The 109,431-nt window shown below is 40.2% G+C and overlaps 1 protein-coding gene across 1 annotated transcript; it reads right to left on the bottom strand.

The window, feature by feature from the left end:
* Positions 1-4,752: 4,752 nt before the first annotated feature.
* LOC127573902 (nmrA-like family domain-containing protein 1) lies at positions 4,753-64,481 on the bottom strand. The gene is made up of 5 exons (XM_052022478.1): positions 64,427-64,481; positions 25,872-26,110; positions 16,205-16,451; positions 12,297-12,487; positions 4,753-7,195 (listed from the first exon to the last, which is right to left on the bottom strand). The coding sequence occupies exons 1-5, from the start codon at positions 64,464-64,466 to the stop codon at positions 7,016-7,018; spliced, it is 897 nt and encodes a 298-aa protein (XP_051878438.1). The 5' UTR covers positions 64,467-64,481; the 3' UTR covers positions 4,753-7,015.
* Positions 64,482-109,431: the final 44,950 nt, after the last annotated feature.

Below are 109,431 nucleotides of genomic sequence, written 5' to 3'. Positions count from 1 at the left end.
TCATGTCTTAGAATATGCGCTACGCTTTGCTGAGTATTGGAATGTGTTCTGGAGAAAGAACTTTATTTAAAATTCTGTCTGTAAGTCAAAACCTGAAAGTTGGTGGGGTGGGGGAAATGGAAGAAGAAACCCATTGCATAAAACATATTTGTAAAATTAAGAAAACACTATAACACCTGGGAAATCAACACTGGGAAAAGAAGAACAATCACAAACAGAAATAGTAAGTATCAAGTCTAAGTAATGTACACAGATCAGCTTTATAATAATTAATGAGTTTAGAAAAAAATCTAGAACCCAGAAACTAGACAAAAATTGAAGACTCTGTTATAAATTCAAGTTCATGAGCAACTGTAATTTTTTCCCATTTGACCCCTGTGACAAAACTTACCAGATTGTTCACAGGTCCTATTTGTTATTGTGAATTCTTTGTAATCCAGAAAAACCATTCAGATTCATATTCAGCTGCACTGCCACATGTCACTTGCCCGTGTTAGAATGAGCCCAATTTAATTTCCATTAAAATCAGTAGAAATAAAGGTAAGGAAATTGCCACATTAGTCATTCAAAGTGCCCTGCTGGTTTATATCACCCAAGGTGTGAGCTTAGGAATTGCACTCATTTAATCTTGTTCTCAACTATCCAATTAGTCACACACCCTTCTCTTGTGAAAGATATTATTGAATTTGATACTGTCATGCTTTCATATAGTCCATTCAAGTTACCAACAAATTCTACTTATTTGCCCTTTGGATTTCTTTCTGCGAGTCCTGCTATAATTGGAAGAGAAGACACATTCTCCTCATAACAGTGGTGCACAACGTTTTGTGGATTGGACAATATTGACAACCTCAATCTGTTCGAAGGACCACTCTAGCAAGTACAGAAGTGCTCTGCTTCCTCAGGTATTCTCACTGCTACCACTCTGAGCATTTTCTGATGTTGGATACATCATGGAGCTCCGGCCTCCTGCAGTTTCCCGGGAGTTACAATGGAGCACTTGAGCAGCAACCCTGTGCAAACTCCAGGTTGATATCCAATGAGGCACAGTGTACCCTCAGTTGGCTATGGCCAGCACACTGCTTGAATCCAAGGGACACTACTGACAGGCTTTGACAGGAGAAAAGTCATTAAAAAATTGACATAATTCAGAAAAATATTTAAAAAATAAAGTTTACTACAGACACATAAAATCACTAAAAACAAGAAATTAAATTAATTTTACTTCAAAAAAATTACTTAATTTCCTGTAAATGGCAGGGGCCTTCGGAGCATGTACAGAGGCATCTTGGAGTCTAAGCCCATAGCTGTCTGAAAGTGGTGCCACAAGTGCTTAGGTTGGTAAAGAAGGTGTATGGCATGCTTGCCTTCATTGATTGGGGCATTGCTTATAAAAGTTGGGAAGACATGTTGCAGCTGCATGAAACTTTGGTTAGGCCACATTTGGAGTATTGTGTGCAGTTCTAGTTACCACAATACAGGAAGGATGTGGAGGCTTTGGAGAGGGTGCAGAAGAGGGCGTTACCTGGTTTGGAGAGTATTAGCTATAAAGGAGAGGTTGGGAAAAATTCGTTTGTTGGAGGCTGAGGGGCAACATGATAGAAATATATAAAATTATGAGAGGCATAGATAGGATAGATAGTCTTTTTCCCAGGGTAGAATGGTCAAATACGAGAGGGCATAGCTTTAAGGTGAGAGGGGGAAAGTTTAAAAGAGATTTGCAAGGTGAATTTTTATTTATACACAGAGTGTGGTAGGTGGCTGGAATTTGCTGCCAGGGGAGGTGGTAGTAGCAGATATGATAGCAACGTTTAGCAGGCATTTAGGCACATGAACAGGCAGGGAATACAGAGATACAGACCATGTGAAGGCAGATTGGATTAGTTAGATTGGAATCCTGCTCAATGTAGAGCCTATTCTTGTGTTGTACTGTTCTATGTTCTCCATGTTGCAGGATGAGAATCATCATTGAAATGAACAGCTTCTCTGTTCTTAAGCAAATCAAAAAAAAACTACAGATGCTGGAAACCTGAAATAAAAACAGCAGATGCTCGAAACCCTAAGTAGGTCAGACAGCATCTGTGGAAAGAGAAACAGATTTAATGCTTCAGGTCAAAGACCCTTTGTCAGACACACCATGCTGCCTTTGATAAAGGGTCTTCAAGTTTATCTATTTTATATGGCTCATATATATCTCGGTGCTGATAACTGAATGCCAGTGCTTCCCTTCAGAACTACCAGTCACAGCCTGGAAGATTTGAGCCAATGTATTTATATCTGACAACAAATAACACACCTTTGGTCCATATCTATACTTCAGAAAGAGTATTTCATTAATTTAATTAGAGATGGAATTTTGAGCAAGTCGTTCTCAAAGATCACAAATATCAATTTACTGGACTTTGTGAGGAGAGGGATGTTTGAGATAGCATGTATCTATACTTTGCTTTAATGAGTTAGTTTGAAAGATTTGTTTCCTTGATGTCAGTAAAAAGGAAAGAGTGGTCTCTCATATAGCTAATTATACCGATGAGGACTTTCAGATGTGTGCAGATGATGCTGTTGCCTTTATGCTGTAATTCTGAATGCAATTTCTCAACTGCCTCCCACATTATAACACCACCCAGCTGATGACTTGTGGTCCAACATCACAGGAAGAAGTGTCATTGTTGGCAGAAGGTACCACCCACGCAAGAATTTCTATGAATGAACTAGTCAAGGAAAGACGTAACAGGTTTCAAATCGTCACAACTTATTAATTGTTTTAAAAATGAAGCTTTAAACTGCTCAAAGTTTTGCAAACAACACTAATCTATGACTCATTTTCCAAATAATACTTGACAATTCCTGAGATATGGGTACTCTGCCAGTGGTCGTAAAACAAATAGAATGAGAATGTATTGCTTGAAGGTAGATATATATTTATATAGCACTTTCACGTCCCAATCAGTATATCCTAAAGTGCTTTATAGTCAATGAAGTACATTTGAAATACAGTTATGGTTATGGCAAAGGAAAAACAGCAGCCAATTTGTGCATAGCAAACTCTAATAAACAGCAAATGTGATAATAACTAAACGATTTTTCTTTCTTATGTCAGCTGAGGGATTAATATTGGCCAAAATTCTGAAGATTTCAGCTTCATGCAATAGAGACAATAAACTGATGTTAAGAGTAGTGATACAGAAAATGGACTTGAAAAATAGTGCGCAAACAATCCTGAATACAGTAATGCCTCACTTCAAGTCATGATAGGAGCTGTAATGACTCCCAACATCCCATGCAAGTGCAAAAGAGAAGTCTGCTAGTGACACAAAGGGAGCATGGCACGAGATTACCACAGAGGAGAACAGCAGGGGCATGGCTCCCCATTCATTAAGAGTGATGAAAGCAGGTTAGTGATCTCTTCAGGTCAGGAATGTTGAGTCAGAGTGGCAGATAGTGTATGTCCAAAGAAGCCTTGTAGGCTGGTGGGTAGCATCTGCAGAAGCACGGTAGGCTGGTATGGCTGAGGCAAAGTGGTGGGTCAGTGTGTCTAAGGGAGCACTGTCAGCTTTGCTTGAAATGTGTGTCCAAGGGAGAGTGGCGGGGCACTATGTGCCTGCAGCAGCGTGTTGGGATAATGTGTACAAGGGAGTGCTGAGGCACTGTGTCTGAGGGAGTGCATATAAATCTATTCTTACTTATTTGGATAACACATGAATATGCTGCAGTATGTTGGTTAGGAAGCACCGTTTCAGATGACAATGAGGAGATGGATGCAATGCATGAGAAGTGACAAGCAATCTTTAGTGTGCCTGTGATGCCAACACTATCAGCTTTGCTTCAAATCCTTCAGTGCAATTATCTGGCAAATCATTTTACACTATACTTCCCAACATAAATCTTACAAACAGTGATACAGTGATACATAGAACTACCCCCCACCCCTCCCACCACAGTCCTCACTATCACTCCAAGACTCAGCATTTCATACAAGTTAACAGGTTGCTTTCTGATCATTTACAAAAAATGTGACCCAGTCTGAAATGACACCATGGGACACAATGATCTAATGTTTCTAGATGAAATTCCAATCTTTACTATTTCAGAAAAGAGATTATTTTAACACCTTTAAACTAAATGAATTAATGTTGAGAAAAGTTTCAAGCAAAGGAACTGAATATTTGTCATCAAATGTGCTCTGTATGTTAACAGGGATAACCAAACATTTTGGTTTAGAGGATCATTTTCAGGTCAGAGCAGAAAGCAATGGACCAAAGTTGTTACCTGTGATGTGCAAGAGAACAGAGGCTGCTGGGAAAGCACAGTTACCTCAAATGGCATACAGTGCTCAGGACAGGTTGCTTCCACAATATTGTACTACACAATCAATGCCCATGTTCAATGAAGCAGATACTAACCAGAAGATTGAGGCCTGCTTTGGCTTTAATTAATGGGCCCAACCTTACCTGAGCCACTGCTGCAAAGTCCAAGGCAAACTCTTTCATCCAAGTATGCACCTTCTTTAATTTTTCCCCTTACCATTTGCTGCCATTCTCCTACAACTCACGGCCAATATCCGTGGCCAGCTAACCAGCAACACCACGCATCCCCCAACTAATCATTTCCCCAATGCATTCTATATATCTGCCTGGCATCCTTTCTCGATCACCTGCCCAATTTTTCTCTCCAATCCTCCAACGATTGTTTGCCCTAATGCTCTCCCTAACCCACCCCCATCCACCCATAGGATCTCCTCCCCAACTTCCTTCCTCTGCTTACCACAGTGATGAGAGATTTCAGAGGAAGAGTCGACTCTGCTACACACATCAACTTGGCTTTGTGCAAGTAGATTATCCAGACCTCCTTTCCAGAATACCCCCATCAGCCAGCCAAACTAAGAGTTGCCAGAGGTCAGTTTCTGGCCTTCTCTGGTCCCTATGATTTAAGAGTTTTTACAGCTCATCAAAATTTCCATCTTTCCTCTTTTAAACTTCCCTGCACTCTCTCCAAGTTTTGTACCAAGTGTGCTTTGTGTGGTTGTGACAAACAGAAATTAACACTGTATTCCGTATGACACCTCAGCAAGTAGAGCAAGCTGTAAGGCAGGCAAACTAATTTTAATTCCAGGAATTCATTTTAATATTTCAATACCATTTGTCAGAAACCCTAACAGAATGCAAGGATGTTGGAGAGCCAAAAGAAAACAATCCTTACTACAAAGTTAGCCATAGACAAAGGCTTTAAGCAGGTTGCAGAAGAAGTGTGGCTGGAAATGCAGTAATCCAAGACTCTTGCTCCTCCTAACCTTGCAAGACATCTCAAATAAGTTATTTTGAAAAACCTTCCTTGGCAACTCCTGACCAGTCAATGCTTCCTGCTATCATTTTCCTTTTAAATGTGGTAGATCCCATGTGGGCCCACAATAAAATCACACCTCAAATCCTATGTTGTTGCAACACTAAAGGAGCTCAACCTTCTTGAAGACCAAATGGTACTTGGAGCGGTTAGCATAATGCTATTACACCACCAGCGACCTGGGTTCAATTCCGCCGCTGTCTGTACACCCGAACCATCGACAATTCCTTTCCTCCCACACATGTCGCTTGACCCACTGAGTTCTTCCAGTTTGTTGTAAGATTAGAGAACCTTGGTTAACAAAGGAAACTGAGGGTTTGATCAGTAAAAATGAAGTGTATGTCAGGTATGGGAAATTGTCATCAAGCAAGTTCTTTGAGAATGTATGGGATATAGAGGAGATCTTAAGAAAGCCATTAGGAGAACAAAAAGAGATGTAATGGCTCTGGCCAACAGAACTAAAGGAAATTCCAAAACTTTTTATAAATATATTGGAAACAAGAGGTAGCTTGGGAAAGAATAGGTCCTCTCAGAGACAAGTCTTTGTGTGGAGCCAGGGGATATGCATGGTATCCGAAACGAATACTTCATATCAGTGTTCACCAGGGAGAAGGATGGGTAGAACAGGGGGTAGGGGAAGTGAACGCTAATAGTCTGGGGGCATGAGAAAGGTTTGGTGAGTAGGATTCAGGAAAACCCCAAGGCACTCTACTCGTATGTAAAAATGTTAAATTATGTTATATGTTATATGTCAATTATATGTTAAATTAAATGTTTATAAAATTATAAGGAGCATAGATATAGCAGATAGCCACAGTCTTTTACAAAGGGTAAGGTAGTCTAAAACTAGACGACATAGGTTGAAGGTGAAAGGGGAAATATTTAAAGGAGATCTGAGGGGCAAGTTTTTCAGGGTGGTGGGTATCAGGAACAAGCTGCCAGAAGAGGTGGTAGAGGCAGGTACAATCACAGCATTTAAAAAGCATTTGGATGGGTACATGGTCAGGAAAGGATTAGAGGGGTATGGGTAGAATGCAGGAAGATGAAATCCACATAGAAAGGCATCTCAGTCGGCATGGACGAACCAGGCCAAAGGGTGTGTTTCCGTTCTGTACAACCCTCTGACTTGATGACTCTAAATGTCTCAGCATACATTGGCTTCACCTTTAATGCTTCTTGATATCTCATGTAAATGTCTCTTTTGAAGTTTAACCATTTCTTATTCTGCATGTGCACTTAGAATTTATTTGAAACCTTTAACATTTAAAGTATGTAGCTGTCACATAAAATATAAGCATACACAATGTAAGATGATCAGCCATTTACATTTATAAGATGCTTCAAAGATAATATTAAGAATGATTAGAGGTTCCATAAAGGAAAGTTGACCAACAGCTTGATCAAAGAGTTCGGATTTAAGGATAATCCTAAGAAGGGAGAGAGAGAGTCAACTTCAGTGAATACGCATACTGAGATAAGCAGCAACACTTGACATATTATATTAAGAATGTTCTGAAACTACATGGAGAAAATGCTTGGCTGTGGCTTGTTTGAATAATGTTTCAGTGCTAATACATGAAGAATAATACATGAACAGTACAGGGGTAAAATAGCTGAGAGTTGCCTGTCCCAAGAGATTTATGCAAGTTCTATTTTTCCACGTTGAAAATGAAGTTCAATCATTCATGAAGGCATTCTTGTTTTCTGACATCCACTCATCAAAGGATTTTGCATTTGGATTTAGTTTCAATGTCAGGTCCTTATTGCGATCAGGTTGTTTCATATAAAATTGGAACATCTTGGCAAGTTCTTGTGCTCCTGGAAAATTCAGTTTTGTATAATCTTCAACTGGTATCTGAAATAATAATGGAAATCTGTCATCTCTCTCCAAACCAGAGATTTTCCCATTCAAGAAATGCTGTGTAGTAGTTACAACTAATTTAATATTGCACAACCTTGGATTGAGCATTAATAAGAAAAAGAACCTGTCACTAAAATAAACAAATTTCATTTATTAGCTGAGCAAACAAGACTGTAGTTTAATCAAATAATTACATTTATGTCAAATGTATTTCTTAGAACAATAATTAAATGTTTAAACACCCTGTGATTCAGTATGATAATGAAAAGCAGCTTTTCATGTCTTCATAGTGTCATACAATCCCCAGTTCGATAACAGGTCAGTTGACACATCCAACTTCCATCTGAAGCAGGGATTGCAGTAAATTACTATTGTGCACAGAAGTTATTTGATTTGCCGTCTGCCTTGCTGTTTGCATGAGTATGACTAAAACGACAACATTTGCTTTGAAAGAGCTTAGCCTCAGAGGTCTGGCTTCAAAGGCAGCCTTGGTGTGGGACTGACGGTGGCAGGCAACGGCAAGAGTACCAACGTGATAGGAGCACAAATCCCATCAGTCTGGAGGACAATAGGTTTGTGCTTCTGTACCAAAGTGTCACCAACAGCAGTTCAAACAATGGCCTCTGTCATCTCCTCCATGGCCAACAGGGCATCTGGGAACACTTAGTCCTGCCATTTAGCTCCTGCTACTTTTGATTATATACCACCTCCTCTTGTAAAAGAGAGGAAAAGTGTCAATGCAATATATCAGAGTGAAGGGGCTGTTATGGATGAATAACAGGCATTATGTGTGAGCTTGAGATGTGTGTATGAGGCACCAGTATGTATGTGGGGTGAGGTAAACCTATGAATGTCAGGTATGAAATCTGATTGAAAGAAATTACTGGAAGGTGAGGAAAGGGACTTTGCTGAGACTTGTGGCATAGTTAGAAAGAAGTAGGGTTTGAAGACTCAGTCACTGACCACGACCGTGTATGTGCAGTTGCTTAAGTCCTTGCAGCAGAGGATCCAGGTCCACTGGGTCTGACTCCCAGAATTCATCATCATGGCCATTTGGTTCCATGTCCTTCTAAGAGTTGACCTGGAGGGCATCCTGCTGATAGGGCACACCTCTCCACCTGTAAATCTTGGAAGCTGCTCTTTCTCATTATGTTCCATTATTATGTCTTTTTCCACATCAAAATGAATTCCACAACTTCTCCCATCTGCTCCAGCCACAATGCACCTCCACTTTAAAAGGTGCAGGCTTATTTAAAAAGTGTAGTGGTGCACTAAACAAGGTGGGTGCTACCTTTAAAAGATGTACATTACCTTAAGTAGTGTGGGCTGGCATAAGCAGTTCAGGCTAGCTTTGAGTAGTAGGGAAGAGACGCAGGTTAGCTACAAGTAGTGGGGGCTGGGTTTAAGAGACAAAGGGTAGCTTTAAGTGCTGCAGACCTTTCACAATTTTAAGTCCTTTGCTGAAGCATTCATCCACCCAACAGTTAGCACTGGCTGTACACTATTAATTAACAGATAGAAAAGGGCTTTACCTTCCTGCTGCAGAAACAACAGGTGCTCATTAATTATACATTGCAATCTCCAGGCCCAGTTTCAGGATCTATTGAATGTAGCCCACACCGAGTCTTGGTGAACTCTTTGTGTATGACAAGTGGTGCAGAGATACAGTTGACAGTACATATTAACCCAGCTACTTTGGTATCAATGGGCTTAAAGCTAAACTATATCATAGTTAAGCTAAACTTAAAGCTAAAAGTATACCATACTTTTCTGAAATCATTTGACGACAGCAGAGAGTGAGGGCTCAGCCTTTCTTCTGTTAGTTAACGTGGTCTAATAGAAGCAGTGTATTTGATTAGTTCATAATCAAAAGCACACAAATTAAACTGATTTCACTTTTTGTTAAAGTATATGCTTCAAACTGTTTACAAAGTGCACCTTGAGTTGAATGTTCCCTTGATTTTAACTAATTTGCTCTAGTACAGTGCAATTTCAAAATCAGGGGTTGTGAGTTCCAATCCAGTGATGATATTTTCAGGATACTATCCCAGTGTCTATCAAGAAAACAATCTTGCCACTTCCACCTGAAGTGACCTTCTTGTTACTCTAATAATTGGTGATGTTAATACCTTCTGAAATAGCAATAGTAAGTCACCCATTATCTGGAATCTCTCCCTGTTCACCCAGAAGAAAATCTTGGGTTGAATACAAGTGGGATAGGAGAAGGAAGGAGGTCCACATGAGGAATTATAGACTTAAAGTCAGAGAATGAGAGTCATGGAGAGATACAACATGGAAACAGGCTGCCTGGCCCACCAAATCCGCGCCAACCATCAACCACCCATCTACACTAATCCTGCATTAATCCCACTTTTATTCTCTCCACATTCTCATCAACTCCTCCAGATTCTACACCTCCACACAAGGGGTGATTTACAGTAACTAATTAACCTACTAAGCCACACATCCTTGGGATATGGGAGAAAACCAGAATACCTGGAGGAAACTCAGGTGATCACAGGGAGAACGTACAAACTCCACACAGAGTGCACCCGAGGTCAGGATTGTACCCAGGTCTCTAGGACAGAGAGGCAGCAGCTCTACCAGCTGCACCACTGTGCCTCCCAACTTCAATCGCTATTATTATAAAATCATTAGAATTCTAGATTTCATCATGACCTTGAGACACACATGAATGCAATACAGGTTCTTCCCAGGTTATGACAGGGCTCTGTTCCCGAGAACTCTTTGTAAGCTGAACAGTTTGCATGTCGGAAATGTGACCACAAACCGAGTTCAGAAACACAGCAGATGATGCCTGCAGCAGCCAGCAAATCCATCCTGCTGGTCTTCCAAACACTTGTTCATATGTACGGGCTGTACAAAAATTGGGCATTTGTAAGCTGGGGTGGACTTGTAATGAAACACAGTATTGATGAGAGTAACTGCCTTTGACATCCAACTCACCACAGCACCTCTGTCCCATAAGTAATTGCTTCCTTACGAAGAGCAAGGGTAACAATGCTCTGGGAACGCCAGCATTTTTAAGTTCCCCTTTGAGTCACACACTATCCTAGCTGGACACACATTGTCAGTTGTTCATTGTTGCCGAGTCAATATCCTTATTTTCCTTTGTGGTCAAAATGATCCAATATCATCTTCTCAATAAATGATGGATAATAAATAAGGCCATGGCAACCTTGCCACATCTTGAGAACAAATATAAAATTATTCAAACCTCTTGCTACATTAAAGATCACCAAGAAGCTTCAGCTTAAAATAAACATCCTTGAATGCTGGTATTTGCTCAGATCAGGTTTTGGTGTTCACGGGCCACAAAATAAATACAGTGCAGTTCAGGGCCATGTAGAAAGTTTACATCAATTCAAAACACTAGGAAGGAGCAGGAGAGGACTGATTGATCAGCTCTTTCAAAGAGCTGGGACAGGAATAACAGGCTGAATTGCTTCCCTATAGCTGTAGATTTTATGATTCTATACTCTTTTAATTTGCTCATATCGCAAGGTTATAATACAAACAGACAAATGAACATGCAAATTAGGAATTGGTGTAGACCACTTGGCCCTCGAGCATCCTCTGCCATTTAATAGATCACAGCTAATCTGACCTCAGCTATGAATTCCCATCAACCTTGTAGTAAACTTTCACCTCCTTGATCATAAAGAATATATCTACTTGTACCTTAAAAATATTCAAAGACTATGCTTCCACTGTCTTTTGAAGAAGAAAGTTTCAAAGACACGCAACACTCAGAGAAAAAAAATCACCTCATCTCCGTCTTAAATGAGCAACTCCTTTTTTTTAAAAAAAAGCAGTCTGCTAGTTCTAGATTCTTCCATAAGAGGAAATATCCTTTCCACATTCATCCTGTCAAGACCTGTCAGGATCATATATATTTCAATCATTTCCCCTCTCCAGCAGATACAAGCCAAGCCCATCCAACCTTTCCTCATGAGATAACTTGCCAATTCCAGGTATTCTCGCTGCCTCGGTAAAGCAGCCAGCATAATCAAAGATCCCACCCATCTGGGACATTCTCTCTTCTCCCCTCTCCCATCAGGAAGAAGATACAAAAGCCTGAAAGCACATACCACCAGGCTCAAAGACAGCTTCGAAACCGCTGTTATAAGTCTATTGAACAGTTCCCTAGTATGATAAGATGGACTCTTGACCTCACACTCTACCTCATTATGACCTTGCACCTTATTGTCTGCCTGCACCTTCTCTGTAGCTGTGACACTTTACTCTGCATTCTGTATTGTTTTATCCTGTACTACCTCAATGCACTGTGTAATGAATTGATCTGTATGAACCGTATGCAAGACAAGTTTTTCCACTGTACCTTGGTACAAATGACAATAATAAACCAATTCCTATATTATAGGAAGGCTTCTCTGAACTGCTTCCAACATACTAATGTCCTTCCTTAAATAAGGAGACCAATAGTGTGCACAGTTCTCCAGATGTGCTCTTACTACTGCGCCATATAACCTCCTCATTTTTGTATTCATTTCCTACAACACTAAACAATAACAATGTATTAGCTTTCCCATTTATCTGCTGGACTTGCATATTATCCTTTTGTAAATCACCCACAATGACAGTTAGATCCCTCTGTATCTTGGAGCTCTGTAAACCCTCAGCATTCAGATAATATGCTTATTTAGTTTTTTTGTTAAAATGGACAATTTCACATTTTTCCACATTATATTCCACTTGTTAGATCTTTGCCCACTCACTTAGCCTTGCTGCATAATCTCCTTATATCCTCTTCACATCTTACTTTTCTGCTGATATTTGAATCATTAGCAAATTTAGCAACCTACCTTCGGTGCCTTCATCCAGATCAGTCAAACAGATGTAATTTAAGACTAATCCACCACTGTGATTAAAATTTCCAAACTGTCAGGCCCACAAGATTCAACAGAAAAAACTAGCACAATAAATATAAATGCAAATAGTATCGAGTTGTTCAGGTCTTAACAATCAAACTTTGTCAACAGCTTTCAGTTTAAGAACTCTGATTCAGGTGTTATTTGTTACTATTGACTGAATGAGAATAATATAAACTAACCTTAGAATCTTTGATTGTTTTTCCAGTATGTTTGGACATAATTGCAGCATACTCTTCAATCGTAAGCTTGTCAGTACTGAGGCCTATCTCCTTCCCAATATGTTCCTCGGGGTTTTTCAAGATGGCCAGCACAACCCCACCCAAGTCTCTGACCGACATCCCATCAAGTGGAATTCCTTCCATTGGGATATCTAGGAAAAACATTTACTGTAATTACATGGAATTACAATTGAAACCAAATTCAGAGTTCACTTGCAAGAGAATCCAAGGGTCTTTATTAGTGTAGTAACAGTAAAAGCATTGTCAAAGTGGGGTCAGTTAGGGCCAAAGATGCAGATCTGTTGATAAAGGGAGCAGGTACGAAATGTGCACTTTGCCTCACTGTTTATCAAGTAGCAGCCATGGCAAATAATATGATTGTTTGGATCCTGGATGAGATAATTATAGATTAAGAAGAAAAATTGTGGTGTTGTAGATAACGAGGAGGATTGTCTTAGACTACAGCATGATATTGGTCAGCTGGAAAGTTGGGCAGAGCAATGGCAAATGGAATTTAATCCTGACAAGTGTTAGGTGATGTATTTTGGAAGGTCAAATAAGGGTAGGACATGCACAGTAAATGGTACGGCCGTAGGCAGTGTTGATGAACAGAGGGACCTTGGGGTACAAGTTCATAGATCCCTGGAAATGGTACCATGGGTAGAAAGGGTGGTGAAGGCGGCATATGGAATGCTTGCCTTCATCAGACATGGCAATAGAATACAAGAGTTGGGATGTCATATTACAACTTTATAAAACATTGGTTAGGCTACACCTGGAGTACTGAGTGCAGTTCTGGTCACCATACTACAGGAAGGATGTGATTGCGCTGGAGAGGTGCAGAGGAGATTCGCTAGGATGTTGCCTGGAGTGGACACTTCAGCCATAAGGAGAGATTGGATAGGCTGGATTTGTTTTCCCTGGAGCAAAGGAAGCTGAGCAAGAGGGAGAGCGAAGGAAGCTGAGCAAGCTGGAGCAAGAAGCTGAGCTGAGAAAGAGAGCTACCAGCTATCATCTTCCAATCCTCCTTAAATTGGGAAGCAGAGTTTCAAATTATACATAAAACTAAATGTGGGAGCCCAAGGGATAAAAATAGCAGCTTGGATGAAAAACTGGCTAAATGATAGGGAACAGAGTTATAGATTTTTTTTTAAAAGTTCAGAGGGAATGGCATTTTGCAAGGTTCAGCGCTGGAAACACTACTCTCTTTCATTGACATGGGTGTATGGGACATCAGCAAGGTTTCACTGGAAATAAGGGAAAATGTTTTGGCTAAATGAGAGTTAAATTTGTTACAAAAACATTTTTATATAATCGATTGTAATGGTGATTCATTTATTTTGGTTTCTGCACCTGTTTAATAAGTGTCTAAATCATGCATTAAATTACAGAGAAAAGCTGAAAAGGAGACTTCAAAAATTTCAAAATTTTCAAATGATATGAAATTTGGAAGTGCAGTAAATGCTGTAGAAGATAACAATAAACTTTAAGCCAGAGGTAGGGTGACGGAAATAGTGAACACATGGTCGATGAAGTGTATTGCAAGTTTAAAGGGATAAGGGAACAAAGAAATGTGGGGGTGTTTGCACACAGGTCTTTGAAGATGACAAGGACAACACTTCAAAATAATATTCAGGAATTTATATATAGAGACACAAACTATAAAAGGCAAAAGTTACACTAAAGCATGAATTCAGGCTCTGTAGGGGTGCTGTGTCCAATTCTGGGCACCACAGTCAAGAATCTGTCAGCTTACAGATAATATAGAAAAAATCTAGTAGAGTTTGTTCTGGTGATGAGAAGTACAGCTGCTGGATACTTTGGAGGATTAGGTTCTTCAGCAGGCATGAGAAGGTTAGGAGGAGATTTGATAGAGGTTTTTTTTCAAATTATGAAGGGCCTTGTTTCAATAAGAGAATGAAGATAGCTGTAAGTTCCACAACCAAAGGACAAAGATTTAAGGTGTAAGAAGGGGATGCAATAATTTTTTAATGTAATAAATGGTCAGAATTTGTAATGTCTAATGAATTTGAGAGTCCTATAGCTATCCAAGGGAAATTGAATAAATAACAGGAAAAATAATCGTAGGGATATCGGGGAAGAGCGGGAGATGGAGGAGGGTGGGGGGGGGGGTAGGGTTTGCTCTTCAAAAGAACTCACTCAGGGTCAACAGAGCAAATGGTTCAACTCTACAACAACAAATACATTGACATCTAATCTACTCTGTTAAATGTCTCCTTTTTAACTCTTCTCTGCAATTTAATGCACAATTTAGGCACTTTTCAAACAGGTGCAGAAACCAAAATAAATGAATCACCATTACAATCAATCACATAAAAATGTTTTCATAACAAATTTAATTCTCATTTAGCCAAAACATTTTCTCTTATCACAGTGAAACCTTGCTGATACTTGACAATCAAGGCTGAGTGAAATGAAATACGAATGATAACTCCATATTCACCTTATTCTATTGATATCCAGATTTTTAATGGATTTTCAAACTATTGGAGCTGAGGTCATGAATTTGGCAATAATATAAAATAAGATTAAGCACATTAATCAACATTACCAATGAATTAGAAACCCTCTAATTTGAAGTTCTCATTGGACAGTTAGAAGATTCATCAGCTAATATTCTTTAGCACAAGGAACATAACTGCTCCGTATTTCAGGTTCAATCCTCAAATTGTACTAACTTAGTTGCTCTTAGCCAGAGTAGCAACTGGTCACCCAAAAGTGCTTTTATTTCTTGTAGCCTCAGAGGAAAAAAAAGTCAGCTGGGGTCCCTGCCCCTGAATGCTCTCTAACCTCTCCCAAAGGTATGTTTGTGGCTACCTGATGGGAACAGAATGAGTAGGACAGTAACACCATCCTGAATAAACTAGGTCATCAACATCTATTGCCTGGACACAAAGAATACTGTTTAGTTAAGGTACTGGAGAGCTATTGGCTATCATAGGTAATATCCCAAAAGAGGAAGAGAGAAAGAAGTAAACTGGAGAAACAAATTAAACCATACTTCACATTTTTTTAAAATGTCAAAACCTGAAAAGGGTATTAATGTACAATTTAAATATACATAACAGAACAGTGATTAATTGTTATAGTGTAACAATTACACATAACAGTGAGACCTTGGGGTAAAAGCATATTCTTCCCTGAAAGTGGTGACACAGGTAGACAGAACAGTGAAGAAGGTGTATGGAATGCTTGTCTTCATTGGCTGAGGCATTGAATATAGGAGTTGAGACATCATGTTACAGCTGTACAAATTATTAATCCACCTGCACTTGGAGTACTGAGTGCAGTTCTAATTGCCATGCTATAGGAAAGATGTGATTAAGCTAGAGAGGGTGCAGAAAAGATTCACAGGAATGTTGCCTGGACTGGAGTGCTTGAGTTAGAAGGAGAGATTAGATCGGCTGGGACTGTTTTCCCTGGAGCAAAGGAGCCTGAGAGGTGACATGATAGGGGTATACAAAATTATGAGAGGCATAGATAGAGTAGATAGCCATTATGCTTTTCCCAGGTTAGGGGAGTCAAAAACTAGAGGGCATAGGTTTAAGGTGAGAAGGAAAATAAGGGGATCTGAGGGGCAAGTTTTTCCACACACAGGGTGGTGGGTACATGGAACAAGATGCCATAGGAGGTAGTAGAAATGGGTACAATTACAACATTTAAGAGAAATTTGGATAGGTACATAAATAGGAAAGATTTAGAGGGATAGGGCCAAATGCAGGCAAATGGGATTAGCCAAGATAGACAGATGGCATGGACGAGTTGGGCTGAATAGCCTGTTTCTGCACTGTATAACTCTAGGAATCTATATGTTGCCAAATGACAATTTAGACTTTCCATCAACTTACCCAAAACATAGCAATCTTTGCCTGATTTAACAGGTTTCAACGTATCGAGAAAATTTTCAAAGTAATCAGGCATTCTAACGCTTGTCATGGGAGCACCAAGTTCCCTGAAGTAATCTTCTATCTCTCCCTTCCCATCAAAATGTGGCACATCCAGCTTGCCATTGGTCAACTTTTTCACATTCTCTAGTCCACTGAATACAATGTGCTTCACACCAAGTTTCATGGAAATATCAGCTACTCGCTTCCCCTAACAAAGAAAAAGAGCAAAATATTACTTTAGATATAATTGGTCCATTTGTTATAATCACTCACACCACTCCTTCAATGGCCCAGCAAGTGTAGTGAGCCACAAGAGTAGTAGTTTCATCCCTGGTCTGTGCTGGGTCAACTGAGAGCTGAATTGTGATGGCTAGAGTGCTTTCCAGTTGTCAATCGGTAAGTGTGCATACAAGGCAGGATCAGATTTAGATATAATGCTTGCCAAAGAGTTGCTAGTTAGATGAATGTTCACACCAATATGACTGAACACCTTCAAGAAAGATCAGAGAAATGAGTGAGTAAATACTTTTATATAAAGAAGATTCAAAGTAGCATTGCACTGCACTATAAATGAAAATGAATTACTGAATCAAAAGAAATATCTTTGTTATGCCCTTAAACCATTCACTAAATTTGTTAAGCCTGTGAACAAAAGGAATTCTCATCAATATCTTTTCATCTCTGAAAAAGGTATTCTATACTTGTTGCAACATATTCAAAAAGATTCTCTTAATTTTTTTGTCCCCTGCAAAATTTTATTAGTTTGCCTCAGCTAGCACCATATGTAAAATATTACATTTGCTTTGTAGTGAGCTTCTCATTTCTGATGTGGCATATGGGGAAGCAATGCACCATATGCTGAGGATTTTCATATGCACAGTAAGAGGGATAATCAGAGGCCATTATTTAACCAAACTTCTGAGCAGCCGTTTAATTCCTGCTCACTGGAAATCTCTCCCTAAATCTCAGTCCCTTGAACATCCTCTCCAGTTTCCAAACCTTTTTCAAAATCCATCTCTTAGGCCATGCCTCCAGTCACTACCTCTTATTGGCTCAACAGTTGTTCTTCTTTTGACCAACTATGAAGTACCTTGGTATGCTCCTTACACAAGGCCACTATACAAATGCAAATTATTAATTTAGTGGTGTGTCATTGGCATCCTTCACTGGAAACAATACATGATTTGTATTGGGAGAATGGGAGAATTGATCAGCTCATGATAGAATGGCAGAGCAGACTCGATGGGCCAAGTGCCAACTTCTGCTCCTTTGTCTTATGGTCTTATTCATCCCTATGCCTTCCAGCTAAACTTCTGTATAGTCTGAAGCCACTACTGTCTTCGGAGACTATCTCTGTCCATTCACTGGCCACTTGTCCCTCCCCCTGTAGCTCTCTCAGGCTGAATGAAACAGTTTCCAATCATTGCGTCATACTTGAAGGGTTTTGCACCAAATATCTAAGGCTTTACTAGGACCACCTAATTCCACCTCCACAACAATGTCTGACCACCCCTGCTTCAGTTCCTTTGCTGCTCAGCCCTCATCTTTGCCTTCGTTATCTCTAATCTTAACTATTCCAAAGCACTCCTGGCCTCCTCATCATATCCTCCATACATTTGAAGTCACCCAAACTTTGCTGTTCATCATTTAGCTCACATGAATTAGTGAATAACATTACACTCATATGCTTTGTCAGAGCCTAATGGTTTTCACCTGTGGTAGGATTGTGTGCATAGTGGACATTTTATGAAAAACACTTTTAGAAAAAAATAACCATATTAATCTTGCGTGACTCAGGATCAGTCCTTCTAGACGTGCTTTTAAGTAGACAAACAAAATGGTGAATCCCCACAATAAAAGATTGGAACAAGCTAACTAGGTTCTGCCAACTAATGGAAAATCTGAAAGATTCTGAAAATCAATTGATAGGCAAACTGTCTAATGACAAGGTCCACAAGTGTGCAACCTGCAAGCTTTTACTCGGACAGAGTGTAAAATCTTTGTGTTCTAGTCTCAAGAAAAGGCAGTGATAAATATATTGAACCCTCTGGGATTACTGACCTGAAGCTAAGCTTATAATATCTGGTATTAAAGGTAGATATATAACCAACAAATCCAGAATGTATCATTCCTCATGTTAAATAATTGGCCTATGCAGAGTGAAGGATAGTACAGATTGTTGAATATCTTACATTACAGCACATAGACAGGGAACTGCTGTATAGATCAATACAGACTTAAAACAGATGTGATTGCAAAAAGCTCTTTCATTTACTTATTCTCCCAGTAGTGGAGTACAGGCCTCAAGAGTTGGAGCTCAGAATTACAAAATGCATGACAGAATGGCAAGTTTTGCAAGAAATCATGCTTCTAACAAAAAAAATTTGATGAGACTCTACCTGTGACTTCCCCTTTTAAATAAAGCACTAGTGGTTAAAATAAATGTCTGATATTGACCTCTGAGAATTTATGTAGAAAGAATTAAAATTAGAAAAGTACTTTCCCTTTGCCTTCTGATTTGTAGACCTAGAATCCCCAATGAAATCACTGGGGTCTCATATCCTGCTACTGCTGGAGAAACCAGAAAGACTCGGCACAGATTTTGAACTCAATGTGGAGTTCAGCAATACATACAGTAACAGATTTGGTTGTCCAAGTCTGTCAGTCCGTCCCAGACTCACAGTGTATGTACTTAATAGGCCAATAAAATTTGGCCCATTATTCCTATTTCCACAAAACTAAGACCAGCCAGCTCAGCAAAGATTGAATCTAGGGATTACTTGGATTCATGTAGGGAAAAAATATTTAGATGTTTACTGGAATTATAGTTAAAGAACATATGAAGGAAAAGTAATTGTGATTAAATAACAACTAAAATTACAACATCATCAGACATGGTAAATTTAGTTAGCTCCAAATCTTGATTTGGAGTCTAAATGTTTTTCTACAGGACAAGAAATGGTGTTATTTTATTATAGACCATTGAAGGAATTATAAGATAATGATTACTACACTAAATCTTGCCAATCGTACAGTATAAAAGACAGTTTTTTTAAATCAACAGTGTAAAGATGCAAAGTAGAGCCAGATGCCACAACGAGAAATTCACTTTTAATTTTTATGCAGCAAAAGGCATACTAGATTTAATTCCATGTGAAATAAATTAAAATCCAAACTGCAGACATTCAGTACAAGCAACACTTTTGTATTACCATTACATTGTGCACGAATTGAACTATTCCCAACCATTTGTGGTTAACAGATTCAAGTTGCATGTGCATGAGTGGGAGCAGAAGGAAACTGTTTAGAAATTATGAATTGGATTCAGTCTTGATGGGGGAGGGGGAAATTCTCTCATCACTAACAAGAAAGGAATATGATCTATGAATTCCAATTCAAAAGATTTTCAGCAGAAAACATATTGCTATGTAAAATAGTTTAAAATATGCAGGATTTAGTGCAGCAATTATTTTCTTTTCTAATACATTATTCCTTCTATAGCCTGTAATAAAGTGAAAACATTCCTTCTCCCATAGAAGATAATTTAAGGACTAAATCAAGATTTGGAACCAAGTAAAATCACCAGGTTTAATTATTTAAATCATTATTTAATTGCAATCACTTGAAATTGTAGTAAACATTCAATTGATAACTTTTACATAATATATTATTATTATTATTAATATATATTATATAAATTCAAGTAGCCCTAAGATTCAGTCATTGGCAAGATAGCAATCTTATTTTTTTGGCAAGAGGAATAATGGGCCAAACCTTGCTTGCTGGGTTCTCTGGCTGCAAGTTAATGGCCAGTGTCCAACCACTTGAACTGAAGCAAGTCCTTGACTTGTGTGCACTGTGGGTTTGGGACATAGTGACAGATTCAGGGAAGGAGGTGGGGGTGGGGGGGTTAGTGGGGAGCCATCATGGAGTCCAACGGGGGGTGGGCAGTCTTGCTGGTATTCTCCCACATTTCCCTCAGTATTCAACTCACAGGATCTGAGGTCGTACTGGTTCCAAATGGGGATTTTAGGTCTGCAGATTAGAAGGCAAAGAGGAAGGTTGGTAATTATTTCCTACTTCCTTTGCTAGAGTTTTTTTAAAAATTATTTCTCTGTGGTTTTTAAAGCAAGATTGGAACCACTGGCCTATTTAGCCACAACATCACTGAATAAAGATGACAACATTTGAGCCATAATCCATATGCAGTGACCTTGCTTGAACAGTACATGTGCAAACATTTAAAAAGAATGGAACTATGATTTCCCCTCATTATTAAATAACTAACTAATGTTTCTGTGGATCCTACAATAGCTTAAAATGAAAAAGCTGCAGATGCTGGAAATCTGAAATAAAAATTGAAAATGCTGGAAATATTCAGTAGGCCAGGCAGCATCTATGAAAAGAGAAAAAGAGTAAAGATTTCAGGTCAAAGATCCTTCATTGAGTTCCAACAACAGTCATAGAATAAAACAGCACAGAAACAGGCACTTCAGCTCACTAAGTTCACAGTGCCCTAAAAGCACCCATTTTACACTAATCCTGCAATGATCCCATTTTACCCTTCCCACATTCCCATAAACTCCCCCCAGATCCTACCACTCCCCACACATTAAGATCAATTTACAACGGCCAATTAATCTACCAACCCACAAATCTTTAGGATATGGGAGGAAACTGAAGGAAATCCACACAATCACAGGGAGACATGCAAACTCCACACAGACAGTACTGGACTTTAAGATTAAACTCAAGCTGCTGGAGCTGTGAAGTAGCAGCTCTACTAACTGTGCCATTGTGCCACACCACTGTTGGCTTACTTAGACAAATGATGAAAGCACCAAATCCCCGTTTAACTCGATTTTTTAAAAAAAGCATGAAGAAAATTGTGGATTGGGGTGTGCAGTGGTGAACGGGGAGCAGAACATTTTACACAGTCATCTTTTTAATGATAATCATAAAATCAGCTGGAGTGTAGAAAGCTCAGAACACTCAGAAGATAAAAAATGCCAGTTTGAGATCATTTGCAAATTATTTGATGGCAATTTTCACACATTTCTTCAGCCACTTGTGTTTAGTTTCCACTTTCTGCTCTTTGAAGGAGTTAACAAAAAACTAACAGCGTCAGCAGTATCCATTTGCACTTCCACTGGTAGAATGGCTGTCTCCAAAAGAGCCTTAAGAAATGACAGGCTGATCATCATTCCCACTTCCCCTTGCAGCCACATCACCACTTAACATTATTACATTATTTGTCATCATTGTTGGTGCCATTACTGGCAACTATATTAATAAAATGCCATAAGACTTGCTTCCATTCCAGCTTTACCGAAAGTACATCAGTAGAATTTTGACAATGTGGAACGAGATACATTAAAAGAAATAAAAAGCAGAAAATACTGGAAGCACTTAATAGGTGAGTCTAAAACAAGATTAAAAGAAATGCCTGAACAAGGGATAGTTAATAGATTAAGGAGTAAACAATCTGTGTTGATATAGCATCTTCAACGTTTTACAAAGATATTAAAACATTTCATAGCCAATTATTTACATCATGGTTGTTATACAGGGTAAGCTTGCAGTTGATTTGTGCAGAGAGAATGATCCCACCAACGCTGTAAATGACAGATAATTTGTTATGGTGATAATGGTCGAGAAATACATATTGGCCATTTCACTAGAAAACTCAGTTTGAAAGAATGTCACATGATCTTTTATGCTATCTTAGGTAAATGGTAAGGCCATTTCTTAATATTCATCAAAAAAATACAGCAATTCTAACATCTGTGCACTCCCTCCATTTGGGAGGGTCCTACCGTGTCAGTCTAGACTATGTAGTCAGGGGGACAAGAACCTACAATCTTCTGCTGCCAGAATGACACCAGTGAGCCATGGGTACACACTGATCACCAAATGAAAACACATAATATCACTCTAGAAAACATTATGGCTCCCAACTTTACACATTGACATCACTTCCAGAGCATATATACATCTGAAATCCATATATCTAGGTCAATTCTGGCACACTATGAACTCTACAGAATCTGTCCACTTCCAGTCCAGTCCCTGCAGCTTAGGACCACATGTAATATAATAGAACTCTCTCTCCAAAATGTCAGTAGATACCATTTTTAAAGCTCACAGCAGGGTACATGCATCTTCCCAGCTCCCCCCCCCACCCCGTCCAAAACCACACAGGCACAACCCGGTCTGCATTCTCTCAGTACATTCATACACCACAATCCCATTCGATTTCTCCTTATTCCTCACTCAACTCTCCTCTCTATTTCTCTCATTCCTCTGTCCATTTCACAAAACTCATAAATAATAATTATAATAAACACAATTTGGATAAGATAATTACAAAATGGTTGACTGATAGCAGGAGAGAATATCTCACTTTCAATCAAAGGAACAGCAATGGCCAGAAGCTAAATACGTCACTTATTCTGATTATCTCTCTGCTTTTGCAGACTTCATCCAACCTTTGTTTAGAAGTATTCCTCAATCACGAAAAAGCTGGGAAGATTAAAGTTCAGACGAGTGGGGGTGGAAAAAATAAACGTGTAGAATCATAGGGCATGGTAATTTATTTGATACCTACAGATGAATTATCAGATGACATATATTAATTGCATCTTGTCTCCATGTCAGATATCAGGGCCACATCTCATTTTTTGACCACTTAAATGACCACAGCTTCAAAAAGGGTTTTCTAATCTGCTCATATTTCTCGTTTTCCTTTAGGGCATGGGAGGAGGCCATTCAGCCCATTGATTATATGCCAGCTCCCAGAGCATTCCTATAAGTCCCATTCCCCTCACTTAGTTCCCTGCAAGCTACTCCTCCATCCTCCTGGTTTGCCTGCCACCCACTTACAACAGGCAATTTATAGTACGCACTTAACCCACCAACATGTCTTTGGGATGTGGTTGGAAACTGGAACAAACAGCACAAATCTCATCTGGCCACAGGGAGAATGCATAAATTCCACACAGACCACCGGAAATCAGGATTGAACCCAGGTATCTGGAGCATACTAATTTCTGTACCTCTGACTGCCTGCTATAAGTTGATGTGAAACATATCCCTCTCAAATCAGTGGGGAAAACTGTGGGGTCTGATGATTTCAGAATCATTAGTATCAGAGAGTGAAGTCTACATACACTGTTATGGAAAATGGCTGGATAGTGTCAATATTGGCAGTAGCCACACCTTGACAGCCCCATAGTCATACTATTCCCTCTATGACATTGAGAATAAGGTCTAGAAGAAGCTGCAGCAGGGAAGAATATGTGAGGAAGTAAGAGGGGGCACTGCAACATTGATTAAGGGGACTATCACTGCAGTAAAGAGGATGCATGTCCTAGAAGGATCTTCAAATGAGGCCATATAGGTAGAGCTTGGAAATAAAAGAGGAACAACTACTTTGCTGGGGTTATACTGCAGGCCTCCCATCAGTGGGAGATAGATCAGCAGATATGCAGGCAAATCACAGAGAGATGTAAGATGATGCACTGCAGCAAATCGCCAAGTTTCCTTAGCACCTTCCAAACCCATGACCTCTACCAGCTAGAAGGACAAAGACAGCAAAAGCACGGGAACACCACTGCCTGGAAATTGGTGCCAAGCCTCACACCATCCCAACTTGGAACTATATTGCCGTTCCTTCAGAGCTGCTTGGTCAAAACCCTGGAACTCTCTAACAGCATTGTGGTTATACTCACACCAGATGCTATCAATTCATGAAGACTGCTCACCACCACCTTCTCAAAAGGTAACTAGGTATGGGCAGTTAAATGCTAGCTCAGCCTGCAAAACCCATATCCCTTGATTGAATACAAACAAAAAACTGGAATATTGTGTGTAGTTCTGGTCACCACAATATTAGGAAGGATCAGAATGCACTGGAGAGGATGCAGAGGAGATTTACCAAGATGTTATCTGGGATGGAATGTTTCAGTTATGAGGAGAAACTGGACAGGCTGGGTTTGTTTTCCTTTTAAGTGAAGTCAGTATTTTATATAGCATTATCTTCCTTTGGAGTGGAGGAGGCTGTGGGGGGGACCTGATAAAGGTGTACAAAATTAGTAGAGGTATGGATAAGATGGGTAATGAGGAACTTTTCCCCAGAACTGAAACCGGAGGCTAGGTTTAAGGTGAGGAGTAAGAAGGTTTGGGTGAAATTATTTTTCCTCATATTGTAATCTGAAATGCACTGCCTGGGAGGGTGGTGGAGGCAGATACTCTCACAACATTTAAAAAGTATCTGGATGATTAAACCAGAAGATTCCAGTTTGGTAAATGGGATTTGTGCAGATGGGAGCTCAACAGTCAGTGTAGACGTAGCAATGCTGTACGACTCTAGGACATTATATAATATGGAAGGACATGCAAGAATGGAAAATGTTAACAAGAATAAGAGAGAAGGGAAAGAATCTCAGAAGCATGAAAATGAAGTGGAATCTCCAGGCAAAGACACCCAGCGGCTTGGTCAATATTTCTCTCTCAACCATCATCACCATAAGAGATTATCCAATCATTTACAACGTTTATGACAGCATTCTGTGCATATATCAATGCTATCTTACCCTGTACTGCATCCATAAAGAAAGTAATGATTATTCATATTCCAGCTAGAAAAAAATGATTTACAAAAAAATTTCTGACACAGCCCCAAGGCTGATTTTTCCAGTGGCAACCTGCATATATCATACATGAGAGCTCTACACGATTTCCAGCTGTATAAAGTATTTTCTTGAGCTATGAAAACTGCCTTAGAGATATTTTGGATTTAATTTGGATTAACCCTTACTGACCCTAACCTATCACATTAATTGTATAACACCAACCACTATAATTGAAGTTAACATTGTACTTGGCTCTCTGCCTCCTCTTCCATGGATTAGATTAAGATTTCTTATAAGATTGACAATTTAGAGTATTTATAGGATACCTAATCCCCAACCAGATATGAATAACAAAACTTGGTTGAGAACTTTGCAAACAGCAAGTGAAAAGTACAAAACATAAACTGGTAAAATCTTTGATTCCCTTAGTTCATGTCATCTTTTGACTTCAAAAAGCATCATGTAGGTGACATGGCAGCACATTGCTGGTGAAAAAATATTGCATCATCAAATGATAGAGTGAAATGTGCAGCTGCACATTATAATTTTGTAGTTTCAGCCATATTAATGGGTGGAAAGGCTGACAATAAAACTGCAAGCCAATGTCAAGTCTGAACGGTACTGCTTGTTCTTATGAGCCTTTGCTCCAACTTGTAAGAGTGAACAGAGCTGGCCTGGTTCCAAGAGCTTAACATAGCATGATTCTCATCAACATGCCCCAGTAAATGTAGCAATTTCTGTCACCCTGCCTCAAATTCCCTTGAAAACCAAAGGTATGCACAAATTAAGTGCATTGAGAGCAATTCCATTTTTTTCCCCCAGCTTCTTATGTACATGAGCAGATAAAATTTCAGTCATCTGATCGCATGGGGTTTATAGTATTCTCTTTTCTTGATTGCAGCCAAATTTAGAAAAAAACACATGTTGTGGAGACACAGTTCTAATATAAACAGAATGATGCTCAGGGACTCTGCACAGAAACACTTTCCTCTTACCTGCTCAGCCTCTTTATCTTTGTTCATATATTCCCAGTAGTCTGTAACTAAGAAGACACCATACACATCTTTCAATGCATTAAATAGACTCTCTTCATTGTCCAGATCAGCTTTCACTATCTCAGCTCCACGACGTTTCAATTCTTTAATTTCTTTTTTTCTTGGGTTCCGGGTAATAGCTCTCACCGTGAACGTTCCATCTTTTAATAGAGCTGTCGCCACCGACCCACCCTGATTTCCTGTGCAAGAATAAACATTTACATTTATTTTACCGGCCCAGAACATTTGCATTTTTTTTCAACACGTATAAAAGATGAGTCTTAGGAATTTTTTTTAATTGTTTAGGCCACAAAGTTCAACTGAATGGAAACCTAATCTACCTGTTCTAGTATTACCAAGGAAGAGATAAATAAGCAAATCCACAGGATAACCACAGACTAATGACTGTTCAGGAAAATACACTGTTTAAAAATTTACCTTCTTTAAATACATTGCATCCTACGTGTTCAATGTTAAGTTCTTCATCTGTTCAGCCATGATCTGTGAATCTTATCAATATGATTTTTGAGCCAATAATTGAAATGTAATGTACACATTCCAATGTTTGAGCTGCAGAAGTCTTTTATTATATGTATATGAATTAATTGACTAAATCTTTTTTCAATCAGGTCATATATAAATAAACATTTCATCGTTTATTTGACCTGACATTGTGCATTCGGAAGCTGATTTGCAACTGTCACTGACATAAAATCTGTATGTCAGCCCTGGATTATTTCAAGACTGTAATAACAGATCTCTGGAATCCATGAGTGAGCTTCACTGGAAGTATTGCCTAAACCAAGAAAGGTCGCAGTTTGAACCTTCGGTAGACAAGACAGCAATAGGGCATTGCGCTCAGCCTATGGCCTTGAGCATAATTGGGAAACAAAATCAGCAGATTCTGTCTCACTCCTGATCACTAACAAATAGCCTACTTGTGATCATCTTTCCCTGGTAATTCAAATTAATCCTTTCATTCAAAAGAACAGATGGGAAAATGAGAAAACAGGGACAAAAGCAAAGTTCCTAAGAACAAAATTAATAGGCAAACACACTTAGGCAGTGTTAGCTTCCATTTTAAGCATATGTTTTAATCTCGACTTTTGTAGGATTTTGCAGACTTTTTCACCCATCACAGCAACTTACCTTAGGCAAGATATACGACAAGCTGCTAGTTTGCTCATTTGAAGGCAGGGGACTAATTTTTGAATAAAAATTGGTTTTAGTGTTATAACAACAATCAATAACTGTTTGTCATGTTAATTACACAATATGAGTCACTTGCTGTGTTTCAGTGTTCATATCCCCAAGTGTAACACCTGATGTAACTCCTCTGTGAAGCTATCCAAATCGTAACTAATTTACTCATTATCTTTTTGAGGATTATATTTGCATTTTGTACAAAAATTAACATGATTATGAAACACAGTCTGTTCATTGAAAAGCTGTGAATTAATAAATATTGCATGATTTGATAAGTTGTGATTTGTTTAACATTTAATTTCCTTTCCCTTAAGTCTCTCATCCAATCTTTGCTGAGTGAACAGTTTGATATTAAAGCTTCTACCCAGTTTGTTCCACAATATTGTGGTAGGAGCTTTAGAAAAGTTCTTCTCAAACTTGGCATAACCCAATTTAAATTTGTAACTCCAAAATGATGTTGGTGGTATCAGTTACCCTCCTAAGTGGAAAATAAAATCAAATTGAAATTACACTGTCAAACATCTTGGTGAACCCATTTTTTTTTCTTTGCTGCTTCAAAGTTAGGAACTCCTGCTGTACAAACGACTTGTCCTACCTGAGGTGGCTCTCATTCCTTTGAGAAAATACTTGTTCACTATCACTTACTTGCAATGTAGCTGTGATTCATGTGAGGAATTGCTAGCTTCTACCCACCAATTGAGGTAATTCAGTACAACATTAATCCCTGCATTTACTGGAAATTAGTTGTCATAATAGGTTGCATCTACATTGATAATAAGATCACTGGAGAAAAAAAAGACTAGATTTTTTTTACAATTCTTCTTGCTGTATGGGAAATATACAGTTCCAAATGAAATTGTATCCTAATTAAACCATTATCTCAATGTTAAAAAACTGCACATACCAAAGTGATTTTCAAAACATTAAGCCCAAATAGAAGCAGAATCTTACTTGAAGTCCGCCTGCAGGAGGCCTTACTTTCATCTGTCATAAAACCCAGTTTCCAAAAAAAAGATACATTCTCCCTAAGGAATTCCACAAACTGCAGAGTAGACTCAGATTTATATAGTCCCTTTCATGATCACAGGAAGTCCCAAAGCACTACAGCCAATGAAGTGCTTTTGAAGGTCAGTCATTGTTGAAGTATATGAACTGTGACAGCCAATCATGACAATTTGTGAAATAATTTAAGGTGAGTATAAGAGTATAAATGAGGAATTGTGGCACTGGGAGCCAATGTAGCTGGCAGTAGCTATGATTCCCTTATTTTACAACAACTGATCACTCTGAAATGAAGTGCTACAATGTTTGGATAGATTGCTGCTTTGGGACCAAGGGTATTGCATCAGTGATGGCTCCGCACACCTTGATACAACCAAGAAGAAATTACGGACTATTTTGAGAGCTAGTTGAATCATGACAGAGCAGATCATCTGAATGTTTTGGCAATTCAGGGAGTAAATTATCCAGCTCTGTAAAAATTCCTGTAACCATTATAGTCTGGGATCTCTTGGGCAGCTTTGGCATATGAAGAGGCATTGCATAAGATGTTTTTATTAGGTCACATGTACATCAAAACACACAGTGAAATACATCTTTTGTGTAGAGTGTTCTGGCGGTGGCCCACAAATGTCACCATGCTTCCAGCGCCAACATAACATGCCCACAACTTCCTAACCCCTACATCTTTGGAATGTGGGAGGAAACTGGAGCACCCAGAGGAGACCCATGCAGACACGGGGAGAACGTACAAACTCCTTACAGACAGTGGCTGGAATTGAACCCGGGTCGCTGGCGCTGTAATAGCATTACACTAACCACTACACTACCGTGCCTGCCCTAAGGAGAGACTCGTTCTTAACGCAAACTGAAATCCTTCACTGAAAACACCTCTTAAGTGAAGTCAGTATTTAATATAGCACTATCTTCTTTTTGAGCAATTGAAATGTTGAATATACAATACTGCGGTGGCTGCTTGGTTTTGTACGTTACCTAGCACATTTGGAGTTACATATCAGAACTTCTAGGTGATACAGATTTGTCATTACTTTTTGATCAAACTCCATAACCTATTTCAACATTATCTCCACTTTCTTAATTGTATAGTGAAATTCACCTAGTACTGCCTCTTGAAACTCAGTAAATGTACCCTCAAAACTTTTTGCCTCTGTGATTGTGCATGTCACTGCTGAATTGAATAAGGGGATGTTCAAAAGATGTTGGGGAGCTGGTAGTAAGTTCAATTGTTTCAGTGGGATTCTCCTCCTTGGCACCTACATCATACTTTGCGATTCACAATTGTACTGAAACATTTTTACATCACAATGTTCTCTTACTAATATAGCTGTTCCCAATGTAACAGATTTCACAAAAGATTCCAGCCTAGAAATTGCATTTTACTTTTTTTGTTATGTTAAACCTGTGCAAAAACACAAAATTAGATCCTTTATTAAAAATTAGGAAACTGTCCAAAAGTCCAGAGTTGTTTAGAACAGCAATAGGTTGCACCCAAAAGCTCCAGTTTATGTCAGTATAGGCAGAAATGGGCCAAGGTCAACAGGTGCATGGTAAATAATCAAAATGCTAACATGTTTAGCATTTGGAAATGCCTGGTCCTATTTTCCAATGTGTACTATTTTACCTGGAAATTATTGCTAGATGATCTACTCCAGGATACATCAATATATGTAGACTTCTGCATGAGAAACAGCCATGCACCAAACCAGTTCCTAGGTTTATTTTAACTGAAGTCCCATGGCTTGCTTATCACTGGAATTTCACCAGCACCCTTGGGTGAATTACAAGTTGTAAATTATACGATTTACTACAACATTGGAAATAAGTAAGTATCAAAGAAATTTCATGCTCTGCATCAATCAATACAAGGAAATAATGAAGCAATATCTCAGCACATGATCTATAATTATACATTGGAAATATTTATTCCTGGGAAATCTCATACTATAGGTGGAAGCCAACGTTGAATATATATTAGCAGCAGCCACCACTAAAGCACAGACAATGCAAAATAAGCCCTAATAAAAACTTAAACTCTGATATTCTAGTTTTAAATTATAATCAAGCATTTTTAAAAAATGCAGATACTAGAAATCTGAAATAAAAAAGAAAGTGCTGGAAATACTCTGCAGATTCGGCAGCATCTATGAAGAGAAAAACATATTTTATGGAAAGAACAAAGGGAACCGAGTCGGGGATTCACGAAGATTGGCAAATGGAGTTTAGTTCGGATAAATGCAAGGTGTGGGATATTGGGAAGACAAATCAGGGTAGGACTTTCACAGTGAATGGTATGGACCTGGAGAGTGTTGTAGAACAGAGGGACCTAGGAATACAAGTACACGGTTCTCTGAAAGTGGCATCACAGGTTGACATGGTGGAGAAGGCGGCTTTTGGCACGCTGGCCTTCATTAGTCAGGGCATTAAGTATAGAAGTTAGGATGTTATGTTGCAGTTGTACAAGACGTTGTTAAGACCACATTTTGAATAATGTGTTCAGTTTTGGTCACCGTACTATCAGAAAGATGCTGTTAAGCAGGAAAGAGTGCAGAGGAAATTTACGAGGATGTTGCTGGAACTCAAGGGACTGAGCTACGGAGAGAGGTTGAACAGGCTGGGACTTCATTCACTGGAGTGCAGGAGAATGAGGGACATAGATAGGGTGAATGCACATACAGTCTTTCTCCCCCAGTGTTGGGAATCAAGAACCAGAGGACATAGGTTTAGGGTGAGAGGGGAGAGATTTAATAGGAACCTGAGGGGCAACTTTTACACCCAGAGGGTGGTCCATATATGGAATAAGCTGTCAGAGGAAGTGGTTGAGGCAGGTATATTAACAACATTTAAAAGACACTTGGACAGGTACATGGATAGGAAAGGTTTAGAGGGATATGGGCCAAACGTGGCCAAATGGGACGAGCTTAGATGGGAATCTTGGTCAGCATGGACCAGTTAGGCCAAAGGGCCTGTTTCCATGCTATTAGATACAGCACAGAAACATGCTCTTTGGCCCAGAGTTTGCGCCGACAATCAAGTATCCATTTACAGTAATCCTACAGTAATCCCATTTTATTCTTCCTACTTTCCCATCAGCTCCCTCTGGATTCTACCATTCATCTGCACAATTAACCTCCAAACCCCAACATCTTTGGGAATGAGGAAGGAAATTGGAGCATCTGGAGGAAACCCACATAGTCACAGGATAAATGTGAAATTCACAGATAGCTCCAGAACCCAGGGTTTTGGAGCTTTGAGGCAGCAGTTCCAATAGCTGTGCCATAGTGCCACCTGTGTAAGAGAGTGAAGACTGAGAAAGACTAAACAAGTGGTGGTGGTAGCAGCTAGGTGAGGATGACAAAGGTATGCCAACTGCACCAGATCTTCCAGAGCTGATACAAATGATGAATGAAACAGGAGAAGAAAAAAAAATTCCAAATATGATTTCAATCAAAAGAAAACAGTAAACAGGATTCTATTTTTAACAATAAAAGTAAATTCAAAGTTCATGTAGTCGTGGAAGTTCAGAGATACTTTGCTGTCATACTGAGAAGATTTTGCACAAGTTATCAAGCAACAAGTTCAAAACTGTACTTACTGAGATCCAGTCTGAAAGGTCTTAAAACTTCGGGATAACCATGGTTGGATTTACAATAATGGCGCAAGTATACACAACAGATTTGGTATTGGTGGAAGGGGTAGGTTTGAACCGACAGCAGACCCTGTAAGATAGAAAGTAAGCATGGAGTCTCCTTTTGTGGGGTCCCAGAATGGCTTACACTGTGGTACAAAAACATGTTTGTCCCAGGGACGAGCAACTTTAATTAATGGAGAAATCAACAGATACATAGTGCACACCAGTGCCATTTTGCCCAGTTATATACCAAGCTGAACAAAGGTCCTTAAAGGGACCATAGTAGACTATGGGGTTATGAAAGGCTAGTCAATGCACATGGAAGGAACAATTTTGCACCAACCACCATCCCAGAAACCTCCACTATGTCGCTGGCCTATTTTTTGACAACTTCACCCCACATTCTCCCAACCAGCAAATGCTACTTACTTGCCCTCTTTATGCAGAAGCTGAGAACTTCTGCAAGGTTCAAATTTGTTGAAGTTCAGCAGAATGCCTGCAAATTGCCAGTAAAATTGAAATGTAGCTCAATCCTGAAAATGGTTCAACCTTAACAAACTGGATATGGTGGTGTACAGGTGAGCTACTGGACCAGCAGCCAGAGTTCAGGACCATTGATCAAGAGACACAAGTTGGAATCCCAACATCGTATCCAGGGAATTTAAGTTCAAATAATTAATTAAATCTGGAATTTATGAAAAAAGGCTCTAATGAAGATACCGGATTGTTGTAAAAACATTTGATTCAATAATGTCCTTCAGGGAAGGTAATCTGCCATCTTTACCCGGTGTGGCCTTTCTGTGATTCAACAATGGAATTGTACCTTAACTACATCCTCAGTCAATATATTAAAATAAACTCTTGCCTTGGGCACGTGCCATGATCAAACGTGTTTGGAACCTCAACTGAAAATCACTGCTGGTTTTGAAATTTCATATTTTTTGAACATATAGGGTTATATTAAATAAGAATTAGGACAGACTTGTTTGACCATGAAGGACAAGTTAGTGTTGAATATATATTCTCCTCATTTTGCAATGTACAAGTGTCTTGCAAGACATTTAAAGGAGGATTTGATTTTTCTTTCATCTTTTATTCTAGCATGGATAGAGTGCAATCCAATTTTGTTTCAAGAAAAAACAGGGAAGTCTTGAAGACTAGTGCAGGAATTGGGGACAACATTCATTAGCACTCAAAAGCAGACTCATAATGCACATTTAGTCTAATCCATTGCCGAGATTTCCTATATCTGAAGATGACTACTATCTCCTTCAGGGAGGTAAGGCAATGTTGGAGGTCAATGCCACATGTCAAACCAAGAACTTGGATGCACTGCTACAAGAAATTCAATCATCTCATATAAGTGATGAAAGGTCAATGACACCATCCTCCAATAATATCCTTTCTACTAGTTCCCAAGCTGCTGGAGGTCATCATCCATGGCCACCTGCAGTGTCCTCCACTGAAAGTCAACAGCCTTCAAACAGCTTTGCTGCAGCCAAGGATGTAGCAGTACTAAGACAGGCAAAATATAAGGAGGCAAACATTAAGGGAATAGGTAAGAACAATTAATTGATGTTTGGGTGTCAATTGGTTATAAATTTCTTTATAAAATTGGTTTTGTGTATTTTGAGGTGGCCTTTACTTTTATATTATAGCCAGGTGAATGCTTATTCGCTGAAGCATCTGTAAACTATAAAGATACTGAGCATATCTCCAGCTTCAACCTAGATGAAAACTGCTGCATTAAAGTTCATTGCCACAATCATTTGCCAACCAATGGCAGTGTGACCTTTACTTAGCATTGTACTTGATGTTGTGATGGCAGCAGATGGCCAAGGGCAGCATTATTAAATTACAGCCACCTCACATGTTTTTCAGGTGGGAGAATTGCTCACTGGACATCCTGGGCTGACCTGGCTTCCTGAAGAGATACCTTTTTCCTACACACCTCCCTCTTCTAGCAATCTGTGCTCTGCACACACTGCTCATTCTCAGTTGTGATGTATTCCAAGGGGAATGCACATCAGGATCAACTGATTTGTGCAGAAGCCATGACATCAGCAAAAAGTCCTTTGGAACCTACACCACAACTCCCCATAGGCTTCTGAAATTTAAAACAACTCTGGAAGCATCAAACTACTGTAAAACAAACAGAACGTTGCAAGAAATCAGTGGGTTGAGCAGCATCTTATGAAGGCAAAAGGTGTAAGTCAACATTTTGGGTCAAGATCTTATGTCAGGGCTGAGAGGGGACAGGAAAGATTGCCAGTATATAGCAGTGCATATAGGGGTGGGATACAGGGTAGTAGGTGATAGGTGGAGTCAGATGGGGAGGGATAATGGATGGAATCATTGGGGGCTGGGGGGTGGGACACAGGTTAGTAGGTGAGAGGTGGAGCCAGATAGGGAGGAGATGATAGGCATATAGAACCAGGTGGAGGGAGTGGATGGGAAGGGTGAACAAAAGGAGAAGAAAACTAGGTGGACAAATGAGTGTGCAAGGGAGGAGAGCAATGGAAGTGTGGGTTACCTGAAATTGGAAAATTCAATATTCATGAAATTGTTACCCAATGGTAAGCTACCCAAGTGGAATCTAAGATGTTGTTTTTCCATTTGCATTCAAACTACTGTAGAATCAGCCAGATTGATCAGCAACTAACCTGTAAGTAGTTGATATTCCCTTTTAAGTACTGCTGGCCAGAGTTGTTTCCTGAGCCACACAACTTAAATATCTTGGACATCAATGTTAGCTGGAATATCAATGTCCAAAATAATAATGCAGGTATCAAATCATCACTGCACATTGACAGATGTCAAGATCTCCCTGGACTGTAATCACTTATGCACTGCCACCTTCAAAAGTATTGATTTTCCCACGTGCTTATGCCGCAGACACTCTTTAGGAGCCTTAAGGCATTCAGGATTAACAATACTAATTTCTCACTGATATTTTCTTATGAAAATCAAGTTGAAGACCCAGGGTCAATTGTGCATGTCACTGTCTAAAGAGAAAACGAGGAAAAGGGGAAAAAAAAAATCAAATAAGCTATTGGAAGACTAAATGCTTAGATTTAAATGAATGAAAATACTGGAAAGAAAAAATAAATAGATAAAACAAGAATTCTATGGTGTCGAGGGTCTGGAGAAAAACTTTGAGTATCAGATAACTCCTGTTTTCAACACAATAGGAGTAGGAAGAATACTGCACTAAGATTCATCAAAATAGAGGTTTGGTCAAGTAGTGAATTAAAATTCAACCTGAACCCAACAAACCAAGGTAAATTCAAACCTGCCCCAAGCCTGAGTACCTAAAATTTTTCTTTATAGCTGACACGACCGTCACCACAATAGTGAGTCTCAAACGTGGCATATTGATTTGTTTGAGGATGAAACGTGAAATATTTATCAGGAACAGAGGACGCATGCAGTAATACTGAGCAAACCATCTTCATCTGGCTGACATGCTACAGCCTGATCCAATCCCATCTCAAAATTTTTCTCAGAACATATACCTGACCCAAATTCAACACATATAATCAGGTCCTACAGAGTCGAGCAGCCAGGCACTAGATTAAAAGCCTACTTTCAATGCAATATGAATCAAAAACAGAAGATGCTGGAAATATTCAGCAGGTCAGACCGCATCTGGGGAAGGGAAACCAAGTCAATGTTTTACATTGAATACCTACTGTCGGAACTGAAAGAGAGACAAAAGGAGCTCATTAAGCTGCAGGGTAGGAGGGAGAGGGGGTCATCTTTGATAGGGTGAAACTGCGGTAACCAGAAAGTGGTTATCTGGTCAATAGGTGAATGGGAGCAAGAGTGAGAACATAGACAAAAGAATGTGGAAGCTGTAAAATGCAGAGCAGGTCAAATCCACCAGGTTAGACTAATCATGTCTTCCCCTCCCAGCGAGAAAAAAAAAGCTGAGCTAATAACACACATGGATGACTGATACAGACTAAGAAATCAAGTTACCTGAAATTGTAGAATTCAATAATGAGTCCACAAGGCTCAATCTCAGGAAGTTGGCTAACTACTAACATCCATCACAAGCCTATCAACTCCTACAGCCATATCCACTCCTCTTTATCGCACCCTGCCACCTTGTAAGGACTCTATTCCATTCTCCCAGTTCCTCTGACGATGAGACTTTCTGTACAGATGTCTCTGAAATGTCTTCTTTCCTTCTGAACTATGGCTTTCCCTCTACTATTGTTAAGAAAGCCCATGACCACATCTCATCCGTTTCCCACGCCTCTGCTCTCACCCCCTCTCCTCTGGGATGGAACAAGGATAGAATTCACCTGGTCCTCACCTTTCATCTCACCAGCCTTCACATTCAACAAATCACTCTCCACAATTTCTGCCACTTTCAAAGAGATTCCACCACCAGACACATCATCCCCTTTCCTCCCCTTTCAGCACTTTGCAGGGGCTGTTCCCTTTGTGACTCCCTCGTCCACTCTTCTGTTCCCAGCAACCATCTCCCTTCTCACGCCACTAGGAGGTAATACAACACTTGCCCTTTTACCTCTTCCCTTCCCACTATCCACGGCTCAAACAGTCTTTCCAGGTGAAGCAGCAATTCATTTGCACTTCTTTCAATCTAGTGTACTGCACTTGGTCTTCACAATGTGGTCTCCTCTACAATGGAAAAACAAAAGGCAAATTGGGAGATCACTTTGCAGAATACCTGTGTTCAGTCCCCAGAGCGACTGGCACTTTAATTCCCACTCCCACTCTAACCCGTCGGTCTGTGGTCTCTTGTATTGTCAAAGTGATGCCCAACACAAACTTGAGAAACAGCACCTCATCTTCCGTCTGGGCACGTTCCAGTCTTCTGTACCCAAAAACTGAACTCTATAACTTGATTTATCAGTCTCTCTCAGTTATTCATCTGTGATATTAGCTCAGATTGCTTTTTCCCCCTTTTTTTCCCTTTCTTTCTTTCTCTCTTTGGGAGTGGAAGACATGCTCAATCTGACCTGCAGGGCATGTCCTCCAGCTCTGCATTTTGCAACTCCCATATTATCTTGTCTATGTTCTTTTGTTTATGTTCTCACTCTCTGTTACCTTTCACTCATTGACCAGATGACCTCTTTACAGATTATCCTTACATTTCACCCCATCTGACATGCCCCTCTTCCACCCTTCTTGCAACTTAATAAGCTTCTTTTGTCTCCTTTTCAGTTCTGATGAAGAGTCTATGACATGAAACGTTAACTCTGTTTCTCTTTCCACAGATGCAGCCTGACCTGCTGAGTATTTCTGAGTTTCTGTTTTAATTTTAGATGTCCAGCACCTGCAGGGTTTTTTTTCCACAATGCAATGTGTCTCAATGTATGCTGAATTAAATGTGGAAAATACACAAAAAGAAAACCATCATAACTCACTGCAAAGCTCAGTTAAAGCTTCAAACTTCTTTGGAAATCTAAAAATAGCTAAATGCTCCATTAAAAAATTTGCTTTCAGTTGAAGTACCATTAAAACTGACTTAAAGCATTACAAGCTGCTTAATGGAAACACCCTATAGCATGAGTGGAGCATTGCTTTAATCCAGTTGTTTGTGGTAAATAAACCACCATTAAAGCTCCATGCTCTGATCCTGATTTGGAGCAATAGCTTTGTAAAGATCCAAAGATCAGCCATTACATTATTCCCAAAAGAAGGATTATATTATACATAAGTGTAATACTGTTCCACTGAGCTCATTTTGAACCATTGCATGAAAAGGAAATAGTACTCTGATAATGCTGCCTATATTTCACTTAGTGACAGGCAAAAAAAGGGAATGTGAGAAAAAAAACATGTTGGGAAAGGTGTAGTAACGATCTGGAACTCATTGCCTACAAGTGTTGGAGAAACAGACCCAATTAGGGCTTCCGTAAGCGAATTGAGGGAACTAATGCATAGGACTAAGGGGAAAGAGCAGGGGATTGAATCAGACAGGATAAGCCTTCAGAGGGCAAATACAAATTCCATGGGACAAGTAGTCTTTTTCCATGAAATAGCAATTCTTTTCATCTGTTTCATACTTATTCCAATGGGCAATGAGTACAGATTACATTTTGTTTAGGCGTGATTTAAGATATCTTTCAACATACAAGTTTACTTTCCGACTGCCTTTCAAGTTGATAATCAAATAACCCCATTCTACATTGTGCATTAGTTTTTGCAACAATACCAAATACTACAGTGATCATGAGTGCATCTTCATCATGAGATTGGCAGTAGCTTAGTAAGGCAGCCACTCCCAATAGGCAACCTAGGACAGGAATTAATTCAATTGTGCCAGTCACATCCACACACTAAACAGAAAAAACAAAAAGGTACTGGTAGGTACAACCAGACCCCAGTTAGGAGTCAACACTTCCAGGAGCACAAGAAGTTAACGGGAGTGGAGATGAAAAGATAAAAATGTATTGTGTGTACACACACACACACACACATAGACCAACCTCTGACTAACTAGATTTTTATTGAGTCTCATTAGAGGTACACATGGCCTCTGACATTAGCAATTTCTCTGCTCTTCTAATGGTCTCATCAGGATTCATTCTCTGCAACTAATATCTTCATTAATGATTGACTTTTGGCAAGAAAGTATGATGTGCACACACAGTATTGATGATGCATGTAATCTGAACCATTACATTCTTTCCTAAGTGCGCCAGATGGATGTGCTTTTTAAACTAAATTAGTATCGATTGCATTACAATTAAACAACAATCCACAGCTGCAATCAATAACAACAATACCACTTAGTTGATCACTAACTAGCATTTTTATTATTAGATTACATCCTAACACTCAGCTGGAGAAACACAGGGCTAACACTCAGCTGTGAATCGGTCAGCCATTTTAACATTACTGATCAGGCACCAGTGACAAAAGGATGATTAATTGTCATCTGATTCATGTTTTTGTCAAAGATGCTACCTTTACTGTACTTTCATAAATTTGGATATTTCCAGGCTAAATTATCAGATAAGACCAGATCAAAGCTATCAAATTTCTATTACATTTTAAACAACTTGATTATATAATTCCTCAATCTGCTAAATTGAAGGGAATATATAGTGTTTATGCAACCTAACCTCTTATTTTAACCCTTTGAGGCCTGCGACCATTCTGTTAAATCTCTCCAAAGGCAAATATATCTTCCCTGAGTTTGGGCCAAAAAAAAAGTATCCCAGATGGGGTCTGACCAAGGCTTTTGACAACTGAACCATCATTTTAGCACTCATAGATTCAAGGTAGGTACATTCACACTTCCCCACATTAAATTTTGCCTGCCACTGTACAGTTCCCTCACTTGGCCTACCTGTGTCTCTTTGTACATTTTCTTTCAGATGCAACCTCATTTCAATTGGGACCTCTTTTGTCTCAGAGTCAAAAGCTTTCATATCAAGTTTACTCCAGAAATTTGAACACAAAGATCTAGACAACTTTCCAGCACCAAATTGGAATGCTCCGCTGTTGTTGTCTTCCAGATAAGATGTTAAATCAAGGCTCCAATAAGCTCTCTGATGAATGTAAAAGAATAGAGATTGGTCAGGAGACTTATCCCCAATGCCCTGGATGACATATTTCTCTCTATCAACATCACCAACAATGATTATTATTACCACATCACTTTTGTGGGAGCTTACCACGTACAGATTGGTAGTCACATTTCCTATATTATAGCAGTGACTACACTTCAACAAGTACTTCACTGTATGCAAAGTGCTTTGGAATGAGATGGAAAGTGCAATATAGTTTCTCTTCCTTTCTTTCCTGTACACATGCACACAATTTATCATGTCTTCTAACACAGTAATAGCCATAACTTAGATATACAACTCTGTAATCATTCATTAAAATTATTTATCATTTTGTGAAAAGCTATGTCTGCATTATATATCCCCAGGGAACACTGCTTACCACATCCTACCACTAAGAGAACATTCGCTTCATTCCTATTCTGTCTCCTAGTTCCCATCGAATTACTAATTCACATCACAAGTGCTTCCAATTCTATGAGCTTTATTTCTCATATTAATCTCCTTCATAATTTTATAAAATGTGTCAAATAAAATATCAACAAAATCCACTGACATCCCATATCCACAATGTCAGTTCAGCTAGTAGAGTTCAGGTATTCAGCAAATTCATCTAGTTAAGCATGAAATACCTATCATAAATCAATGTAAAATCTGATTAGCTGAAATCTGTCCATGCTCAGTCACTATATCCAGCGGCTCAACTTCATTAGGAGTTTGAAGAGATTTCGTATGTCACCAAAGACTCTGGCAATTTCTATAGATGTACAATTTCTATAGATGCATTCTCACTTGTTGCATCACAGCCTGGTATGGAGGCTCCAACGCAAAGGAAAGCAAGGGGCTGCAGAGGGTTGTAGACTCACCCAGCTCCATCACGGGCACAACCCTCCCCACCATCCAGGACATCTTGAAGAGGCTGTGCCTCAAGAAGGTGGCATCCATCACTAAGGACCCTCACCATCCGGGACATGCCCTCTTCTCGTTATTACCTTCAGGGAGGAGATACAGGAGCCTGAAGACCTACACCAACGATTCAGGAACAGCTTCTACCCCTCTGCCATCGGATTTCTGAATGGTCCATGAGCACTACTTCGATGTTCCTTGTTTTTTGCACTATTTATTCATTTTGCAATTTATAGTAATTCTTATGTCTTTGCACTGTACTGCTGCTGCAAAACAACAAATTTCACAACATACAAATCAGGGATAATAAACCTGATTGTGAAATAAAACAGAAAATGCTGGAAGTATTTGAAAGGTCAGTTAGCATTTGTGGAAAGAAGAGTTAATATTTCAGGTTGATGACCTCTCATCAGAACTACCAACAATAAAAAAAAAATTTTAAGTTGTAGAGATGAAGAGGATTGGAAAGAACAAAGGAAATGTCTGCAACAGGGTGGAGATCCTCGATATAATTTCCAGTAACTTTTCCATAACCAATTTAAACCAGCATGTCTTTAGTTATCTGGTTTTGTCTTTGTTTCATTTTTATACATGCGACATTTGCAATTTCTGAATACACAATGCTTGAATCTAGGTAGTTTTGCAAAATGATACCTAATGCGTCTAAATTTCTTTCCCTATTTATTTTAGCACGTTGCTGGTGGGGATGGGTCATTTATCAAACTGATAATATATTTATCAATTCTCCCCGGTATGGGTTTATTATTGTCACACGTACCAAGATACAGTGAAAAGTTTTGTTTTGCCAGTCATCCAGACAGATCAAGCCATACATAATTACATAAAGGTAGTAAAACAAAACCAGGATGCAGAATATGCTGTTGCAGTTACAGAGAAAGTGCAGTGCAGGAAGACGGCAATTACAGGATTTCCTCACAAGTTGTTTGCTCCAAAATTCCTACAGTTGCTGTTAGTGATACAGCATAGCTATGCAGCTTTCTCCACAGCAGTCATGGGAAATCATTTGAACTGACATGATCTCCAGCTACTTAAGCCTTGCTATAAAATGCCCTGAAAACTACAATATGATTTTATAATGTCATTTAGCAAACCATGTTGCCCTAAAAAAAAGTCATAGATTCATACAGAATGACTACAGGCCTTTTCAGCCACCAAGTCCATGCCGATCATCAACCATTTACACTAATCTTATTTTATTCCCCACTATGTCCCCACCAATTTGCTCAGATTTTAATCACTCACCTGCAAATGAAGGGCAATTTGCAATGGCCCATTAACCAACTTGGGTTATGGGAGGAAACCAGAGCACCGAGAGGAAACCTATGCGGTCATAGGGAGAACATAAAAACTCCACACAGACAGCACCGGACGTGAGGGTGAACCGGAAATACTGGAGCTATGAGGCAGCAGTTCTACTAGCTGTGCCACTGTATCATCCCAATTTTGTGTATTGTAATTTCAATAAGTAAATAATTTAAAAATATAAATATCAAAAATTTATATTACTTTAGCTTCTAATTTAATCTTAATCACTTTCCAATTGTACATTGTTTAAAACATTAAATAAAGATTTTACATTTTACTTCAGAAATTGCTGCAAAACTTCTTTAGCGTAACTGGCTCCTCAGACATCATAGTCTCAGTTTACTGTAACTTGCCCAAATTTTCCCTCATTGTCTTTTTTTATTCATATATTTCTGAAAACTTGCTGTTAGATTAATTTCACTTGTGAGTTCACTATTATATTTCCTTTCTAAATATCATTATTTATGACTTTTTGTTGTTTCTTATGGCTGATTTTGTATGATACCTTTCATTTGTGCAAGTCTTTACTTTTAGTTTGACGTTCTCTCTTGTCTCACACATTGACCACTGATGCTTTGCAAACAATCCTAAAACTTACGGTTTTGTGTGTGTATTTTGCATCATGCCAATATTTCTTTCAATATTTTGGCTCAGTACTTACAATATATCTCATCTTATCTGCTCCCAAACAAAAATATTGATCTTGAGGATTATTTCAATCAATCAATCAAGCCTCTCTGCTTCTCCTAGTCTTTGAATAGTTTTATTTAAAAATTGTATAATAACTATGTTATTTTTGCTTTATGCTTCCTTGATCTCCGTATTTACACACCCACACATATTATCATCAGGCATTAAATGAACAATCCCCATCAGTCTCAAATCGTTTCCTATTCCTTAATCCTTCCTAAAGCACATCCACTGCTGTTTGCATTACTCCCTAATGACAACTTCTATAATCGTATCTTTAATAATATTGCCACTCTTCCTCCTTTTGATTGTCCCATTGACAAACATTGACTTCTGACTCATCCCCAAGTCCAAGTCAATGTAATAAATATCATCATACCCTTTAAATTGAATTTGCACATCTATTCACTTGTATTTTTTAGCCTGGTATATCTGTCAATCAGAATTCATGTGGGGTAACCACCTTCCACTTGCCCACAGTGTTCTAATCTCTTCCTCAAACTTTCTAATTTGTAGCAAGAGAGAAATTAATTTACTGATTAGCAGTGATTCATGAAAATACAAGATGCAGCTCCCCAGATGACCCATATCTGGCAATATATTATTACCCAGTGGGATAGAGCTATAGAGTCCAGAAACATTATGTTGTTGACTGTGCTGACCTCTCTGTAGTAGCTGGTTGGATGGGCTTTCTTGAGTTAACGAGAGGGAATGTCTCATTTTAGTACCTGAATGCTAGCCAATAATGAAAGAGACCTGTTAAAATATATATGCTCATCACCCAGGTCAGGATAAAATTAAATTTAATAGTCATATCCCCACAGTAGAATGAACTTCCTTCTTTCCCACCCCTCACACCCACCTCTTCTCCCAAGCCCTATACGAAACATCATTAGAGTCACCCATGATGAATAGTCATTTTGGCAAAGGACCAAAAGAAAGCAGGAGATTATGCAACACCTTTAGGAAAGGAGGTGAGAAAATTTGCAAAAAGAATACTTGCTGTTGACAGTAAGTTAACATGCAGAAAAGTGAAACATGGTATCCTAATAATTACAATACAGAAGCTACCTCAATATCTTTAGCCTCTGTAAAACAAAACATTTGCAGATCATAATTTTTAGGAAAGGATATTATATCTTTAGAGACAGCAAATAAAATAATGTAATAATTTTTAGATACTTTCGTAATCATCTTAGTCAAGGATGGTAGAACATTACTTTCAAAATGTATGGTTAGGTAAGTAAAAAAATGTGCTCAAGAGGGAATCTCTGAGTCTCTGCAGAAACAGGGCAGATGACTCCTTTCACAAAAATGCTTCTCGGGAAGAAACATACTAATTTCCAAGCAGCTAATGGGACCTACCTGTTGTTAATTCACTGGGTATGGCATGGTCCAGAGAATCTTAATGCAAGTGGGAAAATAACTTGAATACACTTAGCAGATTATTCCTCATATAGAACATATGATAATACCTTGAAAAGGAAGAGATAGCAGGAGGTACATCTGGAGGAAATATTCATCTTTGTAGCTAGGTTGGCAGAATGTTTACATATCAGAAAAATCAAGTGAACAAAAATCAGGTGGGTTCAATAAAGTGCAGCTGGCCTGCTTCAATGGGTTACTGCTCATTGATTTTAGGGGGATTTCTGAAGTTATCACATTCTCCAAATGCTTTGATAGATAGAACAACAACAAATGATAGGGAATCCAGGGGTGGCAAAGTAATTTTGGAAGAGCATTTCAGAGAAGTGGGACATAACAGTTAAAGTAGGATAGAATGATACAATATATAGTAAGAGCAACAAAGGACACAACTGAAGCAAATACTGAGAGATTTTTCCACTAACTCTGAACAAAGTAGGGACAATTAGTGATCAAAAAGATAACCCATGTGTGGATAGGGGGAAGGAAACCAGGATGTTAGGATAGAGGAAGAGGTATATAGGAGCAAGTCCAAGACAGTGTGCAGTGAAGATGGAAAGAAGGACAGGCAGGTGAAAAGACAGGATAATTTGCTGAACAATAGAAATACAGCAAAATTGGCAGCAGATACTGGTCTAAATGTACTATATTTAAACGCACGTAGCATTAGAAATAAGGTGGATGACCTAGTGGCACAGCTACAAATTAAAAAATATGACATTGTGGCAATCACTGAGTCATGGCTTAAGGAAGGCTGTGAGTGGGAACTAAATGTCCAGGGGTACACAGTGTATAGGAAAGATAGGCAGGGAGGCAGAGGGGGTGGTGTGGCCCTGATGGTTAGTAATGATATAAAATCAATAGAGAGAAGTGACATAGGGTCAGAAGAAGTGGAATCCTTATGGGTGGAGCCGAGAAATGGCAAGGGTAAAAGGACAATAAAAGCAGTTATATATAGGCCCCCTAGCAGCGGCCGGGATGTGGACTATAAGTTACAGCTAGAAATAGAAAAAGCATGTCAGAGAGACAACATGAAGATAATTATGGGGGATTTTAACATGAAGGTGGATTGGGAAAGCCAGGAAGGCAGTGGATCTCAGGAGAGAGAGTTTGTGGAAGGTCTACGGGATGACTTTTTGGAGCAACTTCTTGATGACCCCACCAGGGGATTGGCTGTTTTGGATTGGGTGCTGTGTAACGAACTGGAGGTGATTAGGGAACTAAAGGCAAAGGAACCATTAGGAACTAGCGATCACAATATGATTGAGTTCAGTTTCAAATTTGAAAAGGAGAAGCTGATATCAGATGTGTCAATATTTCAGTGGAACAAAGGAAAGTACAGTGGCATGAGAGAGGAACTGGCCCAAATTGATTGGAAAAGTAAGCTAGCTGGAGGGACGGCGGAGCAGAAATGGATGAAATTTCTACAAGAAATAAGGAAAATGCAGGATAGATATATTCCAAGAAAAAAGGTTATGAATGGAAAAATAGCACAAATGTGGAGAGGTTAAGGCTAAAATAAAAGCAAAAGGGAGGGCATACAAGGAAGCAAAAATTAGTGGGAAAACAGAAGACTGGGAAACTTTTAAAAACTTACAGGAAGAAACTAAGAAGGTCATTAGGAAAGAAAAGATGAATTATGAAAGGAAGTTGGCAATAACCTTCAAAAAGATACAAGAGTTTTTTTTAAATATACGAAGAGTAAAAGAGAGACACGGGTTGATATAAGACCAATTGAAAATGGTGCGGGAGAGATTATAATGGATAACAAAGAGATGGCAGAGGAACTAAATGAGTATTTTGCATTGGTCTTCACTGTGGAGGACATCAGCAATATACCGGATAGTCAGGGGTCTCAGGGAATAGAACTGAATTCAGTCAAGACTACTAGAGAGAAGGTGCTCGGGAAGCTAAATGGACTAAAAGCAGATAAGTCTCCCAGACCGGATGAGGTGCACCCCTGGGTTCTGAAGGAGGTGGCTTCAGAGATTGCGGAGGCATTGGTGATAATTTTCCAGGAATCAATAGACTCTGGCATGGTTCCGGAGGACTGGAAGGTCACAAATGTAGTTCTGCTGTATAAGAAGGGTGGGAGGCAGCATAAAGGAAATTACAGACCTATTAGTCTGACATCGGTGGTGGGAAAGTTATTGGAATCGATCCTCAAGGATGAGGGTTATGGAATACCTAGAGGTGCAAGGCAAGATAGGCCCAAGCCAGCATGGTTTCATGAAGGGAAGATCCTGCCTGACCAACCTATTGGAGGTTTTTGAGGAAATCTCTGGTAGGGTGGATAAGGGAGAGGCTGTGGATGTTGTGTATTTAGACTTTCAAAAGGCCTTCAACAAGGTGCCGCACAAGAGGCTGATTAATAAGATGAGAGCTCACGGAATTACGGGTAGGATATTAGAATGGGTGGAGCATTGGCTGGTAGGCAGAAAGCAAAGGGTGGGAATAAAGGGATCCTGTTCTGGTTGGCTACCGGTTACCAGTGGTGTTCCTCAAGGGTCGGTGTTGGGGCCACTTCTTTTTACTTTGTACATTAATGATTTGGATGATGGAGTAAATGGTTTTGTGGCTAAGTTTGCAGATGACACCAAGATAGGTGGAGGAGTAGAGAGTACTGAAGAAATAGGAAGGTTGCAGAGAGACCTGGATAGTTTAGGAGTATGGGCAAAGAAATGGCAGATGAGATTCAATGTTGAGAAATGTGCCGTTGTACACTTTGGAAAAAGAAATAAACGGGCAGATTATTATCTAGATGGGGAGAAAATTCAAAGTACAAAAGTGCAAAGGGACTTGGGGGTACTAGTGCAGGATACCCTAAAGGTTAACCACCAGGTCGGATCGGCAGTAAAGAAAGCGAATGCCATGTTAGCATTCATTTCGAGAGGTATAAAGTATAAAAGTAAGGAAGTGTTGGTGAGGCTCTATGGGGCATTGGTGAGGCCTCATTTGGAGTACTGTGCGCAGTTTTGGGCCCCTTATCTTAGGAAGGATGTGCTAATGTTGGAGAGGGTTCAGAAAAGATTTACGAGGATGATTCCCGGAATGAAAGGGCTTACATACGATGAGCGTTTGTTGGCTCGTGGACTGTACTCACTGGAGTACAGAAGGATAAGAGGGGACCTCATAGAAACATTTAGAATGTTGAAAGGACTGGACGGAGTAGATGTGGCTAACCTGTTTCCCTTGGTGTGTGAGTCCAGGACTAGAGAGCACAATCTTAGAATTAGAGGGTACCGGTTTAAAACAGAAGTGAGGAGAAATTTCTTTAGCTAGAGGGTAGTGAAATTATGGAATTCTTTGCCACGTACAGCTGTGGAGGCCCAATCATTGGGGGCATTTAAGGAGGAGATTGATAGGTACCTAAATAGTCAAGGTATCAAGGGATATGGGGATAAGGCTGGAAATTGGGGCTAGATAGGAATAGTATTAGTTTAGCTCATGGTGCAGACTCGATGGACCAAATGGCCTACTTCTGCTCCTTTGTCTTGTGATCTTGTGATGCAGAGGAAGTTGGGTAGGTTCTTAATGAATATTGAAAGTCAAACAGTAGCAGATGCATGAAATCCGAAATAAAAGCAAAAAACGCTGGAAGCACTCAGAAGGTCAAGCAGCACCTGTGGAAAGATGTTAATGTTTCAATCTGAACACCCTGCAACAGTACTGGGATAGTGAGTACACATTTAAAGTTAGGTTTAAAATTGCAAAGAGGATGGGGAATGAATAGGATACAGTTGAAGCCAGTAAGTTCAAGCCAGGATTGGCCAGGTGATTCCAATGCTTATGCATTTGGTTAAAAGATTAATGAGGAAAATTAGAGAGAAAAGGGGACTATGAAACCAAAAAGAAAATGCTGGCAATGCCCAGCAGACCAGACAACTTCTGTAGAGAGAAAAAAAACTGGATTAGTATTACATCTGGATAACCCCACAGCAGAACTGGCAAGTTCCTATAGAAGCAGGAAAAGTTGCTTATCTGAAATTGCTGAATTTAACATTGCGTCCTGTGGACAGCAGTGTGCCTTGACAGGAGATAAAGGGACGTTCTTCAAGATGTGCTGTCCCTGCCCTGGGAGTATGTTAAGGATAGAATAGAGAGAGAGCTTTATTCTGTATCTAAGCTCTAACCCACACTGCCCCTGCCCTGTTTGACAGTACAGTGTTGAGGGATCTTTACTGTAAATAAATTAGTAGAATGAGGGGTGATTGTAAGATCATAAGATATGTATAAAATCATGAGGGGCACAGATAAAGTGAATGCACACAGTTTTTTTCCCTAGGGTTGGGGAATCAAGAACTAGAGGACATAGATTTAGGGCGAGAGGGGAGAGATTTAGTAGGAACCTAAGGGGCAATTTTTTTCACCCAGAGGGTTGTCTATAAATGGAATGAGCTGCCAGAGAAAATGGTTAAGACAGGTACAATAACAATATCTTTAAAGACACCTGGAGTGGTGCATGGATAGAAAAGGTTTAGAGGGATATGAGCCAAAGAGAGGCAAATGGGACTAGCTTAGATGGGCATCTTGCTTGACATAGACCAGTTAGGCTGAAGGGCCTGTTTCTATGCTGTATGATTCTACGACTCCATTACATCTGGCTTTGTTGGAATAGCGTAGGAAGCCACAGAACAAATGGATTAGAACGGGAACAGGAGAAATAAAGTGATAAGCAATTGGAAGCTTTGGATCAGCCTAATGGTCTGAACGGAGGGGTTTGATGCTATCTGGGTAGATGTTAGCAAGGCTTTTGACAAGATCCCCATGGTCAAAAATATAAAGGTACAAGGCATCCAACAGAAAATGAAAAATTGCTTTCCAAACTAGCTCAGTGGCAGGAAGCAGAGGGTAATGATGACTTTTTTTTGTGAACAGAAGGCTGTTCCTCATGGGGTTCCACAAGTTATGGATAGCTAGGGTGTCTTTTTTAATAGCAAGTGGTATACTCTCCTTTGTTATGAATAGCTGGGGTGTTTTTTTTAAATAGCAAGTGGCATACTCTCCTTTCTAAGTTGAGGCGGCCAACAGAACAGCCAGGAGGTTATTACTCGAATTGCATGCAGTGCTTGTTAGGCCACAGCTTGGATACTGCATACAGTTCTGGTCACATTATCACAGGAAAGGTGTGATTGCATTTCAATAGGCAATGGAGGTTGACAAGGATGTTGTCAGGATTGAAAAACTTGAGCCATGAGGAAAGTACAGATAAGCAGGGGTTGTTTTCTTTGGAACAAAGACTGGAGAGAGACTAAATGGATGTGTGTTTAAAAATAATAGATAAATAAACAGTTAGGTCATTTCATTTTGGAAAGTGGGGGGGGGGGGTCATAAATATAAAATGAAAATAATAAAAAATGCTGATATCTGGGGGGAAAACAGAAAATGCTGGAAAACTCAGTAGATCATACTGCACCTGTGGGAAAAAAGAGTTGATGTTTCAGGTTGGAAACCCTTTGTCAGATTTGAGGTGATTGGTTGAGGCATTAGAGGGAGATGATTTTTTTTCAACCAAGATCTGGAACTTGCTGCCAGAATGGGTAGTTAAAGCAGAAATCACACTTAAAGTACCTGGCTGTGTGCGCAGGTTGCAGATTAAATGCTGCTGTGTGCGCAGGTTGCAGATTAAATGCTGGAAGGGTGGGGGCGGGGGGGGCATGTGGTGCAGGCAGGCGGGGATTAGATTGGGAAAACTCTTTCAACTACCACATAAAGCTGAATGATCTCCTGCATTATGGATGAATTGTAGTTGTCTTGTTTGCACAAAATGTACTGTTCACTGGGATCAGATTTCAGTTTTTTAATCAACTTTTAGCTAATTCCAAACATGCATTTAAAATTAATTTTAAAAAATGAATATCCTTGTATCCCTCCCCAAGTTTCTCAAAAGTTTATTCTCTAAAAGCTGAGCCAGAAGAGCCCAGTTTGATCCAGATTTTGTTGTTTGCTCAGCTGTTGTAAATTAACTTTAACAGCTCGGGTTTTCGGGCAACAATCAGCGAAGTTCCCACTTCAAACTGTTAAATACCCCTAATGAATATGCATGTCAATGCAGCAGGGGGTAAAAGCAATTTAGGCCTTGTCAATACAGTTGTATCATTAACAATACGAATTTAACCATTTGTACTGACTGCACCGGTCACTTTCTTATGGTAGACCACAATGGCCTCCTTTCACTTCTGCAAGGGAGGCTGTATGAGAAGTGGATCAGGCTTCAGTATGGTTTGGTACCTATGCTTTAATAACCTAAAGCACTAACTGTCAAGGTCCACTCATGAATGGGAGACTGCTGGGTGAAATAACTGAGAATGACAATCAGGGAATGTGGGAAAATATTCCAACAAAGTCAAGATTTTCTTGGCAAAAGTGTGGAGGAATAGCACCGGCACAAAGAATTGAGTAGCTTTTTCCTGTGCTAAATATTCCATGCTTTTAGGAACAGTTGTTTGTGATGGCAAGGAGCAAGGTTTAGAGCATTCAGGTACTAAAATGAGATTCTGGTTGGGGAGATTGTTTTAGGTACTAAACTATTCAACCATAGTATCTATTGCCAAACTAAAGAATGGTGATCTAAAAGTAAAATTACAAATGCTGTAATTTTTTTTCTCCCCCAAAGTGTTGTGTAATTGAAATTGACTTTAGGCATGATTATATATCATTTCTGGATTGTCTCACATTGTTTTAGAAAACTGACAGGGCACTTATTCATGTAAATTGTTGTTATGAAACTAATGCAATTTCCATATCAGTCACACATTTGCACATGGCATGATGTCATTCCCTTTGCAATTCACTGTTTGGAGCATTGGTGGAGAGGGACGTGAAATGAGACCAATTTGTCGCAGCAACAGCCATATAACACTCCTGGGAAAAACAAAGGTTTACAAACAGAAGCACAAGAGACTACAGATGCTGGAACCTGGAGCAAAAAAAAACAAACTGCTGGAAGAACTTAATGGGTCAAGCAGCATTTGTTGGGGGGGAGGAACTGTCGGCACTTCAGGTCAAGTTCCTCCAGCAGTTTACTTTTTGCTTAAGATGTACAAACACTGTGCTGGATTGGGATGCCCGCGAGATATCCTTTACTTGCCTTTGATCTGTGGTATTCCCCACCCTTCCGCACAGCCACAAGAATGTAACACCATCTACAAGTAACACATCTAACTCCATCTACAAGTTTGCAGATGATACCACCGTTGTAGGCCATATCTCAAACAGCGTCGAGTCGGAGTACAGGAAGGAGATAGAGAGCTTAGTGGAATGGTGTCATGACAACAACCGTTCCCTCAATGTCAACAAAACAAAAGAGCTGGTCATTGACTTCAGGAAAGGGGGCGGTGTACATGCACCTGTCTACATCAATGGTGCTGAGGTCGAGAGGGTTGACAGCTTCAAGTTCCTGGGAGTGAACATCACCAACAGCCTGTCCTGGTCAAATCACGTAGATGCCATGGCCAAGAAAGCTCACCAGCGCCCCTACTTCCTCAGGAGGCTAAAGGAATTTGGTTTGTCCCCTTTAACTCTCACCAACTTTTACCTAAGCATCATAGAAAGCATCCTACCTGGATGTATCACGGCTTGGTACGGCAACTGCTCTGCCCAAAACCACAAGAAACTGCAGAGAGTTGTGGACACAGCCCAGTGCATCACAGACACCAGCCTCCCCTCCTTGGACTCTGTCTTTACCTCTCGTTGTCTTGGTGTAGCAGCCAGCATAATCAAAGACCCCACCCACCCGGGACATTCTCTCTTCTCTCCTCTTCCATCGGGTAGAAGATACAGGAGCCTGAAGGCACGTGCCACCAGGCTTAAGGACAGCTTCTACCCCACTGTGATAAGACTATTGAACAGTTCCCTTATACAATGAGATGGTCTATGATCTCACGATCTATCTTGTTGTGATCTTGCACCTTATTGCACTGCACTTTCTCTGTAGCTGTGACACTTTACTCTGTACTGTTACTGTTTTTACCTGTACTACTTCAATGCACTCTGTACTAACTCAATGTAACTGGACTGTGTAATGAATTGACCTGTACGATCGGTTTGTAAGACAAGCTTTTCACTGTACCTCGGTACAAGTGACAATAATAAACCAATACCAATACACATCCCAAGCCCTGATTTTTCTCAACCCTCAATGATCCCAACCTTCCATATCATCTAGTTTTCCCCGTGTTCAGGGACCCACGGCTGTTCAATCCCTGATGCTCAAGACACACCAACCCTCCAAGATCCCTCTGTTTCCATCACTTAAGGCAATTCTCCACCAATGTTCTCTTCCCCCCACCCAACTATCTGATCGGCCCATATCCCCAATCAAGCAATAACTTACCTCACTGCCTGTGACTGCCAATTAAATCCCCAGTCTTCATCTCCTTCTCTTGCCTTCCTTGGTGAACCCAGCTCTGATTCTTATCCTCCAGACTCTCTCCTCCCAGCTCATACATATTACAGAAATACATAATGCTCATTCTGTAAAATTTACAGAGGGGTCTACATGACTAAAATGTTAGTTACCACCTCAATACAACATGTTCCTAGCGCACCTTATAGGGCACAGTAGAAGTTCTACAACGGTCTTTTGGATACTGAATTTCTCAGTGAATGAGAAACATTCCACAAAACTGGCTAACAATCATTCTTAGCTGGCTACTAGTGGTATCAATAGCATCACAAGATTCTCAGAAAACAGATTAAAAGCCCATTCCAGCCAGGAAGGCAACCAGGAGTGAGATAATTGTATATTATATTTCACAATATATTAAACTGCAAAAACGTTTTCGTTAGGCAGCACTTTTTCCTACTCTGGAGTTATATCTAATAAGGCAAAGTCAGTCATTAAAAAATCTTAATCATATTTATGTTTAAATCACTTTTCTATATTTAAATGATACAAAACAAAAATGTTCAATGGTTTTACTCTATAGATGTTCAATATGTTTCTTTTAATATAAACGCATAGTTTCTGCTCTTTCATTTCATCAATTATGATATTTAACCTTTCCAAATGTCAAAAGATTTTTGTCTTTTAGTACAGCATGTTCACAGATACTATCCACTTCTAACTCCATCTACCAGTTCGCTGGTGACACCACTGTTGTGGGCTGGATCTCAAATAACGATGAGACGGAGTACAGGAGATAGTCTAGTGTCATGACAACAACCATTTCCTCAATGTCAGCAAAACAAAAGAGTTAGTCATTGACTTCAGGAAGTAAAGTGGAGCACATGCTCCTTATGTATCAATGGTGGTGAGGTGGAGATGGTTGAGAGCTTCAACTTCCTAGGTGTAAACATCACCAATAGTTTGTCCTGGTCCAACAACGTAGACACTATGGCCAAGAAAGTGCACCAGCACATCTACTTCCTCAGAAGGCCAAGAAAATTTGGCATGTCGCCGTTGACCCTCACCAATTTTTAAAGATGCACCATAGGAAGCATCCTATCTGGATGCATCACAGCTTGGTATGGAAACTGCTTTGCCCAAGACCACAAGAAATTGCAGAGTTGTGGACACAGCTCAGTCCATCACAAAAACCAGCCTCCCCTCCATGGACTCTGTCTACACTTCACACTACCTCAGAAAAGCAGCCAACAAAATCGTAGACCCTTCCCACCCCGGACATTCTCTCTTCTTCCCCCTTCCATCTGGCAGAAGATACAAAAGCTTGAAAACACACACCACCAGGCTCAAGGACAGCTTCTACCCCGCTGTTATGAGACTGCTGAATGGACCTGCTTTACATTAAAGATAAACTCTTGACCTCACAATCTACCTCATCATGGCCCTTGCACTTCATTGTCTACCTGCACTGCACTTTCTCTGTAACTGCAACAGCAACACTATATTCTGCATTCTGTTATTGCTCCTCTCTTGTACCATCTTGATGTGTTTATGTTTTGAAGTGATCTGTATGGATGGCTTGCAAAACTAAGTTGTTCACTGTATCTCAGTACATGTGACAACAATAAACTAATTCCACTTCCATTGTTAAATGCCTTCATAGGTATTTGCCTCTAAATCACAAATATATGGTATGCAACCAGTGAAGGTAGACAAGAAAACTTGCATGCTTTTAGAATAACTTGCTTTTTAGTGGCTAGTGCTGAACCCAACGAGCTGCCAGTCATATTCACCTTCTGCAAATCTGATTTGGATGGAACTGACCACAGAGGTGTGTATGACAAGTGGCTGATAGGTTTAGCAGTAGCCACCAGTGACTAATGTCTCCCTAGTAAACTATGCTAGTTCCAATGTACACTCCAGACTTTTTGCCATAACAGCCACTATGCTATACAAATGAAACAATTTTACCCGAGTTCTTGCGCTTCATTTATTCATTGAAGTCCAGGATACAGGAACAAAAACAGCACAAACTGGAAGGATAAGCAAGCTGAAGCAAAGTCATGAGATTTAGACATGGAAAATTCCACTTGCAAACTAACCTGGTGTGGGCTGCTTTATGGGTTTGGCAAGCTAAATGAATAAATCTACTCCACAGCTTTTAACTACAACACGTTTATTTCCCTAGCTTCAACACTTCAATGACTTTCTTTTCTTTTTCATAATCTAATGTTTTATGATCTAGTGCTTTGCTTCCCCGCCTCTCTTATTAACTCATTTATATCAGCTCAACATTACGTCTTCCTGGATCACTCTGATTCAAGTTCACGGGACTAATTTTCGTGGATGTAATCACCTGCTTTTTCTCTCTGCAGACACTGTTAGATGTTTCCAGCTTTCTTTAAACCTTTCTTGATTCCTATCTCACACTGTTCCATTCGCCTGTTGCCACCCCCCACCCCCCGGGCTTACATTCCAACTCCACTTGTGAAGAGAATGTGATTGCCACCACAGTTAGACTTTCAGAACAAAACACCAGTTAAACTGTGAATTTACTTGCTCTTATCTTTGGAGTGTGAACTGTCACATGTGATTATCAGTTTCAATGCCATGACAGTAAAGCAGGTGGGTGGCAGATTATTATATAATTACTAACACTGGGATTCTCTCACCAACTATCTGCTAATTAAAAGTTACGATATTTTTGTAGGTAGTAATAACTTTAATAATTAACAAAAATATGCATATTTAAAAAACAAGTCAAATAGCTGACATGAGAGACTGCAGATGCTGGAAATCTGGAGCAACGAACACAAAATGCTGGAGGAACTCAGCAGGTCAGGTAGCATCTATGGAGGGAAATAAACAGTCAACGTTTTGGGCCCAGACCCTTCATCAGGACCGGAGAGGAAGAGGGTAGAAGCCAGAATAAAAGGGGGGGGGGGGGGTGGGGGAGGAGCACAAGCTGGCAGGTGATAGGTGAGTCCAGGTGAGGGGGGGAGGTAGGTGGGTAGGGGAGGGGGGTGAAAGGGAATGATGTGAGAAGCTGGTGGTGATGGGTGGAAGAGGCAAAGGGCTGAAGAAGAAGGAATCTAATAGGGGACGACAGTAGGCCATGGAATAAAGGGAAAGAGGTGGGCAGGTCGTGAGGGTGGGGAAGGGGAAAGAGGAGGGGCCACAGGAATAAGGGAACACAAATAGCTATTGAGCCAAGATGAAACATTAGTACATGAGAGTTTCCTATAACTGCTATGCAATGCAGTTCTTCTTACTGCAGGGCACTCCCACATGGATGTAAGGTAAGACAGGTAAATCTCAGGTGTGTATCTAATCTCATGACATCAACATCACACACTGAGTGAGATATGACAGGCATGAGATGGCCAGTTTAAAGAACAAGGTGGTGGATACAACATCTGGAGGGGTAAACTGGTAGAGGAATGCCACCTTCATGGAGTGAGCCAGTCTGATGTTTCAGTGACTCCACCTCAGAAGTAGTCAATACTTGATGACCTTTCTGTTTACTCTAACATGGAAGTAAAACACTGGGGATCAGCACACATGCCCCAACCCTGGAAGCTTCAGATGTGACTATGAAGGACTTCTTCAACCTTAAAATCTTGGTCATCCCAAAGAAAGACCAACTGATCTTCCTGGGAGATTTCAATGCCAGATGAGAAGGAAATCAACACTCTGGTAAGATATGATCAGCAAGAAAGACCAACTACAATGAGGTCCTTTTCTTGACAAAATGCTTGGCGCATCACCTTGTCATAATGAATATCCTGTTTTGTAAGGAGGACAAGCACATGGGATTATGGCAACACCGCTGGCCCAAGCAGCAGCACCTGCTAGATTATATTATTGTCTGACTGAGGGATCATAAGGATGTTGGCATCACCTGCACCATGAGAGGCACCAATGCCTGCTGCATTGACATCTGCCTAATCCACTATTATCTCCATCATCTGGCCCCAAAATATCAGTGCCAACAGAAGTATTCCCACAAGAAGATCAATGTCAAAGCTTTCAATAATCTCACAAAGCAGCTCTTCTCAGACAGTGCCTCATCAACTTCCAGACTACAGGAGCTGCAGAATATCCACAGCTTATTGGCTACACTGAAGTTTGCCATAATTGGCACCTGTGATGACACACTACCAGGAAGAACCAAGACTGGTTTGATGAGAATTACAAGGAGATCGAGAAGCTGACCAATCATGAATATAAGGTATCCCAGTGAAATCCTAAAAATCAGCCGTGAAGAACTTCAGTCACAAATGCACAATCTCATCAACCATGTTCGGGAAGTGCAGCATACTCCAGGGGACCTTAGAAATGCTGCAATTGTGACTGTCGTCAAGAAAGGAGAGAAGTTTGACTGTGGTAACTAATCTGCCACACAGAAAATCATTGCCAGGCCACTCCTCAACTTCCTCCTCACAGTAGCTGAAGGGCTGCTCCCTGAATTACAATGTGGATTCTGTCCACCTAGAGGCAGAGTGGACATGATACTTATTGCACGACAACTGCAAGAAAAATGCAGGGATCAGCACAGCCACCATAGTGGCCACCTTTGACCTCACTGAAGTCTTTGACTCCATCACAAGAACATAGAAAATAGGAGTAGGAGTAGGCCACCAGGTCCCTCAAGTCTGCCCCGCCATTCAATACGATGATGGCTGATCTGTGCTGGCCTTAACGCCTCTTCTGTGCCATTTCTCCATACTCCTCCAATCTATCAAATATTTATCCACTTCCACTATAAATACTTCCACAGCAGGAAATTCCAGAGATCCACCACCCTCTGCGAAAGGAAATTTCTACATACCTCAGTTTTAAATGACCAGCCCCCTTATCTTGCAGCTATGTCCCCTTGTTTGAGACTTTCCCACTGCTGAAAACATCCCAACATCTACTCTGTCAAGCAACTTTAGGATCTAAAATGTTTGAATAACGTCACCCCTCATTCTTCCAAATTGCAAGAAATACAGGCCCATTTAGTCTCTCTTAATTGGACAACCCACTCATCCCAATAATTAGCCTGGTAAATCTCCTCTGTACTGCCTCCAATGTTATTATATCTTTTTTCTATGTAATGTTCCCAAAACTGTATGCAGTATTCCAGCTGGGGCTTCACCAACGTCCTGTACAATTGCAATAATACCTCCCTATTTTAAAACTCCATTTGCAATGAAGGCCAAAATGCCATTTTCCTTCTTAACTACTCATTGGACCTGCCTGCTAGCTTTTTGTGATTCACGCATGAGAATACCTAGATTCCTCTGTAACACAAGAGATTGCAGATGCTGGAATCTGAAGCAAAAAACAAACTGCTGGAGGAACTCAACAGGTCAGGCAGTACCTGTGGAAGCAAAGGGATAATTGATGTTTCAGGTCAAGACCCTACATCTGAACTGAGAGTATAGAAGGGAGATAGCCAGTTATGAAGAGGAGAGGCCAAATCCTAGCACTGAAGTCCTAATTACTCTCGCTCGGCTATGTTGGATATGTTCAACACCAGACTCTTCAAACAGACATTCTATTCCAAGCTCTGTCACAGGAGGACATTACCAGGAGGACAGAGAAAAAGATTCAAGAATTGATCAAAGCTTCCCTGAAGAAGTGCAACATTCCCATCAACTCCCGGGAATCTCTGGCCCATAACCACACAAGATGGAGAAGGGGCATTTGAAATGGTATTGAGCACCCAGAACACACAGAGGTCCTACCTATGTGGTGGGAGGATCATATCACCTCAAGAGCAAACCATTCACCTGCCCCATCAGCCACCTCCTAGCCCATCTGTTTTCCATTCGCCACCTCATGACCCACAAACTGAGTGGAAGCAAATCACCCTCGACCCAAAGGGTCTGCCTAAGAAGAGAAGAATCTACTCTCATGACTGACCGATTTGCTGAAAAGCTAAGCGTTGGCATTGTGATACTGATGGATAAGGTCATCATACTAATGATGTAGATGTTGCAAAGCTCTTTTTGGGATGGGATAAGGCACCCTTCCACCACATCCACCTCCTCTGCATTATTCGTTCCCAACAACAATCTCACTCCTAACATCCCCAGACAGATGCAGAAGTTGCCAAGAGAGCATGCTTATTAAATTGATGGCTTGTCAATGTGCAGCTCGCAATCACATCTCCTGCAGCCTGCAATCACGTCTCCTGCAGCCTAATGGGGAAAAAAAACTGTTTCATTGCCCAATCAGATTACGTAGGCCACAAGCAGTCTAAAATCTAGCCTCCTCCAACAGCAATTGCAACAAAGTCACTTTTACAGCTCTTAATGCAGTAAAACGTTTCAATGTGCTTCTCAATGGCATAATCAGAAAATCTACAACTAAAAGAAGACATTTCGACACATAGGAAAAAACACCATGAAAGAATTAGGTTTTAAGGAAGTGATGAAGAAGGAGAGGTTTACTGGGGGAGTTTCAGAGCTTAAGGCTAAGGCAGTTAAAATTTTAGCTGACAATGTTGTCCCTCCTCCCCCAGTACTGCCAGAGGAACTAAAAGAAACTGCAAGAATGCTGCAGAGTGAATGGCTCCAGGTACCAACCTACTTATATTGTCACACTGCCAACAAAAACAAGACCTGTTGTCAGTACTGAACCAGTGACGTAATTGTATCAATAACTTTAAACTTAACCTTGGTCCACTGGTTGATGTGCTCCTATAATTTGTCCTCAGTGAAAATTATTGTCATTGACATGCGTCGAGTGTACAACACAGAAACAGTTCATCCAGGCGAAGAGTCTATCAAAGTGTTTACGTCACACATCCTCATTCTCCCATCCTCCTTTTTGACCCTATCCACACTCTTTCCCCATCATGTATTTTATCCAGCTTTCTCTTAAATGTATTTACAATATTTTCCTCTACTTCTCCTTCTGGTAATTCATTCCATATTCTTATCAATCTTCGTGTGAAGAGGTTCCTCTAGAATTCCCAACTGGATTTATTAGTGATATGTCATATTCCTGGCCCCTAGTTTTGGAATATCCCATGTGGAAATATTACTTTCATTGTCTAAAAGACTTCCACTCGATTACTCCACAGCTCTCCTATACTCCCCTCCGACCCAAACTAGCCATATATCCACTTCCACTATTTCCCTCTGCCATCCCCAGCACATATGTCCTCACCTCAGGGACTGATTAGGAAGAGTCAGCATGGTTTTGTGTGGGTGAGATCATATCTCACAAATCTGATTTAGTTTTTTGAGGAGGTAACTATGAAATTTAATGAAGGTAGAGCAGTAGACGTGGCTTCCATGGACTTTAGTTAGGCTTTTGACAAGGTCCCGCACAATAAGCTGATCCAGAAGGTTAAGGCACAATGGATCTGAGGCATGTTGACAAACTGGATCCAAAATTAGGTTGGTGATAGGAGGCAGAGGGTATTGGTGGATGGGTGTTTTTCTGACTGCAAGTCTGTTAAAAAGTGCTGTACTGCAGGGATTAGTGTTCGGACCTTTGTTGTTTTTAAGATATAAAATGACTTGGATGATAATTCAGGTGGTACAATTAGTAAGTTTGCACCATGAAAATTGGTGGATTCATAGATAGTGAAGACGGTTGTCTAAAGATATATACAACAGTACAGCAGAGGAACCGGCCCCATGGTCCACAATGTCTTTGCTAACTATGATGCCAATTTAAACTGCACATGTGCCTGCATGTAGTCTATATCCGTCAGTTCCCTGTCTGTTCATGTGCCTGTCTAATGCCTCTTAAATATTGCTATCATATCTGCTTCCACCACCTCCCCTGGCAGCACGTTCCAGGCACCTACCACCCTTAAAAAAAATGCCATGTAAATCTTGTTTAAACTTTCCACCTCTCACTTAAAGCTATGTTCTCTAGTTTTTGGCACTTCCATCCTGGGGAAAAGACTCTGACCATCTACCCTGTCTTCACCTCTCATAACTTTATATACTTTTGACAGGTCGCCCTTCCACCTGTGATGGTCCAGAGAAAACAATCCAACTTTGTCCAACCTCTCTTTCTAGCTAATACTCTCCAAACCAGATAACATCCTGGTGAACCTCTTCTGCATCATCTACAAAGCCTCCACATCCTTCCTGTAATGTGGCAACCAGAACTGCACTCAATACTCCAAATGTGACCTAACTAAAGTTTTATACAGCTGCAACATGACTTCCTGACTTTTATACTCAACACTCCAACAAATAAAGATGATTATGTCATACACCTTTTACCACCCTTTCTACTTGTGTTGCTGAGTCCTTTGACAACCTTCATCACTATCCGTAACCATCAATATTTTTGTTGTCTGAGAATCAATCAGCCTACCTATATTTTCTTCAAAATCATTTATATACATCACAAACTGTAAAGTACTGATCCTTGCAGAACACCACTGGGCATAGATCTCAAGTCAGATGTGGTATTGTCAGAGAGAGTACAGAAGAGATTCACCAGGATGGTGCCTGGAATGGAGGGCTGCAGTTATAAGGAGAGACTGGATGGTCTGGGTTTATTCTCACTAGAATGTAGGAGGCTGAGGGGTGACCTTATCAATATAAAATTATGAAGGGCACAGATAGGATAGATAGTCAGGCTCATTTTTCAAGGGCAGTGGTGTCTAGAGCTAGAGGATGCAGGTCTAAGGTGAGAGGGGAGAAATTTAAAGGAGATCTAAGGGCTAAAATTTTCATACAGCGGGTAGTAGTTATCTGGATTGAGCTGCCAGAAGAAGTGGTAGAGGTAGATACAACTGCAACCTTTAAAAAGCCACATTTGGACAGGTACTTGGATTCGAAAAGCATAGACGTGTACGGGCCTAATGCAGGCAACCAGGATTAATATAGATAGACATCAGGGTTGGCAGAGACAAGGTAGGCCAATGGGGCCTGTTTCTGTGCTGTATGACTGATTCACAACACAAACACCATCACCACAGATGGTATTTGTGCTGTGAGGACAAGAAAAATAAGGGGCATACTGTGGCACACCTCAAAAGGAGCCAGTTAGTGGACAACATGGAAGCAGAACAGCCCTCTGGACTCTCTAGATTATGAAGACCAGGTCATTTTTCAAATATTATAGCAAGTACATTTTAAAAATAATTGATTTATACAACTCTTTTACATCTGCACTCTGGGCATACAAACTAAGCCCGGCATTTTGTTTTACAACAATAAGTTACATTTTGTCAATTGTCAGGTATCTATTTTGAAATAGGCAGATAGGCTCAGAAACAGGAATATTTATTGCATGCCTTAATTAGTGCCAATCTCTGCCGTTGGGGTTGACGCACCAAGATCCCATTTCTTGCTGCTTGCTAACAAGTGCTTTGTAATGAATAACAAACATTGCAAAAACATATAGGTAAAAATCAGTATCCAAGGAAACACATGCACCCAACTCATTTAACCTCTGCTGCTATAGTTACAAACGTGGTCAACAAAGTGTGTGCTAAAGGCAGATCAATGGAATTGAGATGCTGAAAGGTGACATGTGTTTACTCTGCCTTATAGCGCAGCAAATTTTATGTCCTGAATTCAATGCTTTCATAATTTACACTTGTGATGTTAAACAATTGTAAATATGGCTTCAATTGACTATTTACAGTACAATGAAGTACACTGACCACTCCACACTGTGACCCATTAAGTCAAATCTTAACAACAATATCAAATCGCATTTTAATCATGCGTGTAAACCATTAAACAGCATTAAACCCAGAACTTCTAAATTATTCTCTGTGTAAATAGAGCTTTCACCATCTGGGGATTTTCTTAATCATGGTAATGATGAGTGAGTTGGATAGATGGGGAAAGACAGACAAATCATCTTTGGTTAAAATATAAGGAACATAAATTGTCTGCCTAGTCCTTTATATAGTACAGATACCATATTCAGTTTTAGTTTGTGTTCATAAACAAATGTCATTTTTTAGTGTATATAATTAGGAAAGGAGCAACTAAAGACAAAAATTAACTTTGGTGATTGTTGTATGCACGTAAGCTTCAGGGAAATTATATTGGGGTACAAAGGCCTACCGACTGGCTGTTCATACCGCATTTGCTTCAATAAACTTAAGTGAGGATTACTGCCCTGGTTCATGCTTTAATTATTTCTTTATACAGGATAATTTTCCATAATTTAAGGATATACATCTAGTTTTTGAATTGTGATGTACATCTTCAGCTTTGCTGCCTGGGCAGTAACCCGGTGGCAAGCATGTTATCTAAGCAAAGTAAAACCTGAAGGATAATTCTGAAACAAAATACTCTGACATTAAGCAATTTTTAAAAGTAGCAGCACGTGTTTCTTCCAATGAAAGTATCTTAGCTTGCTACAGTAGAACCATTATATTTATCTACTGTTTACAAAGGGATGCTTTTTTATCAATACTAATATATACTGCTATTTGAATGACTGTATTTGAGAAATCTTTGGTGAGCAATACAGAGTATCACATAATTGATGGTTCCAAGGTTTGGTGTGTTATCAGAAGTTAACTAGCACTGGTCACAAATCCTTCTTATATTTTTACCAGTAATTTTTCTCATCCAGAACTTTCACTTTAAAGTGTGCAACGACTTCATATAATACTGCTTGCCAAGAGCAAGGAGAATATTTCCCTTTTCACCAAGAAGAGGCAAATTAATTTTTAATAACATTTCATAAGTATTTTTTGAAATATATAAAGATAGATGTTGCCAACGTACTTAGATTGCATTTTCAAATGAAGGCTTCCTTTTGCCCCTGCAGTTTTTCCCGCATTACTTGAGAAAATGTTGATTTTTTTTTTGCCCTCCACAACCTTGTACCAAGTGGCCATTATCCATACAGAGGTTAAGATACCAAGTCTGATATTGGGGACACATCACAGTCCAGCCTGTATTACAACACCTGCACATGCACTTCCAGAAAAAACCTCTCATTACCGACTAACCTAGAGCAAAAATACAAGAGGAGGGTGAGGGATATTGTGTGGAAGCCGAGGGAGGGGCTCAAAGCCAAGTGGAGGGAGGATGGAAGTGAGAACAGGCAGTCCATGAGGGAGGGGATATGGATGAGGAGATAAGGCCAGACCGGGTGGAGGGGAGGGTGCAGGGGAGGCAGCAGGGGGAGGTGGAGGGCAGGCGGGGGTGGTGGTGAAGGCAGGAGGACGGGAGGAGGGGTGGCGGGGAGGGAGGGGAGGAGGGGTGGCGGGGAGGGAGGCAGGGGGAGGAGAGGCAGGGGGAGAATGGGGGTGGTAGGGAAGAAAGGGGGTGTTTCGGGGAGGCAAGGAGGTGGGGGAGTGGAGGGGCAGAGGGAGGGAGGGAGGTGGAGGGGCGGAGGGAGGGAGGTGGAGGGGCAGAGGCAGGGAGGGGTGGATGGGGAGGAGGGATGGAGGGGCCAATAGGGAAGGGGGGAAAGGGGAAAAGAGGGGGGGAAGAGGGGGAAGGGAGGAGAGGGGGAAGGGAGGAGGAGGGGGAGGGGGAGGGGGAGGGGGAGGAGGAGGGGGGAAAGGGGAAAAGAGGGGGGGAAGAGGGGGAAGGGAGGAGAGGGGGAAGGGAGGAGGAGGGGGGATGAGGAGGGGGATGAGGAGGGGGGATGAGGAGGGGGAGGGGGAGGGGGGAGGAGGAGGGGGAGGGGGAGGGGGGAGGAGGAGGGGGAGGGGGAGGGGGGAGGGGGAGGGGGGAGGGGGAGGGGGGGGGGGGAGGGGGGAGGGAGGGGGAGGGGGGAGGGGGGAGGGAGGGGGAGGGGGAGGGGAGGGGGAGGGGGAGGGGAGGGGGAGGGGGAGGGGGAGGGGGAGGGGGGAGGGGAGGGGGAGGGGGAGGGGGGAGGGGAGGGGGAGGGGGAGGGGGAGGGGGGAGGGAGGGGGAGGGGGAGGGAGGGGGAGGGGGGGGAGGGGGGAGGGGGGGGGAGGGGGGAGGGGGGGGAGGGGGGAGGGGGAGGGAGGGGGGGAGGGGGAGGGAGGGGGGGAGGGGGAGGGAGGGGGGGAGGGGGAGGGAGGGGGGGAGGGGGAGGGAGGGGGGGAGGGGGGAGGGGGAGGGAGGGGGGGAGGGGGGAGGGGGAGGGAGGGAGGGGGGGGAGGGGGAGGGGGAGGGGAGGGGAGGGGGAAGGGGAGGGGGAGAGGGGAGGGGGAGAGGGGAGGGGGAGAGGGGAGGGGGAGAGCGGATGGGGTGGGAGAGGGGAGGGATGGGGCAGAGAGTACTAAATAATAAATGCAAGCAGCGCTGTCAGCACCAGGCCGGTCTGGCAGATGGTGCAGACTATCCCCTGGCTGCGGTTTTCAGGGCAGTGAGTGCTTCAGCCCCAGCTCCTCCCTCCCAGTTGAGAGCCTACCAGCGGCCCCGCAGAGCTCAACTTCCAGTCCTCACCCCCCTCTCCTTTCCTGCATTAAGAGCCAGTGAACGGCTCGGCAGAGCCCGGCCTCACTCACCCGAGGCGCCGAAAACAGCGACTGTCGGCGGCGCGGCCATTACAGCAACTGCATCTCTGCGCTCCTCCCCCTCGTTTCCCTTTCCTCCCCTCCTTATTCTTCAGTACCTACCCCTTCTATTTCATCCCCTCTTTTTAATCCCATTTTCCCTTCTTATCCCATTCCATCCTTTCACCCATCCCAACGTCCGTTTCTTATTCTCTTCCGCTTGGTCTCCTTCTTCTTGCCCCTAATCTATCTATTCCTATTCTTCATTTCTAATCCACTCTCGTTTATCTTTTCCTCTCACCTTTCTAACTGTTATTTGCCACTTTTTTATCCAATACTTTCCTCTCCTTTATTCTCATACCTCTGCTCACTTTTCTGCCACATGCATCTTTTCCCCTGCACCCTCATTCTTATCCCAACCTCTCCCACTTCCTCCCTCCCTCTAATATTTTTCTTTTTGCCTTTTCTCCTCTCCCACCGTCCTTTTTCTTCCCTTCCATCATTGTGTTTACATAATATTTAACAATCTTTAAACTCATTGTACTGGTTTTAGAAAATTCGCAAGCAACATTGATTCAATCTCCTTAGAAGCCCAACTGCCTGGTCCTATGTTTCCCTTTGCTTAGACGTTTAAAAGGTATTGGAAGACGTCAAGTCTCTTCCTAATCAACTGAAGGTTGTCATCTTTGAAATTTTTTTCAGTGACAGGGTCAAAAAGAATCTACACATGGAAACAAGTTCAAACAGCACCAAATCCTGAAGTGTGTTATACAGTTAAATGTGGAACCTTTGCTGCTTGTTAAGTTGACTTTTATAACTTAGAAAACAACCACATCCTAACAATACTATTGATGGCACCAATTTAAATTTGTCATTAACCTTTCTCCCAGAACAAGACATAGATTTTAGTGCCTAAATCTAAGTTACAAATTCATAAACAAGGATGAAGTATAGAATTTTGAAACCAAGCAGATCCTAAGATCTATTTCCATTACAATGTCCACAATTTTTTGTGCCTAGGTTTCAATGGGTTAGACTTCAATTTCATGTGCTTCTTCCAGTATTCACTGTTCCTGTTGTATTCATGGATTAAGTACAAGTTAGATTAGATGTCACTTTGGTGTATAGCTCTGATTTGTCTACAAATGTAATTTGATTTTTTCCACTTGTGATTTCAATTCCTCATCCCATTTCTATACTGATACTTATGTATTTGTATATTTGAATAAAAAATCAAGGAACAGCCTCTGACGAAATCAAGCTCAATAACTTCAAATACAGCACTCACATTTTTGGCAAAAAATGCAGGTGATATTGGATTGCCATGAGTCCAGTCTTCCACAGACTCAATATTGCAGCAAACCATAAAAGGGTAAGCTTAAAGCAGTGTTCAGTGATTCAGCAATCCAAAGTTAAGTCTAAATACAGAAAAAATGTCCATTTCCTGTGCTTGGGTCTCTTTTTTGCAGATGCAAAACAATGTTAAAATGCTTTGTTCTTCACTTCTCGTTTTCCAAGAATACCAGTTTTGTAATGTTTATAACTTCTAAATTGACCTCCCAATCAGACTAAGCTATGATTCTCATCCACAGTTTGTCCTTTAAATGAACTCAGTATTCATTCCAAGAATTTTCAATAATTACACCTTCCTGCCTTCAAAAAATACATACTTTCATTTTACTTCACATTGTACAATGCTGCTGTCATTATACATATTCCTTTCCTTGCTGTAAGAAGCACGAAGTATATTTATTGTATTAATGAAGAGAGAGGTTACAGTATACGATACATGTACTTTCCAGTTTAAGTTCCGATATATCAGAAGAAAACATTAAATTAAGCCTCAAAAGTTAAAAAAAAACTGCAGATGATGGAAATCTGAAATAAAAGCAGAAAATGCTGGAAACACTCAGTGGGTCAGGCAGCATCTATAGAGAGAGAAACAGGTATATTTCAGGTGCAGGACCCTTCCTTTTAAAATCAAGCCCTGTCTGCATTTTCAAGTGGATGTGAAAGATTTGTAAAACTGTCTTGAAAATTGTCTTGTCATCATCAAATTGCTCTCTGTGGTAGTGTAAAAAATGACTATTGGTTGATGCATTTCCTACATTACAAGAGCGATTACATTTCAAAAGTAGTTTATTGGCTGCAAAAGGCCTTGGGATATTCTGATGTTATTAAAGGGACTATATAGATTGGTACCTTGCTTAGGGTTGAGGATGCATTCCAAGGAAAAAGGTAACAGGGATCCTCAAAGGTAAGGGTAAGTTAGATCTTAGAGTATGGATCAGCATATGGAATTATGATATTATTGTGATCAAGGAAATATGGTTCAGTGAAGGCCGGTACTGCAGCTTAATGTTACAAGGTATAGAAGTTTTAGGTATGACAGGTAAAGAGGGAGGGAAGCTGCACTGCTGATTAGGTAGAACATCACAGCAGTATGTAGAGATGATATCCTGAAGGGATCGTCCAATGAGGCCATATGGGTAGAGCTTACGAATAAGACATTGGCTGGGGTTATGTTATAGGATTCAACATATTCAGCAGGAATTAAAAGGACATATATATAAGCAAACTGCAGAGAGATTTAAAAAGCAATGGGGTTAAAGTAGTGGGGAATTTTAACTTTCCAAAGATTGACAGGGATTTTCTTAGTGTTAGGGGCTTAGATGGGGCAGAATTTGTTAAGTGCATCCAAGATGGTTTTTTGAGACAAGATGTAAATAGTCCTATCAGAGAAGGGGCTGTACCTGATCTCATCTTTGGAAATGAAACCAGACAGGTGGTATAAGTATTGGTTGGGGAACACTTTGGAAACAGTGAACATAGGACACAGTACATACAGCACAGGAACAGGCCCTTTTGCCCACAATGTCTGTGTTGACCATGATGCCAATTTAAACTAATTCTATCTGCCTGCACATAGTCTGTATCCCTCTATTCCCTGTCTGTTCATGTGACTGTCTAAATGCCTCTTATACATTACTATTGCATCTGCTTCCACCACCTGCCCTGGCAGCTCGTTCCAGGCATCCACCACTCTCTTTATAAAAAAACTTGCCCACACATCTCCTTTAAACTTTCAACCTTCTTACCTTAAAGCTCTATCCTCTAGTAATTGACATTTCCTCCCTGGGGAAAAAGACTCTTTCTACCCAATCTATGCCTCCCATAATCTTATAAACTCTATCAGATTCCCCCTCAACCTCTGACACTCCATAGAAAACAAACCAAGTTTGTCCAGCCTCTCCTTATAACTAATAATCTCTAATCCAGGCAACATCTGGATAAACCTTTTCTGCACCCTCTTCAAAGCCTCCACATCCTTACTGTAATGCAGCAACCAGAACTGCACCCAATACTCCAAATATTGCAGCATGACTTGCTGACTTTTATACCCAACATTTTGAATATTGAAGGTAAGTATGCTGTATGCCTTCTTCACCATCCTACCTACTTGCGTTGTCACTTTCAGGGAGCTATGAACTCGTACTCCAAGATGAGATCATCAATGCTCCTAAGGGTCCTGCCACTTACTGTATACTTTCCTCTTACATTTGACCTGCCAAAATGCAACACTTCACACTTGTCCAGATTAAACTCCATCTGCCATTTCTTTGCCCATATCTCCAACTGATCTATAGCCTGCTGTATTCTTTGACGTTCCACACTAGTTGCAACTCTGCCAATTTTTGTGTCATCTGCAAACTTATTATTCAGCCCACCTATGTTTTCTTCCAAAATTATTTATATATATCTCAAACAACAGAGGTCCCAACATTGATCCCTGCAGAACACCAGTGACCACAATCCTGTAAGTTTCAAGGTAGTTACCATAAAACCATAAAACAATACAGGCCTTTCAGCCCACCATGTTGTGCCGACCTTCAAACCACTCCTAAGACTATCTAACCCCTTCCTCCCACATATCCCTCTATCTTAAATTCCTCCATATGCTTATCTAACAATCTCTTGAACTTGACCAACCTATCAGCCTCCACCACCGCCCCAGGCAGCGCATTCCATGCACCAACCACTCTCTGGGTGAAAAACCTCCCTCTGACGTCTCCCTTGAACTTCCCACCCATTACCTTAAAGCCATGCCCTCTTGTATTGAGCATTGGTGTCCTGGGAAAGAGGCGCTGGCTGTCCACTCTATCTATTCCTCTTAATATTTTGTATACCTCTATCATGTCTCCCCTCATCCTCCTTCTCTCCAATGAGTAAAGCCCCAGCTCCTTTAGTTTCTCCTCATAATCCATACTCTCTAATCCAGGCAGCATCCTGGTAAATCTCCTCTGCACCCTTTCCAACGCCTCCACATCCTCCCTATAATGAGGCGACCAGAAATGGACACAGTACTCTAAGTGTGGTCTAATCAGAGTTTTGTAAAGCTGCATCATTGACCTCCTTCAGTGATCTGTGGATATGAGCCCCCAGATCCCTCTGCTCCTCTACACTGCCCAGAATCCTGCCATTTACCTTGTACTCCACCTTGGAGTTTGTCCTTCCAAAGTGTACCATCTCACACTTCTCCAAAATGAACTCCATCTGCCACTTCTCAGCCCAGCTCTGCATCCTATCACTATCCCTCTGTAAGCTTCGACAGCCCTCCACACTATCCACAACACCACTGATCTTTGTGTCATCTGCAAACTTGCCAACCCACCCTTCCACCCCCTCATCTAAGTCACTAATAAATATCACAAAAAGTAGAGGTCCCAGAACCGATCCCTGTGGGACACCACTAGTCACAGCCCTCCAATCCGAATGCACTCCCTCCACCACAACCCTCTGCTTTCTACAGGCAAGCCAATTCTGAATCCACACAGCCAAGCTTCCCTGGATCCCATGCCCTCTGACCTTCTGAAGAAGCCTACCATGTAGAACTGTGTCAAATGCCTTACTAAAATCCATGTAGACCACATCTACTGCACTACCCTCATCAATCTTCCTGGTCACCTCCTCAAAGAACCCTATCAGGCTAGTGAGGCAAGATCTTCCCTTCACAAATCCATGCTGGCTGTCCCTAATCAGTCCATGATTCTCTAAATGATCATAGATCCTATCTCTTAGAATCATTTCTAGCAGCTTACCCACCACAGACGTAAGGCTCACTGGTCTGTAATTCCCTGAACTATCCCTACTATCTTTTTTGAATAAGGGGACAACATTCGCCACCCTCCAATCCTCCAGTACCATCCCTGTGGGCAACGACGACTCAAAGATCCTAGCCAATGGTTCAGCAATCTCCTCCCTCGCCTCCCGAAGCAGCCTGGGGAATATTCCGTCAGGCCCCGGGGACTTATTTGTCCTAATATTTTCTAACAGCCCCAACACATCCTCTCTCTTGATATCTACATACTCTAAAACATTACCCTTACCAACACTGTCCTCAGCGTCATCAAGACCCCTCTCCTTATGAAAAGTTATGAAAAGGAATAGGGTTGGTCCTGAAGTTGAGATCCTAAATTGGGAGAAGGCTGATTTCAAGAGCACAAGAGAGGACCTGGTGAAAGTGGATTAGAAGCAGATGCTTAAGGCTAAAAAAACATCTGACAAGTAGGGTCTTTTACAAGAGAGTTAGAAGAGTTAGACACCATGTTCTGGTAAGGGTGAAAAGAAAAGAAGGCAGGATTAGGGAATTTTGAATGATAAAGGTTATTGAAGGTTTGATCAGGAACAAAATGGAAGCATATGACAGGTATAGGCAATTACAATCAAGCGAGTCCCTTAAGAAATGTAGAGCGTAGGAGAGTACTGAAGAAGGAAACTAGGAATGAAAAAGAGGCCTTCAAATATCCTTAGCAGGTAAGATTAAGGAGAATCGCAAGACATTCTACAAGTATATCAGGAACAAGAAGGTATCCAAGGAAAGGGTGGGTCACCTTAAGGACCAAAGGGGCAATATGTGTGGAGCCAGGGTATTTTGATGAGGTCCTAAATTAATAATTCTCATCTATATTCACCAATGAGAAAGACATGGAAGTGAGTTCAGGGAGGGATAATTGATTGTCTGGAGTATGCCAGTATTAAGGTGGAGGAGTTGGAACACATAATAGGATGGTGAAGAAGGCAATAGGGCATGCTTTCCTTCATAGATCGGAGCATAGAAAGTAAGAGTTGGGATGTTATGTTGCAAATTTACAAAACACTGGTTAGGTTGCATTTGGGGTATTGTGTGCAGTTCTAGTTGTCGCATGACAGGAAGGATGTTATTGTGCTGGAGAGAATGCAGAGGAGATTCACCATGATTTGCCTGGATAGGAAGACTTTAATTATGGGGAGAGATTGGATTGGCTGGGGTTGTTTTCCCTGGAGCAAAGGAAGATGCCAGGTGACTTGATAACAGGATATAAAATTATGAGAAGCATAGATAGGGTAGATAGTCAAAGTTTTTCCCATGGTAGGGGTGTCAAAAACAAGACAGCATAAGTTTAAGGTGAGAGGACGGAGTTTTAAAGGGGATTTGAGGGGTACCTTTTTTCATGTCAAGAGTGGTTGATATCCAGAACATGCTGCCAGAGGAGATGGTGGCATCCGATAGAAATACTACATTTAAGACACTTTAATAGGCAAGGCACAGAAGGATATGGTTCTAATGTAGGCAAATAGGATTAGTGTAGATGGGCAAAAAGGTCAGCATCGATGTGGTGGGCTAAAGGGCCCGTTTCGGTGTTTTACGACTCTCTGATTCTATGACTTGCATCCCCCTGGGCTGGATGTGAAAAACCAAACTTGGTAGTCCTCCACATCCTCGAGTCAGGTGTCGTGGTCTCAGTGGCGACTAGGCCTCAGGTGTGGGGCAGAACCCCACCTCTAGAAGTCCCCTGACAGGTTTTAACAGAAGGCAAAGCTGGGAATGGGATTTTGGCTTCTGTCAAAGCTATCAATGATTTTAACATTCAAAAACCAGTATTAAGAAATGTCTATAAAGTCAAAATAAAACTTAAAATAAACAGAAATAAGTGAAGACTTAAAAACTAATATATAGTAGATGAATTTGCTTTCTACTCCATAGACTGAGAAATTAAGAAAGCTAACGATGCCATGGCAGGTATGACTGATAGTAGGATATGTGAGATGATTCCTCAGTATAATGCTGGAGAACACCAGCAAGACTGGACACTGTCACTAGTGTCCAGCGACAGTGCAAAGTGAAAAATGCGACCCACCCACCACCATTTCCATCATTTGGTAAGGCTCAGTGTAGGGGGCCCATGAATGTCAATAACTTACTTCCATGAACTCCAGCAGTTCTCATTGGAACCACTAGTCACAGCCATAAGACACTGCACCCCAATTTGTATTGCAAAAAAAAACTTCATTGCTTGACCACCAACATTTTTCCTTCCTAAGTTATCAAAAGTTTCAGTACTTAACTGTAAATAATAATAGAAAATCAAAGCAGTAAAGTGAAAGGAGAACAGAATGTACAACTTCAAAATGGTGGCTGAATGACATTTGTGTGCTTGTTCCAATAATGCATGCCCTCTGACTTCGCATGCAGATTGCATTTGTTCAGAATCCTCATGAACAACATATTAGGAAGAAAACCAATGTACATATATCCACACACACACACATACACACACAAAACCAATTTTGCAAATACAGGAATTGGATTTACATGCTGCTCTGGATATTGTCCCTTTATCACACTTGCACCAGTCTTCAAATTTCATTTTCATAAAACAACAAGAAACCACTAAGTGCAAAAGATAGTAAAAGTACCAATCAGCAAGTAACAGGAAGGAATAAAAACCATCAAAAGGCTATGAAGGAAAAAAGTCATCAATAACTGCTAACATGTAACAGTAACAGATTTTCTACCCTATCTGTGGACTTAAAAGAAAGTCAGCTGTAACAAAATACAAAAAGAGTTAAAATATTTACTTCAGTGGTTAAACTCAAACAGACATGGAAATTTCCATCTATGATATTGTTTTTTGTTTGGAGAAAATTTCTTTTAGTATGACATTTTCAAAATGTAGAGTATAAGCTCTTCAATTAAGCACCTTAAAAAATGTAGTATACAATGTACTATTGCTTTTCCACAAATATATACAGCAAATGGGAGGGCTTAACAAAGATAAAGCTGAGGAGAAAATTGTGTGGAGGTACACAAGAACATAAGAAATAAGAGCAGGAGTAGGCAATCTGGCCCATCAAGCCTGCTCCGCCATTCAATAAGATCATGACTGATCTGGACATGGACTCAGCTCCACCTATATGCCTTTTCCCCATAACTCTTAATTCTCCTACTATGCAAAAGTCTATCTCACTGTGTCTTAAGTATATTTAATGAGGTAGCCTCTACTGCTTCCCTGGGCAGAGAATGCCACAGATTCACTACTCCCTGGGAAACGCAGTTCCTCCTCACCTCCGTCCTAAACCTACTCCCCTGAATCTTGAGGCTATGTCCCCTAGTTCTAGTCTCACTTACCAGAGGAAACAACCTTCCTGACTCTATCTTATCTATCCCCTTCATACTTTTATATGTTTCTATAAAACCCCCTCTCATTCTTCTAAATTCCAGCGAGTATAGTCCCAGACGACTCAATGTCTCCTCATAGGCTAACACCCTCATCTCCGGAATCAACCTGGTGAATCTCCTCTGCACCACCTCCAAAGCCAGTATATCTTTCCTCAAGTAAGGAGACCAGAACTGCATGCAGTACTCCAGGTGCGGCTTCACCAGTACCCTGTACAGTTGCAGCATAACGTCCCTGCTCTTAAGTTCAATCCCTCTAGCAATGAAGGTCAACATTCTATTTGCCTTCTTGATAACCTGTTGCAACTGCAAACCAACCTTTTGTGATCCATGCACAGGCACTCCCAAGTCCCTCTGCACCACAGTATGCTGCAATCTTTGACCATTTAAATAATAACCTGATCTATTTTTTCTTCCAAAATGGATGACCTCCAATTTATCAACATTGTACTGCATTTGCCAGATCCTTGCCCACTCAACCTATCTATATCTCTCTACAGACTCTCCACATCCTCTGCACAATTTGCTTTTCTACTCAATTTAGTGTCATCAGCAAACTTAGATGTGCTACACTCAGCCCCCTCTTCCAAATCGTTAATGTATATCGTGAAAAGTTGCGGGCCCAGCACCAACTCCTGTGGCACTCTGCTCACCACTGATTGCCAACCAGAAACACCCATTTATCCCAACTCTCTGCTTTCTATTGATTAACCAATCCTCTATCCATGCTAATACATTACCCCCAACTCAATGCATCCTTATTTTATGGATGAGTCTTTTATGCTGCACCTTATCGAACGCCTTCTGGAAATCCAAGTATACAACATTCACCTGTTTCCCTCTATCCACTGTGCTCGTTATATCCTCAATAGACTCCAGTAAGTTGGTTAAACAGGACCTGCCCTTCCTGAATTCATGCTGTCTGCCTGATGGAACCACTTCCATCCAGATGTCTCGTTATTTCTTCCTTAACGATAGCTTCAAGCATTTTCCCGACTACTGACGTTAAGCTACTGGCTGATAGTTACCTGCCTTCTGCCTACATCCTTTTTTAAACAGTGGCATGATATTTGCTGTCTTCCAATCCACTGGGAACTGCCCAGAGTCCAAAGAATTTTGGTAAATTATAACAAGTGTCTCTACTATAACTTCCGCCATTTCTTTCAGTACCCTCAGATTCACTCCATCAGGACCAGGGGACTTGTCTACCTTTAGGCCCACTAGTATGCTCAGCACTGCCTCTTTAGTGATAGCAATTGTATTGAGGTCCTCACCTCCCATAGCATCCATAACATCTCTCTTTGGCATGTTAGATGTATCCTCCACTGTGAAGACCAAAGCCTCAGCCATTTCCGCATTACCCAATATTAATTTCCCCTTCTCATCTTCCAAGGGACCTATGTTCACTTTAGCCACCCTTTTCCACTTTATATAATTATAAAAACTTTTACTATCTGTTTTTATATTTTGTGCTAGTTTACTTTCATAATCTATCTTCCCCTTCCTTATTGCTTGCTTAATGGTTCTTTGTTGCTTTTTAAAGTTTTCCCAACCTTCCAGTTTCCCACTACTCTTGGTGACTTTGTATGCATGAGCTTTTAGTTTGATGCCTTCCTTTATTTCCTTAGTTATCCAAGGCTGGTTCTCCCCACCTTTACTGTCCTTGCTTTTAACTAGAATATACTTTTGTTGAGCACTGTGAAAAATCTCCTTGAAAGTCTTCCACTGTTCCTCAAGTTTCCCACCATATAGCCTGTGTTCCCAGTCTACGCTAGCCAACTCCTCCCTCATCCCATTGTAGTCTCCCTTGTTTAGGCATATCACACTGGTTTTAGATCGAACTATTGCACCCTCCATTTGTATGAGGAATTCAATCATACTGTGATCATTCTTTCCAAGAGGATCCCTAACTACAAGATCAGTGACTTTACCTGTCTCATTGCACAGGACCAGATCCAAGATAGTATTTTCCCTTGGAAGTACAGGAGGATGGCACTTAGGTCCGGTCTGTACAGTTCATAATGTGTTTAGACAGGATCTAAGTGCCATCCGGTCTTGGCAACAGTGGCTGTGACTTTTTTTTGCTGTTCTTACTTAAGAGATCAAAAGTTATCACAAATTAACTAATAGTGAGATCTGAAAGGACTAACCAATTAGGAAGGAGATATTGAATAAATGTATATTCTCAGATTTTCTTACAACATTGGAAGAGGCTTTTTTAGCCCATCAAGTCTAAGCCAGCTATCACAGCATTCCCATTAGTTCCATTCCCTCTCTTATTTCCCTGTGACCTGTCCTCTCTCACATGCCCATCAACCACCCCCACCCCCATTATCCTGCCAGCCACTTACACTGGTGGAAATTACAGTTGCAAACTGACCTACCAACCAGCAGGTCTTTGGGATGTGGAAGGAAACCAGGCCACCCGACAGAAACCCATACAATCATAGGTAGTACATGCAAACTCCACATAGAAAGCGCCCGTAGTCAGGATCGAATGTGGGTCACTGGAGCTGTGTGGCAGCAGCACTAATTGCTGTACTATTTTCTACATAATTGGTTAGATAATAATGGTAATACTCATGTAGACATACTTGATAAATAAGGATAGTTGAACATTAGTTTAGTTTTTAACTTTAGTATAATAACCTGCAGCTTTGTCTATGAAAATTTAGGACAAATAAAATTTTCTCAGGGTATATTAGGGTGTTGGGGTAAAGCATGGGAGTGATGTCCTCTGAATCTAATGCAATCATGATTCTATCCCATAAAGGCTATTGCAGTATAAACAGTATAGCAAACTGAATTAATTATACATTACCACTTAGTATTACCTATAGATAGGGTGAAAAACAATTCCTCCATATTGCACTCCTCATTGTCACATCTGTGTAGTTTACTCAAGCATCAATATTCTGCTCACTGCTATTTTTATACCGCAAAAAAAATCTGTCAATCCAGAAAGAGGATCTTATTCAAATTTGGCTGCCATCATAAGTTCATTTCCATTCTATGTCTGTTGAATGACAACATACATGAAAGTCATGATTCTAGTCAATGGGTCCACCACAGACCCAATTGCAGAGCAAACTGAAGTCAAGCAATGCTGTATCATAGTTGTATCATAACTCGCCTCTCAATCTTCTGCACCTCGACAGTGCAGCACACCTCCAACAAGCTTCCTGCTGGAGTGGAGCTAATTTATAGGATAAACAGAAAACTGTTTAACCTTTTATGTCTCTATCATTATTTGCTGAATTCCTCTACTAACCTGCTTTCATTGCACAACACCACCTCTAACAATAAAGATCCATAACAAGACTCTGGTAAACAAAGACCATATTGCATATCTCAGAAGCCATCTCTTAGCAAAGCAACGACATAATTGACAAAATTCATCACCAGTTCACTTCAGTTCACCAGCCAGCCTTTGAGGAAAAGAGTGTTTGCAAACCAAGACCTCAAACCCAACATTAAGTTCATGGTCCACTGGACAGAGAGTGATACCCATCCTCCTGTGTGCTCAAGGGGTTACCTTATGATGATGCTGTAAGCAGATTGGGCCTGTAGAGTTTGGAAGGATGAGCAATGAGCTCATTGAAACATATAAAATTCTCACAGGGCTTGGCAGGATAGATTCAGGAATGATATTTCACTTGGTTGGGATATCTAGGACCAGGGGTCAGTCATCCAGAACTGTGATGAGAAGAAATTACTTCATCCAAAGAGGAATGAATCTTTGGAGTTCTTTATAGAAAAAGGCTGTGGAGTCTCAGTCGCTGACTATGTTCATTCAGATGACAATAGATTTTTGGATATCTACAAAATCAAGGGATATGGGGTTAGTACAGGAAAGTGGCACTGAGGTAAATGACTAGTTATGACCTATTGAATTCAAGGCCAAACGGTTTGCTCTTGATCAATTTCTTGTGTTCTTGGATGTTCTTATATTCTTCAAAGATATCCAGTACCTAGACCAGGCACTTCAAAAGAGGTATCACCAGCATTGTCTCTACAAAATCCTCTAAATCCAACAGCATGATAAGTGATTCAAAGTCAGAATCCTCTCCCAGATCAATATACACAGCATGGAGGCTCTATTTATGCTTAGCTAGCTCTGATAGGTGGGCCATGAAATACTTAACACAACTCTCCTGAAACGGGCACACTTCTTCAGCTTCCTTCATGATAAGAGATTTCCAGGAGGACAAAGGAAGCATTTCAAGGATTCATTGGAATCAGTGGCACCTGTCTGGCCAAAATTGGGAAGGTATATTCTGGAAGGATTTGACCACCTCGAGTCACTTTGACAAGAGCATATGGAGGCCAAGCAAAATTGGCAAAAGGAGTGCAGAACCTTCCTAGTGCTCAAAAAGCAGAAAAAGGATTTGAATTTCCATAGTGCTTTTTACAAACTCAGACCCTCCCATTGCAGTTTACACCTAAAAGAATACTTCGGAAAATTAAAAATCTGTAGATGCTACTCACCAGGTCAGGCAGTATCAGTAGAAAGAGAAACAGTTAACATTTCAGATCAAAGACCTTTCATTAGAAATACGTCTGAAATGTAATAACTGTTTTATTAGAGAAAAACATGGCAGCCAATTTGTACAAAGCAAGCTCCCACACAAAGATATATGTTAATAATCAGATAAAATGGGCATTTTAATGGTTGGTTGAGGCATAAATATTGACCAGGACACTGGGGACAATTGGAGACACAAGAGACTGCAGATGCTGGAATCTGGAGCAAAAGCAAACTGCTGGAGTAACTCAACGGGTCAGGCGGCATCTGTGGAGGCAAAGAGATGATCAACATTTGGGGTCGGGACCCTGCAACAGTATGAAATATTGACCATCCCCTGGCCTCCACAGATGCTGCCTGACCTGCTGAGATCCTCCAGCAGTTTGTTTTTTATATAGAACATAGAACACAGAACAATACAGCACTGGACAGGCCATTTGGCCCATGACATTGTGCTGATCTTGATGCCAATTTATACTAAATGTCCTCTTCCTGTGTATCATCCATATCCCTCCATTCCTTTCATATTCATGTGTCTATCTAAAAGCCTCTTAAACTCCATCAGATTGCTTGCTTCCACTACTACCCCTGGTAATCCATTCCAGGCACCTACCACTCTCTGTGTAAAACGATTTGGACCCCCCCCCCCCCAACTTTAAAAGCATGTCCTCTGGTGTTTAACATTTCTATCTTGGGGAAAAGATTCTGACTGTCTACCCTATCTATGCCTCTCATAATATTAAAAACCTCTGTCAGATCTCTCCTCAGCCTCCGACGCTCAAAGGAGAACAACCCAAGTTTGTCCAACCTTTCCTTATAGCTCATACCCTCTGATCCAGGCAGCATCCTGGTAAGTCTCCTCTGCACCCTTCCCACAGTCTCCACATTCTTCCTATAATTTTTGAACAGGGGGCAACTCCCTGTTCTTTTATGAAATAACATTATAGATTTTTTAACATTCAAATGCGAAAGCAGGTGGTGCCTTGGTTTAGCTACACCTCTATCAGTGCAGAACTAAATATTTTTGCTTTAGTCTCTGGAGTGGAAATTGAACTCAAACCCTTCTGACTCAGAGGTAAAAATGGCACTAACTAATCTTCCTGGACAGAAAAGTCATCCCTTATGGGTATTGTTATAAGTGGGTTTGAGATCAATAATAATTTATTTGGCATTATTTGGGCTGAAGAATGAACATTATAGTTCTCACTATGCCTCACTGTTAATTCTTGAGTTATGATTTCCATTTTGCCCCTGTATGACTTAGGCCTCACCTTTAATCTGTTATTGTACTCTCTGAATGGCATGTTATAATTCCCACCTTCCAAAATTGGCAAGCTGCCTATTATCCTCAAGCTATAATGGCAGCTTGCCAGTTGATTGCAAATAAATGAAAAAAATGTTTCGAAACTCCAGCTAGCGACATCACCAGGTGTTGTAATTATTTCTTCCGTTACCTATCCAATACATGCCAAAGTAAAAATAAAGCCCATTATGTTATGATGTATTCAAACATTGTTTTGAATGAAAAATACATATTCACGAACTCCAATAGCACAACGTTCTTTGAATGTAATCTACTATAAGGTGTAAAGTCCACAAATTTATGGAATTACTTTTTGAAGTGTTTTGCAGATGGCCAGACTGATTACTACCATCAGGGAGGAGGTACAGGAGCCTGAAGACCCACACTCATTGATTTACGAGCAGGTTCTTCCCCTCTGCCATCAGATTTCTGAATGCTCCATGAACCCATGAACACTACCTCATTATTCCTTTTTTGCACTATTTATTTATTTATTGTAACTTATGGTAATTTTTCTGTCTTGCACTGTACTGCTGCCACAAAACAACAAATTTCACGACATATATCAGTGATAATAAACCTGATACTGATTCTTATTCTATTTGCTGTATTGCTCTGTTGAAATTGGCCATGGTATTTTGATCTCCATATTAAGAAGTAATGACTTTAAAACAAAAAGGAAGACAAAAAGCCATATTCAGTTCCTATTTTCCCTCTCCCTTCCTGATTGGGAGGCGTGCTGGACATACAAGTCAGAGATACCCTACTACCTCCATTCACAATAAAGGTAAGATAAATCTGTTCAAACAGATTTCAATAACTCTCCTTGTTTAATGGTGCAGAGGTATTGTTTTCTCTGAACTGAGCTGATTTGGCAAGATAACAGTATTTGCTTATTCCTTTATACCTTTTTGTGTTGCCTACAATAATTCCAATGTAAACAACATTGTCTGCAGTGGAAACACATGCTGTGAATAAATATTTGGAATTTTCCCCACACTAGTTAACAACAGGGCAACACTATGATCTTTACCACAGATATTTACTCTATTTTCTGACACCAAAACCATTTCCCTTTGAAATTGTAGTCATTCATCAAGCATGTCTTTGTGCTGAAGCAATATTTTTGAAGGAATATACTTGCTATCCAGATAGTATAATTAGTGTGTTGAATGCAGTGAAAAGAAAGTTGAGCAGTGAGATAAATATGCAGGGTGGCATTCACACATTAAACTTGACTACCCTTTGCTGATTGACCATAATTTTCCCTATTCTTGTGACTCTCCATTGTTTTTTTTAAAATGCACTGCCAATTTGTTACAGGAACAAGATGGTTATCTGTTTTGATTAACCATACACTGCTCCATATGACCAATACTGAATTGTATCTTATGAACTCATTCTGACATTAGATTTTCCTGTTCTTTGAAGAAGTAGCCAAGGTCAGCACTGCAATTTGCCTCTTATTTCTGGGATTAGAAAATTAAAGTCAATCACAATCTCCATTAAGTGTGTGACCCCTTAGGAAAGCGAGTCCATCAGGATGTAAGAAAAACAACAGGTTTGGCAGTAGAATAGCCCAACATTATGCACCCAAAGATTGAACAGGATCAACCAGCTGCGATGTTGGGCTACTATATTCCAGTAAAGAGCCAATATCTTCATTGAAAACTGGAGATGAGAGAAATGCCAGTCTGAGCACCTTTAGCCTTTTGACTCCATCTCTGTGAATTTTTTTGAACAAAAATTATAGGTACAAATTACTTTTTACTAATTACACACAACAAATATGAACATGTATGTGGGGAGAATTTTTTGACAAGTTTTTCCTGTCCTTTCCTCTGCATTCATTCCCTGATAGGATATTGGAGTCCTTTGACATGTTATTCAAGCAACCATTCTTCAAGTGAGAGCCTGGACTGTGAGCATTGGCAATCCATTCAACCACAGAAGTACATGGTCAAGCCTGATTCAATCTTTAGTTACTTTCCAATAGAGTAGTGTTTGTCATTGTAAGGTCCATGAGCCAGTGGCAGCTCCCATTGAACCTACAGACAATTCAGGAGCTGGGAACTGGAGCATAGCTGGAAACATAGGTAGATGTCCAAACTGAGTGCAGCCAGCAAAGGGCCAGGTGTGGTGATGGAGGTGACCCAGATCAAGCCTAGTTGTGCCAATGGATACTGGCCATTAATTAACAAGGGGCGGGTGTTCAGCTGGGAGCTAGGCGTTGGAGCATGGCTGGAATCAGGAGCTGGAGACAGGAGCAAGGTCACAAATATGGCAGGTGTACTTAAAGAGGGAGGTGGCATAAGGGCTAAAAGGAGGGTGGAAGGAGATCAGAGAGAGATCACGCAGGGTGGGGTTCAGGATGGCATGTATGTGGGTCAAGGGGAGGGTGGGTGAGGGGTTTGGGAAGGAAGGAGGGAGGCAGTGAAAAAAATGACAGCGCCAGGTTCACATGTGTATTTATTGGAGTATGTTGGCAGAATGTGTGGCAATAAGTACATCTAAGTTCATCTGTTGTAACAGTAATATTACTTTTAAGAAGGTTATTTGCATAGGTGGCTTTTTAGTTCCATATATTTTCCTGTTTTTCAAAAAAGTATTGTTTAATGATAGAAGCCAATTTTGGTTTAGTTACACAAGAGTTGTAAAATTACATCATTAAGGAGCAGTGAGCAATGGGTTCATTTAATAGTCAATATGGACTCACTTTGAAGATCTTTGTAAAAATTGCCTCTGCTTGAAAAATGATGAATACCTACATGCACTCCCCACTATCGAGGTCATGTTGAAGAGGCAGTGCCTCAAGAAGGCGGCATCTATCATTAGGGACCCTCACCATCCGGGACATGCCCTCTTCTCGTTACTACCATCAGGGAGGAGGTAAGAAACCTGAAGACCCAAACTCATTGATTCAGGAACAGCTTCTTCCCCTCTGCCATCAGATTTCCGAACGACCCATGAACACTACCTTATAAGTCCTTTTTTTTGCACTATTTATTTACTTCTGTAATTTATAGATTTTTATGTCTTTGCACTGTACTGCTGCTTCAAAACAACAAATTTCACCTCATCTGTCAGTGATAATAAATCTGATCCTGAAATCTGACTCTGATTCAAACGTGACTCAGGTGCATGTAGGTCTTTGTAACACCTACAGCTCAATCCCATTTATGATTTGTTTGATAACCAAAGAGCTGTACTTTAATTCAAGACTCTCTGTTGGAATGAATCAGCTGTTTTTAACTCCATGAGAGAATAATGTGGAGAGGAATTTTTTAAAAAATATGCCCGTGATTTTAAATGGCACCCATCCCAAAGAACTAAACAGCCAGTGGAAATCACTTTTGCCATATAGCACAGTATCAGCAAACATTCCATTCATGACTAGACCTTTCTTTGACACAACCCTGAATGATGTACAGGAAGCTTTCTCTCCAGGCCATGAGAGTTCTAAGTAAAATGTGTTTTCCAAGTCTCTGGTGGACCTACAACATAAATGGGGCCATAATTTAACATTACTTCCATAGGGACTACTATGCAGAGTAAGTGCTCTCAATGATAAATGGAGAATTCTCCTGCTATTAATGACACTCTCTCATATAAAGCTGATGATCTACAGAGACCTGACACTTTGGAAACCCACGTTTTAATGAAAACTGCAAGCAATATCAGTCTCTGGTTACCTCTTTGTAGTAAGAAGTTTTGAGAGCAGCGCATAGAGCCTGTGTGTCTTATCACTTGGAGCTGTTTATATTAAACATGAAAAGGACTGTAAGTCATTGTCAGCAACCCCACAGCTTATTTCCGCAGTGAGGGAAGAGAAGGTACAATTTATTACCTGAGCAACATTGAAAATACTCTTCTTCATTTTTTAAACAAAATACAGCTTCCAGCTGCAATATTTCTCCTGCTATTATATTTAGTAAACATTCAGCCAACCAGATGTAATATTTATCACTTCATATATTCACATTTTAATAATATAGTATTGCTAATTTCAAAAGTTTAACATTTTTCATGTGCAATTTTATAGCAGAGGAGTCATTCAGCTCATCATGCCTGTGCCAGCTCGATGAAAGATACATCTACTCCTGCGACCTGGCTCTGCCCCATTGCCCTGCAATTTTGTTCCCTTCAAGTACTTCACCAATTTTTTTTTGAAAGCTACTTACAAGTCAGTTTCCATTAGGCAACTTACATACAACGTTTTTGCTGCACAATTTCAAACTTGTAAAATGCACAAACTCTTTTGTTGAAATGACCAACTTGCTAAATGACCAACCTCTGACCACAAGTGGGAGATTGATTCACGGATTCAAATTGTGAAGAAAATTGTATTGAAGGGCATGGAGACAGATTTTATGTAGAATCTGAATCATATCTGTAAGCTTAGAAAGAGATATCTAAAATTGAGACTTTAGCAATAATTTCATTGCAAGGAGGTGATAATCACTTTAGACAATAGTGTAAAACAGGCAGAAACAGAACTTACCTGTATAAAACAAACAGCTGATGTTTCCTGTTTATTATCTGTACTACAAAATTGTCTTAGATGAACTTCATTTGGGTTAAGTGGATTCCAACCACTCATTTTTAGCATTTTCCCTCCTTTTGTGTTCTCTTTAATTTTCCTCTTCTTTCTCTCTGGCCTAAGTAAAACCTTGGTGGGAGGAGGGGTCAGGCCTTTCTTGTGTTAAAAAATAGAAATGATCAGAAGCATGAAGGATGAAATGATTTAAAATGATTAACAAAAGATCCAAGGGTGATGGAGTAGTAATGATCTGGGATGCACTGCCTGAGAGTGTGGTGAAGGCAAAAACAAGAATGCACCAGAAAAACGTAAGAAATTAAAAAGACTGTAGGACTATCAAGAAGGAGCAGGGAACTTAACTGACTGGGTTGCTTTGCAAAGAACTGGTACAGACTTGATGGGCCAAGTGATCTAATTGCCCACTGAAACAATTCTATGAACAAAAAATAAACATGTTAGATTAGATAAGAGCAGTTATTGAAAATTTATTCTTATGAGGGCAGTGCTGCATTTATTGCTTATCCCTCGTTGTCCTAAGAAGATTCTTTTCCTTGAGCTGCTAGAAGTTGGTGTCCCCACAAAGGAACTCTGGGATTTTGATGCAGTGAACGTCAGCTTATGTTTCTAAAGGATTATTATGTAAAATAAAACATTCCACAATGATTTTGGATTAAAGGGGAAGGTAAAGGGAGTGAAATCTTAGAAAGGAAGCCAAAAAGAATCTTTAAGGGGAAAGATGGGAGGTGTGAGTAAAAATGCTTCTGGGACAGAGTTCTAGGAACCTTGGTTTGTAGGAAATACTGTGCAATGATTTTTATTAGCTTGTATCCCAAGCTGTATGTTACAACAGCAGAGGAAACCTTCAAATAGCTCAGTAGCAATACATTTGAGTCACTGCCAAATGCAGTGTTAAAGAGACAGTTAAGTTCCAAATTCAATCAAACAGCTTCAACTGGAATTTTTAAAAACTGGTAATGTGAGAAGTGCATTACATGTAGAATGCTTCCAAACTTGGTCTCATATATGACCACAAGATATGTCCAAGCCATCATCATAGCTATTTCCACATCTATATTGTGGAGCTGAAACCTTTATCTCTCGACTTGACTATTCAAAAGCACTGTTGGCCAGCTTCCCATATTCCACTTTCCATAAACACATTCTGCTGCTCTTGTCCTTATTCTGGCCAAGTCCTATTCATAGGAAAGGTTTAGAGGGATATGGGCCAAACTCAGGAAAATGGGACTAACTCAGTCAGGCAACTTGGTTGGTATGGACAAGCTGGGCCAAAGGGCCTGTTTTCTGTGCGGTATAGCTCTATGCTCATCAATCCACTGCTTGCTGACTTGCATTGTCTCCTAGTTAAGCAATCCTTCAATTTAAAAATTCTCATCCTTATTTTCAAGTACGTCCTTGCTCTCCCCCATGCTATCTCTGTAATTTTCTCCAACTTTTGAATTCACCAAAATATTTGTGCTCCTCCCACTCAGGCCTGGATTTTAATCTCTTCACCAATGGCCAGAGTGCCAAAGCTCTAAACTCAAGAATTCTCTTCTGACATCCTTTTTTCTTGTTTGCTTCTTACATCTGTTGATCATCTGTACATAATGAATATCTCATTTTGTGGCTTGATATCAAATGTTGTTCCCTGTGAATCATCTTAGGATGTTTTACTATACCAAAGGCAATATATAAATACAGGTGGTTGTTGCCATATTTTAATGTAGTAGCTTAATGCAAAATAAATTGGCTACAAAATAAATTGATCACTAATTTTGCTGTTTTCAAATATGACATGTAGGAAACAGTTTGTCATTACAACTAATAAACATGATGAGTATTAGCAGATGTGATTTGTCTATTTCTGTAGCAGCAGCACTTACACTAGGGAAACTTAAATGGTTACTTCTGAACAATTCACAGTGCTGTCTTACCAGATGGTTAGCATCAACAATAGCTCTTGATCAATCAAAAAAAATCCAACAGAAAAAAAATCAAACAGAAGAATCATCCAATCATCTGTCTTTTATTTTTGTTGTTAATCTATGTTCATTTGAAGCTGTTCATGGTCATTAAAATACATGTTTAATAGTTATTCATTTGCCACCCATGACTGAATTTGACCTGCAAATTTAAATATATCATTAACAGAAAACCTCTGGGAGTGAATAGTTTTCATTCATCAACATAATAAGATTTCTCTTAAAGTTTCATTTTGACCCGCATTTAGGGTGGATATTTATTTGCAATTACCAGCTTTATCAGATTAAGCATTTTCTGTTCACAATAAAATATGGAAATTATATTTCTTTTAGTTATAGTTTATACATTAAGTCGGGTTCTCCCCTACTGTTATCATACTACTGTGATAATTAAATGAACAAAAAACAACAGAACATAAAATATTTTGGGCAAAGCCTACATCACAGCTATGATGAGTTTCGATGTTTCTTTTCTGACTCATAGACTATGAGATATCAGAGATGTAAATATGTTGAATTGAAGAGGAATCCAGTACAGTATATACGGAAATTTAGCACCTGAAGTCATTGAACCTATTTCTAGGGGAAGACTTGCACTTTGGGTTAATTAAGCCAAAGATAAGAAAGGGTTTGTAATCTCTTTCAGTCCTTGACTTCTTAAAGCAAGTAAAAAAAACTGAATGTTGCAGTTAAAATATTACAATGTAGCGATATTCTTAAATTAAATATACACAAACTGTGGTTGAATGGGCAGATTGATTTTAACCTTGCAACTCAAAGCAAACTGGGCAGTTGGGCACTTAAAAATTCCCAATGCAGAGCTTTCAGGAACTGATGGATTTTGACTATCACCTATTCTCCTGAGCAAAAGGCAGATTCATGGAAAATTTATGACATTGAAGGTCATTGACATCTTATTCAGCCCATTGTACCTGTGGAATTTGGAACAACTGATCTTGGTAATGATGACCACAGAAATTATCAAGTGGTTATATAAATTCATTTGATTCACCAACGGAAGGGAATCTGCCATCAATTCCCAGTCTGACTACATGTGACTTCAATTCCACCCACCCCATAAGGCATCCTCTGAAATAACCTAGCAAGGCATTCATATGTGCCAATACTGTTACCACCAAAAAGAGAAAGAATAACATTGGATGGACCACCAAGCAGAAAATACCAGTGATTTTTGCAACCAAACAAGTGGCTGAAAGTACCAGATAGATGCATTAGATGCATCAAAGACTAAAGGACCAGACAACATCCTCAGCTGTAGTACTGAAGACCTGCACTCCAGAACAAGTTGTATATCTAGCCAGGCTGTTCCAGTACAGTTACAACACTACTGTCCACCTGAAAATGTAGAAAATTGCCCAGGTATTTCCTGTTCACAGAAAGCACAGACAGATCAATCTGGTTCATTATTGCCCAGCCAGTCTACTCTTAGTCATCAGCAAAGTCATGGAAGCTGTCACTGACAGTGTTATCAAACAGCACCTAATCACAAATGATCTACTCACTGATGCCCAGTTTGCATTTTGCCATTCCACTCCAGACCTCCACAGCCTTGGTCCAAACATAGACCAGAGAGCTCAGTTCCAGAGATGAGGTCAGATGCCCTTGACATCAAAGCAGAATTTAACAGAGTGTGGCATCAAGGTGTGCTGATAAAACTAAAGTCCATGGACATCAAAGATGCTGGAATTATATTTCCATAAAAGAAGATGGTTGTGGTTAAAGGAGGTCAATCATTCCAGTCCCAGGGCATCAGTGCAGGGCAGTGTGCATCTTCAGCTGCTTCATCAGACTTTTCTTCTATCACAAGGTCAGAAGTGGGGACGTAGGCTGAGGAATGCACAATATTCAATTCTATTCACAATTTCTCAGCAAATGAAGCAGCCTAGGCCTGCATGCAGTAAGACCTAGGCAACATTAAGCCATGGGCTAATAATTGACAAGTAACATTCCTGCCATAAAAGTGCCAGGCAATGGCCGTTCCAATAAGAGAGAGAGTCTAACCACCTGCCTTTGACATGCAATGGCATTACCATTGTTGAGTTCTCCACCATCTATATCCTGATTATCAATGACCAGTTCTCAACTGGAACAGAACATAAATATCTTAGCTACAAGAGCAGGTCAGAGGCTGGGTATCTTGTGGTGAGCAGTTGTCCTCCTGAAACCCTAAAGCCTTTCCTCCATCGATAAGGCAAAAGATAGGAGCAAGTTGGAACTCTCCACTTACTTGTACGAACTCATCTCCAAAACTGTCAAGAAGCTCCAGGACAAGATAGCTGACCCGAACAGTGAAAATGAAAAGAAATGCAGATATAGGAAATCTGAAATAAAAATCGAAAATGTGAGAAATATTCAGAACATCTGATAAAGCGTTTTGAACATGAAACAATGACTTTATTGCTCTTTCCATAGACACTGCCTGACCCACTTGATTGGTATTCCATCCACCACCCTGAACATTCAATCCTTCCATAACTGGCATTCAGTGGCTGCAGTGTTTACCATCTAAACTAGTAGATGGTAGTCTCATATCTGAGTCTCCTCAGATGCCTGAATATATGGAAATAGTAAATAGGACCAAACAGCCTTTATCTGCAATAGTTCTTCCAACAAAATCTTTACTCTGGTACATGGGCATCTCCATCTCAGTGTTACTCTAAGAGCACTTTCCAGTCTCACAACCTTTCCCACCAAGAAGAACAAGGGCAATGGGTGTAGGGGAGCACATCCTAACCTGGAAGTATATTGTCGTCCCTTCATTACCACTGGGTCTAAATCCTGGAATTTCCCACCCAACAGCAGTGTATAAAGAACCTTCACCGGAAAGACTACAGTGATTCAAGAAGGTGGCACATCACCACTTTCTCAAGGGAAATTAGGGTTGGGTGATAAATGTTGGCTTTTGCCAGTGATGTCTTGATTACTGAAAATGAATAAATATTGAAAAATCAAAATTTGTGAGTGACAGGGCTGGCCCAGTCCAATTAGTAAAATACTAATGCACAAAAATATCTGCATCGTCCTCCTGGTTTCTCCCCTTGATAAGTGAAATTGTACATGTGTTTTCAAAAGTAGCTTTCTCCTTAATGCTTCTATGATTAAACATCCTGTTGTTCATTAAGAGGGGGAACATTGAGATGGAGATGCCCATGTACCAGAGTAAAGATTTTGTTGGAAGAACTATTGCAGATAAAGGCTGTTCAGTCCTATTTATTATTTCCATATATTCAGGCATCTAAGGAGACTCAGATATGAGAGCACAGATATGTTATTTATAAATGACAGCATAATCATGCATGAGCAGTCTTGCCTGGCCACTAGTATTGATCACTAAGTATATTAGTGTCATTCTCACAACAGGCAGGTATTTCCGTTCTTATGTTTGGTAAGGAGAGATTGAATTGTGGTTACGAAGAGGGATTGGGTTGGCACAGAAACAGAGATGAGTTTCCCCTGACTGCTTTTAGTCTGCTTGTTCCTATGGTGCAACTAATAGGAGTGAAAAAATCTACTTCTTATTTATTTCTTAACAGAATGCTGGCATCACTAGCAAGGCTGGTATTTATTGGTCTTATGAAGGGAATGTGAGCTGCCTTCTTTAAACTCTGCAGTTCATGTATTGAAAAACCTATCACAGTCCTATTGGGCAGGGAATTCCAGGATTTTAACACAGCAACATTGAAGAATTAGCAAAATATTTCCAACTCAGGATGATGTATGACCTGAAAGGGAAATTGTAGATGGTGGTATTCCAATGCAATTGTTGCCCTTGTCTTTTCAGGTCACAGGTCCTGTGAAATGGGGAGGTGCAGTCAAAGGGTGGTTGCATATTGTTGCTCAGCATCCCTGTGTATGTTGGTGGTGGCTCGAATGAATATTTAAGTTCATTGATGGGGTGACAGAAAAGCTAGCTACTTTTTCTTGCATATTTTTGAATTAAGAAATGATTCAAGCTGCACACATCCAGGCAAATGGAAATTATTCCATCATACTCCTGATTTGTACCATATGTTTGATGAAAATGCTTTATAGTCAGGGAGTGAAAAAAGCACATAGACTAGTCAGCCTCTGACTTGCTATTGTAGCCACAGATGCATCTGTCCATGATTGCATTGGTAGGGGAATGGCATTTATTTGGCTAGTCCAGATAAGCTTCTGGCCAACCTAACTATAAAGAGGGGGATTTGATAATGACAAAGTCATTGATTGTCAGGGGGGATATGTCAGGAATCTTTATTGTTGAATTTGGTCACTATTCAGCATATACTTGGCACAAATGCTTTGCAATGTATCAGTTCAAGCCTGAATATTATACATCTTGCTGCATGAATGCTTCACTGTATAGAGAGTTGGGTGGGGGGTGGGGGGGTGGTTGTTAACAAAACCAAACATGGTGCTATCATTAGTAATCATCTGCACTTCTAACCTTATGATTCAAAGTTCACAGATGAAGCCAATGACACATTTCAGCCCAAAAGCTCCTGGAACTGATATGAATGGATTCTAATAATGTGCTGAATATGCACTTCTTTTGCCACGCATATCGTCCTACCTTGTAGTCATCAGGTTGACACTTGTTTTTAGATATAGCTGATGCTATTCTGGGCACTCTCCTACACCCTGCACTGAACCAGGACTGAAAGAAATGGCATGCTGAGGAATTTGCTGAATTATTAGGTTACAGATTGTGATGGAATACAGTGGTGCTATTGCAGTTGGGCTGTGGAAGCTCATGGATGCCCAGTTTTGTGCTGCTGCATCTGTATTGAATCCATCCCATTTACTGTTGTGGTAGATCTACAAGACAAGGTGGCAGGTGTCCTTTGTATGAAGGTAGAATTTATTCTCCATTGGAATCGTTGATGGTCAATTCCAATGGACAGATGCATTGTGACATGTAGATTTGTAAGGGCAAGATCAGGTAGGTTTTTCCTTCCTGTTGCTTCTCTCACTACCTCCACAGGCCTCTTAGGCAGCTGTATCCATCAGAATTCTGCTAGATCAGCCTGCAGTGGTGCTACTGTGATGATGCACTTTGAAAAAAAACGTTTCCTCAACCCCGAGCCAGGGTTTATTCTGCACCGCTGTCATCATCAGTTCTTCTGTGAAGTTGTATTGAACATGTAAGATTACTGATTCACTAGCACCTGAGGGAATGCAGTGGATGACAATCATTCGGAATTTTCTTTGTCTGTGCTTGACCTGATACAATGCCACTTAATTGAGTCCAAAGTCAAGACTGAGGAATATCTCCATGCTGCCAATTCTGCATTAATTTGTCTCACCAATGGGATCGGATGGTGACACAGGAGACTGGGACATTGTCATAAAGTCATAATTCTACATGACCTCGTCATATTGTTACATGATTAGAGTGTGGGGAAACTCTCCCAATTTTGGTCTTCCTCAGGTGGAATGCCTGTATTGACTGGGCTGGGTGTGCCTGTATCATATCCAGCATCTACATCTATGAAGTGGGAGGCAGGGTTAATGTTTCAGGTCGAGGACCTACCATCATAACCTCTACAATGACTTCCAATTTCTAATGGAAGCAGTGGATATTTGGTATCAAAAAGTGAATGCTGTAGGCTCAACATAACGATCTGGCCTTGGTAATGTGGGTCACCTGATAACTTTCACCTTGGCTTTCAGTGCAATAAGATGCTTAAGTAGAGAATCACATTATAGAATCTCCGGAAGAAAGAAGGGGAATATGAAAAGTTCCATGGAACACTACCTTGGTTTGCAGGTGACATGATGTTTAGCAAAGGGAGGACATACTTGTTGGTAATGTGAAATGTGTTTATTACATCGTAGGAGTTTAAATTTTATTTCCCTTCCTGTCTTCAAAATCCTCTTAGAAATCCTTACTTTTGGACTCTTTCCAAAGTTCCTTTCATATTTTCCTGCTTATTGACCTCTCACCTCAGCTAACCCATTGACAACATTTAGACATCATTTGATACTGAGGAGCCATTGCAGAGGTTGCAAAGGCATGGTGCATGGTAAAATCCCACAGGAAGGAAGCAGCCTTTATTTCTTTACTTCATATATTTCTTTGTGTTTCTCCTTGTTGTCAGTTAAAAACTCTGACTAAGAAAAAAAAGTTTTTAATTCTAAAGATAGATTTTGCAGCAATAATTTTCTGAGTGATCAAAGGTGCCATCATTTTGGATGGAAACAGAACACCCATTAACATTTACACTCCTTGATTCACACTTCTCAAGCTCTTAACACTGATATCCAGTTTTCTGTAAATAATTTAATTATAACATTCATTTATGAACAAAGGAATCTATTATGATAAAGATTGGTGAAAGTTTAAATGTATAAAATTACAAGCAAAATACTCAATGACAATAACCTATGTAAATTGAAAATGCCAAACCACTGTGAGGCACAGCAGCACAAGATCAGATGTAATCATGATACACTTTTTGCACGGATTTATGTGGCTGTAAAACATATAATCCAGTTGAGAATGATGCTCTTAATTATTGTTTTCTGTTTCCAAAATACTATAGTTTTACCTCTTAGATCTATATGCCTGGATGTGCAAAGTTCTTGTCCTTAGCTGACTGTCTATAATGTTTCGTAATCCTGTAAGGTTTTCAAAAATGATCCAATAAATGGCTAGAAACATAGTTGTTTTTCCATAGCAACTATACCTATATTAATCTTAAACTACCTCCATCCTAAAGACATGAAGACAAATTATATTTATCAGCCAAAGAGTACAAGAAGATGTCACTGGAACGTCTATAATCAGTGGATATGCTTTCAGTTAAGATTTCAGTCCTTTGGCTTCACACTAAATACATTACATATTAATACAACTTCTAAACAAAGTCACTCAAAGTGCTAAAGCCATTGTTCACTGTGTGAGTCGGTATATGAGTCATTCAGCCAGCTGGTTAGCATTACCCTCCCTTTGGCATTTTGTATCAACAAAAAAATTTGATACAAAGGGATATCGATACCAGAGATAGGCTACCGGCCATGGAAAGGTTCAATGAGATGTGTAATTAAATGATTTCTGATACTGTATTTGGTCCTGATTGTTAAAGGAGTAATGTAGACCCAGTATGCAATTCCACACCTATAGAATATAACACTTTATTTTTGTCAGTGTTCCCTCCATTCTCATTTTCTCTTTATATGGAAACTTGGATAGCATACTTCCTTATTGGGTAGAATTGGATTCTTGATATTAAGAATCGAATAATAGGTGTCATCCATCACTAAGGACCCTCACCATCTGGCACATGCCCTCTTCTCATTACTACCATCAGGGTGGAGGTACAGGAGTCTGAAGACCCATACTCAATGATTTAGGAACAGCTTCTTCCCTTCCGCAATCAGATTTCTGAAAGGTCCATGAACCCATGAACACTACCTTGTTATTCCTTTTTTTGCACCATTTATTTTGTAATTTATAGAAATTTTTATGTTGTTGTACTATACTGCTGCTGCAAAACAACAAATTTCATGTCATATGTCAGTGATAGTAAACCTAATTCTGATTCATTGTGTTATTATTCATAAGATTATGTAATATTCCCAAAATCTGGCTCAGTTTCACATTTTGACAGGTAGACATTTTTCTAGGCTACCTTCATCTCAAAAATATCTTAGCTTACTGGTGTAAGTTAAATGACCTGAAATGTTAACTCCATTTATTTCTCCACAGATACTCCTAACCTGCTTAATATTTCCAGGATTTTTATTTACACTTCAAATTTCGAGTATCTGTGGTTTTTCATTTTTGTCTTTGAACAAATAAGATTATGCCTTACTTGCCAATCTATCCGAAGAGAGGAAATGTGACATGATAATTATCAAACACCAATATCTGTCATGTGACTCAATAACTACATTCTTAGCATTAACAGGATAGGGTGGATTTCTACTGACTGCCTATAAGATAAATGAAACAGAAGAACAGGAACTATTCCTGTGCTTTCACTTTGCTCAGGAAATGTACAGCTGCAGAACTATTGGAGTTTACTGGCAGCTGTGCCTAACGATGAATAAAGAACCCACATCAATGCAAATTACACACAAACCAATATTAAAGACAACATCCGTGATACCTGGCAGTACTGCTGTTTATGCTGACATCTAGGAGCCATCTGGCTCAGTGAACATTGGAGAACTGGCATTGTCAAGAAAGGTTTTTATTTTTAACTTCTTGATTAAAAAATGTGGTTATACTACTTTGGTGTGTGCTGTGGAATCTAGTTGCTCTTTCAGATTCAGTGGTGGAAGTTGTGCTTTCTACTATGCCACCCAGATGTCCTCTTCCAGGGGATTGACGCTTCATACGTTGTGCTGGCTTTTCCTTCCTAGTTATGCCTCAAGCTTGAATATTTTGGGTTTTATTTTTTGATTCAATTCATTAGATTTTTTTCAGTTTTTATTAGTGTTCAGGAAAAATCAGGTATATTAGTTATTTAAAAAAATTACTGAAGAGATACATCAGCTTTTCATCCCAATAAGTCATAGCTAAATCAAGATTGGTAATAAAAAGTTATTGGTTAATTCAGCCCATAACTACTTCTTCAATAAAGTCTTCATTTTTTTAAAAAATGGAATCAAAAACATCTGTGTTTCTCACCGTATTTCAGCCCATTAACTAACCCAGCCTTCTTTGGGCACTGTTTTGCCACTGACCAGCACATCCCACAGAAAAGTGACATTGGTCTACATGGACACTTTGAAAACTTCATGTGGCATTCTTAGAACAAAATGAAGGACAATGCAAATTCTGCATGGTTGACATTTATTGCTAACATAATTTACTGATGAAAAGAAATTAAAACTGATTGCCCAGGAAATAATATCTATTATCCAGGTAGGCATTATCAGGACAATTTTATGGTTTTAATTGGTTAAAACATAAAATTTCAACACCCAATTAGCTTCAAAGGAAGTTCTGTTGCTGAGCTCTAGTTCTCGGTTCAGTTTATTTTTTATGCACTTGCTTCTTGATGGTACGAGGTTCAAGAATATTGGTCCAAGCTTTTCTAGCCTTGAGGTCCTGCAGAATGAACAACATTAGCTGCCAGGCAGTGGCTGAAACTGCCTGTCATCTGCTCCTTAATGGCAGATGAGCTGTGTTGGTCAGATGCTCTTCATAGATTGAATTACAGTTTTAAAAACAGCACAGCACAAACTATGCTTCATTAAAGTCATTCGCTTTGCTAACTACTTGAAACTTCTCAGAAAGGAAGACCTGTCATCAGCACAGATTATTTATGGGAAAGCACATGAGCAGCAATAAAATGACGGAAGTTATTCCTCCCCTGAATAAGCCAGAGGACTAGAAATAGGCAATATTCGATGGAATGTGCTTAGATTAGTAACACACCTAAAATGAAAACACCAGGTAATCTATTATTGTACTTTTCAAAGTTTGCTAAAATACTGTCCCTTCACAAATATTCCAAGTTACTTTGTTATTCTGTAACTCTCAAATTTTACCCATTTATACTTGGACCCTAACTTTTATCAGTTAGTACACAGATCAATCTTGATTTTGAAAATGCAAATATCCTATCCTACAATGCAGTTGAGTTTTTTTTATGTATATTGGAATACTTGCTGGATCTCTCCCAAGATTCAAGAAGATTGACTCCATCCAGAACATGGCAGCTCATTTAATTGACAACCCTTCCAGCTATCTACATCACAAGTGGTGGGGGGTGTGAGGTGGATGGCTGAAAGGGTTGTCAATAGTGTGTGTACCAGCTACAAAAGGCACTGTAGTTACTCATCAAGACTGTTCCAACTGCACTTCCCAAATGTACAATCTTCAGCACCAAGGAAGTCAAGGGCAGTGAGTGCATGGCAATCTCACCACCTGCAGCTACCCCTCCAAGTCACACGTTGTCCTGACTTGTAAATATGTCATCATTCCTTCATCATCACTGGGTTCAAACTGTGGAAGTGTCTACCCAATAGCGCTGAGAAATGACTTCACTACAAAATGCTCACCACCACCTTTTCTAGGACCTGGAAGTTCTGGGGGGCAATTATAACCCTGTGATAAGATGGGTTTGCGAGCAGATGTTGTTCACATCATTGTTGTCTTCTTCCTTCGAAAGTAGGCTTGAGGATATCTGGCCTTTATCCTGTAGGCCCCTCCACAAACTGTGGCAAGGACTCTGTAAACCTTGGGTTTTCCATGAAGCAGTCTTTGACTATCTCTCAGTCAATTTTGGCAGTTGGCTTGGTTATACAGCTAATTCTGGGATCCAAAATGTGATGCTTGCAATATGGTCTTAAATCATATATTTAGAAGCATCTCGGCTTGAGAGTATGGCCAAACTTAATTAGTTTCAATACACAGATATTTCAAGGATAACTATACTACAGTGGCTCTGAGAAATGCACAGAAAATTCTGGATCTGCCATCAGCTTACAACTTCATTATCATTCACACCACCACCTCCCAGCCTTCCACCACTAATCCTGCATTAAGGTTAAAAGTCAGGCCTTTCTCCTGCAGCCACCAGCATTTTCAAACCCAAGTCTTATGGACTAGAATTGGTGGTTGAAAATCTCTCTGAAGTCCCTGAGAAAGACTCCTGTTTATATCAGTGAGGCCTGCTTGGATTCTCCCAGATGTTGCCATACATGCCCAATTTTAAGCTGAACTGTTGTCTGTTTTTTCACATGCTATCACAAAAAAATGGAAAATGCAAACAGTCAATCTTCTTCTGAACAACAATCTTATGCTACCTGCTGAATAAGAGTGATCACCAGTCCACTATAAAGGACTGATTTAAAAAGTAGATTTAGCAAAGGCTCAGTAGCAGATTGTGGAATGGAGGGTGTCACAGGAGTTAAGAGGAGGAGGGAAAAAGAGTCTGTTTAGATGCTGTCAACCTCAATGTGTTTGATATTTCATGATCATCTATCTCACTGTACTATTTACATGTGCTACAGATCTGTAGAATTAAAACTATTCTTAGCAAAATTGGACCAGAGAGGGCTATTTAGCTTCTCGTGTCTATTCCATTCAGTGAGGTCATGGTTCACCTATGACCTAACTTTATTTATCAACTTTCCCCCACATCCCCTAATTAACAGCAAAACTACCAGTCTCATATTTTAAATGAACAACTGACCTGTAATCAAATGGCATTTGCAGAAGTTCCAATTTTTTTGCCACCCTTTGGCATATAGAAATGTTTCCTAGCTTCACTCCTGAAGCATCTGGCTCTAAATTTTACATTTGCTCCCTTTTCTTTTATTTGATCAGGATGTCTTGCTAACCAATCAGTTCCACCAATATCATGACAGCTTGGAATAAAAACATACCTTAAACTTGCAAACTCTAAGGACTACAACCCCAGCTTAATGCAAACTTTCTTCATAATTTATTCCTTGGAGACGGGTATCATTCTGTCTAAATCCAGATATCATTCTAGTTTTTCGATTTTCACAAGATCACAAGACAAGGGAGCAGAAGTAGGCCATTCGGCCCATCGAGTCTGCTCCAAAGAAAAGGGAAAAAAGAAAAAGAAATGAGAAATTGGGGCAAAAAAACCTATTCTAACCCCAATTTACGGCCTTATCCCCATATCCCTTGATACCCCGACTAATTAGATATCTATCTATCTCTTCCTTAAATGCCTCCAATGATCTGGCCTCCACTGCTGTACGTGGCAAGGAATTCCACAAATTCACCACCCTCTGGCTAAAGAACTTTCTCTTCATCTCGGTTTTAAACTGGTACCCTTTAATTCTAAGATTGTGCCCTCTGGTCCTGGACTCATCCACCAAGGGAAACAGCTTGACCACATCTACTCTGTCCAGTCCTTTCTACATTTTAAATGTTTCTATGAGGTCCTCTCTCATTCTTCTGTACTCCAGTGAGTACAGTCCAAGAGCCAAAAAACGCTCATCATATGTAAGCCCTTTCATTCCGGGATTCATCCTCGTAAATCTCCTCTGAACCCGCTCCAACATCAGCACATCCTTCATAAGATGTGGGGCCCAAAACTGTGCACAGTATTCCAAATGAGGTCTCACTAGTGCCCCGTAGAGCCTCATCAACACTTCCTTACTTTTATACACCATACCTCTCGAAATGAATGCCAACATAGCATTCGCTTTCTTTACCACCGATCCAACTGGTGGTTAACCTTTAAGGTATCCTGCACGAGTACCCCCAAGTCCCTTTGTACTTCTGTACTTGGAATTTTCTCTCCTTCTAGATAGTAATCTGCACGTTAATTTCTGTTTCCAAAGTGTACAACTGCACATTTCTCAACATTGAATCTCATGTGCCATTTCCTTGCCCATTCTCCTAAACTATCCAGGTCTCTCTGCAACCTTCCTGTCTCCTCAATACTCTCTACTCCTCCACCTATCTTGGTGTCATCCACAAACTTAGCCACAAAACCATTTACTCCATCATCCAAATCGCTAATGTACAAGGTAAAAAAGAAGCGGCCCTAACACCGACCCTTGCGGAATACCACTAGTAATCGGTAGCCAACTAGAACAAGATCCTTTTATTCCCACCCTTTGCTTCCTGCCAACCAGCCAATGCTCCACCCATTCTGTTATCCTACCTGTAATTCCATGACCTCTCATCTTATTAATCAGTCTCTTATGCGGCACCTTGTCGAAGGCCTTTTGGAAGTCTAAATATACAATATCTACTGCCTCTCCCTTATCCACCCTACCTGTGATTTCTTCAAAAAACTCCAATAGGTTGGTCAGGCAGGATCTTCCCTTCATGAAACCATGTTGGCTAGGACCTATCTTGCCCTGCACCTCTAGGTATTCCATAACCTCATCCTTGAGGATCGATTCCAATAACTTTCCCACCACCGACGTCAGACTAATAGGTCTGTAATTTCCTTTATGCTACCTTCCACCTTTCTTATACAGCGGAACTACATTTGTGACCCTCTGAAACCATGCCGGAGTCTATTGATTCCTGGAAAATTATCACCAATGCCTCCGCAATCTCTAAAGCCACCTCCTTCAGAACCTGGCGATGTACCTCATCCGGTCCGGGAGACTTATCAGTCTTTAGCCCATTTAGTTTTCCTAGCACCTTCTCCCTAGTAATCTTAACTGAACTCAGTTCCATTCCGTGAGACCCCTGACTAACTGGCATATTGCTGATGTCCTCCACAGTGAAGACTGATGCAAAATACTCATTTAGTTCTTCTGCCATTCCTTTATCATCCATTATAATCTCTCCCGCACCGTTATCGATTGGTCGTATATCAACCCATGTCTCTCTTTTACTCCTTATATATTTAAATAAACTCTTAGTATCCTTTCGAATGTTATCTGCCAACTTCCTTTCATAATTCATCTTTTCTTTCCTAATGACCTTCTTAGTTTCTTTCTGCAGGTTTTTAAAAGTTTCCCAGTCTTCTGTTTTCCCACTAATTTTTGCTTCCTTGTATGCCCTCCCTTTTGCTTTTATTTTAGCCTTCACCTCTCTCGTTATCCACATTTGTGCCTTTTTTCCATTCAAAACCTTTTTTCTTGGAATATATCTATCCTGCATTTTCCTTATTTCTTGTAGAAATTCCATCCATTTCTGCTCTGCCGTCCCTCCAGCTAACTTACTCTTCCAATCAATTTGGGCCAACTCCTCTCTCATACCACTGTAATTTCCTTTGTTCCACTGAAATATCAATTCACCAGTTATCAGCTTCTCCTTCTCAAATTTGAAACTGAACTCAATCATATTGTGATCACTAGTTCCCAATGGTTCCTTTACCTTTAGTTCCCTAATCACCTCCGGTTCATTACACAGCACCCAATCCAAAACAGCCGATTTTCCTACACAAAATATTGGTATACATATATGATAATTAGACATATACATACATACATCTATCATTCATTGTTCTTATGTCTACCAAACCATTAGAAAATGTAACATATCCACACTATCCTGTCCAGAGAAAAAAAATCTACTTTTCTATTTGTTGACATTTCTACTTTGAAAATGTTTTATTTTTGCATGTTTGTGATTTTGCATGAAATAGCAAATGATAGAAATCCTACCCCATAATATTATTCTTCACACGGGTAACGGCACCTAATAAGCTTTAAGAATCACTTGCACAAAAATAGAATATGACAATGGATACTCATTGCACTCTATCAAAAAAAGCTCTGTTTACCATTGTGCAATTTAACCGTATCCTTTCATTTTCCTCTTTATTTAGCTTCTGCTCCCTCCACGCTTTTTGATTCTGTGTTACTGTCTTTTATTTTTCACATGTATTCTCTTCCCTAACTTACTTCCCTTCTTCTTCCACTCATCATAATGACCAGGAACTAAACAGTAACTTTACTTATGTTTTCCTCACCACATTTGGCTGTTATCATCAACTATTCTACATGATAAGAAAGCAGCAGTTTACTTACTGCTCTGGATATCTGATGCAGGCTCAAAGTGCATGTACTTCATAGCTGCTTAGTGGCACCTAAACAGTACTGTAGAAGTTTCTCAGGGCAGTGTCTTAGGACAACTATTTTCAGATGTTTCTTCAATCTTCTTTCCTCTGTCCTAAGGTCAGAAGTGGAGATGTTGCTAATAATTGCAGTGTTGAGTTCCATTTGCAACTTCTCAGATAATGAAGCTGGGTGTGTCTGCATTCATCAAGGCAAGGACAGCATTTAGTGTTGGTCTGATATCTAGCAAGTAACATCCTCATCACTCAAATGTCAGGCAATTACTATATCCAACCAGGAGAGCCACATTGACCAGAAATTTGACTGGACCAGCAACATGAACTGTATCTACAAAAACAAGTCAGAAACAAGGTATCCTGAAGCATGAGACTCACCTCCTGACTTCCCAGACCCTTTCCATCATCAACAAGGCAAGATTTAGCTGGAATGCTTTCCTTAAGTTCTGTTGCAACACAGCTCAAGCTTAACACCGTTCAGCAGCCCCTTTCACTGGTACTTGATCCATTACTCAAAACCTTTGCTCTCCCTATATCCTCCATTGTGGCAGCAGTTTATACCTTGTAGAAGATGCACTGGAGTGACTCACCAAGTCATTTTGGACAGCATTTCCCAAATCTCCAACCAATATATTTCCTTATGACATAGAAGCAGGCCATTCAACCCATCAAGTTTATGCTAGCTCTCTTAACAATCCTATTGACTTGATTCTCCCACTTATTTCCCCGTAACCTATCCTCTCACATGTGGCCATTAACACCCCACTAATTCTGCTACCATCCATCTAAAGTAGGGACAATTTGCAGTGGCCAATAACCTAATAACTAGCATGTCTTTGTGCCAGAAGAACCAGTGTAGCAGGCATATGGCAACCACAGTCCATCCTGACTTGGAAATAGTTCATTGTTACTTCAACACAATCTTTACATAATAATTCTGTGAGAACACTCAGTTGAGAGGAGATTTGGAGTATATCTGGAAAGACAGGGGCTGATTAGGGGTAAACAGCATGGCTTTGTGCATGGGAGATCATGTCTTATGAACTCGATTGAGTTTTTTGATGAGGTGACCAAGAAAGTTGATGAGGGCAGGGCGATAGATGTGTTTTATATGGACTTCAGTAAGGCCTTTGATAAGTTTCCACATGGTAGGCTGCTCTGGAGGTTAGATTGCATGGAATCCAGGGAGAGCTGGCTAATTGGATACACAATTGGCTTGATGGTAGAAAGCAGAGGGTGATGGTGGAAAGTTGTTTCTTGACTTGGAGGCCCATGACTAGTGGTGCGCCTCAGGGGCTGGTGCTGGGCCCACAGTTGTTTGACATCTATATCAATGATTTGGTTAAGAATGTACAAAGCATGGTTAGTAGATTTGCAGATGACACTAAAATAGGTGGTATAGTGGGCAATGAAGGTGGTTATCAAAAATTACAGGGGTATCTTGATCAGCTGAGTAAGTGGGCCGAGGAATGGCAAATGGAGTTTAATTCAATTAAGTGCAAGGTGTTGTATTTTGGAAAGTCAAATCCAGGTAGGACTTTCAAAGTGAATGGCAGGGCCCTGGGGAGTGTTGTTGAACAGAGGGACCTTGGAGTACAAGTACATGGATCACTGAAAGTGAAGTCACGGGTAGACAGCGTGGTGAAGAAGGCTTTTGGCATGCTGCCCTTCATAAGTCAGGGCATCAAATAGAAATGTTGGGAGGCCATGGTGCAGTTGTACAGGATGCTGGCAAGGCCACACTTGGAGTATTGTGTTCAGTTTTGGTCACCCTGCTACAGGAAAATGTTATTAAACTGGAAAGAGTGCAGAAAAGATTTACAAGGATTCTGCAGGACTTGAGGGACTGAGTTATAGGGAGACGTTGGACAGGCTAGGACTTTACTCCTTCGAGCATAGGAGAGATGATCTTATAGAGGTGTATAAAATCATGAGGGGCATAGATAGGATGAATGCACTCAGTCTTTTTCCCAGAGCTGGGAATCAAAAACTAGAGGGCATAGGTTTAAGGTGAGAGGGGAAAGGTTTAAGAGGAACTTGAGGGGCAATTTTTTTTTATAGCAAGTGTTGTATCTATATGGAATCAGCTGCCAGAGGAAGTGGTTGAGGCAGGTACAACAACAACTTTTAAAAGACAGTTGGACAGGAACATGGTTTGTAAAGATTTAGGAGGTTATAGGCCTAACACTGGCAAATGGGACAAGCTTGGATGGGGCATCCTGGTTGGCATGGACCAGTTGGGCCAAAGGGCCTGTTTCCATGCTCTATGATTTGATGGGGATGTACAAGATCATGATATGATTAATAGAGGAAAGGTGTGCCCTGTAGCAGATGGCTGAAGTCCAGTGGGCAAGTATAGGCAAAATATGCAATGGGAATGTGAGGATTTCTTTTTGCAGAGAATATCATGGTCTGCAATTCATTGCCTATAAGGGTGGTCAAAACTGACTCAATAAGAACTTTCAAGAGAGAGTAGTGGAGAGATCCTCAGTGATTCAGGGAGGCATATCATCACAGATCTTCAAGAACAATTAGCGATAGGCATGCCTGGCCTTGCCAAGATGTGCACATTCTATGAATGAATAAGCAACACTCCTTTTTAAACAGTATCATAGCAGAAACAAGTTTTAGCTTCTAGCTTTAGACACATTAGCCGCCAAAAAGAGCCATAACTAAAGCTGGGAAGTAGGATGCACTTTTGTCCAGCCTGGACACAATGGACTGAGTCACCTCCTTCTGCATTGTAAATTTCTATGACTTTGTGATTTATTAATCACTGTGGCGCAGCAGCGAGAGTTGCTGCCTCATAGCTTCAATGACTCTGACCATGGGTGCCATTGGTGTGGAATTTGCATATTCTCCCTATAACTATCTGGGTTTCTGCCAGGTGTTCTGGTTTCTTCCCACATCCCAAAGACATTCTAGTAAATTAATTGGCTACTCTAAGTAACCCTTTAATGTCGGTAAGTGGCATAAGGATCAAAGGGAAGTTGAAGGGCATGTAGCAGATAGAGAATTGAGTGCTGTGGGGAAAATAGGATAAGAGGCCATTGGAATAATGAGCTTGCTCTGTAGAATCTAGCAATTCAATGGGCCAGTGGCATACTAAATAAGTAAATGAAGAAGTCAAAGACATCACTTACTGCTACAATATGCAACGAACATGTGTAACCCAAGTTCAAACAAGTGATAAAAGTAGCACTATCATAACAACTCACAATCAATTTATTGTGAGCAGTGCCACTAGACTTCAAATGGAATGTTGTTAAAATTCTATGTGATTCGAAGGTGGTGAAGAATAATACTGCCAAGCAGAGATGAATCTAAAATAGTCCATGTTTCTCTGATTACAGGAGCTTATGATACAAACTCTGATTATCTCAGGTTCAATTTCCAACCAAATTACTACTACCAATTACAGCAGTGGTAGCATGATTAGCCTAAACAATAGCTGTTGCTGAAGCTTCATTTCCTGACCTGTTAAACAAAAGAATTAAGAGAAATGAGGCCAATTGGGTATAAAGAACAAGGTCACAGATAGGCCATGGTCCCTCTAACCAGATCAGAATGACCAACTCCTGTTCCGTCTGTGACCAAAGGCTACCATCTTGACAAAGTGACATTTATTGTAAAAGTGGTTCTGTGAATTTAATCAGTACCATAAAGTCCCCATTATCCAGAAGGGATAAAGGCACATGCTGTGGACCACAAAAAACACAGAAACTACCAAAGATTCCTCCTTTGTACCCATCATATCTCCCAAAAAACACATTAAGTTAACAACCTACCTCATTTGAATATACTGATGCTTACAAGCAGGGATCAGTTTGAAATCACAAGGTGCATACATAAACAAAGACCACAGTCTATTTCAACCGCAAACAGCAGGGAGCCACTTAACACAAGTGGTCTGGAATCTGATTACCCTTTTTATGCAGATTATGATTGGTTCTCAATGTGTATGTGTATGTTGTACAGAAAAATTCTTGATGGGGATTGGGGCTGACCACACCAGCACACACATCCACAGATAACAAACCAGCAGTAAATGAAGACTGAACGTAATGGTCAGTGTGTTGAGCTGTTCACATCATAATGATTCTTGTGAGAGGAGTTTTATTTTACTTTTTATTTCTATATTTCTGAATGGTACTAATTGATTTGTACAGGAGTGATTAAGTAGCTCAATTATGTTGAGTAAAAGTAATCCTTTCAGTAAGGCACATAAAAGAAAGACATGAAAAACAATTATAATGCATTTCTCATAATGCTTTCAGGATGTCTCAATACACTTTCCACTACTTTTGAAATGAAGTCTCTATTTTAAGGAAATACAGAAGCTAATTTACTTGCAGCAAGACCCGAGACAGTATAATAATGAGCAATTATTTTTTTTGTGTTGGTTAGGGTCTAATTATTGGTAATGACCTGGACATAGTTCTTTATATAAATTCAGAATAATGCCATTGGATGTTTTATGTCCCTTTGAGAGAGCAGATAGGACCTCAGTTTAATGTCTCAATATTTGCAACCATGCATTATTCCCTCAACGTGTGAGTATGTTATGTGGATTAACATGTATTGGGTATTATAACATTATGATGACCTTGATAAGAGGGAACAGAGTAACAAATCATCCTTAGGAACATAGTAAAAACGCAAATTCAGAGCAAAAGTAATTGAAGTAAATTCAGAGGCAGCTGAATGAAAAAGTTCCAAGAGAGATGCGGATACTTCAGTGCTGAGGCTGACTAAAGCCGGACAAATTTAATGTTGCCTTGTTGTAGTTAAAGCAGTTTGTAAAATGCACAGTGGTCATACTCAATACAATCAGCATATATTCTCTTCCTGTCTGGAAAAGTTCAAATGTCTGTCTGGCCAGCATTGTCGTTCCAGAACATGCTCTTTGGAACATTGCCTGTGTAATTAGTCTGATCCTAAAAATCATCTGGCTTAAGACTTCTGGAGTGAAAATGTGAAATTTTCCCTGAGGTACTTTTTTTTGCTTTGTGCCTGTTTTCATTATTTGGCAATTGAACTACCTCTCCTCTCCTGGAAATCTGGTTAGGAAGTTATAAAATAAACCTATCAGACTCTCCCTAAATTGAATTAGGAGCCTCACAGACTGGTATTGATTGATAATCTGCCATGTTCATCATGGGTGGATCCAAAAGCAAACTGAAATCTATCCACACTATGAAGCATGAGAACAAGTCACTTAATTTGTTAATATGGTCTGAGGGCTGCACCATGTGGCCTGGATGAGAAAAGCAAGATGTTCCTGTTAGAGCCCAAACAGCAATCAATGCTCAGCCCAATACATACCTCACTTTTGATCAAAGTACTATTGATTTTCTTTCCGACCTAGAAAATTAATACAAATTGAAAGGTTTTATAGAAAATTTTACTTTTAAGTACATGAGGGAGAAAGGAATAAAAGAATGCTGATAGAGGTGAAGTAGGATAGAAGCAGGCCTGTGTGGAGCATAAATAATAGTGAAGACCAGTGGAGCTAAATGCACTGTTTCTCTGCTGTAAATCCTATGTAATTAGTATTGAAGGAAAAATTATCACTTTCAAAAAGGATGACAGAATAGAGAGAGGCAATTACAGATCCATTGATCTCACTCTCATTGCATACAAATTAACTGAAGTGATTATTGAGAGCTAACTTGAAGATAGCAAATAAATTAACAGGATTGATTATCTAGTATTAACTTGATGATGGTGCAACAGTTACTTGGTTAACAGTAGTCAGCATTTATTCCGAAGAGTAAGACAGTACAATGAAAACTGCCTATAGATCTTTAAGGAAATGGCAACTCAAGTGCAGTAGGTTCAGCTCCATCTATGACAAATGTTTGAACCGCATTTGCTGAGATGCTAGACAGTGTTCCTTTTTTCTCACAGTCATGTTCAGCTGAAAATAATGCCCATTTCCGAACAGGAACAAGAGTAAAATGGGACAGTGTGACTAATGGTCATAATCTGAATCAAAATTTAACTTTCTTGAAACCACAGGTCCTTTGACTGATGCTTTACCTAAACAAGGAAAAACGTACCAAAGCACTTCATACAAGCTTTATCATCAAATAGGGAAGGCATGTTAGATAAGGACTTGCTTGTGCAGACAACAAAAAGCTTGATCAGAGGTGGGTTTTAAGCAGCATCTTAGCGGGAAAATAATAGGTCAGTGGCCTTGATGGTGGTGGGTGGGGGTGCAGGAGGGAGGTTGCAGGAAAAGGTTGATTAATTCCAGAGTTTAGAGTCTTAAACGTTGAAAGAACACCCACCAACGGCAGAGCAATTAAAATCAACAATACTCAAGAGGCCAGAAATGGAAGAACATAAATGTCTCAGAGGATTATTGGGCTGGAGGAGATTACAGAGTTAGGAAAGGGCAAGGCTATTGAGGGATTTGAAAACAAGAATGAGAATATTTAAATCAAGATATAGCTTAACCAGGAGTCAGTGTAGGGTTTGAGGAGATTGCAGAGATAGAAAGGGCCAAGGCCACGAGAGGGTTTAAAATCTCTTGCATTCTTGGCTAATAACTTTAACGCAGCATCGCCAGATAGAAGGGGACATTTCAAGTAATGAGACTTATGTACTTTGAAGAAGAATGATGAAATAGTCTTAAATCTGACTTTAGCTGATTGAACACATCTGGTGAAAATCTACAGTCCACAGAATAAAAAGTCCACCGAATTATGAGCTAGATCTTTTTGTTTCCATGTATGAACTCCATGACAAAAATAATGATACAAAGATTCAATATTCTACTGAATTCATAGGATTTGTCATTCTTCCACCCAGCTCAAGAACATGCTGCAAACCCCTCCATTGCTCTTACATGTAGACCACAACAAGTGAGGCAGACAGCCTGGGATTGAGTCTGACAAGCTGTTCGAGCTACCTGCGGAGATATAACTAGTGGCGGCAGCTTACTCAGAGTATGATGATGAGGTCCAAGAACCAATTCTTATCAATCTTCATGCCTCTTGTTTCGTGCTGAAACTGGGCCTGGAAATGGTGCCCTGATCAAAATGTGCTCCAAGCTTTCCAGAGAAACAGAGCACAAAAATAGTCTTGGTGTTCTCAATTCAAATTAATGCAAACAAATGTGTTTGGCTACACAGCATCCCAATATTGCACTTCATAGTTGAAGGGAGAAGAAATTATTAATTACATGTAGCCCTTAGCACACTTACTTCACAAATACCATGTGCAACCAATCTGTAGGCTTTAGGTCAACATGGAGGTAGTTATACAAGTGCTGATCTACTATAAATACCCATATGAATGAAAGTCCCATTTATAATCTAGTTGAACAATCTGCCTCAAGTTTTGTAGCCTCTTTGGGTGAAATAGCAATTATATGGAACATATGATGGAACACTGTCAATAGGTTTAAAACATGGAAAATACAGAGATTTCATGTATGGTTTATGACAGCGTTCTAGAGTAGAGCTTTACAAAATAGGGGTGGATGTCAGGAATTTGTGTGATGAGACTACTGTGTTGCTTGTGATTTTTTTGTTCAGTTAACTTTATCAATCTGGATGTCCAGTGCTGACTTGGCCACTTTCCCAGCTTTGTCTCTGGTTAAAACTACTTAGAAATTGCACTACATGTTACACATTGAGCAGCTGTATCAAGTTTATCTGAAAGGGTGATTTATTTATCCAGATCTTATGGTATTTGTATCCAGTCCATTTTTAAACTTTTTTTTTGAAAAGCATAGCTAGATAATGCACTCTTGGAAACACGGTTGATCTGCCTTTTAGATTGAAATCCATTTCCCAAGAGTCACTGGCATGGTTGACTAGTATGCATCTTAGTTTAGTATAAAAGACCAAGGAGCAGGGTATGATTTAAATGTCACAGATAGTAGCAATTAATGGGCCACTTGCTTGCAATACTACATTATACTTCTGGTATTGTTCCTTTATAGCAAGGAACCCAGCAGGGAATCCACACAATTAAATATTTCAAAGACAGCATTGGCATTTCTTCGCTAAAGTAAATCAAGGTAATAATGTTATATTTTCTTCAGAGAATCATTAGAATTCATGCAGCCTTAGTTCCACAAATAGCCAAGAATAACCTACTTCACCAGCCAGAAGCATTTGTGCTGCAGTAAATGTAATGGAATACAATTTTTGCAGGCATACGTATATCTTTCCAGATTTTTGTTACAACTTCCATCCTTGGTTGATTTTAGTGTGATCATGCCACTAACAATTTATTCATGGTAACAGATCAAAAAGTTTCTCCTACAGCTTGACAATATCCTTTTAAAATTGTCCTCACTTTATACCTTTAATTATTAGAAATGGACCATGCACTGTGTACTTCCCCCTCTTTTGTGCAAACAACCACCATTTCTTCCATCCAATAATCCCCACAAGATTCGAAGTAGCCTAATTAAAGTCACATGTGGTATCCTCTGTAACCATTGCCTATCCATTTGCAGTATCACTGGCAGTTGCATCTCTTCCCAACCTGCAATGGAGCTCCTAAGAATCTATTCTTGATCTTTTTCTCTTCTACACATTGCCTCCACACTACATCAACTGGTGATAAAAGATCAGATTCCTTTCGTGTATTTGCACTAACCAGCTCTTCATCTCCACTACCTCTCTTGACCCTCCTGTAGCCTCTGTAGCCACAGCTGTCCGATATCCAGTTTTGGATGTGCTGCATCTGCCATTGGTCAAACCATCGGAAAACCAAAATGCTGATTTTTGGTTCCACTTCACATTGCCAATGGTCCTGTTCCCCTGCTTAGCTATTTGCCATTATTTTAAAAATTCTGTTTGCAGCCATGATGTGTCCAACTGTGACAATGAAACTACAGGATCAGTGTAAAACTCCCCTCAGGTTCACTGATGCATTGTTTCTCAGCAGCCAGTCTATGGACTTGTGATCAACCACAGCAGTGTCATCACAGGTCCATGAAAGTATATAAAAATATATATTTTTTAAAGAAAAAAATGGCAAAGATTTCTTAGATTTCTAAATTAAATAGAATTTCACAAAATCCCAAAGATCTCATCGTAAATTTACATTCCAATCCATTACCTGCCCACTTCAAATCTTCCATTTCAAATTGTGTTTGCAGGTGTGGTCATCTAGAGCTAGAGGGCATAGTTCCAGAATAAGAGAGATCACCCATTTACAGTGGAGATGAGGAATTTCTTCTGCCAAAGGGTTGTGAATCTTTGAAATTCTCTTCCCCAGAGAAGCATGGACACCGAATCATATATTTAAAGCCGAGTTAGACAGATTTTTGGTGTAAAACAAAAACAAAAAATGTTGGAAATGCTCAGCAAAACAAAGCTTACAACAGAATGAAAATACTTAACAGGTCAGGTCACATCTGTGGGAAGAGAAAGAGAGTCAATATTTCAGATCAGAGTCCCTTCATCAGAATTCAAAGATCTGGAACCTTTATTTCTCTTCCCACAGATGTGGCCTGACCTACCAAATATTCCCTGCACTTAGAAACATAGAACATTACAGAACAGTACAGGCCCTTCAGCCCACAATGTTGTGCTGACATTTTATCCTGCTCTAAGATCTATCTAACCCTTCCCTCCCACGTAGCCTCCCATTTCCCCTATCATTTATGTGTCTAAGAGTCTCTTAAATGTCCCTAATGTATCTGTCCCCACAACCTCTGCCAGCAGT

Source organism: Pristis pectinata, chromosome 1 (genome assembly GCF_009764475.1).
Source record: "Pristis pectinata isolate sPriPec2 chromosome 1, sPriPec2.1.pri, whole genome shotgun sequence".
NCBI lineage: Eukaryota > Metazoa > Chordata > Chondrichthyes > Rhinopristiformes > Pristidae > Pristis > Pristis pectinata.
The sequence above is the reverse complement of the archived record's forward strand: the minus strand, read 5'-3'. Positions and strand labels throughout refer to the sequence as shown.

Bases quoted from the DNA above. Each gene is read 5' to 3' on its own strand.
- LOC127573902 (XM_052022478.1), bottom strand. From the start codon at position 64,466: ATGGCCGCGCCGCCGACAGTCGCTGTTTTCGGCGCCTCGG. The intron at 26,111-64,426 runs GTGAGTGAGGCC...ATTCTTGCACAG, and splicing joins CGCTGTTTTCGGCGCCTCGG to GAAATCAGGGTGGGTCGGTG. The intron at 7,196-12,296 runs GTTAGTTTATAT...TTATTATTTCAG, and splicing joins AAACAATCAAAGATTCTAAG to ATACCAGTTGAAGATTATAC.